The sequence below is a fragment of the Oryctolagus cuniculus genome, chromosome 1, assembly GCF_051225735.1.
Source record: "Oryctolagus cuniculus isolate XC-2025 breed Fujian yellow rabbit chromosome 1, ASM5122573v1, whole genome shotgun sequence".
Classification (NCBI taxonomy): domain Eukaryota; kingdom Metazoa; phylum Chordata; class Mammalia; order Lagomorpha; family Leporidae; genus Oryctolagus; species Oryctolagus cuniculus.
Window position 1 is genome coordinate 14,716,007 of NC_142867.1, and position 136,735 is coordinate 14,852,741.

Consider the following 136,735-nt stretch of genomic DNA (forward strand, 5'->3'; position numbering starts at 1 on the left):
AGGGACCTGACCGTTGCTCTGTGAAATCAGCCTTGACAACAGCTCCTCTGACACTTCTCTATTTGCACGTCCCAGTGACTGACAGAAGCCAAGGGGACTGACAAGCTGGAGCTGGAAGGGTCCTTAGAGATGATCCAGGGTGGTCTCTGTGTCTCAGATGTGGACCTAGGTATCCTGATTCCCAAGTCAGCATTCTTCCCACTCCCTGCTACAGGTTAACTTCCCTCCCCTGCGGGCCTCTACTCTCCCAGAGACAGAACACTCAGCAAGCTTCAAAGGAACCCGTCTTTGCAGCAGTGCCCCCACCCCACCCCACCTCCCACCTCCCCACAGCCCCAGTCCATCTACTTCTTCCTCACTGGACCACACCAGCATGTCTGGTAACATCTCAAAGCCTATTATCCCCAGGCTCACCCTCAAAGTCTTCCCATACACTAGCAATTAATCCAAACTCATCGCCAGTGCCTGCAAGGCTCTCCAGGGTTGGGTTCTGGCTTACTGATGCAACCTGACCAGAAGGAGTGATCCCTGCAGCTCCACTGGCCAAGCTAAAGCCTTTACATTGACTTCTTCCCATCTGTCAGGTCTCAGATTAATGTCACCTTCCTGAGATGCCTCCTCTGGGAACTCTTTTGACGGAAGCCCACCCTCCCCACTCTCTTATCTGGTCACGTTGTTCCATGTCATTCCACTGATTTCCATCATAACAGTGGCCAAAATGATATGGTTGTGTTTATCTCTTGGTTTCTTGTTTGTTTTCTGTGTCCCCCAGCAAGAAGTGAATGTTACGACAACAGGGACCTTCACTGCCTAGAACCCTGCCCAGGCCATGGCAGGAGCTTTTCTATTATGTGTTGAATGAACTGCTCAGTTGAGCTGATTGACTTTACGCCCTGGAGAAAGTCCAGCTGAGTTTCAGAGTTAAGTGTATTCGTTGGGATTCTACAGGTACTTTCTGAGCCTCTCTCACCAGGGAGGCAATCCTGGGCCAGCCTCAGTGCTCTGAATCATTCATTTACTCACTCATTAAAAAAAAAATACTCAATAGTGGCTGGCGCTATGGCTTAGCGGGTATATCCGCTGCCTGCCGCGCCGGGCTCCCATATGGGCACCTGTTCAAGTCCTAGTTGCTCAACTTCCGATCCAGCTCTCTGCTATGGCCTAGGAAAGCAGTGGAAGATGGCCCAAGTCCTTGGGCCCCCGCAGCCACGTGGGAAACCTGGAAGAAGCTCTTGACTCCTGGCTTGGATCAACGCAGCTCTAACCATTGCAGCCAACTGGGGAGTGAACTAGTGGATGGAAGACCTCTCTTTCTGCCTCTCCTTCTCTCTTCATGTAACTCTGACTTTCAAATAAATCTTTAGGCCGGCACTGCGGCTCACCAGGCTAATCCTCTGCCTTGCGGCACCGGCACACCGGGTTCTAGTCCTGGCCGGGGCGCCGGATTCTGTCCTGGTTGCCCCTCTTCCAGACCAGCTCTCTGCTGTGGCCAGGGAAGTGCAGTGGAGGATGACCCAGGTGCTTGGGCCCTGCACCCCATGGGAGACCAGGAGAAGCACCTGGCTCCTGCCTTCGCATCAGCACGGTGCGCCGGCCGCAGCACGCCAGCCGTGGCGGCCATTGGAGGGTGAACCAACGGCAAAAGGAAGACCTTTCTCTCTGTCTCTCTCTCTCATTATCCACTCTGCCTGTCAAAAAAAATTAAAAAAAAAAGTGTGAAGTTGGTCAAATGATCAAGCACACGTTTTTACCCCAGTAGGCATGGACAGATATGCTTGCAAAATGTCGGTGGCACCTGCGATCCCCGCAGGTGCAGCAGGACAGATGTGTATTCTGGAAGTGCTCTTTTGGAGACTCCTGGGTGCAGCCTGTAAGCAGACCCCTCAGTCCTGAGCAGGCCCCCAGCTTCCTAAGGGGGGTGCTGGGAGAGGCTGCAGCAGCAGAGTGGGCAACCCAGGAAAGTGATGAAATGGGTGTTATCAGCCTTCCTACTGCCCTTGGGCTGAGGCTAACCCCTTCTTCCTCGTGGGAACTTCCTCCAAGGCCCCTATATAAGAGATCATTGTGAGCTGGAGGGGCTGAGCTTCGGGAACTTCTAAAGCCCTGAAGAAAGCCCTCTGAGCTGGTGAGTGCTTTCTCCACAAACTCTGTGGGACCACTAAGTGCCAATGAATCAACGTAGCATCCTCTTCTGCAGCTCCAGGCCTGCAGGACGCTCTGCTACACCCTGCAGCGGCAGGGGCTGGGCTCCGCGTCCCCTTTTGTGACCTACCCTGACTTCTGTTCGTGCCTTTTTTCCTCCTCCTCACTCCCAGTGTCCCCAGTGGGGTGGCTGTGATGTGTGTGTGTGTGTGTGTGTGTGTGTGAGTGCGCACATATGCATGCATCTCAGTGATAACATGTGTTCTCCATTGCAGGACGCAGCAACATGAAACTCCCCCTACTTCTGGCTCTTCTGTTTGGAGCAGTTTCTGCTCTCCACCTCAGTAAGTCTTCTTTGACTTCAGCCTCTCTCTTCACTCCTTTCTGCAGTAGACGGGGTCAGAGTCACATCCCCATGCCCTTCTCTGATCATCCCCTACACAAGATTTTCTGTGCACTTGAAGGAGCAGGCACCAGGAATCGAAGGAACCCCCTGAGGGCATCTGTTATGTCTGCATTCTTGGTTCTGCTGTTTTTTGTCCTTCCCACATAATGCTAATATTGCTCATAATATTAATAGCTTCCTTCACTGAGCATCTTCTATATAAGGTAGGTTGTCTCCTATTCTCATTTCACAAAGAAGTCAAACCAGAAAATGATGGAGTCAACACCCAGGCTCACAGCTGCCTGACTCTAAGCCTATGTTCTGACTTCCTGGGGGAGGCTGGGTTCTCCTCATGGAGACCTGTTCCAGGTTCCTCTTCCAGGAAGGTTGAGCACACTGGTGCCCAGGGCAAACAAGGAGCTGTCCATGGTTCTGGGGAGCAACGGAAAGATGCAAAGCCAGGACACTTGCCCTTTCTCCCTGCCAGGGACTAAAACGTCCAACTTTGAGAGCCCCTTGGGAGATGAGACCCTGCCTCAGGACAGGAAGGTGGCAGGACGGGGGGCTGAGGAGACGCCCCCTGGAGCGCTGACGCAGCTGCAGGAGGAGGTGCAGGAAGAGGGGTGCTTCCGATGCGAAGGTGCCCTTGACGAAGAGGGAGCTGCTGAGTCAGGCTCAGACTTGGATGTGGTGGACACGGCCTTACAATGTCCTAAGGAAGATGACACAGTAAAACTGGCGATCAGCCCTGGATGCAAGACTTGCAAGCGCTACATCCTGGTGAGGCATGCCCAGACCTTCAATGCAGCTGAGGTGAGTGGCCCAGGGCAGAAGACCCTCAGAGGGGGGTGTCAGGGGGCTGAGGCTCGCAGAGGTGCTGGGGTGAGAGTGGAGGGCTACGTGGAACAAAGGCCTGCAGCCTTTAGAGGGCTGTAGTGGAGGAAGGAGGGCGTGGATTTTCAAGACTCAGGGACTCAAGATGTGAGTCTCTGAGGGAGGCATGTGCCAATCTTCCTCTTCTATCCTGCCCTGCAGGCTGTGTGCCAGAAGTGCTACCGGGGCAACCTGGTCTCCATCCACAGCTTCAACTTCAATTACCTAATTCGAAGTGCCGTTCATATACTCAGCAATATTCAAGTCTGGATCGGGGCCACAGTCACGGGCCCGGTAAGAGGGGTTCCAGCTCTAATGGGAGAGCATCTCCTGACCCTAGTCAGTGTGTTACTGGCTGCATATCTGTGCTTCTCTACAGTCCCCTGAAGAATTGCAATTGAGAGACACCCAGGAGAGAGGCAGGGGGCGGCCCAGGCATCGGACAGGAAGTTTAGGTCCAATTTTCTCTCAGTCTTTGACTCACTGTATGATTAGGGCAAGACTATCAACCTGTTTGCTTATCTCTAGGGTGAGGTTGGCAGCACCTGCCCTACCTCTTGGTAGCACCAGAGGGACAATTGTGTCACTGGGATGCAAAGAACGTGGTGCTGATAATCATCATGCACCCGGAGTTTAGGGGGTCAAGAAGTTTCCATAATGATCCAAAGACCAAAGCCACAGGCTGGTGGGCAACAGGAGCAGTGGTCAGGGACAGCACCTGCTCTGCCTGTCTGCCTTGTCTCCAACTTGTGTCTCCTCTCCCCATCCTCCCTAGAGCAACTGCCAACACTTTCACTGGATTGATGGCAGCTCCTGGAACTTTGCATACTGGGGTCATAGGGAGCCCTGGGGCTGTAGTGGCACCTGCATAAGCCTGGGTACCCGAGGTGAGGTGGGTCTGGGGTGAACTATGGGAAGGCCTATGAGGTGCTCTTCAGAGGAGGGGCTAGGAAGAGGCTTTTTGGGTCTTTAGCCTTCACCTCCACTGAGGTGTGGGGCTGCTGGTGGTGGTGCTGTGGGTCAGGTGGGGGATGGACAAGAAGCTGAAGATCCCCTTCTGTTCTGCCTTCACAGGAGGCCATTGGCATCGATCTCACTGTGCAACTAGGCTCCCCTTCGTCTGTTCCTACTGAACAGACCCCAGCCAGGAGTTCAAAGCCATCCACTTCTGGGCACCTGCCTTCCTTCCCCTGCCTGATGCCCCTCCCCCCATCTCCCTGCAATAAAATCGCTTCACTGAAACAGACTTCTTTTCTCTGCTGATTATTGATCTACTCTCTTTTGCCCTCCACCTTTGAAGTTCCTGATAACGCCTCCCCATTCTCCACTTTCACAGAAGTGGTCAGAGATCATGGAGGAAGAGGGGCAGTCTGGAGCCTTCTGTGGACAGAGAGGAATGTGTTCTTGTGGTTCTCTCCATGGGACACCCAATCGCTGGGCACCTGTGTAGAGCAGGTGTTGCCAGGACCGCAAACACATCTTCTGGACCTTTCAGTATTTCAAGTGGACTCCCAGTGGCCACATTCCATTCCCTTTGTCCCCAAACTCCAGAACGGTGGTTGGTTTGACATTTAAGGAGACCAACCTATCTTTGGGAACATCCAAGGCCACTCTCAGAAGTGCATGTATGAGTACTCCAGTCCCTTGGCCCTCAAGTGGAATAAATTGAAGGCATATACTGGGTGCTGTTTCCCAGGGCTTCCCAGTGGGATTAAATTCCAGATACTCATGGTCTCATTTTTTTTTAACTTTTATTTAACGAATATAAATTTCCAAAGTACAGCTTATGGATTACAATGGCTCCCCCCTCCCCATAACTTCCCCCCCACCCGCAACCCTCCCCTTTCCCGCTCCCTCTCCCCTTCCATTCACATCAAGATTCATTTTCAATTCTCTTTATATACAGAAAATCAGTTTAGCATATATTAAGTAAAGATTTCAACAGTTTACACTCATATATAAACACAAAGTGAAAAATACTGTTTGAGTACTAGTTATAGCATTAAATCACAATGTACAGCACATTAAGGATAGAGATCCTACATGAGGAGTAAGTGCACAGTGACTCCTGTTGTTGACTTAACAAATTGACACTCTTGTCATGAGTTGCCAAGGCTATGGAAGCCTTTTGAGTTCACCAGCTCTGATCATATTTAGACAAGGTTGTAGTCAAAGTGGAAGTTCTCTCCTCCCTTCAGAGAAAGGTACCTCCTTCTTTGATGACCTATTCTTTCCACTGGGATCTCACGGAGATCTTTCATTTAGGTCATTTTTTTTTTCCCAGAGTGTCTTGGCTTTCCATGCCTGAAATACTCTCATGGGCTTTTCAGCCGGATCCGCATGCCTTAAGGGCTGATTATGAGGCCAGAGTGCTATTTAGGACATCTGCCAATCTATGGGTCTGCTGTGTATCCCACTTCCCATGTTGGATCGTTCTCTCCCTTTTTTATTCTATCGGTTAGTATTTGCAGACACTAGTCTTGTTTATGTGATCCCTTTGACTCTTAGTCCTATCATTCTGATCAATTGTGAACAGAAACTGATCACTTGGACTAGTAAGATGGCATTGGTACATGCCACCTTGATGGGATTGAATTGGAATCCCCTGGTATGTTTCTAACTCTACCGTTTGGATACTCATGGTCTTATAAGACACATCTCATTGGCTACCTTCCCTTCCCCATATGGGTTCTCTGCCCCCCTACCAGTGTCTCTGAACCTCCCAGATTTCAAGATGGCAAGACCCACCCTCTGCAAAATGTGGGGCTGGGCTGGATCTTGGTTCAAGAGGCAGAGCTGAGACCCCTAGTGAATGTAAATACAAACAGTAAGCCAGAAACTTGGAGTTCCATGGAAAACACTGGCACCTTAGCTTAGATTATCTGGGACTATTGCATCTGAGTACGCCAAGGAAAAGGAAAGTCTTGGGAGTCACAGATGAGCATCCGGTGTGTCACCTGCCACTGTCTGTGTGAACTTGGAGGATCACTCAGTCTCTCTGAGCTTTTGAAGTGAATATGTCTATTAGAGATGGCAATATCTGATTTGTAGAACAATTTTTAAGAATTAAGTCAGTAGGATGATGGATGTGAAAACCTTAGCAAAGCACAGAGTATCTGGTCCATGGTGGCCCTTTAAAGATGTTATTTCCTTTTTAAAATCAGAAATTATCACAGTCATTGGTGAGATCCCTGAGGTCACTGGAATGTTTGGGTCTAGGGTTTGTGTGCAAAAATAAGCAAATAAATAAAAATAATGAAAATACAACCAAAACAAGTGGGAGCTGGTGAGGAGGTAGGTCCACAAGAAGGGGTTGGGGGAAGGCAGCTGTGGGATGGATAAGGAGCTGCAAGTCCAGGCTGGTGGTCTCGGGCTTGTGTGTGACCTTGGGTAACTCCTGCAAACTCTCCGAGATGCTATTTCCTCATCTGTAGAATGCAACAGTGTGTTATGAAAGCTGATAGTGGTGCTGGCTCAAGTCAGCAGCCAAGTCCATTGCTCATCCCAAACCTTAAATGAAATGGTGAACCTGGGGCGTGGGCTCCAGAGAGAACAATGGGGAAGGAGGTCTGTCCCTACCACCTCCCTCATGAGGGAGGTCTCAAGCTGGAAGTCCAGAGACTGGGGCTTTGGATCCTGGCATTAACCAATCCTCCCACAGTCAGGTAGATAAGCTGAGGGTTTGGTCCCTTGGGCCAGGCAGATAATGGCTGATTAGTAACGGCCACTGCTCTGCAATCAGGTCCAGAAGTGACCTCCTAGTTACTTATCTATTTGTGGGTCCCTTGGGCTAGCAGAGGAGGGGAGAGGAACCCAGGCTCTCTGGGCCATTTCCCTGCTGCTCTGGAGAGTTGGACTGGAATGTGGGCAGCAAAGATGCATTGTCCATTAGGACAACCTAGAATTAAGTCGCCCCCTCCCTACCCAAGTGGTCCTGGTGGAGAGATCCAGAGTCAGAGCTCAACCTTTGCTGGCCTCTCTTCGAATGGCAATGAATTTGGCTGGAACTCAGTCAGTTAAAATTTTGATATTTTGTTCGTCATGGATATTTTGCCTTAATTCTTATTTTTAAGAAAGATCTCATGTGGCATAGCAGATTAAGCCGTTGCCTGCAGAGCTGACATCCCATATGGGTGCTGGTTCATGTCCTGGATGCTGCATTTCCAATACAGCTCCCTGCTAATGTGCCTGGGAAAGCAGCAGAGGGTGGCTCAAGTCCTTGGGTCCCTGCCATCCATGTGGAAGATCCAGAAGAAGCTCCTGGCTTCAGCCTGGCCCAAATCCGGCCATTGTGACCATTTGAAGAATGAACCAGCAGATGGAAGATCTCTGTACTTCTGCCTTTCAAATAAATAAATAAATATTTTTTAAAAAGATCCCACTAAAGTATTATTTCCCAAGATTATTTCAATCCTGGGTCTTTTTGGTGCCTCTTTAAGATTTGTACTTGAGAGAAATGCCTCATTTGCCTGACCCTGGGGGAGATAGAGGACTGGCCAGAGATGGGAGGTGAGGGTAGAGTGTGAGGGTGATTGTCAGAGTGTCTGCATAAGTTTTTTTTTATTAGATAGGCAGATAGAGAGAGAGAAAGGTCTTCCTTCCATTGGTTCACCCCCAAATGGCAGCTATGGCTGGCGCGCTGCGCCAATCTGAAGCCAGGAGCCAGGTGCCTCCTCCTGGTCTCCCATGCGGGTGCAGGGGCCCAAGCATTTGGGCCATCCTCCACTGCCTTCCCGGGACACAGAAGAAAGCTGGACTGGAAGAGGAGCAATCAGAACTAGAACCCGGCACCCATATGGGATGCTGACGCCGCAGGTGGAGGATTAACCAAGTGAGCCATGGTGCCGGCCCCTGCATAAGGTTTTTTATCCCAGCTCTTTGCCAGCCCTGAAGACACACTCTGAGGTTGGACAAATTGGCACATCACTGGTGATCCCCAAATGTTCTTCTCCTATGGCACAGACCAGCAGGAGGCGCTCCTGCATTGAAGGGTATTGTTGAATGCTATAGGGCCACTTTGGCAGGCATAGATAATAGTTATGCCTGGATAACTGGCATGACATCTAGGGCTGTTTCAAGCAAGCCAGAGTGTATGAGCTAACATGTGAGGCACAGACCCTGCAGGCCCAGCACAGACAAAAAGGCATGACTGAGCAAACCTTATCAGTTCCATTGCTGCCCACCCCAGCCTGAAGCAACCATCCTGGCCCCTCCCCACATCCCCAAATGCCTAATATAAGAGCTTCTCCTGGGGGCACAGCAGCCAAAAGCACTGAGAGCAGAGGCCTCAGATTCTCAGACGGTGAGTGCTATCTTGGCTGCCCAGGGAGGTGAGCCCAGTATCTGGGGGTAAGCAGGACCTTATGTGGCCACTGTCCTTCCCCTCCTCCTTCTGAAGCACGAGTGAAACCAGCTCCGACTTTGCGCAGCCCTGTTCCTGCAGGGGCGGTGTCTGGGCTGAGTGTGCTCCCAGGGAGCAGTGATAGGACGTCTCAGGAACAAAGGATTTTGTTCCCGGATCACCTGTCTTCCCCATTCCTTTCCTAGTCACCCCAGCCCAGGGTAGGAGGGAGAAGCCATCTCGTTGGCCTTTCAATCAATCATTTAGACAAATGTCTCATTTACACCACCTGCCACAGGTTGTGCTGGACCCACAAGGACAGACCCAAGAAAGAAGGCGAGGCCGTGTCGCCCACAAAGGACTAAGCAGAGATGAAAGCCTCCTTGCTCATGCCCTTTCTCCTGCTGGTGACAGCTTCTGCTCTTCATCTGGGTAAGTCCTCTCCTTCCTTCTCATCTACCTTTCCCTTTTCTATGCCCTTCGATTTACCTTCAGTTGATCCAGCTCCTCCTGGTAAGATTTCTCCTGGACTCGGAGCTGGGAATGTTGGGGATCCTGCTAAGGAAAGGACACTCATCTGTCAGGAGGAAGGCTGGAGACTGTTCTATGCTCCTTATATGTGCTTGCTCTTTTCCCACTGTACACAGCTGTGATGTCAGCCAGAAGTCAAGTGTTCATGAATTTCAGTGTGTGATCTCTGCTTGCTCTGTCTTGGCTCCACATGGCATCTCTACTAGCAAAGCTGGAGAGGGACTGTTGGAGCTGTCCGCGGTCCTGGAATAGGGAATGCCCTATTACCCTGTTAGCAAGTGCCCTGTTACCGCCTCTCCCCAGAGAATGACGCCCCACGTTTGGAAAGCCTAGAGATGGAAGCAGACTGGGACCAGGATCTGGATGGCTCAGGGGAGCAGGAGGAAGAGTTGGCCCTGACCGAGGAAGGGATTCAGTCAACGGGAGAGGATGACCAAGATGCCGTGGAGTCAGACACAGCTGTCTCAGATGAGGACTTGCAGTGCCCCAGGGAAGAGGACACAGTTGAAATGCAGGGAGGCCCTGGGTGTAAGACCTGCCACTTCCGGTTGGTGAAGAGCCCAAAGAATTTTCAAAAAGCTGAGGTGAGTGGTGGGAAGCTTCTGTGGGGTACCTGGGGGAGGGGCAGAGAGTGGCTGCAACCTTCATGCCTTATTCCTTTACATTAGTGGTTCTCAAAGCCTAGTCTCAGGATTGTCTGGAAGTCTTACATCAGAACACCTGCAGGTTTTCTTTATAGCGAATTCCCAGCTGGTATTGACACGTCGATGGTATGAAATTTTGGAGGATGGCTCTTTGAAAACCACTGACTTAGATACAAGCCTTTGCTATTGGATACATCTGTGTTAAATCCTGCCTCTGCCTTCCTTTGGCTGTGCTACCTAGGAGGCTGTTTCAACTCCTAGTGCTTCAGTTTCTTTGTTTATAACATGAAGAAATACAGTTGTTGCTCAGCATAAGTGGAGGACTGGCTCCAGGACTTCTCATGGATACCAAAATCCATGGATGCTCAATTCCTGTAAATAAAATGGTATAGTGGCTGCCTGTAATCCATGCATATACTTCCATATACTTTAAATCATGTCCAGGCTACCCATAACACCTGATGCTATGCACATAGTTGTAGCTTTTTGTCTAGGGAATAGTGACAAGAAAAATGACACATGAATTTTTTTGAATAATTCTGATGCACCATTGGTCGAATTCATGGATAAGCAATTGAAGGATACAGTAGGCCAACTGTAGACTGCTACAGCTTTAAAGCTGTGGTGAGGTTAAATGTGATAATATGTGGAGAGTATTGGGAGTAAATGCTCAATAAATGGTGGCTATAATTATTAAGAATATTACCATTTTCTGCAAAAATGTTCTGATAACTGATTAAGAGGCAAAAGATAGGATTGAACAAGGCAAGTACATCCCTCCTTGCCTACCTGCAAAGGGATGTGGGGCTTTCCTGGTGGAAATACAGGAACTTGAGGGAAAGGAGAGTGAATTCTCTACCCTATCTTGTCTCTCTGCAGAAAATCTGCAAGAAATGCTATAAGGGCAACCTGGTCTCCATTCACAGCTACAGCTCCAATAAGCGTATTCTCTCTCTGGCCAGTGCAGTCAACCGGGGCCAGGTCTGGATTGGAGGCATCCGCAAATGCTGGGTAAGTCAGAAACCAATTGCCAGGTCCAAAGAGTTTTTTCTTTTCTCACAGATTGATTGATTGATTTGGAAGAAACAGTTACACACACACACACACAGAGAGAGAGAGAGAATATCTTTCATCCACTGATGGTTCATGCCCCAGATGGCCACAATGGCTGGGGCTGACCCCAGGTGAATGCAGGAGGGTGGAACTCTATCCAGGTCTCCCACATGGGTGGCAGGGGCCCTAGAACTTGGGTCATCTGCTGCTTTCCCAGGTGCATCCATAAGGAGTTGGATTGGAAGTGGAACAGTGGGGACTGTAAGTGGTGTGCATGTTGGATGTTAGTGCTGTGTCCGGTGGCTTAACCCACTGCACCACAGCTCCAGCCCTGAAGGATTCTTTCTGATTGATTGTCCTAAGGCAGCACCTGATAAGGCCACACCTCAATCCAGCTGCCGAGGAGTTCTTGGAGTGACATGCTGGAGCTGGCTTGTACTGGCCTGGGAGAACTGATTCCACACTTCTCAGTGACTACATTCTTATAGGTTGGGAACCAGCATGATGGAAAAATGTACACCTAGGCAATGAGCAGTTGCTAAAATCAGGGCCCCTTCCTACCCCTCAGCTTTCCCCCAGGAACAAGATATCTTGAAACATGGATCAGGACATCGCTGGAGTCAGAAGTCAGGCACCAGGCTCAGCTCAGTCACTTCCTAGTGGGAGGGCTTCCCTGCAGCCCCAATTTCTCCAATTCTTTTTTTTTTTTTTGACAGGCAGAGTGGACAGTGAGAGAGAGAGACAGAGAGAAAGGTCTTCCTTTGCCGTTGGTTCACCCTCCAATGGCCACGGCGGCCGGCGCGCTGCGGCTGGCGCACCGCGCTGATCCGATGGCAAGAGCCAGGAGCCAGGTGCTTTTTCCTGGTCTCCCATGGGGTGCAGGGCCCAAGCACCTGGGCCATCCTCCACTGCACTCCCTGGCCACAGCAGAGAGCTGGCCTGGAAGAGGGGCAACCAGGACAGAATCCGGCGCCCCGACCAGGACTAGAACCCGGTGTGCCAGCGCCGCTAGGCGGAGGATTAGCCTAGTGAGCCGCGGCGCCGGCCTTCCAATTCTTTTTAAATGAGGACTTTCTCTCAAGGGCGCTCTGGGATTGTGAATTAACAAGTGCATATATTGGACCCAGACACTTTGGTATGAAATCTTGGCATCCCAAGTAGTGTCTTAACTCCTGTGCCAAACGCCCACCCCGATGTGCTGTTACGGTGGGTGCTCAAGGTGTGCCAGTATCACTCGGTAGCTTGTCAGAACCACGGGCCGTTGAGCCCCTTGCAGACCTCTGGAATCTGCCTGTTAGTAAGCTCCCGAGGAGCAGTGTGTGTGCACAGTACACATACGGGAGGAGCCTACTTGTGTGACAGCCCGGAGAGAAGGCTGCTCTCCCGTTGCCTGCAATTCTGCAGGGACGGGTCTCCAGGGCCCTGGCAGTGACAGTAGCCAGCAGTGGGTGTTCTCTGGGGCCCCTGGATCTGCCTGTCTTCCTGGACATTTGGTCCTCTGATTTGACCCCTAGTTTCTCCTCTTCAAGAAATTCTACTGGACAGATGGGAGCTGCTGGAATTTTACCTTCTGGGCCCCAGGGGAGCCTGGGAATGGGCATGGCAACTGTGTGTCCCTGTGTACCGGAGGTAAGGGGGATGGGTCCCAGGGCGAGAAGAAATCTCAAGGCGGTCCCTCCCCTCTCCACAACTCATACCTCTCCCAGACTCTGCCTGGGGGGAGGGGTGGAGTGCTCTCTAGGGCACGGGGTGTTGGATGGAGGGTCCTTTGCCGCCTGTGATGCAAGGGCGACGAATGGAGCGCCCGGCGAGACAAATAACAGCAGATGTGAATGTAAGGTGTGGATCGGGGAGAAGGTGGGACTGGGGTGGCTGTGAGACAGGATTCCAGCTGCGGCAGCTGCAGGGCTGCCGGGTATGGTGGCTAAGACCACTCGGCTGGCTTGGTGCCACGATAGGGCACCATTCACATCCCAGCTCCCCCCATTTGCCGGGTGAGACCCGGGCAAGTGTTTATCTACACAAAGCCTTGATTTTCTCATCTGTGAAATGGGGATGATGACGGCTCCCACCTTTTGGAGTCACGGTGGGACACAAACTCTGTAGTCCATGTAAACCACTCAACACACAGCCCGGGCCCGACAAGGCTGGCGGATGACAGTGGCTGTCCAAGGGGCCGTGTGAGGTGTCTGAGAGGTGGGGTGGGGAGAAGGGGCACAAAGGCCAGACCCAGGCACGCAGCTGACGTCACTGCATTTTCCACTGCCAGATGGCCGCTGGCGACGCATTCAGTGCAACAGGAGGCGGCCCTTCATCTGCTCCTACTAGGCAGCGGGCGCGGGGACCACCTCGGAGCCTCCCCCTTCCCAGTGCCCGCTTCCTGTCCCGCCCTCTGCCGGTAATAAACGCAGACTGCTCACAGCACTTCCCGCCTCTCGTTTCTTCAGTGCCCATTTTGGGGGACTTCCCCGGGTGTGTGTGTTGCGGCGGAGCCGGTGGGAGGAATCCTGGAAGCGTCCACTTTTGCTGGACGGGGACCGACGGGCGCCACCTGGAGGCGGAGCGCGGCCTGGCGGGCGCCCGGCCGTGGCCCGTCCCGGCGCGGCTCTGAGGCTGCCCCATCCCTGCCACCCGCGAGCAGCACTTGGGGTTCAGCGTGGGGTGCACGGTGAAACTGCTTTCCAAAATGGCAGCGAGGGCGCTGATGAAAGAGTCGGCGTGGAATGTTGAGATCCCACTGGGGGGACCCAGGGACAAGTGGGGGAGAAAGTGGACTTCTTTTCTTGGGCTTCTGATAATGGCCTCCGTTTCCCATTCTCTGAGCCACCTCTGTGTGAGTGCACAGCTCTCGGCTCCTTCTGGGATGTCCACCATCCCACTCCCAGGAGGGGCGCAGCCCCCCTCCCTCGCTCTCCTCCTGCCTGTGTGTGTGGGGGGGCACAGTTTGGGGGGAGCTGCCTCCCTCCAGGAGGATTGAGGGCCAAAGGCGAGCAGGGGTTGGGGTGTCAGCATGGCTCCCACTTCCTGGCTGAGAGGGGTTGGAATTCTTTGCTGTGTTCTGTGTGGGATGTTGGGTTGCAGGAAGGATTTGGTGGATGAAGCAGGGCACCCAACCCTGAGATTGGGGGTTAAGAGACTTCCTCGGGATGTATTTCTGCAAGGGACCCAGGGAGAGTGTGCAAGAATTTGTGTGTGCATATGCACACAAGTCAGTCTTTGCATGTACTCACCTGTATACATGGGCATCCATGTGGGTAAAAGTTCTGTATGAGGCCCTGTGCAGTGGTCTGTTATCTGGGTTACATTTAGAGCTCTCTGTATTTTTCTGGGTGTGTCTGTGTGCTTGTGTAGTTTTACAACCTTGCATGCTTGGATCATGTGCAGGCACATATGTGTAAGCTCTTTCTCTTTGACCAGCTGATGTGTGGGTGTGCATGTGTCAGGGTGTTTCCTCACATGGTGCGTTTCTGTGCGCATGTGGAGATTGTGTGTGTGTGTGTGTGTGTGTGTATACGTGTCTATTTAGACAGACGGCTGGTGGATGTGGGTTTAGGAACAGAAAGAAGAGTTTCCCCAGATGTGCTGTTCCCCAAAGTGCTGGAGTTGAGGGAGGATAAGATCAGAGAGCCCTGGGGAAAGCAGCTGTGGAGAGGCAGGAGGGATGGGTCCCTTGGACAAGCCTCTGGCAACAGGAGAATGGGCCCTGGCATTGCCACAAACTTTACCAGTGCTGGGCCCCAGGAACTGTCTCCAGACAATGGGCCTGTCCTCAGCAGAGGTGCCTGTGGCTCCCCCAGGAGGCTCCCCTGGGAGTAGGGCCCCACCCAGGTCCCTGTGCCGCACCTGTGATATGACAATTCCTGATGCTGTGCTTTTTAAAAAGAACAGTGGGCTCTGGCTGCAGGGGCTGGGAAGGAGAGGCAGTAGGGGAAACTGCGTGGGTCATTCGGGAGTGGGATTTCAGCTGAATGCTATGCCCCTTTTTATAAACCTCTGCTTAACTCTAGCCCAGCCCAGTTGCCCAATATCAGCCAAAACCAGGGGTGCATGTAGGGAGGAGAAGGGAAGGGGGCTAAGACCCCTCCAGACTAAAGACTTCGTGGGGCAGAACGGAGTAGTTGACTCTCTCAAATCTCCAGCACTATCAGTTACTGGGCCTTAACTTCAACCCTTATATATTCACTCCTCTGGCTTTTTAAGGCCTTCCCATCTTGACTAAGCCTTGATTAAAAAGCACGTACTCCAGAGAGAAGAAATTACCCAGAACGTTATCTATTAAAAGCCCTGGGAGGCTGATTGGCACCTTGCTGAGAACAAGGTCTTGTGAGAAGGAACACAGAGGGGAAGGATGTGTGGAATTGTCAGTGGGTTTGGCGGAGGTGGGCTGGGCGGGGGAGAAGAGAAGTTATTTTTAAAAAGAGAGATAATGAAGCAGAGACAGCGCTGTGTTTGCCATCTTCTCTCCCTGGAGACCCACAAAGACTACATTTCCCGGGATTCCTAGCAGCCAAGGTGTGCTCTGCACCTGGCCGCCAAATCCAAACAAGGGAATGTTATTGCAGCAAAGCCTGGTTCAGCCTGACTACCACATAGAGAAGAGAGGGTGCCAACAACTTTTCTGGCTTTTCCCAGACACGTACAGCACAGAAGCCAAGATCCCAGACTCTGGAGTCACAAAGTTCCAGGTGATCCGAGCCCCGGTTCTCCCATTTCAGCTTTTTAAAATTGGAGTAAGCCCCTGCTTCTTCATCTGTCTCGCATTTTACCCACTGTTTGTCAATGATGAGCAACTGAGGCATGTTAGCTTTTATGCTGAGTAGGGCAAGGAATGACCATGGGTGCCAGTTCCAATGTCCCTGGCCCTGTGCATTTCATTTTCCTTCAAGCCGGCTTGATAACCAATCACCCAACCTCTCCCCACGGTGGGTGTGAGGGTCCCTGCGATTGTGTTGGTGCCCGGAGTAAGTTAACCACGACACGACAGAGACACGAGAGCTGCTGTTATTACTACTGAGAGTAACCTTGCGTCTGGTACGCAGGAGAGTAACTGGGTTCAGACATGCGGAGGATGGCACCAGGCTCACACACACGCGCTGGCAGGCTCAGGACGGCCTGGCAGGAGGACCACCCCAGTCTAGGGGCTGGGGAGGCCCTGGGGTCCCTCCCAGGACACTGCCATCTCCGTATCCCCCTCAGAGAGCATCCCTGGGAGCCGGCCTCAGTCCAGCCTCGAGAGCTGGAACTCCGGGTGGAGAACGTGGCGCTGCCTTCACTGATACCTCTGTCTGCTGGAGAAATGAAGTCTGATCAGACCTCCAAGCACCGCTCAGTTCCTGGGGCTGGCCCTGGTCGGAGGGGGGCACTATCCCACTGTCCTGAGGATGGGGCTGTGGGTGAAGGAAGGGGCAGGGGGCCTCGACTGGGGGTCTTACCCCATCTCCCCCAGGATGGGGGGTCATTGGGGTGGGGCCCGTATCTGAGCCCCCAGCATCTCCCACCGAGGGGCCAGCCCTCCATCTACGGGCAAGCTCATTCCTGCTAAGACCTCGAGGTGGGGCCCACACGCCAGATCTTCAAGAGGCCGGTTCACTGTGAGGCTAATGAAACACTCAGGGCACTCACTTGCGGGTGTCCTTCTAACACCTCGCTTTGTACTGCTTTTGGAAAGCTATCCCCCCCCATCCCCGCCTCATACACACACACTGAATATGCTTAAGGTTTCACAGAACCTGGGTGTGTCCTGAGCTCTGCCCTGGTGCAATTTCACCCACCCTGGCGGTGGCCAAGTCATTTGCCCTGTCTGGCTACAGTCTGTTCATCAGCAGCAGGAGCACTGGACAGGATGGTTTCGGAAGCCCCTTTGGGCTCCAGCCTGGCCAGTTTCTTAGTGCCCAGAGAGGACCAGGCCTGGCTGACCAGCTTGCAGGGCACTGGGCCTCCTGGTGCCTTTTCACCACTGTTTTAGGTGAGGATAGCCAGCCAAGATGGGACCCTAAGTCAGGGGAACCCCTTCCACCCCGGAGGTGTCCTGAGCTGGCTCCTGGAGCGAGGGGGTCCAGGTCTGTGTGTGGTCCCAGAAGGAGGACAGGAATGGCCCCTTCCCTGGTTTGGGTTCAGAGCTGTGGGGTGAGGTAGGGAAAAACTCACTCAGTTTCACCTCTTGTTTCCTTCTGGGTTTGGAACACGCCTCCCCAAGTCATAGATGAGAACCCCACAGGCCCCCTAACCTGTGACCTGAGTTCCTAGGAAAATGGGGACTTACTCTATGGACCTGGTCAGGGGGCAGCTGAGCCACAGGGACACACGCCTCTCCCAGGGTGGGGGCTCATTCTCTCGTGGGTGTGGGCGATGGAGTCAGACCTGGGGTTCAGAATCCTGCTCTCTGGCTGTGTGGCCTGGGGAAAATGACTCAGTCTCTCTGAGCCTTCAAAACAGGGAAACGAGTATGTAGCTTGTGGGATTATTCTAAGGATTAAATGAGATAGTGCATGTGAAAGTGCCCGGTAGCACGTAGCCCTTGTGGCCACTTGTCCCTACTATTATGATCTCTACTTGTTGGAAAGGGGATGACTCAGGTGCTGCTGCTCTGGGTCAGGTAGAGGCAGGCGGGGAGCGGGGGTGAGGGTGTGGTCTTAGTGGGGAGCAGTACCTGTCTGCTGGAGCAATGGGAGGCCCATGGCCTGGGTCCTGGCAATGGCCTCATGGAATGGGCAACAGAAATGACAGCCCCCCTCCCCCCATCCACCTTGCCCAGGAAGGGCTCCCCTGTCGGAGATCTGCAGCCCATGGGTGAGTACTGGGCTCTGGGCAAAGGCCCTAGTGGCCAATGGAGAAGGCTCCGGAATCTGTAGACTGCTTCTCCTCCGTGGTCTGGTCACTGGGGTCCATGGTGTTGGCCGAGGCAGTGACCTTCAGCGTTGTCTCGTTCACCTACAGGTAGAAGGACTGGCATTGTCATGCTCTGCTACGGGCAGGCTTTGACAGGCGCGGGAGTAAGGCCCATTAGGGGAGCTAGGGCAAGTCTGTGTAATTCCAACGACTCTTTCCATGCCTCCAAGGGCAATCAGACACTGGAGCTGTGCCATGCAGGGTTTGCGTTCCCCAGAAAAGGAGGGGGGATGAAGTTCAGGTGAGGATGCTGGCGGTGATGACCCCGAGATTTTCTGCAGGGTCCACTCTTAGCCAAACCTCTCTCGTCTGAGGTTGTTTGTATGCTGAGGCCCAGTGAACTCCCCTGAGAGCCCCCAAGAGTCCCCCGAGAGTCCCGAGGTCCAGCGCCCCTCCATGCCCTGTGCCCCTCTGCCTTTCATGCTCCCCCGCCTCCAACTCACTTCCTCGAACTTCTTGGCTTTGTACTGGTCGGCCCCCTTGAGGAAGTTGAGCAGGATGATGTCGCAGAGAACAGTTCCCTGGAGAGGGGAGGCGCGCAGGCTCAGAGGAGCTCTCTGGCCTGGACAGGAGCAGGGTGGCTGGAAGAGGTGGGCTCGGGAGGCCCCTGAGCTGCCCGGGCCCTCCCTGGACGGGACTGCCCTTGGCAGACAACAGACCAGAGATAGGCTTCGAGTCCCTCAGCGAGGGCTGACTGAGGTTTGCTCTTAGAAAAGATCCCAGGGGCTTTGTAGGACGTCTTTACGGCCCCCTTCCCAGCTCCAGACCACAGCTGTGCAGACAGAGGGTGGAGATGTGGAGGGGCAGAGGGGGAGGAGTCCCCACCTTGCCCAGGTGGGTTGCATTCCTCGTTAAGGAGTCTCGGGTTTGTGGAAACCCCTGAGTTTCTTTTCTCACCTTCACGGTGAGACTATAGGCAGGTAACTTCAGGAGGAAATGAGCTCTTGAGACTCAAGCCCTGGGTGGGCTCAGCTTAGGTGGTGGGGAGGGGGACTTTATGTTCAGGCAGAAGCAGGCCTTACGCCTGCCCACCCAACCATGCCACCCTGGGCTCCCTGTAGGGGCTGAACTCACCACTCCCACGGATGTAAAGGCTGCCACGGAGCTGATGATGGTGGGGATGATGTTGAACTTGCCTGCCTGGATGCACAAAGACCGAAGCGAGTGGGCGGAGGGCTCAGCGGGGTAAGGGTAAGGCCTAGGCTAAGCCAGAGGGACTGTGGAGCCACAAGGGTCCTTGGTTGATGAGCAGATTCCACCCCATCATAGTACAGGTGGAGGCGGGAGATGGGATCAACCCAGGGTTTCAAAGCTGGTCAGTGGCAGAACCCTGCCCCTCCCCCAGGGGAGCCTTTTCAGGGCCCAGGAACCGGTCTGGGCCACCTCCCCGGTCCACCCAGCTGCCCGGCCTGGGGACTCACATTCCCGTACACCAGCACGTCGAAGCGGATGCCGAACGCCTTGAGCAGGGTGCGGTACTCACTGCCGTTCTCCATCTTGTAATACTTGGCAAACCTGGAGGCGAGAGGTGAAGGTGGGTCCCACCACGGGCTCCTTTCTCTTCTGCCTGAATGCCAGTGGTCCCCTAGAGCCCCATGGCCCTCACCGACCTTGGCAAGACACCTGCCGCGGTCCTCCCGGGGGGCCATCTGTGCAGGCATCATCCTGGGGAGTTGTTAGAGACCCAGGAACTCGGCAGCATTCCTGTAGGTGGGGCCCGAGACCCTGCCTTCTAAACACTTTGTCTAAATGATTCCGATGTATAAGGCTTCTCCAGTGCTACATGGTGGGGTTTCCAGGACCCAGCTCATTACAGATGGCTCCTCCCGCCCCAGGGGCTTCTCAGCTTACCTGGGCTCAAAGCCTGGCTCTGCCACTTGCTGGCTGTGCACCCTTGAGCCAGTTACTTAACCTCTCTGAGACTGTCCTTGCTTCTGAGTGGAAACAATACAAACGCCCAGCTTCAGGGGGCTGCAGTGAGAACTGAGTGAAACCGCATGTCTTGGGCTTTTACGCTCGGAAGGTGGTTCAGCACCTGGAAAATGCTCGCTGATTGTTGGCTGTTGTCAGTGCTGAGGAAACAGGTTGTGCTTGCGGGGTGACACCTCATCTCATCTCACCCTGGCCACACACCTATGGGGTTCTGTTTTGCAAATGAGCCTCTGGGGGCCTCAAAGCACCCAGAGTTCCCCCACTGGTGGGACTCAGCACTGGATTTGCCCCAGTGGGGCACCTTGTCTGCTACGCCTTCTCTCTGCGTTGGCTGCTGGGGTCTGGGAATGGTGCTGGGGACTTCTCAGGAGGGGCTCATCCTCACCACCAACAGCCGTGGGCGTCCTGTCCCCACGGTGCTGATGGCTGCGTTGGGGAAGGACTTTACTCAGTGCCGGGCTTGGGATTCGAGTTGCATGGGTCCTTGGCTCCCTGAGCCAGGCCATTTCCCCCCTGGTTTTGCCCAGTGTAGGCAAGACCCCTACACTAGCAGAGTCACCCCTCTGGGCCACTGCTCCACAGCTGGAGGATGGGTTCCTCATGCCATTGTCTTTGGAATGTGGTGAGGAGTACGTGAGCCGAGTCAGAGGCCCAGCAGACTGAACACCCTGACTTTTCCTGTGAGTGTGTGGGGTTGACACTGATGGGGTCCTGGCTGCTCCCCTTGCGGGCTCCCGATCCCTGCAGATTCCCAAGCCTCTCCCAGCAGGAAAAGGGGCTGCAGATACTCCTCCCCTCTGTGGAGGGCTGTGACGTCCCTCCCCAGGGCACTTGCTTTGCGCACTGCACAGCAGTGAGAAGGAACTCACAGCCCAAGCAAATCAATAACGTAGGGGCTACAGATGTGGGAGGCGTGAACCTGTGATGGGGAAGCGTCACCTTACACCAGGAAACACAGGCCGCAGTCTGCTCTGGCTGCCATGCAGAAATCTTTGCAGCCAGAAAGAAACCAGTCTAAATCCTGTCTCCACCACTTTCCAGGGGTCTTTTATGTTGCTTAGCCCTTGGGGTGTCAGTGTCCTTATTTATACCAATGGGTATGCTAGGGACACCTGGCAGGTTTGCTGGGAATGTGGGTAGACAGAGACCAAGCCTTCCATGCAGGCACCATTGTGGGGTCCCTGTGTTAGACTCTGTCCGCTCCTAAGCATGCATGTGCTGTCCATACTCTGCCCAGCTCTGGGCCCTGGGCACTGCTTCCAGCAGCTCCTAGGTTTAGCCAGTGGCAAGGGCAACAGGGCATCAGAGGGTGGGAGGCAGGAAAGGGCAAGGTGCTTAGTCTCCCAGGCCTCTGACAGGGGCTTGATCCCACCTCCATCACCACTAAGGCCAAGAACCTGTGGGGCAGCCCCTGTCCTGAGCCTCGGCTCCCTCCAGGTTCCGGGACCTGCTCCCTCTGCGTGCCGCGCCAGCCTCAGTGGGAGCCGATTCCAGTGTCTCCAGTGCTAGGCTCCTTCACTGGCCTTTTCGAACAGTCCCTCCATGCAATCGCTCCTCTTGAGCCTGTCCACTCTTTCCTCCCAGGACACCTCTTGCTCCCACCGCACCCCATCACCCCCATTCTGCAGAGGAGGTAGCTCAGGCTTGGAGAGCTGCGTCTGGGCCATGGAGGAATGAGTGCAGGAGAACTGGGGCCATATTTTCTGTCTCTGCTGTGCCTGAGCATGGCCAGAGACATGAGGCCTTGGTGAGGCACCTGTTGCCCTTGTGAGGCTGAAAACTGTGCCAGAAAAGTGTGTCGGGGGCAGCTTGACCCCATAAGGTGTTTCACGTAGGCTCTGCAGTGGAAGGGAAAAGCAGGCTTAGGCGAGAGGATCTTCTCCAGAGAATAAGACCTGCCGTAACCATCAGTAGGGCCACAGCAAGGAGGTGGGAGGAAGTACAGCCCCTTAGCTGGAGAAGAAAGGCTTGGAGGTCAGGGAAAGTGGGAAAAACCAGCTATGGTGTGGGAGGTGGCCAGAGAGAGTTTCACGGATCAAGACAATGAGAGCGACTTTGCTAGGGCCCAAGTTCTTAGGCCCCTGCACCCACGTGGGAGACCCAGAAGAAGCTCCTGGCTCCTGGCTTCGGATCGGCGCAGCTCCAGTTGTTACAGCCATCTGGGGAGTGAATCAGTGGATGGAAGACCTCTCTCTGTCTCTACCTCTCTCTGTAACTCTGTCTTTCAAATAAATAAAATAAATCTTAAAAAAAAAAGAAAAGACAATGAGAGCGAATTCAAGTTACAGCTGCCTGAGGATAAGAGGACGGACACCAACAGGGGTGTTTCCAGAAAGATGATGCTGCGCAAGAACCTCACCTCCAAGTAGGCGTCCAGGAGATTGGAAACAGAAGTACCTGGAATGGCTAGAAGCTTCCAGAAAGTCCTCCCTGAGGCTTTCAGACAGATCTGAGGCTAAGGATAGCTTGTCACTCACCATTTGTAAAGCCCCAGAAACATGCAAACCTCATACTATAAGCACCCCAGTGAATCTCATGAAGGATGCACTGCTGTGGACCCATTATACAGACAAGCAGGCAGATGAGAAGGTAACTAGGCAGGATTCGCACCCACACCGGAGACGCCACAGTCCCTGTTGCCCCCGCTGAGCCACCTTGCCCACCGGGGCTGCTAAGGAGAAGCAGCCCTTGTGAAGCTCTCAAAGCCCTCCCAAACTCTGGGTCTGTTTCCCAGGCGGGGAGAAGCCCAGGCCCCGCCTCTGAGCTGCGGCAGCTGATGCCTGGTGGGGACTGAGCCAGGGTTGGCCTGAGGCAGAGGCTCGGGCCAGGGCAGAGGTGGGGACTATGGGTCCTGCAGTCTTCATTCCCGGCCTAAGACTTCAACCATGAAAGATGCTCTGACATCAACTTGGAGAACGAGAAGCCGGCATCCTGGGCACTGCTGTTCAAAGCGAGGGCTGGCTAAATTTATCCTGGGAAGGAATGTGAAGGGAACAGGGAGAAAAATGCAAGCGGACTTGGTTTCCCTCCAGCACCTGCCTTCCAAGAGGCAACAAGCATGGGAAGATCATTATCTCACCACCACCCGCCCTCGGAGGAGGCTTGGCAGGGACCTGTTCCCTGCCTGGGTGGGAGGGAGGAGGAGCAGAACTCAGGGAGGGAGGGCCAGGCTGCAGACAGGGGAGGGGCCCAGGAGCCCTGACTACTGCTGGCAGGGACCCAGCCCATCCCCTATGGAAGACATGGCTCGGTGGTCACCAGGGACTGGGGTAGCTTCTCTCTGGCACCTGGCTGGGCCACGGTTTCCATGTCCCTGGCACCGAGGTGGGGCCCTGTGACTAGCTCTTGCCATGGAATGTGAATGCAAGCAAGGCTTGTGACTTTTTCCTCACCAGCTGGCCAGCTGCTCAGGTGCCACATGGGGAGGACCCTGAGCAGAGACAAGTCACTCCTTGAATGACTGTGTGGAGCTCCCCACCCCACCAGCCCACAATGCACCGCGCTGTGAGCAAGGAAGCAGTGTGCCAAGCCACTGAGGTGAGGGGCTGCTTGTCACAGCCGGGAGCGTACTTAACCCACGCTGCTACAAACGCCCCTCGTTTTATGACCGAGAAAATTGAGCCTCAGGGAGGGGAAGTCATTTGCCAGAAACCAAAAGTTAGAGTTGGATAGTGATTCCAGAGAGAGAGAGAGCAAATCACTACACAGCTCCATCCCCAGGAACAAGCCCTCTGAGGGCCCCAGCAGACCTGGGTGTGGTGCTGTGGCTTCCCCGCCAGGCCAAACTGCTGACCTCTCCAGGGCTTTTATCTCCAAGAAAAGAGGAAGGAGACAGGGCTATGAGGAGGCTGAATCCAGAGAGGGCCTCTCAGTTCATCCAGAGCGTGCCCAGCCATGGCGAGCACCTTTCTTTCTTATCCTAGGATCAGGATAAAAGGAAAACGTAATTCCTGCATTTTCCTTCACCATCACACCCTGCCAACTCTGGGAGACAATCAGGTTCTGCAAGGGACATGGCTGGGACGTGAAGTTGGTTGCAATATTAACAGCCAACATTTAGTTGAGTGCTTGCTATGGGCCCTGGCATTGCACCAAGTGCTCTACACTTAACTCATTGGGCATAACCACCTCCATGAAATTAGGTATGGTTGTTCTTCCTATTTCACAGTGCAGAATCGGATTCAGAGAGGTTAGGCCACTTGCCTAAGGGTGCTAAGCACCGCTGGGATTCAGAACCAGGCAGCTCAGCGGCTGAGGCCATATTCCTAACTAGCAATCTCATTCTTTGTGTTGCCTGATTTCTGTTAGGTCCTGACTCATTTCTTTCAGGTCTCCAGTAGGGGCTCTTTCAAATGTGCTTGCTGTCGCTTGGCTGAGGGCAGAGCAGGAAGCACAGGAAGCACAGAGTGTTGGAAGAAGGACCCCCTTGGCTGAGCTACACCATGCCTGGGCCTTGGTCTCTTCCAAATTCTCCCATTCTCACCTCTCTGCCTTTAGTGGTCTTCTCTGGGAAATGGGGTTGGTGGGGACAACCCTACCTTAGAACACCTTGGCCTGGGATGCAAGTCCCTCCCAGCCTGGCTCAGTTGCCTTTCTGGCCTCCTCTGTAGGTTCCACTCTCATCGCGCTCCTCAGTTCCAGCTGCACCACACCCCCTGCCTCCCTGTGTTTCCCCAACTCACCCCATGAACACAGACAGATGTCCATGCTCCTGCCTGCATGTCTCTGCTCTTCTGCCCTTTCCACCTTGCAAACTCCTGTTCATCCTTTAGGGCCCAGCTCAGAGAGCCTCTCAGTCAGCAACCAACAGATGTTGCACCTGCTGTGTGCCAGACCCTGTGCTAGGCACCGCTGATAAGGCAGCAAGCTCTGCTCGCACTAGAGGCAGAAGACAGCGATCAATCACATAACCCCATAAGCAGCTAACATGAGACAGAAGGGAAGGGCTGGGAGGCAGAGGGGCTCTACTCTAGGAGCCCAGATGCCAGAGACATTTGACTTAGCTGGGGCTCTGGCAAGGCTTCATGGGAAAAAGACACAGAATTTGAGACCTGACGCGTGGGCAGTGGAGAGGGAGGCAGGCCAGGGGAAGGGGCAGCTTTCTTGGCTGAGGGACCTGCAAGCCCTCAAGGGGAAATGAGTCCCGAGTAGGCTGCACGCTGGAGATGGATGGAAGCCCCTGCGGCCGTGTCCACCTTGCCCTGGCCAGCTGGGTGTGGGCTTTCCCAAGTCCTCCTTTAGTGACTTCTCGCTTGAGATTGGCCGCAGTGGTGAATTCACACCGTGGAGGTCAGCAAGCACCCCACATCTGGGCTTTGCTTTCTTTTCCTCTCCCGGGTGGGTTTACTGGTGTGAAATCGAGGCTGCGAACCGCCCGAGCTGCCATTCCTATTCCCCACTGCGTCGAGACCTCTAGCGCAGCACCTGCCACACTGGCTCAGACACAACCATTTGGATTGCAGACTACGAGCTGGGCGTATCTCACGGCCCGTCTACCCAGCGGCCTAGAGCCGGAAGTCAGGGGCTGGGCTGGATAAATGCTTGCTGGGAGAACAAATGGATTTCTGAGATTCTTGAACATCTCAGAGACTGAGTTTTGCAATGTTGGCCTTAGGGTTTCCTCCTGCTAACTTGGGCCTTTCTGAATTCTGCTTGGGCAGGTGGAGCCAGGATGATGTGGTAACAACAGGCTGTTTCTCTCCCAAACAGAAAACATTTAGATCTGGCAGCTGGCGAGGTGGGAAAGGAGGTGCTGCGGGTAGGAACCAGACTCTGTGCTAGAAAGTGGGAATAAGAGTAGGGACACAACGTGTGTGGCGCCAAGCTCTAGGCTACAAGCTTCTGCGTCCATCATTTCTCTCAGGCCTCACAACAACAGCTCAGAGGGCCAGCTGGTGGCCTTGGGACTTTGGAATGAGATAGTTCTGGGCCTGAATCCCAGCTCAGCCACTTGAGTTTGTTTATAAGGCCTCCTTGGGCAAGTTACTTGCCCTTGCTGAGTCTCAGTCTCTCCATCTGTAAAATGGAGATAATAGCAGTGACTGTAGGGTTGCTGCAAGGATTTAAACAAGCCCACTGGATGTGAAGGCTGGCACAGGACCTGGCACACAACTTTCAGGGAATAGTACTCATGACTCAGCCCGCAACACAGTCCCGATTTTACAAGGTGGGAGAAAGGCCCAGCAATTTTCAGGCTATTCCACCTTGTAAGGGGTACAGCTGGGACATGAACATGGCTGTTGGAATCCAAAGCTCCTTCCTAGCCCTGCTGCTTCCCATGAAGAGCCAGAAAGGAGCCCTGGCTGCAGCCTCAGGGAGCGTGCTAAGCTGCTGCCGTGGAAACACCACCGAGAAGCTGTGACCACCACGGGGCCCTAAGCAGCAGAGGAGGGGACAGAGCCCAGACACCTGCCAGGGAAGGGGAGGGAAAGAATGCAGGGGCATAGGCAGGGTGGGAGCTGTCGGGGGCTTGGAGCCTCTCTGGGGGTGGGGGGGTCTGGCTGGAAGGGCCACCTGGGCCCAGATGCTTGACAGTGAGTTGGGGCTGACTGCCTTGCCCTGGTCCTGGGACCCAGGCTCTGGTCCTGGGAGATCTGCAGCTGCCTTCTGTAGGCTACACTCTCTGGCTCCCTGGTCCTCTAGTTGCTGGGGCATTTGGTCCGTGGGAGGCCCCAGCAGGGCAGGAAGGAGAAAGGTGGGATAGGATTCTGCTCACTGCTTCCCTGTTTCATGCTGTGTTTGCCTGGGGCCCTGTCACTCTGCTCACTGCTGCTTCTGTTGGGACTCCAGTCCCAAACTGAGCTCCCGTTCCTCCCGGGGGCGTCGGCGGGCTTCCCACTCTGTTCCTGGCTTGCTGGGCCTTCCAGGTTGGTTCTCACAGACCTTGGTCAAGTGTGTTTTCTCATGGGCCCTTCACTGAGACACCCAAGGTGTTCTGGACTCCCTCAGGGCAGGCTGAACACAACGTGCATGTGTGCGTCCTTGTGCCGTTAGCGCTGAGAGATAAAGAATGAGTGAGTACAAACGTCAATTACCGTAATAAATCACTTGTCATATGTGCTTGTGCGGGCAGGGTTGAAGCTCCATCCCAATGTGATAGGTCTATAAATAACGGTGTGCACGCTTTGGCAGCGCCAGCCTCCAACGCCCTTCCTCACACACCCACGCATGTTGACTCAGACTTTTAGCACCTGAAGGGGGCTTGAAGGTGAGCACCTTTAGCTAACCCATTTTATAGAAGAGGAAACTGAGGCCCATGGCAGGGAGGCGACTTGTACAAATTCATACCCAGGATTTATGGCAAGGCCTGAACTGTAGCCTGACCACAGCCTGATCACTCTCTCTTTCTGTTGTGTGCTGATTACTCTTTGTCCTAGCACTAAACATGTTTTTATTTTTCAGATGACATTTATGCGAGCTGGGTTCAGGTTGATCATTCCCACTCAATTAAAAATCCCTTGATCGTAGGAACCGGTCTCATTTGGCTCTGTTTTGGCCAGGAAGCCCAGAACACGCCACAATCTGGCAGTTGGAGGAGACACTCCATGTCCTCCCCACGTAATCCACAAGGGATTTCCCTCCTGTTGCCTGAAAACACCAGGCACAAGGAAACTCACTACCTGTTGGAGCAGCCCAGCGGCTAGCAGTGCTTCCCCACGCTGCGTTGACGCTTGCAGCAGCCAGCAGACGCCTGCTGAATGGAGGAGGGCTCTTATCAGCACACACGCAAACCTGCGAAGCTCTCAGACATCTGTTTAGAGATGATCCACTCTCCCCTAGAGCAGTGGAAATTCCTTCTTCAGGCAGGAACTTGCAACTGTTACAGCAGCCCCAAAAAACAGCAACAAACTTTCGGAATCTGGGTTTGACTTGCAAGAGACAACTTAGGCCTGGAATTTGGGTTTCCAAGTGAGGGAGGTGGTGTTCTCAGTAAAGCTCTGTCTGGTGGGAAGTAATTTTGCCAGCTGAAACACACTTGTGCAGTTGACTTTATGTGATGGGAAAATATCTCCTGGCAGACCCACTGCATGTGCTGGGGCCACATCCTCAGAGCATCCTTGGAGGAGGCTGAAAAGCTCCCCTGGGCGGGGGGGGCGAGGCCGTGTTCATTGTCTCCTATTCTAGGGAGCTAGTCGAGGACATGCAACCCACTGGTTCGTTGGTGACCTTTCCTTGAGCACATTCCTATGAATTTACCTTTGACTAACAAGGCAGGGAAGGGCCAACGGACACAGAGCCCAGAGCTGTACCCGAGAGCCAGGTTACTTAGCTGGGAGTGGTGTTGGCCTCAGTTTCCTCATCTGGAAAATGGGGGGAACCATACTGGTCCCACCAGGACACTCGTGGTCGCAAGCTCAGGCTCCGGAGCCAGGCTGCCAGGGTTGAGTTCAACACTGTGAGGTGCTGTGGGCTGCAGCAGGTCAATGAAACCCTAAGCGCCAGTTTCCAGCTGGAAAAAGCTGTCTTTTCCAAGTCAGAGAGATCATCTGTGCGGAGCACCTGTCAAGTCCCTGGCACACAGGAAAGTGCTCAGTGGCTGCTTGCTAACATTTTCCACTGCTCATAACTGGGTGTGAGGACAGGATAGACGGGAACGTTACGCAGGGCTTCATCCAGCCAGGATCTCTTGAATTGTCTCGCCTCCCACTGGCACCTAAAGAAGGTGAGGAAGACGGAAGCACGGAGAAGTCGAGCAAATGTGCTCCATGGGAGAGGGCGTTCGCGACGTCTGTGGCAATGATGGGAATGGCAGCTTTTTAACACATACTCTAGAGCTTCTGGAAGGAGAACAGTCCAGATTGCAGCGAGAGCGATGGAAGCCAGGGGCGCGCTTCCACTCCGTCTCTGTGGGATCGGCCTCAGATCTGGCTGATCTGCGTGTGCTGCCGCGCTGCGGGGAAGCAGAGCTGGTGCCAGATCTCAGAGATGCAGGGAAGCTGCTGCGGGTACCTCTCCAACAGGGCACGAGCGCTAGAAACGCCACACGCACCACGAACATCTAGCCGCTGAACAAGTGTTTTCTCTTGGGCCCAGACAACAAGGGAGGAAATCCAAAACTGCGTTGCCTTTTAGTAGCAAAGCTGTCTTAGGAACTCTCCAGAGAGAAGCAGGCAATCAGACATTGCTAAATGCACCATTTTACTTCTCACCCATCAAGGCAGCAATCACTGCTCCGTATATCTCTTACAGCTACTAGAAGCAATAGAGATCGAGCCCTCTGGGTTTGAGTCCTGATGTGCCTCTTAATTAGGCTGGGTAACCTTGGGCAAAGTCTCAGAATCTTTCTAAGTCTACCTGGGTGGGTGGGGTGGGGTGGGGGAAGGTGTGAGGAGCTGAGACTTCCATCCAAAGCAGGTGTGAAATGGCTTTGCAAACTAGCAGCTCTTGATCTGAGGTCTATAACAGGAACTTTGTGCTGCATAAATTTGAATGTATAGAGAAAGGACTAGAAAGAAACTCGCCCAACGGCCCTCGATGTTAACTTCCTGCACTGGAGTGGTGGTGGTGGTGGGGTTTGTGTGTTATTACTCTGCATGTATATCAGCACTGCTGGGTTTATTGCTCTCACGTGTGTTTATATCTTACTTGTGGAAATAAAGCGTCCTGGGGCCAGTGCAAGTTAAACTGCGGCTTGAGGCACCAGTATCTCGTATCAGAGTGCTGTTCTGCTGCCAATCCAGCTTCCTGCTAATGTGCCAGGGAAGGCAGTGGGAGATGCCCAAGATGCTTGGGCCCCTGCCACACACATGGGAGACTAGGATGGGGCTCTTGGTTCTTGGCTTTGGCCTGGCCTAGACCTGGCTGTTGAGATTCATTTGAGGCCATCTGGGGGAGTGACCCAGCAGGTGGAAGGTTTCCCTTCCTCTATCACTGTCATTCTGCCTTTCAAACAAACAAATAAATACATTTTACCAAAAAAAAAAATAGAGTATCCTTTAAAAAAAATTGCCAGGGCTGGCACCATGGCACAGCAGGTAAAGTTGCCACCTGTGGTGCTGGCATCCCATATGGGTTCTGGCTTGTGTGCCGGATGCGCCACTTTTTTTTTTAAGTTTTTGTTTATTTATTTGAGAGGTAGAGTTACAGACAGAGAGAGGGAGAGAAAGAGAGAAAGGTATTCTATCCACTGGTTCACTCCCCAGATGGCTCCAGTGGCCAGAGCTAAGCCGATCCTAAGCCAGGATCCAGGAGCTTCTTCCAGGTCACCCACATGGGTGTGGGGATGCAAGCACTTGGGCCATCTTCCACTTCTTTCCCAGGCCACAGCAGAGAGCTGGATCAGAAGAGGTGCAGCCGGGACTTGAATTGGTGCCCATATGGGATCCCAGCGCTGAAGGCAGAGGCTTAACCTACTACGCCACAGCATCAGCCCCACTGCTCCACTTCTGATTCAACTCCCTGCTAATGGCCTGGGAAAGCAGCAAAGGATGGCCCAAGTGCCACATGAGAGACCCTGAAAAGCTCCTGGCTCCTGGCTTTGGATCGGCCCAGCTCCAGCTCTTATGGCTATTTGGGGAGTGAACCAGTAGATGGAAGATCTCGCTGTTTGCCTTTCAAATAAACGAATGAATCTTAAAAATAAATAAATAAATAAATAAAAGGGGCCGGCGCCACGGCTCACTTGGTTAATCCTCCGCCTGTGGCGCCGGCATCCCATATGGGTGCCGGGTTCTAGTCCCGGTTGCTCCTCTTCCAGTCCAGCTCTCTGCTGTGGCCCGGGAGTGCAGTGGAGGATGGCCCAAGTCCTTGGGCCCTGCACCCGCATGGGAGACCAGGAGAAGCACCTGGCTCCTGGCTTCGGATAGGCGCAGTGCCGACCGTAGTGGCCATTTGGGGAGTGAACGAACAGAAGGAAGACCTTTATCTCTGTCTCTCTCTCACTGTCTATTACTCTACCTGTCAAATAAATAAAAAACTAAAAACTAAAAAAATAAAATTGCCAGGGGCTGGCATTGTGATGTAATGGGTTAAGTCACTGCCTGCAATGTCGGCATCCCATATGGTATGGTTCTGGCTGTTACACTTCCAATTGAGCTCACTGCCAATGTGCCTGGAAAAGCAGCAGATATGGTCCAATTACTTGGGCCCTGTACCCAGGTGGGAGACCCAGATAAAGCTCCTGGCTCCTGGCTTTGGCCTGACCCAGCTCTTACTGTTGCAGCCATTTAGGGAGTGAACCAGCAGATGGAAGATCTCTCTGTCACTCTGACTTTCAGATAAATAAATAAATCTTTAAAAAATAAAACAAAATTGCCTGCAAAATTGCTTGTGTCTAGGAGGGTGGGCATTTTTCTTGAGCGATGGTTGGTGCTTTCAGTAGGAGCATAAAGTCAGTGAGGGTGGGGGGTGGTTAGGACTCCTTCCCAGCCTCTGCAGGTGCCTCTGTCAGGCCCTCCTCTCTTCACAACCTTGTCTGTCTCCAGCAACTGCTTCCCCCACCTTGCCCCTTTTCACACCTGGGTGGCAACCAGCATCCTGTTCCTGGCCCCAGGCTCTATGCTCTCTTACATGGTTTCTCCTACACCCTGCCCACACCTTTGAAACAGTCCCTTCATTAAACTCCCCTCAAATTACCCAATTTAAATGTGCCATCTGCTTCCTGCTGGGACCCTGACAGATACAGTATTATTAATCTGTCATTGCACCATCAATGTCTGCACATTCACACACATGTATGCACATACACACTCACACATTCACGCACTACGAACACGCCCACTCTCACAGGCTCACATGTGCACGCACGCACGCACACACACACACACACACAGTCGCATAGGACGTTGCCTTCTGTCCTGGCACTTTGGGGAGTGCTATGCTCCCGTCACAATCCTGCTCTGGTGAATTGAGGTCTCCTTGTCTAACCTGCAGGCTCTGCCTCTTGCCACTGGGGTGCCTTTCACCTGCCCACTGCTGAATGGGTAACTGGCGCAGGTTCCTGGCTTTGGAAGCATTTTGTCCACTGCAACGCAGATGACCCCAGCCCTTTACGTTCTGTATGCGAAAGGGGCTTCATCAAAACGCTATCTGAAGGCGCTGCACAGAACTGTTAGCCATGGAAGTTAGACCCAGGAATAAACACAAAAATCTAGGAGACCACATAAATGATGACTGTTTTACATGGAGAGGACTGAGTACGTTGGCAAGAGTTGAAGGGGACACATTTTGGCCCATTTTGAGGCTGCCTTTCCAATAACTGGAGCTGTTCTATGACTGACAGGGCCACCTTGTGAAGCAGACCCTTGGCTGAGGCTGTGTCACAGAGAGGCTTGTGATGACTTGGGATCTAATACCTCTAAGGGTGCCCTAATGTGCGATGATGACCTTGGGCAAGGCACCTCTCCTTTGCGGCCTCTGCTTCCACATCTCTGAAATGCCCCCTTAGTCTGCGTGTCTTCCACAGCCATAAACGCACAGAATTTCTGATTTTGTAGGCACAGAGCTGCAGAAAGTTGGGGAGGGGGTGGCGTTTGGAAAGGAGCTGCAGAAGTAATTAGCGATGGAAATGCAAATCTCTAGCTGCCTCTGGGATGTCTGCGTTTGCAGATTAAAACAAGGCCGAATCTTGGATGAATAATTCCATTCCCTCCAGAGTCAGCTGCAACAGTAGGACATGGAAAACCCTGTTCTCTGTTGCAGGGGGAGACTGAGGGCCAGGTTATGAGTTGTGCCCCCAGCATCTGCCAGTCTTAGAGCCTCCTTGCAACTCAGTCTTTGTTTTTCTGCAGGGATGAAAATACCAACCCCAGAGGCACGCTTCTCTGAGGAATGATAAGTGCAAAGCGCATATCTGGGCCTTTCTGGTTGGGGTGAGATCATCCAAGAAAATATTTGCATCCAGGGCTCCCACACCGACCTACTCTGGGATCCTGGAGATGGCATTGAGCTCTGCGAGCCTCCATTTTCTAATCTGTAAAGTGGGGGGCCTGTAGCATTTCCCTCGTCGGGTGGGTGAGGCACACTTTGCAGACAGACAGGGTAACTGGAATTGTTCCTACCGAGTAGCCTGCGAGGTTCTAGGGAGCAGCCTACAATTCCTGCATCAAAGAAGCCACGCCTGTCTTAACGATTCTTTCTCTTACTCACTCAGAAGCCAGCCTTTCAGCCTCTCAGCATCTTGTGGCTTAGCCTTGGTGTCGACGTGGTGCCAGCAGCCAGAAGGGAGTGTGAGGGCCATGGGTGGACACCCAGGTGGAGGGTTCCGGGGAGCTCAGGCAGGGCCCTCTGCTTGCCATGGCTGTCAGATATTCCCCACGTCAGCCTCTGGAAACTGTTTTAACCACAAGGGTCAAACCAAACAGCCTTGCCTCTTCCCATTTTGGCCCGGAGGGTTTTGGTGAGAGTTGAGTCAGTTACTTGGGGCTGGTGGTGGTGGTGGGGGCACGCTTCTGAGACGGCTTCCTTTAGGACCCTGGGGATGATGCTGGCAAGACCCTTGGAGACCCTGTCCCCAGCACAATCCAAGCAGCACCAGGCAGGCCTATCTCCCCATCCTGCTGTGCCTTTGTGGTGGGGGGTGGGAGGCAGGGGGTGGCCCCTGCACAATAAATTGGAGATAAAGAACTCCAAACCAATTCTTCTGTAAATAAAAAGATGCTCTAAAATGTATGACACCAGCTGTCGGGGTCTTCATAATAGTTACATTCCTCAATAAGCTTTCCTGCCAAGTGAGTTATTTGGAGGATTGAAGAATTCCCTGTGGCCAGGGGGAAGTTATGAAGATGAAAACTTGCATTTTAGATCACGAGAATTTTATTAATTTGTTACTATTTTAAGCTTCCATACAAAAATCCTTTGTATTGATTTCAGTGTGATGTACTGACTGAATAAATATGCCAATTTCTTCCAGTGAGCCAAACAGTATTTTTAACCTACTTTAAAATATGTGTTGTTTCCTACGGTTTTTTAAAGTTTGGAGTTGATTATGAAAGCATTTTCAATTTTTAAAAAATTCTTCTTTCCAGAGAATATACATATATTTTAAGGTATTAAATATAAAGCTTAATGGGGTGGATGAGTGTTTTCTAAGTTGCAAATTAAGGTCAAGAAAAAGAGATGAAATGATTTTTTTGTCTTATGCATGCCATTGTATTGGGAAATACTACAACAAAGGAGATTTGAATAAAATTTTCTGCATATATAATTGAAACAGATTCCTACAAGTAGCTTTTTTTTCCCATCACTGCCTATTTAGTCTAATTAGTCTATTCAGTGTATACACTGTGTACTTAATCATGGCCCTGCCACAAATGTTGGAATCTTCATACATTAAGGGAAAAACAAGAGGGTGTCAGAGGTTTCCAGGCACTGGCTAATGGGGTCCTCAACCCAACAATAGGAGAGGCAGCCATCTGGAACAGCCCTTAAGACACAGCTTGCGGGGGTGGGGTGGGGTGGGGTGGGTGGGGGGGTGCATCTTGTCCTGGAGGGCCTGGGTTTAAGTCCTGGCTCTGCTTCCCATTCCTGGTTCCTGTTTGTGTGCACCCTGAGAGGCAGTAAGAAATGGCTCAAGTAGTTGGGTCCCTGTCACCCACGTGGGAGACCCAGGTGGTGTTGCTGGCTTCTGCCCAGCCCCATGTACTGTGGACATTTTGGGAGTGAGCCAGGAAATGGATGATCTCTGTTTCTTTCTCTCCCCATCCTTCTGACTTTCCAGTAAATAAAAGACAAAATAAAATAAAGGCATGGTGACTTACTGGAAAAAAAAAAAAAAAAGAGAGAGAGAGAGATGCTAAGGGTGTCATCACCATTTCACAGGTGGGGAAATCAGGTCGGGAGGGGGTCAAGCACTTGTTCCAAATGCTTTATCCTGGTGCGTCTCTCAATCACTTTCTTCAAAATGGAAAATTCACCCAAAGATCCCTGAGTCTCAAGTCATGAGATTTAAAGGCGGGTTTGAGTCCTTGTTGGGAAAGCCACTGTGATCACCATAGTTGTTATTTGTGACTCACATGACATTTCCTCTTTAGCCAGAAACACAAAACTCTTCTGAAATGTAAAGGCCTTTACTTTGTGGGGTGAGAGATCTTAGAAGATCCAGGTGCAGGACAGGGACTAGGGGCTCTCTGGGGGTCACCTAAGCACATTACAGCATCGGGGCCAGAGCTGAGGACAGGAAAGGGGTCACAGCACCCCGACATTTCAGGAGACCTTGATCACCTGTTCTGACCTCCCATCTGGAGTGGCAGTGCCCCTTCCAGCGATGGAGTGACTACCCACGGTGCAGCCCACCCCATCACCCAGCGATGCAGCCACTACCCTTGGTACAGCCCATGTATCACCCAGCAATGGAGCCACTACTCACAGTGGAGCCCACCCATCACCCAGTGACGGAGCCACTACCCACGGTGCAGCACCCCCATCACCCAGCAACAGAACCACTACCCACAGTGCAGCCCACCCATCACCCAGTGATGCAGCCACTACCCATGGTGCAGCCCATCTGTCGCCAGGTGACTGACTGTACAAAGCCCTTCCTGGAGCTAGTGTTGTGGCTAAGTCACTGCTCACAATGCCCACTTCCCACATGGATGCTGGTTCAAGTCCCAGCCGCTCCACTTCCGATCCAGCTCTCTGCTAATGTCCCTGGGAAAGCGGTGGAAGATGGCCCTTGCACTGACGTGGGAAACCTGGATGGAGTTCTGGGCTCTTGGCTTCTGCCTAGCCCAGCCCCAGCCATTGTAGCCATTTGGGGAGTGAACCAGCACATAGAAGATCTCTCTTTCGTCTCTGCCTCTGTCTGTAACTCTGCCTTTCAAATGAAGCAAGCCCTTCCTGGTTTTGAGCTGAAACCCTGGGGTCGAGGAGGGTGTGTGTGTGTGGGTGGGGGTGTCCTTCTTTCCCTGCTGCTTGAGACAAAGTTCACAGCAGCCTGTGCCTCTCCTCCTGACATCCCAGGAGGCCGGGGATTACCTGAAGTTGTAGCCTGGGGAGACGCTGCTCTTCTCAGAAACGCCATCCAGCCGGGTGAAGGAGTATTTGGGGATGCACTGGTCCCAGGCCTTGTCCAAGTCACACACCCAGCCGATCTTGATGCCCAGAACGCCGCCCTGAAGGGAAGGGCAGGGTGTCAGCTCTCCCACAGCCCTCAGACCCCCCTGATACAGTCAGGCAGCAGGGGTTGACTGCTGGGATTTGAATAGGTCCCCCGGAAAGTTCAGGTGTTGGAACCCTAGTCCTCAAACTCCCGTGTTCAGGATGTTGGAGAGTGGACTGTGGGGGTGATTGTGAATGGATGAGGTCACGAGGGTGGGGCCCATGATGGCGGCAGTGGTTCTGGCAGAAGAGAGAGAGCCCAGCTAGCACACTCGCTCTGCCCTGACTCCCCAGCCTCCAGCCCCATGCGCTAAGTAACTCCCTGCTCTTCGTACTGCTCTCAGGCGTTTTGTTAGAGCGACAGAAGACCGACTGAGAGGGTGAAAAGTGATTTGCGCTCAGGAAAGAAGTGCTGTGGCCAGGGTGAGAAGCCCAGAGTCTCCAAATCCTACTTTTGAACTTCTCGATCCATTAGCTACAGCACAGGAGGAGAGAGAAACCGACTACCGGTCCACTGTCCTGGGGTGGGACCCCCTTCCTGAGACCTAAGGTCTTTCCTGGTGGTGCAGCGTGAAGGCAGGAATGGGAAATTGAGGGTCAGGGACAGCTTTAGGGGGCGGATCCGCAAGACCACATAACTCAGGGCAAGAGCAGACCGAAAAAGGATTGACCCAAAGCCAGTGGCAGGCCTGGGGTGCTTCCACCAGGTGGCGCTGTCTCACTGTGGCTTCTTCTTCCTGGTATCCCAGCTGCCTGCAGTGGGGTGGGGCGGCCTGGAGTCTTAGTCAAAGATTGAACTTCCTCAGTTCAGGGTCATGGAAGAAGGGCTACATCCTTACCGTGCTGGCCAGTTTGGCAAAATCCTGCCCCGCAAACTTGACCACATCCCCCACCCGTAGGATGGGGCAGAAGGGGGCCTTGTCTGGGTGGAAGCGGCACGTCTTCATGTCCCTGGCTGTCAGGTTGGGAAGCAGGTTCCCCCTGGGGGGAGAACAGAAGAGAGAAGCAGGCCCAGGGTGACGGGAGACACACACGTTCTCCAGCTGCTGGAGCCTGGGGGCTCTCCTCACCCAGGGAGGGGGGTCTGAGGCCCGAGTCGTGGACGCTCACCACTCCCCGTCCCCCCTTCTCCTGCATCTTTCCTGGGCACCTCCCACCCTCCATCCCATATTAGAGTCACATGTATCCATGTCTGACCTCCCCCCCAGGCTGCCAGGCAAGGGGCTCGTGGAGGGCAGGAGCCACCCCCTCATTGTCCTCTGCCCCTCTGTGGTGCCCGGCATTGTGCTTTGCTTCTGGTCAGGGCCCAGCCGAGCAGTTTGAGCTGAACTAAGCAGGGGACCTGGCGGCACCTGTGTTCCAGGGCCAGGTTTACACTGTTCCCCTGCCCCCATCCTGAGAGCCTCCTGGGTTCTGAGCCCTTAGGGAGGACATCATGGCTATCTGGGAGGCTGGGAGCCCCCGGGGAGGGAGGAAGATGGAGAGATTGTACAAGGGGGAACCTCTCTCCTAAAATCAAGTACAGGGTTGCGAGGAGGGGTGCTCGGCACCCAGGCTTCGGGCCGGAAGGGAGGACTCACTTCTCAAAGTTGAAGAGAGGGAAGCGGATGCTGTTCTTGATGAAAATGGTGAAGTTCTCAGCTTCCATCATGATGGGCCTGCGGGCACGACCAGGAGGCCTTAGCTTCTCGGGAGGAAGGGAAGATGGGATGGAGTGGGGAGGGGGAGGATGGTGGGGAGCCTTTCTCCTTTCTCCTAGGGGCCAGCTCCCTTCCCAGGGGTCACTGCTTACAGCTGCAGGCCTCTGAGAGCTCACCAAAGGTAGGCCTGGGGGGCCTGAGGGTGGCGGGAGAGGAGAGTGAATGTGGAACGATGCCCTGGGGCCACTTCCCACCCTGGGAGGGGATGTTCTCAGGGGAGCCACAGCCCTGTCACCAGCTCAGAGATGCTCAGAGAGGCAGAGCCCAGCCTGGCCCTCTGCGGTCTGGCTCAGGTCCCCACCTTTCCACCGTGTCCACTTCGGTGGGGCACCAGCCCTGGATCTCACAGGTCCGGAGGTCAGCGCTATAGTTCACACAGCGGCCAGTGAGGATGCCTGGGAGGGTGAAGCCACAGTGCTGGGTGGCCCTGCCCTGGGCCTCTCCCTCCCTCCTCCTCCTTCTCCTCAAGCCTACCCCAACCAGCAGGCACAGGGAGAGACAGGCAGGTTTGCCCTGCTGTGCTCTCTCCCTCCTCTCCTCCTCCCTTCTCTCCACCAGAGCCCCAGCCCCAGCCCCAGCCCCAGCCCACCCATCCACCACCTGTTGTCTTTTCACCCTTCCACTTTTGCCCCCAGGGCCTGCTGCAGCCAGAGGAGGCCCCCTCTGTCCTGCCAAAGCCCTCCCAAAAGCCCACCACCTCCGGAAACCTTTGAGGTCCACCCATGCAGAACCAGTGTCGCTCCCTTCCTCGGGCTCCCAGAGTCTTTTCTTCACCTCCTGAACAGCACCTGTCACTACACTGTACCCTCTGCCAGTGCCCAGACTGGGAGTTCCTCAGGGGCCAGGGGTCGTGTTGCCCCCGTGGCCCTCATGGGGTCTGGCACCCAAAAGCAGAATGACACGGGGTGGGTTGGCTCCCACTCCCTTTCTTGGGTGGGTTCCGGGGTCCCAGGCACTCACCCCCACCAGGAAAGCGCTCGGGCCCGCACTGGCTGTCAGACACACAGCGGTATTTCTCTTCGTTCTGTGGACAGACAGGTCGGCATGTGGGTGAAGGGCCCTGCCCTGGCCCCCAGCTGAGCCTCTGGGTCCCCACTGCCTCCCACAGCTACAGCCTCTGGAGGGCGGAGGTCCCTGGTCACAGCCCCATGGCTGGACTTTGGGCCTCTGCTTACTCCCATGCCCCTCCCTGCCACCACCACCCCAACTCCCTTCACCAGCTTCCTCTGACCTCCCTTCCTCCCTCCCTCCCTCCCCTCACCTCTGGGCAGAACCCTTGCATCTGGTTTTCAGTAACGATCATCTTGGTGATGATGACAAAGACAGAGGTGCCCTTGGGAAGAGAAGAGAGAAGGGGGGAAGAAATGCAAGGGCCTCAGTCCATGAGGTCGTGATGGTCGCTCTCCCCACTCTACGGATGAGGAACCTGAGGCTCCAGGGAGTGATTTGGCCCAGTGCAGAGCTGGGATCCAAACCAGGCTCTCTTCCACCCCCACACCGTCCTTCTTGCCCACTTTTTGTGTTGTCCCTCGTTGAGGCAGAGCCTGGAGGGGGCGCTGCCTTCCTGATGCTTAGCAGTGAATGCTGCAAGGCAGGTCCCAGCAGCTGGGGAGAGGGTCTCTGGGTCACTGACACCACAGGTTCTGGCTTGCAGATCCCATTGCCACTGTCCTTGCCCTGCCCAGCGTCTGGGCATCCACAGGCTGCCTGGAGTAGGGGGTGGGGAGATTGTACCTGGGGTGGGGTCACGTAATCAGACACGTCCATGACTCTGTTGGCATAGCGTCCGAAGCCCTTCACCTTGGTCACCACCGAGGACTCGATGGCAGTGTCCCGCACCTGGTACGCCTTCTCATGCAGGAAAACCCACCTGCGGCAGGACAGAAGGGACAGGGAGAGGGGAAGAGACAGAGAGACAAAGAGGTGCCCACAGGCTCGGCAGATAGGGGCCACAGCCAGGTCTCCTTCTACCTACATTAGGACGATGGGGGTGGGGGTGGGGCGTTGCCTGGCAGGGGAAAGCTGGCACTGGAGGGGAGGGAGCCCTTGGTTGGTTTACAGCAGCCTTTTCCACCTTTTCCCCATGACCACCCATCTCCTGAGCCTTTGAACTTTGGAAACTTTAGTATCAAAGGTATCTGTTTATGCGCTCTATGTGTATTTAGGATTTACGCATAAAATCAATTTGACCTCTTAAGAACCCACTTTCACCCCTCAGGGTGGCATTGCCCCACTGAGAATGCGTGGCTCAGCTCTTCTCTCTGCTGGAGACTGTAGGGGCCGAGGAACCCCACGGGCTCTCTCATGCTGGGCATCCCAGCTTTGTTGGTGGCTGTATCCCCAAGGCCCAAATCATTGAAGGACCCTGCGGACAGGGTGCCTGGGTGTCCATCTGCCCAAGTGTGAGGTGATAAGGATGGAGGAGGAAGAGAGGGGCAGCAGCTGTGTGTACATGGCAGGTAAATGGAGCTGGGTTGGAAAGGTGGTGGCCGTGGTGGTGGGAGTAGAGAGGGCCCCTAATCTTATTCCTTGGATTGTGCTGCCACCCAGTGGTCATTTACTTGCACTGGCTTCTCCTTGCATCTCTGAGCCGTTCTGGGCCCACAAGGACCAGGGGAGGCCTTAGCTTCTGTCACCCCATGGGCCTTCTCAGGCTCTCCCAGCTGTCCCTGCCTGCACACACTTGCTGGCAACTCCTTCCCTGCGCTTCTGCCAGGAACCAGTCTTTCCACCATTCAGCACAACCCTAAAATCTCAAACCTCTCTCCACCTCAATCAGTACTGCTCTTGCAGCCTGCGTGACACACTGAGAGGCAGCTGCTGTCACTCTCCCCCCACCACAGGTGAGAAAAGCCCACCAGCGTGTTTGCAAAATGCTTTCTGCTGCCCTTACCTCCTCAAGGCAAGACATCCAATGCAAACAAACAAAAAACAAATAAATCTGCTAAACCTTGTTAACCTTGCTGCCTCCCAGGCTTATGGGACCACAGAAGCTAGCTTGGGAGGCATGGTGGTGACATCTCATGGAATCGAGGAGCTCACGTTTGGAAATGCTAGGGTCACTCTCTGCACCTAACCAGGGTGGAATAAGGTTGGAAAACCACCTCAAATGCAGGAGAGTGGCAGGAAAGTGACACTGCACAGCTCGGGGACAAAGCTCTGGAAATCCTTGGCTGGGTGGCTGCAGAGGCCACACTAGGGCCGTGTGAAGAGTTCAGAAGGCAGGCAAGGGGTCTCAAGCTCAGGAGCTTCTTTCTTTCAAGATGTACTTGTTGGGACTGGTGCTGTGGCATGGCAGGTAAAGCCATTGCTTGTAGTGCTGGCATCCCGTGTGGGCACCGGTTCAAGTCCTGGCTGCTCCACTTCCTATCCAGCTCCCTGCTAATAATTCTGGGAAAGCAGCAGTTGATGGTTCAAGCCCTTGGGCCCCTGTACTCACGTGGGAGACCTGGAAGAAACTCCTAGTTTCTGGCTTCAGACTAGCCAAGCTCTGGTCATTGTGGCCATTTGGGGAGTGAACCAATGGATGGAAGACCTCTCTCTTTCATTGCCTCTGCCTATCTGTAACTCTGCCTTTCAAAAAAAATATATCTTTTTTTAAAAATATGTACTAATTTGTTTGAAAGGCAAAGTCAGAGAGAGAGAAAAGAGAGAGAGAGAGAGAGAGAGAGAGGAGAGAGAGTTTTCATCTGTCGATTCACTCCTCAAATGGTCACAACAGCCAGGAACTTTTGCTGGATCTCCCATGTGGGTAGCAGGACCCCAAATACTAGGGCCATCTTCTGCTGCTTTCCCAGGTGTATTAGCAGGGAGTTGGAAGTGGAGTAACCAGGACACGAGCCAGTGCCCATATGGGATGCCTGTGTCGTAGGTGGTGGCTTAACTCATTATGCCACAATCACCCAGGAGCTTTTAACAACCCCAGTGCTGGCCATGAATGGTCAGCTCTGGGATGTGGTGGGTGCCCCATGATTGGGGAAACTCAAGAAGAGACTTTAAAAAGAGAATTTTAAAAATGTATTTATTTATTTATTTGAGAGAGAGAGAGGGAGAGAGAGAGAGACATGCTTCCAAATGCCCATAATGGCCAGGCCAATGCCAAAAACTCCATCTGAGTCTCCCATGTGGGTGGCAGGTACCCAACTACTTGAGCCTTCACTACTGCTTTTTGAGGTCTGATAGGAGAATTGGAACTGAAGCATTCCCAGGGCTGGAGCTGGGCACTCTGAGATGGGATCTGGGCATCCTAATTGGTGTCTTAACAACTCTGCCAAACGCCTGTCCCTCAAGGAGGAACCTGAAGCTCCCCTTCCAGGTGTGCTGGGAGGAGACCCCTTTCCTGGGTAAAAGTCAGACTGGGTGACCTTTGGGGTCCTCCACTGTTGGGAGATGCAAACACATGAGGGTCAAAGTCACTTGTAGGGTGGGAACCACAGTCATGTTTACTGCAAACGCTGGCTGACATTTGCAAGTGGCTCTGCCTCAGTTCTCAGTGCAGGGCTTGTGGTTATCCTGACAATGGAGCTTTCTTTGCTTACTTACTTAATAATTTTCATTTGCAGTGGGCAGGTAATCATTGTATGTATTTATGGGGTGCAAGGTGAGCACTGTGTATGTGTAATATGTACTTGTTGTGAAATGGTATAGCAAGCGATTGCATCACATGTCATTTTCCCCCTGTCACTCACTTGCACTCGGCATGCTTTCTTGAGTTGGGGAGAAAGGGTGGAGTCACGGCCGGCCCTGGCAAATGGCTCCAAGCCTGTTACCTGTTTTATTGCTGCTGCTTACAACAGCAACATCCAAATGAACGCACCATTAGGAGTTACTCATTTGCTTGTAAAATGCTTTTATGAATGCCATACCTCTACGGAAGTCTGTGGCTCTGTCCACTTTACCTCGCTAGCACTTTCCTCCTCTATTTGGGAGAGGTGGGGTTTCCTTCAGACCTCCCGAGAAGTGTGCCTCAGACAGAAACCTTACCCGCCCCACGTTAGTCCTAGCAGAGGAGTGGGCAGCACGCAGTTCTCCAAACGGGCATGACTGGCTCATGGCCCGGGATCCTCCACAGTGAAGCGAGTGAGGGCTCCTGGCCCAGGCTCTCTGCTCCCAGCTGAGACGGCTGCTGCTGCAGCTGAGCACTCTCCAGAGTGGGAGCCACAGCCTAAACACGCCCTTCCGGAGCCCCAGTGTGCCTAGTCACAGATCACGCCACAAATGAGGAAACCGAGGCACGGAGGTGTGTGCTGATGCTCCCAACACCATACAGCTAGCATGTGGGTTCCAAACCCGGCATTCTGCTCCAGGCCTCACATGGCCACCTCAATGCAGGCTCCAGCTGTGCCCTAGCTCAGGGCCCGAATTGGACCCTGGTGCTTGTCCTGCCAGCCCCTGCTCCATCACCAGGGACAGCATCTCCTGGTTTAGGAAAGTCCCCGGAGGAAGGGGCCAAGGACTCAGAAGAGCATTAACACCCTCCTTCCTCCTCCTTTAAGGCCTTCCTGTGCCAAGCAGGGAGGAGAGGCCACATTGGTCCCTGGCGGGGGCTGAGGATGTTATCAGGGCAGCTGGAAATAAGGGGAGGCTTTGTTTCCAGCACAGAAGGGTTGAGTCTGTCTCTGGAGGCCTGGGCTTGGGAGATGGGGCAGGACTAAGCCTCCGGTTCTTGGCATTTACTCGGATGCTTTTATTTTTTCTCGCATTCCCAGTTTATTATTTATAGAGCGGAAGGCGGGTGGCAGCTCCTTGGCATGTGGGATGTTTAGGGAAGAGGCCAGAGCAGTGTCCTAACACCCTCCCGTCCACCCGACAGGGAGTCAGGAGGAGGCCAGCAAGTGGGCATGAAGAATGTGCATTGTGTATGCCCAGGAAGAGTTTCTTCAGGAAGTGTGAACAGGGCAGAGGGAAAGGCAGGAGTGCACTGGGGGTCTGTGGAATGATGATAGTTTCCACCGATGAGAGTCACCATCTCAGGCAAGGCACTTGACGCCTGTTACCTCCCCTCCTCTTACTCCCTGGGAGGAGGTATTCCTGAACCCATTCTCCAGGTATGAGGACTAAGACCTAGAGATGGACAGGAACTTCTCCAAGGCCCTGCTCCTTGTTGGTGTCAGAGCTGGGTTGCTCCATGTTCCCTGCTCCCCCAGCCAGGGCAGGCACAGAGGAATCACTAATCTCCTTGCACCTGTGACATGGGGAATTCCCACAGGTCTCCCACCATAGTTGTCATCTGCTGACTGATCAGGTGCTGCAGGGTGCTACCTGGGGCTCAGGGGATGAGGTGGGGATGGGAAGAGGTGGAATTCCAAACCCTTCTCTTTAAACCAGGGCAATGCCTCCCTTTTAACTGCTTTAAGCATTGGACTCATTCATTGGATCTACAAAGAGACTGAATATTACAGGTGGTTGCCCACAGGGTGAATTTGCAGATTGGTCTTGGTAAGAGGAGGAAGAAGACAGGCAAGGCAGGCCTGTGATTGGTTGGAAGAACCATCAACCACCACTGGTTTTCCCAAGGAATGGGGTATCAAAGGGCCGGGAAATGCCTTGCCTGCAATGAGGCAGCTTCTTTGGGAAGGGCCCTTGACCAACCTCAGGCCAAGCACCAGCCAGCATTTGTAAAGATTGGGGTCCCAGGGTTTTCCTCTACTTCCTCCTTAGGTCTCCACATGGGATCCAGAACGGGGGTTAATGTTAGGAAGTCCCAGCCCATGGGGTGAGAAACACCAGGTCAGTCCTGGTCTCTGTGCACTGGGGCTGGGTAAAAGAGACAGAGAAGACATGGAGTCCACCACAGACACGCAGCCCAGGGCTTCAGGCGGGGGTGACTGTGTAGAGATAGCTGGATGCTGTACTGTTGCAAATGCACCCAGAAATGGCTGGTTCTCCCTAGTTATGTTCTAGGTCAGTTCTGCCCACATGGTGGGATGACAGGGCCCAGCACTAGTTAGACATTACCATCACAGCAGTAAAAATCCTTACACAGTCTGCCAAGTCTGGGCTGCTGTCGTCTCTTTCCACTTCTTTTTTTTTTTTTTTTTTTTTTTTTTGACAGGCAGAGTTAGACAGTGAGAGAGTGACAGAGAGAAAGGTCTTCCTTTTCCATTGGTTCACCCCCCAAATGGCCGCTACGGCCGGCGCTGCGCCGATCCGAAGCCAGGAGCCAGGTGCTTCCTCCTGGTCTCCCATGTGGGTACAGGGCCCAAGTACTTGGGCCATCCTCCACTGCACTCCCGGGCCACAGCAGAGAGCTGGACTGGAAGAGGAGCAACCAGGACAGAATCTGGCTCCCCAACCGGGACTAGAACCCCGGGGTGCCGGTGCCACAGGCGGAGGATTAGCAAAGTGAGCCGTGGCGCCGGCCTCTTTCCACTTCTTAACAAGTTTTCCTGCACCCACTTTCACTCTCTCCAGTGCCTTGGCATATAAGCAAAGGCGACCTTCATAACTCAGATCTCATCATGTCTGTCCCTCTCCATCTCTCACACACACATGTGTGCAGAGTTAAACGCTTCTGTGGGCAAGCTCTCCGAGAGTCTGAAGAATGGCCTCTGTGTGCACATCCACCTGACAGCACCTTTGCCTCTGCTCCCTCCATTCCAGCCACAGGGCACCCTCCGCTTTGCTAGGCTCTTTCCCCATGCTGGGGGTGGGGGGGACTCTCAGCCTCGGGCCTTCCTTTCTTTCCCTTGAATTGCTCCCATCCGTCTTTCAGATCCTGGCTCGGTCATCACATCTGTGGGAACACTTTCCTTCATCCCTGCCCACTCTCATAGCAATAGTGGCTCTCCTAGTTCGGTACACCTCTGAGTCATAGTTGCAACTTGATGTTTGTGAGGTCATGGAATTATTGTTTTATACTGGAAGCCCCATGAGGGCGTGGACCCCGTCTGCTTTTGTCTACCATTCCATCTTGGTGCACAATGGCTGGCTGGAAGGGATACTGGCTACATTTTTTTTTCTGAATTTACTATGACAGGTTCATGAAGTCACAGAAGTGCATGGGCTCATATGTCCAGAGATGGATGGGCTCAGGCCAAAGGGCTAGACTGCAGAGTGCACGGATGTAACCGGAAGGCACTGCTCCGTGGGGAGCTGTCAGGCTGGGAGATGGATGGGGCTGGAAACCAAGATGCCAAAGAGCCTCGCATGCTTGCTGCAGCCCCGTGCACTGATGCTAACGAGGGGGAAACATGAGCAGGGGCGGCTGTCCAGGAGCCTGCATCTCTACCTCCCATGACTCCCGGCTGCAGCCAACGGAGCCAGCCAGGCTGGGGATGTGCTGAGACAGCTTTTGCGCTCACCTGGCCCAGCACACTGTCTCTTGGCTATAAATGGTCCCAGCCTTGAGCAAACACACAAACATGGGATGTTTAAGAACCCACTTTGAACTGTGCTCGGGAGATACAGATGCAGAACATCAGCAAACATCACATCTCACCAAACCTCAGTACTGGAAGGGAATACCAGGCTGTTCAACCATTCCCCAAAGCTACTCTGCTAGCCCTGCAAGGAGCACTGGATGCGCACCCTTGCTACAGTATCCTCAAACAGAAGCCTACGGGCTTTTGTCAAGCATGTGGAGCAAAAAAAATTTGCTTAAAAATAATATCTTCCCATTGTTTCACGTACATCCTTACCCACTACTCTGATCTTTCATGTAAGCAGGCTCCTGCACACACACACACACTCAGGATGTCTCCATCGCTTGCCTGAATTCATTCATGATGGGCAATCCCTGGCTGCTCTCACACACATTGTGAGAAGCATTGTGAAACTAGGCACCCACACACACCAGAAAAGAAAACTTCTGAGGTTCTGCCCATGTTTTCAGGTGCCCACTGCTACGTGGAAATGACCACAAGAAAGATAGAACCTGTCTTTTTCCTGCCTCCCTCTTGCTACCCCCAGCTGCTGTCTGGTCCATGGCCCTTTGTGTGTATGGAGGTGTGAGCCTCCAAGAGGTGGGGCCGGGAGGGGTTGTCTGGGCCTGGCCAGCTGCCAGGAGCTCAGGCTGGGTTATCAGGCACCAAGGCGGGCAGAAGCAGGGAAACTGTGCTGTCTGACAACGGGCAGTTCTGGATTCTTGCAGAGGGACCCCCACTCTGTTTAGGAACACTACCTTTCTCCTCTGCAGACACTCTCCCCTTGAGTGGTTATCTGTGCCACCTCAGGGGGCAGCTTCCATCTTTGTCCTAGCCTCCAAGAACAAGGGTTTCTCCCCTTTCCAAGCCCTCTCACCGTCTCCCCATGCCAGGAGGGGAGTTCCTCGTCCCAACGCAGAGCGGTTCTCCCTCCCTCTCACCCACCATGAATCCCATCAACCGACCAATCCTTACCATCTCCCCTGTTTCCAGGCCTCCCCCAGGCTCCCTCGCCTTTTTGAGACCCCAAAGAGCTGATTGAGGGGACTGGGAGGATGTGGGGAGGGGCTGGCTGTTCTCTGGTGGGGGGGTGGCTGGAAGAGAGAGAGAAAGTAGAGGAGAGGGGCCACCTGGGATTGCTCCCGGTGGAGGGCAGTGCCAGGCCAAAGACCCCACTCCTTGGAGTGTGGATCTAGAAGTCATTCTCCAACTCTGGAGGACTTACTGGGGAAAAGTATTCACCTGGGGGCCAGATCCCAGTGCGTGGGGCTGACGCTAGTCTGTAGGAAGTGGCTGCACAGTGCAAAATGTTTCCCCCAAAAGGCAAAGCCCGTAAACCTGAAGAGCAGCCCTGTGGGATGGAGGGAGGGCAGGACACCAGGACAGGGTCACAGACTCACCCCACGAAGTAGGAGATGATCAGAAGCTGCACGGCTCGGTTGATGATCCCGATGGTCCAGCTCTTCACAACCACCGACTTGGTGGTCTCATAGGTGAAGAAGTCTGATACACAGTTCATGCTGCCAGAGAGCTCAGGGGCCCCTGGGAAGGGGCCCAATGGCAGCTCAGGAAAGACAGGTCCTCGGGGCCAGGAAGCCTGGAGCAGGTAGCTCAGAGGGGCTCCAGGAATGGGAAACCTGTTCCTTTAAGCCAGACAACCCCAGCCCAGTGCCCAGGCTCTCTCTGCTCTTGACACTCTGGCTGCCAAGAGTCCAGGGCCAGGGCGGGGGACCCCCTTTTTATTTGTCTCCACCCCACTCTCCTGTGATGTCACGGCAGGGGTGGGGTCTCCAAGCCTGGGCTCCTGATTGCCTGGGATGCAGCTGGCTAGGGCCCTCTGGGACTCGTGTTTTATCTGCACTCTGTCTATCGCTTCTGTTCCGATCTCTTCTGTTGCATCCTCATCCCAGCTCACCAGCTGCTGTGAGCTCTCCCTAAAGCCCCTTGCAAATGCCCCATCCCCCAGCCACCTAATAATCCGCCTGAACTGGGTAGCCCCTTTCATCTGTGAGTGCCTGTCTCGTTCCACCCAATTCTGCAGCCACCCCCTCCCTCCCTGAGTTGCCTCCAACAGCATGAGTTGGGGGGGAGGGTGTGTCTTCAATATTTTCCTGGATCTCTTGGGAGGGAGTAAATAGCATAGAGTCACATATTTTTAAACTGCAGTTGATCACAGCTAAAGCTCTACCTGTAGCATAGCAGTTATATATACATATATATATAAAACTTATACAGCAGTTATATATACATATACATACATATATATATATATATATATATATATATAGCAGTTATATGGATATACACACTCTCAGGTCATTTGTTGGATTATGCTTCCCTGGAAGGCTGGAGTTGTTTTCAGCTTGTTCACTGAAATCCTAGAAGTGTGTTGGATTAATTACAGCCCCCGGTACACTGAATTTATATTCAGATAATGTTAGAATAGCCACTACCCAGAGGTTAAAAGCCATGATTTTGGGGTGGTGGTGGGGGCAACGGTGTGTTGTCTCTTATCCCAGGACTGAGTTAGCAAGCTGGTGTAACCAGCGTCAGGGAAATCTTGAGTTTAAATATCCCGTGTAACGAATGCTTTTCTGCAGGACACATGGGCTCAGTGGCTCGGGACGTAAAACCACTGTGGTTACAGCAGAAGAGAACGGGACCGGAGTCCGAGGCGGCTTCCTGTCTCCACCTGGGTGGCCGACTCCCAGAGCCGCTGGGCAACTGCTCTCCGCAGGAGGCTGGAGGAGATAAACTCCAAACCTCTCTCCCAGCTCAGGCCGGCTCTGATTTTGCAAGGTGCACCTCTTCCAAGATGAGCTCATGTGGTTTCCAATCAGTTCTGGCTCTAAGGTGAACCCGACACCAGCGCTCGAACTCGATCCTGCCATTTGCCAGTCACTACCAGCGCCACTGCGGTTACAGAGGTGCAGAATTTGGGTGTAGACGGTGAACTCATTTCAGAAAGGATCAATCCCACTTAGCAGGGGGCAGCCGGCCAGCAGGCCTGCCACAAAGGACACGAACGCCCGCACGCGTTTCTCTCCGCAACTCTGAGGTATTTTTCTTCGTGTTCCACAGCTTCCTTTCTACCCCTAGAAATTAACCCCTACAGAAATTAACCCCCCAACCTCCGAAATCTGACAAAAATAAAGCCACGGTACACGATTTCCCTTTAGGATCCAGTCTCCGCTTGACGTGTCCGCAACGTTCTAAGAAGCCCGATGAGCCTTCATTTTCTAGTCAGTCGGACTTCACCGCTACCGCCCCGGCCTCGGGTCCTCCAGCGTCGCCGTCGCTCTAGGCGACTGTCTCTGCGGCGGGCCTGGTTGGCGTCTCTCTAGCCAGCTCATCCTCTCGATGGTCAGTGCGCGGCTTCCGGTGGCGGGACGCGGGGCCGCGCACGCGGGAAAAGCTTCCCCAGCTAACTCCCGTTCCCCGCGTCCCCGCCCCCCTCCCCCGCATCCCCCGAAGCGCCCACCGCCCGCGCCCGGCCCGTCGCGAGGCTGCAGCTTGAGGAGGTGGGTGGTCGTCGTCCCTGGGCCCCGCTCCCCCGCGGGACGCTCCGAATGGGCCGTTCCGCGTTCGAATCTGCAGGCAGCGGGCGAATCCATTTTAGCAGGAGGGGAGAACCATGAGGGCCAGGATGGAACCTAGCGCTCTGAGCTGGGTTGGGGCGCGGGAGATGTGCACGCTGCGGGCAGGCCTTGGGGTTCCGCTGCTCGTTACCATGGCTCCCGGTGTGGCGCGCAGAGAGGGTGTTGGCTTGGGGTGGTTCTGCGGGCCTGGGATTACCGGGGCTGACCCCCGGAGCACGGCACAGCCGGCCTGTTGGTTCCCGGGCAGAGGAGAGTCTGTGAACCCCCAGGGGCGGCCACCTGGCTCCATCCGTGAGCAGAGCGCGGCGCTGCGTTTCATGACTCTCTCTTGAATTCAGATTCCCAACCTGCTGACCATCTGCACACTCACCCAGGACTTGGGGCCCAGCGCCCAGTGTATTCGGTTTCCCTTGTGAGGCCTAGGGCTCTGCCCAGGCCACCAGGGGCAGGTCAACATGGCAGAGACACTGGAGTTCAACGATGTCTATCAGGAGGTGAAAGGCTCCATGGTGAGAAGGGCTTGCGTTTTTAATAGAGATGGAAGGAGGGAGCGAGCTAAAGTTGATGTACATGAACGAGAGCTTGTCCTGGTGACGTTTCTACTGGGAAAAGGAAGTCTCTGTATAACGTGCACCTGGTGTTTCCCCCCAATAAAAGGCAATTCTGAAAAGTCGCGAGAGTTGTAGGATCTCAGGGTGTGAAGGGACCGTATTTGCTATTCTGTGTTTCAAACGAGGAGACTGATGGCCTGCGCAGGTTCTGGATGCCCGAGCCAGGTGCAGAACCGAGACTTCCTGGACACTTGTGTCTCTTTACTGGTCCTCGCTTCAGCTGTTGCTCCTGCCCTGATCACCTGGCAGTCAAAGTGAATGCTGGGTAGAGCTGCACCCAGGACACGGTCTGTACTGTCCCCGTGCATCTGGGCTCACTTTCCCAACAGAATGACGGTCGGCTGAGGTTGAGTCGCCAGGGAATTATCTTCAAGAATAGCAAGACGGGCAAAGTAGACAACATCCAGGCTGGGGAGTTGACGGAGGGCATCTGGCGCCGGGTGGCTCTCGGCCACGGACTTAAACTGCTCACGAAGAATGGCCACGTCTACAAGTATGACGGCTTCCGAGAATCGGTGAGACGCCCTGTTGCCGTGAGCCCCCTTTTTACCGTGCCATCCTGTCTGCTTTTAGTCTTCTAGAGGGAGTTGAGGTTCCCTCTGGTAGCCCCCGTGGTGCTGGTTTGGCTCCCTGGGCAGGGCCATTGAGGCCATTGAGCAATCAGTGGGTCAGCTCTGAGTGTTCTAGAGCGTTCACAGCTTTTCTGTGTTTTGGTTCCAGAAGATCTGCTTCCTACTGTTCTGGTTTAAATCGTGCTTTCTGCTTGTTTGCTCGTATCCAGGTTCAGAATCTTAGCTGGATGCTTTAGTTCAGGCTTTGCTTTTCCCTCTTAAACTGTTCTGAGTGAAAGACTTAACTTTAATGTCCACTTCTATTAAAACAATGAACACACAAAGTTTAGGAAGTCAGATAACATGGTGAGGTCCAGAAACAGGAATGCCAGTCCCTCTCTTTACTCCTCCCCTAGTCTGAGGTCCAGCTCCCAGGAGCAGCCTCTCTCCACAACCTTTTAAACCATTTCAGAGCTGAGCTGCTGAGTCAGCATGGACTTTTTTTTTTTTTTTTTTAAGACTTATTTATGTATTTGAAAGGGAGAGTTACAGAGAGAGAGAGAGAGAGAGATCTTCCATCCACTGGTTCACTCCCCAAATGGCTGCAAAGGCCAGGGCTGTACCAGGCTGAAGCCAGGAGCCAGAAGCTTCTTCTGGGTCTCCCATGTGAGTGCAGGGGTCCAGGGGCTTCGGCCATCTTCTGCTTTCCCAGGCGCCTTAGCAGGGAGCCGGTTCAGAAGTGGAGCAGCTGGGACTTGAAGCAATACCTTTATGGGGTGCTGACACTGCAGGCTGTGCCACAGCACCAGCTCCCTGCATGGATTTTTTGGTAGAAGTCCTATTGGGGCAATTTTTTGGATATAGGTAATGTCAGGACATTCGTGTCGGTTAAGGCCACTGGAGCTGACTGTGGTTGCACTTTCTCCCTTCCACTCATAGGAGTTTGAGAAACTCTCTGATTTCTTCAAAACTCACTATCGCCTTGAGCTAATGGAGAAGGACCTGTGTGTGAAGGGCTGGAACTGGGGGACGGTGAAGTTTGGAGGTGAGTCTTGGGGAGCAGGTAGGATCAAGGGCTGCAGCCTTTCTTATTCTCTTCCTCTGCCACAGTCTCCGGTTTCCTGTCGGGTGGGTTGCTCAATGCACCTGTGGTGTGTCAGGCTTTGTGCCTGGTCTCGGGGTGCAGCGTGAACAAACAGCCCCGGCACCCCGCCCTTACGGAACTCCAGGTTCGGTGGGCTTCTTGTCGATGCAGACGTGGGGGGAGCCTGAGGCTTGAGCAGCCCTCTTCTCACAGGGCAGCTGCTTTCCTTTGACATTGGTGACCAGCCGGTCTTCGAGATACCCCTCAGCAACGTGTCCCAGTGCACCACAGGCAAGAACGAGGTGACGCTGGAATTCCACCAGAACGACGACGCGGAGGTGTCCCTCATGGAGGTCCGCTTCTACGTGCCTCCCACCCAGGAGGACGGCGTGGATCCCGTGGAGGTGAGGCCTCCCCAGGCGCCCCGGTGCAGACGGGGCTGAGCAGGCCATGGGCTGGCCTGCTGCCGGGTTAACAGTGTGTGCTTCGGCAGGCCTTTGCCCAGAACGTGCTGTCCAAGGCGGACGTCATCCAGGCCACTGGAGACGCCATCTGCATCTTCCGGGAGCTGCAGTGCCTGACTCCCCGTGGTCGTTACGACATCCGGATCTACCCCACCTTTCTGCACCTGCACGGCAAGACCTTTGACTACAAGATCCCCTATACCACGGTACTGCGTCTCTTCCTGCTGCCCCACAAGGATCAGCGCCAGATGTTCTTTGTGGTGAGCAGAGCCCCTGGGGGCGGAGGATCCCGATTTTTGTCTGAGGACTTTCTTTTTTTTTTTTTTTTTTTTTTTTTTTTGACAGGCAGAGTGGACAGTGAGAGAGAGAGACAGAGAGAAAGGTCTTCCTTTTGCCGTTGGTTCACCCTCCAATGGCCGCCGCGGCTGGCGCGCTGCGGCCGGCGCACCGCGCTGATCCGATGGCAGGAGCCAGGAGCCAGGTGCTTTTCCTGGTCTCCCATGGGGTGCAGGGCCCAAGCACCTGGGCCATCCTCCACTGCACTCCCTGGCCACAGCAGAGGGCTGGCCTGGAAGAGGGGCAACCGGGACAGAATCCGGCGCCCCGACCGGGACTAGAACCCGGTGTGCCGGCGCCGCTAGGCGGAGGATTAGCCTAGTGAGCCGCGGCGCCGGCCTGTCTGAGGACTTTGTGACTGGGTCTCACTGAGGTGCAGGTCTCACTATTGGTCCGTCAGAAGTCCTGGTGGAGCCCCGCCTGGTGCTTAACCTTGTCTGCTGTTCCTTATCAGATCAGCCTGGATCCTCCCATCAAGCAGGGCCAAACCCGTTACCACTTCTTGATCCTCCTGTTCTCCAAGGACGAGGACATCTCCTTGACTCTGAACATGAATGAGTGAGTGTCTCCCTGGACTCCCGTCCTGCCGCTGTGCAGGCAGGAGGCAGATGATGCTGGCAGAAGTCTCTAATGCCGGTGATGTGATCTTGCTCTGTTTGTAGGGAAGAGGTGGAGAAGCGCTTTGAGGGGCGGCTCACCAAGAACATGTCAGGATCCCTCTACGAGATGGTCAGCCGGGTCATGAAAGCACTGGTGAACCGCAAGATCACAGTGCCGGGCAATTTCCAAGGGTGAGCATGCGAGCCGGGTTCCCTGTCCAGGGAAGGGAAATGCTCCCTCTCCGTGGCGGACCCCTTCGCAGATGGGATCGCGTGTCGTGACGGTGGTTGGTGTCTGTTGGAGCAGCCGAGTGAGACTGACCGGGCTGAGGCTTGGAGCTCACCTGTGTTGCAGCTGCCTGCTGGGCCCTTTGGCTTTGCTGAGGTTGGCATTGAGTCGGCCCCCTGCTCCTTCCTTCAGGCACTCAGGGGCCCAGTGCATCACCTGTTCCTACAAGGCGAGCTCAGGACTGCTGTACCCGCTGGAGCGGGGCTTCATCTATGTCCACAAGCCCCCCGTGCACATCCGCTTTGATGAGATCTCCTTCGTCAACTTTGCTCGTGGCACCACCACCACGCGCTCCTTTGACTTCGAGATTGAGACCAAGCAGGGCACTCAGTACACCTTCAGTAGCATTGAGAGGTGAGAGCCTCCCCCAGTCACTGCCTGGGTGTCCCCCGTCCTGACCCAGCCTCCCCTGGGAAGCCTGGCCGGGCCTGGGGCCCTCTCTGGGCCCGTGACTCTTTCTTCTGCTTCTCTGAGGTTTGATCCTTCTCCGTGGAGTCCTCAGACTTTGGAAGCCTCTCTTGCTTTCTTTCTGTTCTTCAAAAGAAGGTTATTTTCCCTATGTGGAAGCCGCGTGCACTTGATTCCAGCCCTGATTCTCCTCCAGTCTGCCGGTGATGGAAACGCTGTGTCTTTCCTGGAGTGAGCTTCCCGTCTGAGAACACCGCCCCTGAGTGTAGAGTGTCCCCCGTGGGCCAAATGTTTTACCGAACGTCTTCGTGGTTAATCCTAGTAACAAGCTGGTGAAGCATGAAATACAGGCCAGGGAGTAGGTGCACGGCCCCCTGCCCGGACAGTCTGAGCCTGCAGTGTAGGTACCTGGTGAACAGGTAACCTCCGTCCGTCTCGACCTTCAAGAGCTCCTCCTTCAGGACTCAGCTGTGACTCTTCCTGGCTGCTGTCCTCTAAGGCTGCTCTCTGAGCTGTTGGGGTCGACGGTGTGGCTCAGCGCTCCAGGCCCACAGTCCACCCCAGCTTCTGGGTATCTGAGCATCGTTTAGTCTTGCCCTACTCAGCTGGTGACGTGGTGCCTCTCCCCTCACAGGGAGGAGTATGGGAAGCTGTTTGATTTTGTCAACGCAAAGAAGCTCAACATCAAAAACCGAGGCTTGAAAGAGGTATCTCTGTGTGGGAAGGCTGGGGCTCTCCTGGTCCCTTTTGTAGGAGAGAAAAGGGAGAGATTTTTTTTCTGGCTTCTTTTTTCACTCTCTTCTCTTCTTACCCTTGTAGAAAAAAGAGGTGCGTGTGACCCTTTCCCTTCCTGATGCAGGTTTCCTCTGCATGACCTTAGACTCAGTCTGTGCAGCCTCGCAAGAGCCCCCACTGTGGGGCTGGGAGTGGGAGGGGCTTGGGCTAACCCAGTCGCCAGGCAGTATATGGGCACAGGCCCTGCACCTTGGCTGTGTGTGGACAGGCTAGCCCCAGGGCCTCCTGGGAGCTGCTTCTGATTTTACAGGCATGGGGGAGTGCTGTGAGTGTGCAGAGTCTGATTCAAGGGCAGATTGGGCCTCACTTGCATCTCTTCCCTGGACAGGGCATGAACCCCAGCTACGACGAATACGCAGACTCTGATGAAGATCAGCATGATGCCTACTTGGAGAGGATGAAGGAGGAGGGCAAGATCCGGGAAGAGAATGCCAACGACAGCAGCGATGACTCAGGAGAAGAGACTGGTGGGCCAGCCTCTGCTGGGGCATGGGGTGGTCGCTGGGTGCCAGGGTTAAGGGAGTGAGATTTTCGTTGGGGCAGAAGCTGATGAATCCTGTGTCTTTTTGCAGATGAGTCGTTCAACCCAGGTGAAGAGGAGGAAGATGTGGCAGAGGAGTGAGTTTTGGTTAAGATTTCTGGACGTTTCTCAGGTCCTGGCGTTAGCCACTGACCCAGAGTAGGAAAGTGACCTCCAGTGAGGTGATACATGAAAATGTTTCAGAATTGTCAGGGCTTTATAAGTAAGTGCAGGCATGTTTTGAAGCAGGAAAGGTACAGTGGGGGAGAGGACAGGAACGAGAACTGGTGCTTCCCTGTTTACTCTCTGGGTGTGCCTGGATAAGTCCTTGGCTGCGGCTTCCTCACCTGGAAATGGCAGTGGTAGCCTTCGGGCAGGACTTTGGATTGCCAGCGTTAGAAATGTGACTTGGACTTGGGGATTTGTCTAACTTCATGGAACTGGAGAGTCGGAATAGTAATTGGCTTCAGGCACTGTGGGATCTAGGAGCTCACAAGTTGTAGGGAGAATCTGAGTACTTAGTGTTTCTTCCTTAGTGCTAGATGGGTTTGCCCCGTGAGGTGCCACATGACTAGAAGCCCTGGGCAGGCTTAATCCTATTGGTGTAGCTCCCAGAGGTGCCTCTGCCTCCAGTCTGCTGCTTAGTGAGCAGGTGTGATCACCTGTCCCCTCGGCCTGAGTTAGGAGGTGTGCAGAGGGGGCCCGACCCAGGCCACGTGCCCACCCTTAGAGTGTGGCTGGTGGTGCCTGACAGAACATTGGGACTCTCAACCCGGAAGGGTGGGTCATGAGTAGTGGGTAGCAGAAACCACCCAGCAGGGGCCTGCGAGCGCTGCATGCCGCATGCTTGTGAAGGGTAACGAGCAAGGCCCTGGGACGGTGCCTGGAAAACTTGCGCAGCTTGTGGGGTGAGGTGATTGCTGCTTTCTGAGGCTAGGACACGGATTGGATAGGACAGTCGGGTTGTGCTACATTGGGTTTCATTGCTTTTGGTAGTAACTGTCTTCATCAGAAACACAACACTGTAGGAAGTGGTGAGGTGGACTTGGAGCATGTTGTAGGCCAGAGCGAGACGGTGTCTCTGTCCCTGGGCACTGGGGATGGAGTAGGCCCTGGATCAGGCCATGATGGAGAGTAGTGGAAGCCCAGTGGTTCCTTGTTTCTTGTTGATGGACTGAAGAAGTAACCTGTGGTCATTCCCGTGGTCTGGAGAGGGGGTGGTTGAAGCCACCCTAGCACAGGGGAGGGAGCAGCACTGGGGCCTGGCAGGGGGGTGCTGTGGGGTCTGTGGTCTCCTCCTCCCCACCCCCTCGCCACTTTCTGGGCAGGCGACTTTGGATTTGTTTTCCACCTCTCCTTTCCTGAGTCTAAGCCCTACTCTCCACCAGGTTTGACAGCAACGCCTCTGCCAGCTCCTCCAGCAATGAGGGTGACAGTGACCGGGATGAGAAGAAGCGGAAGCAGCTCAAGAGGGCCAAGGTGGCCAAGGATCGTAAGAGCCGGAAGAAGCCTGTGGAGGTGACGGTTCCTCCGGACTGGAGGCTGGGGGGAGGGGCTGCTCCTTTCTGTAGCCAGTGATCATGGCCTTGTGGGATATCATCGGAAATGTTTGTCTCTGGTCCTGAGATAATGAGCTTCTGGAAGATCTGAAGCAGGAGACAGGCTGTGACTGCTTCAGGAGCCCAGGGGCAAGGGGGCCCTTGGTGGGCACCGCCCTGAGTGTGGAGGGGAAGGCGGCACCATCTTGGCAGTCTAGCCTGGGCTACTTAGTCCTTCCTCCTCTGTTCCTCCAAGTTAAGTGGTCTGGATAGTTTCTTTGGGAGAGTGGGAGGTCTGGGAAGCAGATGGCTGAAGGCACCTGGGTTCTCTCCTATGTAGGTGAAGAAGGGCAAGGACCCGAATGCACCCAAGAGGCCCATGTCTGCATACATGCTGTGGCTCAATGCCAGCCGGGAGAAGATCAAGTCAGACCACCCTGGCATCAGCATCACGGATCTTTCCAAGAAGGCAGGCGAGATCTGGAAAGGAATGTCCAAAGAGAAGAAAGAGGTGGGTGGCAGCCGAGAGCAGGGGCGGGGAGGGGTCTCATTGCTGGCGAGAGGGACTTTGTTGGGTGGTGAGTCTTGTAACTGGCAGAGGGGGCACGGGAGCCACAGTGGGACTTCCTGGGCAGGTTTTGCCTGCGTCACAGAGAGAGCGTCATCGTCTGCTGTTCTCTCTCTGTGTGCGAGTGACAGGAGTGGGACCGCAAGGCCGAGGATGCCAGGAGGGAATATGAGAAGGCCATGAAAGAATACGAAGGGGGCCGAGGCGAGTCTTCTAAGAGGTGAGCGTCAGGAAGATGGCCCAGAGGCTCTTGGCAAGTTTTTTTTTTTTCCCCCGGAGTGAAGTTGGGAGTTGAGGTGTTGGAGTAGATAGGGCTTTGACAAAGCAGGCCTGTGCTTCTCCAGCTGCCCAAGAGTGGGTGAATTCAAGTCACCAGATCAACATGGCCCTTTTCCCTGGAGGGTCAATTTCATTGGAAGATACAGGGGAGTTAAAATTATTATGGAGAAGGGTGAGAAAAATCACCTGAATTTTCAAAGATAAAGCAAGAAATGCAAATGAGTTTGGCCTGTGGGGCTGCCTTGGGCTATGGCTTTTGGTTCTTCTGGTGAATTCACTCAGGGAATGCCCTGGGGGCACCCTGGGCAGCATGGGGCAGCTGTTCACCTTGAGAGTGAACGGGGCAGTGTGGCTGGGACTGGGCACGACCTGATGTAAGCTGGGAGAGGTCTGGCCTCACCCATGACAGGGGGATCCTGCAGGTGCAGCTCCCTTTTACTTCTCCCGATGCAGAGACAAGTCCAAGAAGAAGAAGAAAGTGAAGGCAAAGATGGAAAAGAAATCCACACCCTCCAGGGGCTCGTCGTCCAAGACGTCATCCCGGCCGCTGAGCGAGAGCTTCAAAAGCAAGGAGTTCGTGTCCAGTGACGAGAGCTCTTCAGGCGAGAACAAGAGCAAAAAGAAGAGGCGGCGGAGCGAGGTCAGCGAGACAGCGGGCGCAGTTGGGCGGGGAAGGGTTTGGGGCGTGAGTCTCGGGTGCGGGGTGTTCCCGGCTCAGGGGTTGTGGTGGGTCTGTGAGAGGGAGGAACTGGCAGTGGATGGGAGGGGTTCTGAGGCTGGTGAAGGTGGGTGCTAGCGCTGCCCGGGATGGGGACCAGAGGCCCCGCACTGAAGTGTGGCCAGGTGTCTGGTGTGCTGTGCCTTTCCCCTAAGAGGCCTCTCTGGCTTTCAGGACTCAGAGGAAGAGGAGCCAGCCAGTACCCCGCCCAGCTCAGAGGACTCGGCGTCAGGATCCGATGAGTAAAGAGGAGGAAGAGAATCCGCTTGCCCCGTCACAGCCCCAGGCTCCCCACCGGGTTTTGGGCCCAGTTTCTGCTCACATGACGCGTGGTCCTCAGAGTCCGTGCCCCCGGGACACGCTCTCCCGGTGGTGCGCACTTCCCTGGGATGGGGAGGTGTCTCGCTTCTGCCGCTTCACGGGATGGCGCCTTACAATCTGGGGAGAGATTGGGTGGGAGGCGGGGCACAGGACCCAGATCCCTGTCCTGCGTTCCCCACCTTCGGGATACAGCCACCGCTATTTCTCCTTCAAGTTGCCGCAGCAGGAGTCGTGTGAAATCAGGCCTGAAACTCCTCGGTGGGGCCTATTTCTACCTTCATTTTGTATTTCTGGTCTGTGAAAATCAACATTTAATAAAGGGAACTGACTTTGGAACACGTGTCCTCCTCGTGCCTTCTTTCTAGCCCTCTTGCGCTGCTCCCGCTCGGCCCACTGTTCCTGGGCAGGGCGCTCCCGGGCAGCCGGGAAGCAGGTCTCCCAGGTCCGGCTGCACCAGCATTGGTTTTCACCCCCTCTGCCGGGATGGGCCACCTGAGAGTCTAGAAATGGGAGCTGATCTGATTAGTAAGCCTCCCTCACAGCTCCACTCCATCAGCCAGGCCAAGGGGGAGGCGGCCCTCTGCTCCTTGCTTAAATCACCTTATGAGTCAAGGGGTCTTGGAAAGCTTGGGCTAACACAATCAGGATTGACTGTCCTCCCGGGCGGGCTGGGGAGTGGAAACCGGAGCTGGCGGAGCAGAACGAGGGCGTGTGTGTGTGTGTGTGTGTGTGTGTCTGTGTAGGGCTGCAGGAAAGGTGTGCAGGGTGTTTGTGTGTGAAGCTTTTGTTCTGAGGTGCGGGAGGAGACAGAACCACACGTTAGGGTTGGAAGGAACTTAGGGCTGAGACAGATAATGGGAGTGACCCAGGGAAGCAGAGCCGCCCAGCTGAGTGGACACACGTCCAGCAGCCACGTCGCGAACGGCCTCAGGACTCAGGTGGCTGGGAACAGGAAGCCAACCCAGTCCGCCAACGCTACCCTCTTGCCCGACGTGGCTCTATGGTGCTGCAGTCCCTAAGAGCGGCCCGGCCCGAGGAGGGGGCAGTGCCAAGGCTGCCTCCTCTCTAGGCGATCGTCTCGGTGGCCATTTTACCCAAGCGCTCCCAGCCGCTGAATTGCGTCAGTTTCGCCCGAATCTGAGCCCCGGGGCGGGCCCCTCATTTGCAAGATCATGAATAATTGAGTAGCGGGCCGCGTCTGTTTGCATACGGCGGGACGGGCTCGGCCTGGGCGTCCCACTCGCGGGTTCCACCGGCTCATGAATATTCACAAGCGAGCTGGGGGCGTGGTCGTGGGCGGAGCTGGGGGCGGGGCCCCCGCCGGGGCTCGCACTGGCTCGGTCCCGCGGTGACGGCGGCGGCGGCGGCAGTGGCGGCGGGGACTGGCGTCGGGGCGCCGGCTGAGCGGAGCCGGATCCCGGGAGAGCGCGTGAGTGCGCGGGGCCCGGCGGGCGGGAGGGCCAAGGAGGAGGCGGGGTCCGCGGTGGGGCGGGGAAGGGGCATGGGAGGAGTGGGCGCGTTCCAACCAGGACCTCGGGTTGCGGTGGTGGTGGTGGTGGGTGTGGGGGGGGATCGTGACTAGGAAAGTTTGCAGGGGCTGGGGGCGCTGGGGCGGGGGGGAGGGGGCGCTGGCGCGTGTGCGCGGGCGTGGGGGGCGCAGGTCTGGAGCTCGTGCTGGCGGAGCCAGAAGAAAGGGGGGAGGGGGCGAGGGCTTGGGGCGGGGCTGGGGGCGGGCGGAGCGGCTGGAGGGACCCCCGCCTCCCCGTCCCCCGGGCCCGCGCCGTCCCCTCCTCCGGCTCCCTCGGCACGCCCCCAGCCACCCCAGTCCGCCCCCACGTAGCCGGGCCACCGTCTGCTCGCCTGCTGCTTCTCGTCCCGCGCGCAGGTCCACCGCTGCTGCCGGCGTCGCCCCCTCCTCCTCCACCCTCCTCCTCCTCCTCCTCCTCCTCCTCCTCCTCCTCCTCCTCCTCCTCCTCGGCGGCCGCCGTCCGCTCTGTGTCCGGAGCTCCCCACCGGGCCCCTCCAGACAGCCCCTTGCCCCGGGCTGTTCTGTCTTCCCGCTGGCCCTCCCTCTTCCTGCAGTTTGCACGCTGTCCCTGCCGACCTCTCTGGCCCCGGACCCGCCTGGAGGAGGTTCTAGGGTCCACAGGGACGCCCCGGCCTGCGCCCCCCTACGCGAGCCCGGAGCCGCCTGGCCCCTTCCCAGCCTTGCTGGTGATCGCCTGTCTCCCGCGAACTCCTGCGGGCTGGAAGTGCTGCGAGCTGCTGCCGCATCTGGCCACCGCCTTGGTCACTGGGGCTCCTGGCCGGGGCCTCTGAGTTGCTGCGGCCACCTCCCTAATGGGGTGGGGGGGTGGGGCTCTGAGCCCACCTTCATGGCCACAGCCTCTCATCCTGCCGAGGGGCTCATCAGGGACCCCAGGTGAAAGCGCTTTTCGGTTCTGGGCCGGTTCCTCTGCGTTTCCACCCACTCACACCATGTCCCTTTTAATGACGTTCAAGGACAAGGAAGCAGTCTTGTGTTTTTTAATTTATTTTTTCTATCATGTGCTCACCCCCTCCCCGTGCGCGCACTGCACACTTGGCTTGGCGCTGCAGTTACTCGCCCACAGTGGGCAGGCCTCCGTGCTGGTTGCCTGACCAACGGGTTGAGTATCTCTGCTGTCTTTGCACTCTCTTGTGTCTTTGCAACCAGCTGGGGCCGCGGCAGAGTCGGGGGTGGGAGGGTGAAGGGGACAGGTTTGCAAAGGTTAGGCACCTGTTTTTGGGGAATTGGTGCTGTTTTTCTGGACTACCTGGAGCAGGTAAGGAAGGTGGTGCCAGGTGCATGTTGGAGAGCCTTGTGTGGCCCTCGCCCGCTCTGTACCTGGCAGGTGATAGGTGACATCCCCCTTTCTTTGGAACCAGAGTGGCAGGCTGGAGAGCCTGGTGTGGGGTGGGGGGTGTCTTGTGGGTGGGAGGGTGCCTCCGGAGCCGGGATGGGAACTGAGGAGGTGTGTGCAACCCAGGTGACAGGACTGGGGCCTGGAGAGTGAAAGAATGGCCTTGGAATGCAGGCAGCCTGGCCTTGGGGGGAGAGGAGGAGGTGGTTGCCAGGGATGTTAGCTCATTGGTGGCCCTGAACGGAATCCCAGGAATACTGGCCAGCGTTTATTGGACACTAATGTGCTGAGCATTGTGTGAAGCAGCTTCCAGGCATCATCTCCCCGAAGCCTCCGGATAGCCTCTGTAACCCCACTTCTCAGACCAGGAAGTTGAGGTCTGGAGAAGTTGCCCAGCTAAGGAAGTGGCAGACCCACCTGACCCACCCAGATTGGAGTCCTGAGATATCGCACGTGGAGGCTCACCTGTGTGGCTTTACCATGGGGCCGCGTCACTTGATTGGCCTGCTGATGCCCCCCTCAGAACCCCTTCAGGCCGGTCCTAGCCTATGGGGACTGCCCACCTACCCCCTTCCCACAGGCTCTGGCTGTCCCACCCTGACAGTCCTGGAAGGGGAAACCCCAGGGAGTTTTCCCCCAGCACCCCCCCCCCCCCCCCCGGATGTTCTCAAGCCCTGTCCCGTTCTCCCAGCCCAGGCCTGGGCCGGCTCCTCCTTCCTCTTGGCGAGGCTCTGGAAATCCAGTGGGAGGCCATTGCTATGGCAACAGGACTAGGCCCTGGCTTTACCTCATCAAATTCCAAGCTGAAGCCAAAGCGATTGAGAAATTAAAGAAAAAAAAATGTGTTCCAGATGTTTACTTTTTTTATTCCTTATTTTTCCGTGTTTGGATGAGACAGCTCCAAGGAGGGGTGGGGGGAGAGCCGGGCAGGGATGTGGAAGGAGAATGGGGAGAGAGGGGGGAGAGGGAACCACTCCCAGCTGCTGGAGGGAGGGAGGGAGGCAGGGAGAGCGGGAAGGGGGAGGCATGCCGAGGGGCGGAGCCCCAGGTTGGGGAGGAGCGGGTTTTTCCCGTCTCCCTGGAGGTGATTCACGGAGAGGCTTCAGACTGCACTCTTCTTGCTCTGTCTGCAGTAGACTCCTTCCAAGGGGCTCCTGGCCCAAGCAGGGGGGCCGCCCTGGGAGCTGTAAGTGGGGGTGTCTCGGGGAGCTGGTAGGAGGAGGCAGCTCCCTAAAGCTCCAGGACTTTGGGGTTAGGAGAGCAGAGCTGGAGAGGATGTGGGAAGAGTTGAGGACACGCCTGCTGGGGACCTGGCCTGACCTCCCCAGCCCCCTCCTGAAGTTCCCTCTTCCTGTCCCACACTCCGCCTCTGTGGAAGTAGGAGACCCCTGGGCTAAGCCCGCTGCCCACACCCAGCTCTCTCCTGCTGTCTCTTCCCGAGCCTCCAGCCAGCGCCGCTCACGCGCTCTGCTTCCTATTTCTCAAGCAGGATCTGCCGCATGTGATGAAAGTGTCTACTCTCAGGGAAAGCACAGCCATGGCTTCCCCACTGCCCCGGGAGCCGGAGGAGGAGCTGCTGCCCGCTGGCTCCGAGCCAGGTACCCATGGGTGCAGGGTGGAGCCGGTGGCTGAGAGCAGGGTGGGAAGGGCGCAGGCTGCACCCCCATTCCATCCTGGGGGGTAGCTGAGTTGAAGTGTGTTGAGGTAGCTGCGAGGCAGGGCCGCAGTACTAGGAAGTGCGGGATAGGGTGGGAAGGCCCTCGGCTCGGCTCTAGCACCTCTAAGGGCAGACAGGACCCATGGGGATGATGTGGGTCCAGCTGTGTGTTTTGCAGGTGGGGGCAGGGACTGCGGCCGGGAGAGGGGACCCCTGAGACCCAGAGGGAGGCCTGGAGTGCACCCACCCAGGCTCCTGCCTCCATGTCTCTAGACTCTTAGCCAACTGAGCGGGTGATCGAGGGTTCCACTAGAAGGGCTGTGACCCGGAGTGATTGCGATGCTGTTTATCTGGCATTGGAATGCCTTATATAGAAGGAAGATTTCTGGTCTTGGTTTTGAGTTTTTTTCCCCCGCTGTAGCAGATTTACTTTTGTTTGGCTTAGGTCAATAGTAAGTTTGCATTCCTTGGTCACACACCGGATGACAGTGGGGAGGTGGCCTGGGTGTGTGCTGGAGGCGGGGGTAGCTGGAAGGCAGGGTGAAGAAACAGAGTTGGGGTGAGTTTACTGTGGGGGATGCAGTGGGGAGAGGGCTCCATGGGAAGACAGTGGGCGACTGGTGTGGCGGGAGATATTTGTTTATTGGCTCATTCATTCATGTGTTTGATTAGAGCATGTGCTGGGTACAAAGTAGGGTGCAAGGGGAAGTGAGGTGCCAGCAGGGCCCTTACATAGCTTTAGTTTAAAAGGGGAACTGGTGAAATAACTTTGGGAGTTTGGAGAAGGGAGAAGATGTTTCTGGAATGTGTGTGGAAAATCAAGGAAGCCTTCATGGAAGAGGTGGCATTTGACTTGTGCCTACACAGGCGTGAGCATTCTGAAATTGGAGGGTGGGAGATGAGGTGGAACAAGAAACACAAGAAGTTCTGCTTCTTGGTTCTTCTGACAGCCCCCCACACCCACTCCTCTTTCCTTTTGTAGGTGACCCTCGGGCCAAACCCCCTGTGAAGCCTAAACCCCGGGCTCTGCCTGCCAAGCCAGCCCTGCCTGCTAAGCCCAGCCTCCTGGTGCCTGTAGGGCCTCGTCCCCCCCGGGGTCCCCTGGCTGAGCTACCTTCTGCCCGGAAGATGAACATGTTGGCGGGACCCCAGCCCTATGGGGGGAGCAAGCGTCCCCTTCCCTTTGCACCGAGGCCTACGACCGAGACCTCTGTTGGAGGAGAAGCCACCCCAGAGCCTGGGAAAGAAGAGGCTGGGAAAGAGGAGCTGCCTCCTCTGACGCCCCCAGCTCGCTGTGCCGCCCCAGGGGGTGTGCGCAAGGCCCCCGCCCCCTTCCGTCCAGCCTCAGAGCGCTTTGCGGCCACCACGGTGGAAGAGATCCTGGCCAAGATGGAGCAGCCCCGGAAGGAGGTGCCTGCCAGCCCCGACCGCCTCTGGGGCTCCCGCCTCACCTTTAACCACGATGGTAGCTCACGGTATGGCCTCAGGACCTACGGCGTGGCTGCTGGTCCCAAGGAGGAAGACAGCAGGAGCCTGGCCAGAGATTGTCCCCAGGAGGGGTTGGCAAAGACTCCTGCAGAGTGCCAGGAAGAACACAGCAAGACCCCCGAGGAGAGGTGAGGGACGGGGTGGGGCGTCCTGCTATATATTTTGTTGTAGCTTGGAGGGCTCTGAGGGCCAAGGGCCAAGTGGGTGGCCCTGTTTGGGGCCATGACTTTCATCTTGAGGCTGGTTGTGTGCTGTGAATATGGACAGACCTGGTCTAAGTCACAAAGCCCTGCCTTGGTAGATGGCGTTGTCATTGCTGTGTGCTTTTGAAACAAACATTGTCATTCTCTTTATTTTTTTTTTATTTTTTATTTTTTTAATTTTTTTTTTTTTTGACAGGCAGAGTGGACAGTGAGAGAGAGACAGAGAGAAAGGTCTTCCTTTGCCATTGGTTCACCCTCCAATGGCCGCCGCGGCCGGCGCACTGCGGCCGGCGCACCGCGCTGTTCCGATGGCAGGAGCCAGGAGCCAGGTGCTTTTCCTGGTCTCCCATGGGGTGCAGGGCCCAAGCACCTGGGCCATCCTCCACTGCACTCCCTGGCCACAGCAGAGGGCTGGCCTGGAAGAGGGGCAACCGGGACAGAATCCGGCGCCCCGACCAGGACTAGAACCCGGTGTGCCGGCGCCGCTAGGCGGAGGATTAGCCTAGTGAGCTGCGGCGCCGGCCGTGTCATTCTCTTTACAGAACGGATGCATGTGTATCGCAGAGTGTTTGGTCACACAGGATAGAAGTGTACTTTCTTTTTTGCTTGCTATTTTTAAAAATATTTATTTATTTTATTTGAAAGGTAGAGTTACAGAGATACAGAGAAGGAGAGAGATCTTCCATCCGCTAGTTCACTGCCCAAATGGCCGCAGTGGCTGGAGCGAGGCCAGACCGAAACCAGGAGCCAGGAGCTTCTTCTGGGTCTCCCACCTAGGTGCAGGGGCCCAAACTTTTCGGCCATTCTCTACTGCTTTCCCAGGCTCACTCATCAACAGGGAGCTGGATAGGAAGTGGAGCAGCCAGAATGTGAACCGTGGCTCATATGGGATGCTGGCACTGCAGGCGGCGGCTTCACCCACTATGCCGCAGTGCCGGCCCAGTTTACTTTCTATATACTGAGAACTGGGCAGCAAACCTTGCCTCCTTGAATCCTGTTTGGTGAAGGGAATGTTAGATCCATTTTAGAGATGGGGAGACAAAGGCTCAGTCCCTCAGCAAGTAAGAAGCAGAAAGGGGGTTTGCATTCAGGTCTGTCTGATTGCCAGGCCCCTCCTGTGTGCAGAGTGTCGGGTTTGGGGTGCAGGTGTGTGTGTGTGTGTGTATATGTGTGTGTGTGGACCAGTGGGGCAGAGCCCCCTGAGGAGGGCTCTATGGGAGACAGAAGACAGGAGCACATGGTGATGCTGGCCCAGCTCTTACCTGCACAGAGATGACACCTGGTTGGATACATTTGCATATTGCATATGATCCATTTCCCCTTTGCACTGGAGCAAAGGAAGGCTGGCTAGGAGGTACCCCTGCGGGTGGGGGTGGGGGCACAGGTCGCTGGAGGAGGCTCAGGAATCTCAGGAGCGATCAGCTGCACAAGGCCCTCTGGGCAGGCAGAGTCAGCTGCAGGCTGGGCTGGGCCCAGGGACTCTTTTCTGCTTTGCATTGCTGTGAAGGCCAGGGCTACTGTGGTCTGGCTGTGTGGAAGCCGAAGGCCCCTGCCCTGCCCTGCCCTGCTGTCCAGCCCTGCCCATCTTTCACCTGGAGACGTAGACCAGGGCGCTGTGAGGTTGTCAGGCTGGGTTCTGCTCTCCCTTCTCTGCCCTTCCTCTCTCCACGTGGAGCTTAAGAGGAACAACTTCAGCCTTGGAAAGCCTCTCCCCTACTTCCCCCCCAGCCTCCCTCCCACCCCCAATCTCCCAAGGAATATTGGCAGGACAGTTGGGACCAGCTGCAGTCTCCTGGGCTAGAGGAGAACTTTAACCCTTCCGGGGTAAAGGAAGGAGGCTTTATCTTCTGGGTATATGGGACGCTTTTCCTGCAGGAGCTGGGCGGTTTAACCTGTTAGGTGCAGGTTGGGGATTAGCGCTGTCCCCTGGGATGCTTGCTGAGTGGAAGCTGGACAGTCTTCCCGCCCCTCGCCCCTTGTCCGCCCCTCGTGGTGCCAGGCAGGGCTCAGGAGTAAGTGCCTGGGGGTGTGACCTCGCTCCATACTGAGACAGCCTTTCACATTGGTGCTTCCATTTCCTGTCTCTCTCCCTCACAGGAGCCCCACTTCTGCCGTGGCCGTCAACGGGGACCTGGCTAAGCTGGCCAGCTCTGAGCCAGCTGCTGACGTGAGTTACCTGCGGCGATGAGTCAGGACCACAGTGTTTTAGAGCTGGAAGGGTCACTGAGAACCTCTGGTCCACTTTCCTGTAGCTCACATGGGGACACGGAGGGAGTGACTTGGCCCAGTGACTGGCTCCAGGACCCCAGGCCAGTGCTCGGGATCACTGAGGGGGCTACATGTGGCTCATGCTGTTAGGCTGTTTGCTATAAACAGTAATCAGAGTGCCCGAGCCCACTGGCACTGATTAAGCACCTACTGTGTGCTGACCAACTTAATCCTCACAGTAGCTCTGGCTAGTCCCAAGTGACAGGTGACAATGCCAGAGCTCACAACGACTGAGTGACTTACTCAGGCCAAGGCAGGGCTGAAGTATCTGCTTCCAGTGCCCTCTCTGGGTTTGGAAGAGGGAGAAGTCTTTCTCTTTGGAGTTCCTGGTTTACCTCCCCTCTGCTCCCGCTCAGTGCCTCCTTGCCCAAGGAAACACCGTAAACTGTGGCCCTTCTTGCTCAATGCCCCTGCAAACCAGACGCCACCATCCCCTCTACCCTGTGCTGGGGACTAGACTCCATGTAGTTGTCATTCCAGCAAATATTTACTGGGCAACTGCTATGAGCCAGGTGCTGGGGAAACAGCAGCGAATGAAGCATGTACCTCCCCTGCCCTCAGGGAGTGCACCTTGGGAGGCGGTCACACAGCCCAGCGTCTCTGTAAGCCCAGCAGATATGTAGTGTGTCACACAAGTGCGAAAGCTTCAAGGGGAGAGGGTGCTGGGACCAGGTAGCCGGGGAAGCCCTCCTTGCAAAGAAGGTATGAGCCATGTGCATGTGTGGGGAACAGCATTCGTGGCAGAACGCATTGCACGTGCGATCCAGAGAGCTCTGGATCCGGGAGCTCGGGATCGCAGGGAGAGAGGCGGAGGACTCGGCGGTGATGGGGTTGGATGACACGGAGCCCGCAGGCTTCTGTCCCTGTGGGCCGTTGGCTTGAGTGAGGAGAAGAAATCTCAGGTGGGTGGAGCTGAGGAGTGTCGCGCTGCTGACTTGGATGGAAGGTCACTTTGCCTGCTGGGCTAAGAAGAGCTGGCTGTCAGGAGGAAGGGGCAGCAGCAGAGACCAGGGAGGGGGTTCTTGGGATAATCCTGGTGGTGGACGGTGAAGGCTTGGACCCTGTGTGGAGCTGAGAAGTAGTAAATTCTGGAGAGAATGCAAAGGTGAGGTGGGCGGGGCCTTCAGGTAGATTGATACCAGCAGAGAGAGAGAGAGAGAGAGCCGAGCCATGGGCGACTCCAGGGTATGGGCTGAGCAGCTTGGAGGATGAGGCAGCTGTTTACTGAGATGGGGGCTTCTGGGAGGAGCGGGGGGGTGGGGGTGGGGAAGGATTGGGAAGACAGGAAGCGTTTGCTCTGGATTTGTTGAGTTTGAGATGCTTTTTAAAAAAATGTTTGTTTATTTTCATCTGCTTGGAAGGCAGCGTGACAGAGAAAGAGGGTCAGAGAGAGAAATCTTCCATCTGCTGTGTCTTTTTTTGTCTCCCAAATGCCCACCATGGCTAGGGCTGGGCCAGGACAAAGTCAGGGGCCAGGGACTCTGTCTGGCTCTCTCGTGTAGGTGACAGGGGCCCAAACTAGCATGTGCTGCCTCTCAGGATGCATCAGCAAGAAGCTGGATTGGACACGGAGCACTCCAGTATGGGATGTGGGCACTCCAAGCTGTGGCTTGACCCGCTGCACCACAATGCCGACCTTTTGTTTTTTTAAATTAACGTATATTCAGTTAATCAATTACATATAGAGCTCTTCCCCACCTGCTGGTTCACTTCCCAAATACCCACGGTGGTGAGATTGGTCCCGGCTGAAGCTGGGAACTCAATCCAAGTCTCCCGTATGGGTGGCAGGGACCTAATTACCTGAGCCGTCACCTGCTGTGTTAGCAGGAAGCTGCAATTGGGAGTGGAGCCAGGACTCAAACCCAGGGCACTCTGATATGGGATCCAAGCATCTCAATTATGGGGCCAGATATGTGCCCCAAGATGCCTTTTAGATATCCCTGTGGAAACACGGAGTGGGCAGTTGGAGAGCCAGGGCTGGCACTCAGGGGGACGTGAGTTAGGGAGAAAAGCTGAGAACTTGGCAGTGTAAGACTGTGGTTCAGACTGGCTGAGGTCACCAAGGGAACAGATGAAGGTGCAGGAGGTAAGAGGCCTGTGGCATAGCCAGAGGGCCTGGGCGGGAGGGGAGGCCTGTCGAGCTAGGGCAGCCTGTGGCCCTGGAGGAGGATGCCGTCCTGTGTGCCGTCAGGTGCCGCTGCCAGGTCATCTAGGGTGAGCACTGAGAACTGGATGTGGCTTCTGGGAGGTTCACAGTGACCTTGACAGGAACAGGTAGGTAGGTGGAAAGATAAAGGAAAAAGCCTGTTTGGACTGGGCTCAAAAGAATGGGACAGAGAAACTACAAAAAATGCCTATAGACCACGCTCGCGAGCAAACAGTGGTGGCTCAAGAGAGCTGGGGTCAAGAGTGATTGTTCTGATTTTGTATTCTGAAGGCAGAAGAAATGAGAGCAGTTGGTGTGCTGATGGAAAGAGTCCAGTAGCAAGGGAAAAGTCAGTGATGCAACAGAGAGAGGAGGGGTTGGCCTTCGCCAAGAGCAAGGACAGTGCCCTGCGGTGGGAGGGGAGGCAGAACACTGGGCTCACCGGCAGGTGGCAGGTGGATGTGGGCACAGGACACTAGGGTTCTCTGCTGATGGCCTCTGAGTTCTTGGAGAGGACACAGAGAGGTTGGGGAGGAGGTGCTGGAGTTGGAGGAGAGATGCGGAGGCAGTGCCTGGGAGCCTCGGGGAGCAGATGGAAGGGGGACTGCGTTAGGATCCTGGGCAGCTCCGCACCAGTTGGAGTGAGTGGTGAATTTCAAGAGAGGTCAAGGCTGGGTGCTTTTCTGCAGCCACATCCAGCTGCTCAGGAGGGGCCAGGCTTGGTGGAGAACGGTTTAAACTGTCTGAACAACGTGGGGAAGGGAACGAGGGAGTTGGGGGTGTGTAAGAGGTGGTAAGAAGAAAAGTGAGGAAGGAAGTGGGAAAGATGAGGGGGAGGTAGGCTTCGTGGGCCGTGCTTCCCAGAGGAGTTCAAGAAGGAGAGGAGCTGAGGGCTGGCGTTGTGGCACAGCTGGTTGAGCCACTGCATAGGATGCCTATATCCCATGTCTGACTTCCGGGTTGGAGTTTGGGCTACTTTGCACTTCTGGTCTACCGTCCCACTAATGTGCCTGGGAGGCAGTGCACTGTGGCCCAAATTCCTGAGTTCCTGCCATCCACATGGGAGACCCAATTGGAGTCCCTGGCTCCTGGCTTCAGCCTGGCTCAGACCTGGCTTTTGGCCATGATGTGGGGAGTAAACTGGAAGAGGGAAGATCCATCTCTGTATCTGCCTCTCTCTGCCACCCTTTCAGGCAAATAAATACATCTTTAAAACAAAAGCAAACAAGAGTGAGCGGAACAGAGAGGAGTAGGGACAGGTGAGCAGGACCCACAAAGGTGGCATTGTGGAGGGGCTGCAGATATTGGTAAGGACGAGGTCTGTGGCCTTGGAGGAGGAAGGCCCCAGAATCACTGGGGACTGAGGAAGAGGAGGTCAGAGCACAGGGAGCCAGGATGTTGGAAGGTTTGACTCTGGCTGTGGATTAAAGCAGCAACACTGGAGGAAGAGGAGGGTGGAGGGGGCTGCAGCGGGAAAGGGCTGTGGGTGCAGTTTAAGGCCGTCAGCTTTGGAACTAGAATATTGTAGAGAAGAGGGAGGGTGGCAGGAACAGGAGGGGCCTTGAGAAGCAAGTCAGACCTTTGTCTCTGTCCAGGCCTAGGAGGCGCTGGTGCAGAAAAAAAAATGCATCAGAGACAGAAGCCAGGGGAGCTTGACCTCTGGGGAGGGCAAAGGTCAGAGGGAGCCAGACTCACTTCATTGTCTGGGGACTGGCAGAGCAGAGGAGTGAAACGTGCCAGGCCTTGGGACCCCCTCTGCTGCCTTCCTCCCGCCAGTGTCTTCCTTCCGCAGCAGCTGTTGTCCTCTGTATACCCCAAGGGCTGTGTGCGTGAATCTGACACAGTCCTGGCCTGTCCAGGTCGCGTGGATGTTGTTGTTATCAGCCCCGTGGTACAGACAGGGAGGCTGCTGCAGGCTCAAGAGACCAGTGGTCGCCATCCAGAGCGAGGGCTTACAGCTTATAGGAGCAGTGCTGGGTGGCGCCATGCTGGGCACTTTCCCTGGCTCCCCAGCTCCCTTTGCCAAGTCCATGGCCTTCCTCCTTTGCTTGGGCAGCACTGGGTCCTAGGGACGCACAGGGGGAGTCGGGGGGAGTTGGGGGAGTCACTACTCCTGGGTGCTTCCTTGGAGCTGTGCTGGGCTTCCGGTCCTCCCACTCCTGCACGCCCAGATGGTCAGAGTCCCGGTTCCCCTTTTTGCTTTTATAAAGCAAGTGTTCTTGACCCGTTACCATGGCCTGCTAGGGGATCCTTAGATGCACTTTGGGTTGGGTGGGCGAGGGGTGGCTCCAGCCTCCTGAAATAGTGTCAGTGACCCTCAGTGAACAGAGCCAGGAGCCCTTCCTGGGACAAGACCCACAGGATGGCTCCAGGACCCCAGGAAGTTTGCGAAGCCCTCCCTGGGCCAGCTCCAGGGTCTCTTCCCACTATCCTGAGCTCTAGTTTCCTCCTCCCATCTGGGGAGTGAGAGGCCCAGGGAGGAGCTGGCCTGGGGTTTCTATGGGGTTGGAGGGGCCTCCCCGACCCAGCGGAGAGGGGAATGATGGCTCTTGACCTTTCTCTTGCAGGTTTCCAAGCCCTGGGATCCCTCAAGTCCAGGCCCTGCATCAGAGCCCGGAGGCTCTGCCAGCCTGGACCTCTCTTCCCCAGCCTCTGCCCCCGGGTCTCCTCGCCTTCCTCCCCACAACGAGGGCTCCCCCTGCCATGCTCTGCTGCCAGAAGCCCAGAGTCCTGCAGCTCCCCACGCTTCCCCCTGCCTCCCTGCAACCCCGGCCTCCCCGAGGGCAGCCCTCCCTAATGAGGGCCCCTGGCATGGCCCTAGCCCGGGACTCCCTAATGAGCATGTCCCAGAGGCCCCTGCACCCAGCAGCCCTCCCCTTGAGGGTGTCTCAGGGTGCCACGGAGTGGAACAGCCCCCACCCATCTCGCTCCAGCCCCCTGTTGAGGGGAGTGAGTTGGTGGATATCACTCGGACTTTCCCGTGTGGGGAGGAGGTAGCGGCCAGGGCTGACCCAGACCCCCGCCCTGTTAGCCTAGCCCAGCGCAGATTCTCTGAGGGGGTGCTCCGGCCATCCGGTGGCGGCCAGGACCAGGAGAAGCTGGGGGGCTCGCTGGCTGCCCTGCCCCAAGGCCAGGGGAGCCAGTCGGCTCTGGATCGTCCCTTTGGGAGTGGGACAGAGTCCAACTGGAGCCTGTCGCAGTCCTTTGAGTGGACATTCCCCACACGGCCCTCGGGCCTGGGGGTGTGGCGGCTGGACTCCCCACCCCCCTCCCCGATCACCGAAGCCAGTGAGGCCGCTGAGGCTGCAGAGGCTGGCACCTGGGCTGCACCCAGCAGGGAGGCAGGGGCAACCCAACAGGGTCCAGGGGCCGGGTCAGCTCCAGGGGGCTCGGGAAGGCCTAGTTCCTGGGTTCAGGGGGAGGATCCAGGCATCTCCCCACCTCCAAAGGGCGATGGGGAGAATCACCCTCAGTCCCCAGCTGCTCCCCCGGAGCCCCTACCCCCAAGCAGGGGCTCCCCTGAATCACCCTTGCTGCAGGCAGAGGAGCGCTATGAGGAGCGGGAGCCTGTGGCTGGACAGGAGTGCCCCCTCCCCCTGGCCACCAGAGAGGAAGCCCTGCCCGTGCTGGAGCCGGTCCTGGGGCAGCAGCAGTCAGCACCCCCTGACCAGCCCTGTGTCCTCTTTGCTGATGTCCCTGACCCTGGGCATGCGATGCCTGCCGAGGAGGAGACCCTGAGCTTGGCCCGGGCTGAGACCACGCAACCCAGGACAGAGGCACCAGACCCCTGTCGAGTGTCGCCGGAGCCCACAGGTCCTGAAGGCGGCTCTCGCTGGCTAGATGACCTCCTGGCTTCCCCACCACCCAGTGCCGGCAGCACGAGGCGGGGAGCTGGAGCGGAGCCAAAGGATGTCCAGTCACAGAGTACCCGCTCTGAGGTGAGGGCAGGGGCATGGGGAGGTGGGGCCTTGGGATAGAGTTGGGAGCGGGGCAGCTCTGGACCTGCACCCTTAGCCCTGTGATGTGGTGAAGCTGGCAGAGTTGTACAAGACTGTGTGTAGGATTTAGAGTGAGTGCAAGTCCTGATGCCAGCAGTCTTGGGAGTGTACCTTAACCTCCAAGCTTCAGAGTCTGTTCATGACAGTAGCGTTTGCCCCTGAGACTTGTACTGCAGGTCACATGAGATGGGAAGGGCGCTTGGTACAATGCATGGCCTAAGTGTCCCTTCCATCATTACCAGGAATGTTCTGCAAGGCCAGACAGCGTAGCCATTCTGAGTGTGGGCTCTGGAACCTGATGGTATAGCTTTGTCACTTGGCTCTGCTATTTCTTTGTCCAGTACCTTGACTAGGTTGCTTTTTTGCCCTCTGCCTCAGTTTCCGCATCTGTAAAATGGGGATAGCAGGTGAGTTGTGGCTCAGAGGGTGATGGTGAGGGTGAAAAGAGTTATGATGTATGAAGTACTGAGGATCCCGCTGGGCTCATCATAAGTGCTTTAGTAAGTATTCATTGATGTTACTATTATTGATCTTAAGGCCTGCTGTGTAGACTGGCAGCCGAAGCCCAGAGTAGGCAGAGCCTTGTGTGGAATTATCCAGCAAGGTGGTCACTGGACCTGGGCCAGGACACCAGTTCCCAAGCCAGTGCCCTTTCTCCTACCTGGCTGCCTCTGAATTTAAGGGCCAGGATCCCAGGTCTTTTGAAATCTATTCAAGCCTGGCCTAGGCTGGAAGGGGCAGGGCTAAAGGGAGAAAGGGAGGAGCCTAGGGGCTTCTGGGGTGGGCAGAAGAGGAGCAGGAAGGGGTTAAGGCCAAGCTGACTCTTGCAGTGGGTGTGTCTGTCCCGGGATGTGGGTGACTCCACGGGCTTCTGGGCGGGGCTGCCAGAGCCGCAGCTGCTCCTGGAGGGAGCGGAGTGGAGCCGAGCGGAGGGAGTGGGGCCAGGGCCAGCGAGAGCCAGAGCTGTCGGACAGGTCTGGGCTAGGGAACTGAGGGAGCAGCCCAGCCCTGTGTCGGTGCCTGCCGCACCCAGCAGCCCCAGGCTGATCTGGGGGCGGGGGCCATGTCCCGGCCTGGGGACGGGGAGGCCAGCATGTCTGTCCTGGAGCGCCTGCTGGCCAACGCAGCTCTTCGAGATGAGGCCGGCCGGCTCCGCGCCCCTGAGCCCCCGCCTCGCAAGCCCACAGGGGTGAGTCAGAGCCAGGTGTGTGTGTGTTGGGGGGATGGGGAGCCCCGTGCCAGCGGCTGCCTCTCCTGTCTTCCCCGGGGAAAGTGAGGGCCCAGAGGTCTTCTGGGGGGAGGGCATTTGCTGTAGGGAAGAGGGGCCTGGGTCCTCACTCGCTGGTGTTGAGGCCTTGCCTTGCAGTAGAGGTTGGGGAGGGGCTTTGAGGCTTGACAGTTGAAAGTGTGCTCCCTTCCCCTGCTCCTATGCAGAGACCACTCCTCCAGGCAGAATTTCTCCTGGCCTTTGGCCAAGTGTTGCCCAAGGGCTGTAAACATGACCATGGGACCATCGATTGAGTGCCCATTGTACGCCAGGCACTTCACTGAGTACTTGGTTTCCATGATCTCGCTTAACCCCATCACAGCAGCCTGGTGCAGTAGGAATTACGCCAGCCTGGGGATGAAGACCCTGAAGCTCAGAGAGGTGAAGTCATTTGCTCAAGGTCACACAGCTGGCACCCAAACCCAGGCGTTCTGTTACCAGAGCAGGGCTCTCATGCACGAGGCAGCTCCAGCTTCCGGTCCGGATTGACTTCCACCCCAGCTGACTCTAAGCATTGATTCTTCTTCCCCCCGCCCTCCCCCTTCCCAGGGACTCCTCGGCTGGGCCCAGAAAGATCTGCAGAGTGAATTTGGGATTGCTGCAGACCCACATCCCACCGGCTTCAGTACTTCCAGCTGGTCCCAAGATGCTTCTCAGGACTATGGCCTGGGGAGTTCGAGCCCTGGAGGAAACCCAGGCCTTGGAGAGAGGGACTGGAGCAGCAAGTATGGGCAAGGAGCGGGGGAAGGGCGTGCCAGGGAGTGGGCCAGCAGGTGCGGTGGCATCAGCCTGGAGGAGATGGAAGTCACCAGCAGCCAGGATGGGAGTGAGGCGTCTGCCCCAGGGGGCTTCACAGCCCAGGACCGGGCCTTTGGAAAGCCAGCCCAGCCGAGCAGCCCGCAGAGCCAGGAGGCGGACGTTCAGGACTGGGAGTTCAGAAGGAAGGATTCGCAGGGCACTTACTCCAGCCGGGATGCCGAGCTCCAGGACCAGGAGTTCGGGAAGAGAGACTCGCTGGGTACTTACAGCAGTCGGGACGCAAGCCTTCAGGACTGGGAGTTCGGGAAGAGGGATTCTCTGGGCCCTTACGCCAGCCAGGAGGCAGACGAGCAGGAAGGAGGCAGGGAGGACCGCCTCCGCAGCTACAGCAGTCAGGGTGCTGGGGAGCAGGACCGCGAGTTCCAGAAGAGAGATTCCCTGCTCGGCTCCTATGGCAGCCGGGCTGCCGCGCAGCCGGACCAGGAGTTCGGGCAGAGCACTTGGCTGCAGGACTACAGCAGCGGGAGCAGCTCCAGGGCCCTGGGCACCCAGGACACAGGCTTTGCAGCAAGAACCCTGAGCTCGGGGTTCAGTGCCGAGGAAGCCCAGCAGCAAGATGAGGAGTTTGAGAAGAAGCTGCCCAGTGGAGAGTCCAGCAGGGATTCAGGCCGGCCAGAAGAGAGAGAGTCGGGGGGCCTGTTCAGCCTCAGCACCCCTCAGTTGCAGGACGGTGGGACACAAGCACAGAGAGACCAGAGCAGCTGGCAAGGCAGCGACACCAGCCAGGAGGTTGGAAGGCTGCAGGGGAGAGAGCAGGCAGGGGGCCAGGGCCCCGATGCTGCTGCCCTGGAGGATGGGGAGACGGGGAAGCGAGGCTGGGCCGATGAGTTCAGCCTCGGTGTTGCCCCCCAGCTGGAGGCAGCGTTTAGCCCCGGGCAGCAAGCCTGGAGCAGGGACTTCTGCGCCGAGGCCGCTGAGAGGGGCCATCAGTTCGGCATCATCGGCAATGACAGAGTGAGCGGTGCCGGCCTGAGCCCTTCCAGCAAGATGGGAGAGACTCACCCTGGGCCTTCTGGGAAGACCACAGCCGGGCCCATGGACTGGACTGACCAGCTGGGTCTCAGGAACTTGGACGTGTCCAGCTGTGTGGGTTCTGAGGGCTCGGGTGAGGCCAGGGAGAGTGCTTTGGGACAGATGGGCTGGTCAGACAACCTGCACTTGCGAGACGTGGACCTGGCCGGCAGTTTTGAGACTGTAGGGTCTGCAGAGCCCAGGGGCACTGGAGCTGGGGAGAAGGACTGGACCTCCGACGTGGGGGTGAGGAGCAGAGATGTGGCTGGGGTAGGAGAACTGGGAGGCCACGGCCAAGCCAGAGAGAGCGGTGTAGGGCAGACTGACTGGTCAGGTGTGGAAGCCGAAGACTTCTTGAAAGCTCGCGAGCGTGGAGTGGGACAGGCAGACTGGACGCCTGACCTCGGGCTTAGAAACATGGTCCCGGGAGCTGGCTGCAGCCCTGGAGAGCCCAGGGAGCTTGGGGTGGGCCAGATGGACTGGGGCAACAGCCTGGGCCTGAGGAACCTGGACGTGCCCTGTGCCCTGGAGTCTGGGAGTGCTCGGGGGTGTGGAGTGGGCCAGATAGACTGGGCCCAGGACTTGGGGCTTCGGAACGTGGAGCTCTCCGGGGCCCCCAGTGAAGCCAGGGAGCATGGGGTAGGAGAGGTGGGCCCAGGCCCAGAGCCGGGCCTCAGGAGCAATGGTGGCTTGGCCCTTGACCTGGAGGCCAGCGATGCCTTGGAGACCCGGGAGCTGGGGGTTGGTGAGACAAGCGGGTCAGAGACCCAGTGGGAAGACAACACCTCACCTTCCTCGGAGACTCACCCTGAAGACCCCAGGATGGAGACAGGAGAAGCCCCCAGCTTTGGAGCCAGGTAAGGGAGCCGCATGGTGAGATGGGGGTGGGAGGGTGGGGGGAGGCGTCGGAGCTGTCCAAACAAGCTGGACCTCTTTGATGGGGCCGAGAAGCAGCTTTTCCCATGGACTTGGAGTGTTTGGGAAATGCAGACACTTTGGACTGTCAATATTCAGTTCTGTTTTTGAAATGTGACACCGACAGGTGACGGTGAGGTGTTTACTTTTTCGCAGCCCGTGCTTGGGTCTTTCTTGGCGGTTTTGCATTGTGTGCTTGGTTTCTGTTGGGCTCCGCCCGCGGCCACTCTGGTGCTGTTGCCCAGCCTTGCTTTCCCTGGAACTTCAGGGGCTGCGGCATGGATACTCTCGTAGGCAAGGGGAGGAGGAGCCCACGTGTTTTCCGTCTGGGTCACCGGCAGCCCAGGGTGGAGTGCATGGTGGTGCTCCCTGGTTCTGAGGGGTTAAGCGCTTTGGGCTTCTGGCCTACTCATGTCATAGAGCCAGGAAGAGCGCCTGAAGGGTGTTGGGACCTGGCTCCCGGCCTTGTGACCTTGGCCTCCGTAAACCAAGGTACTGATAGGGAACTTTCCAAAGGTTCAACTGGTGGTTTCCAGGCCAGCCACAGTCTGGCTGTTGGTTGCATCCATTTCAGACATTCCCATCCATTGAGATCTGGCTTTGTTCTCTTTAGTGGGTAGAAGGCAGCATTTCCAGCCCTGGAGTGGGAACTTCACACTGGGCCCAGGCAGGGGGCACCGAGGGTAGGGGGCAGAGAACAAGGACAAGAGAGATTCCTTGGAAGACTGGAGGGTTGGGAGACACCGTTTAGGGTGGAGAAAAAAGGAGGGAGAGTTGAAAGTGGACAGAGCATGGGACCAGCAATGTACCCAGCAGGGGTTGAGCAAGGGACCCACATCCCTGGAAGGAGGCTGTGATGAGGCCCTCAGGGAGAGGGGTGCAGGTGCACAGGACCAGGCATCAGGAGGGATCCTGGAGGAGCTGCCAGACCCCCTGAGCCTCCTTTTGAATGGTTAGACCCAGGAAGTCCAGGGTCCCAGCTGAGCCGTTGCTGGTGCAGGGGCCGGTGCAGGCGTGGCGTGGCTGCTCCCAGTTCTCTTCCTGGGCCTCTCAGAACTCTGTACACCCTGGTGCTCAGCTGTGCATCTTGCTCTCTGTCCTCCAGGGCTGCCCTGTGAGATAGGAAAGGGATTTTGATCCTGTTCCGGGAGGCAGGGTGACCCGTGTGGGTCAGAGTCCGCGGCAGCTCATGGAGACTCATGTTCACTGCCTTCAGGTGTGGTTCCCGTGGTCTGGACTGTTAGACTACCCAGGAGCGGGGCCTACCACTCTCTGCCTGTCCCTTGACTGGGACAAGTCGGGTGGCACTTGATTGAAACAGAAGGACAGAGGGAGGAGGCTGCCAGCAGGTGGGTGGGAGTGTGGGTGGTGATTGCAGAGGCAATGGGTGAGTGGCAGGAGAGCAGGGCAGCAGAGACACGTGCTGCTGTCTGAGCTTTTGTGTCCCTCCAACCTTGGTGTGCTCAGGTTTTCCCAGCTGCGTGCCTGTAACCTGGCCGGTGTTGACATGACCTGAATCCAGGGCTTAGCTGCGATGTCACTCGGGCTAGCCTCACTGCATTGCCACTGAAAACGTGCCCCCTCCAAAGCTGAGAGGAAGCAGTTGCCTTTGAGGGGCTTGTTTGCCTTTCGGCATCGGCAGGCCGCCTTTTCCGAAATGTGTTCTCAAGAATCCCAGGCTGTGAGCGCGTTTGCAAAACACAGTCCGCTCTGGCCACGCTGGCCTCGGTGTTTGTACCTTGGGACAAGGGCTGCAGTCTTTCCCAAGCCTGTTTTTTTTTTTTTTTTTTTTTTTTTTTTTTTTTTTTTTTTTTTTTGACAGGCAGAGTGGACAGTGAGAGAGAGAGACAGAGAGAAAGGTCTTCCTTTGCCGTTGGTTCACTCTCCAATGGCCGCCGCGGCTGGCGCGCTGCGGCCGGCGCACCGCGCTGATCCGATGGCAGGAGCCAGGAGCCAGGTGCTTTTCCTGGTCTCCCATGGGGTGCAGGGCCCAAGCACCTGGGCCATCCTCCACTACACTCCCTGGCCACAGCAGAGAGCTGGCCTGGAAGAGGGGCAACCGGGACAGAATCCGGTGCCCCGACCGGGACTAGAACCCGGTGTGCCGGCGCCGCTAGGCGGAGGATTAGCCTAGTGAGCCGCGGCGCCGGCCCAAGCCTGTTTAACAAACGGCCAGGGACTTAGTGTTCTGAGCACAGAGTCTTGGAAGAGTCCGCATTGTGGAAGGTTGCTCTTGCGAGTCCTGGAGGTTCCCTTTCTAATGAGAAGTCCTTGAGGTTGGCTCCTGGTGGCCTGGCTTTGGGCCTGCCTGCCAGGTTTGGATCCTGAGTCTTTCACCAGCTCTGTGACCTAAGTCAAGGTCCTTCTCCTCTCAGGGCCTCCGGTTCCCCTATCTGTAAATTGGGAGTACTTTGATCCTAGTACCAGGCGAGCTAAGAGTGTCCTGATAAACCAGCCTGGAAGAACAGTCGATGCCCAAATTTGCAAAACATTTGCAAATTTGGATGTGAGGTGTCCATAGAGCACGCCCTGGGGGACATTTCTTGTCATTGTTCCTCATGTTGGACAGGGGTGTCCTTAATGGTAGTCATTGGCTGTACCACTCTCTGGCACAGCTGTGAGAGACGGCATGGAGGTGGGTGGGGGTGGGGGTGGGGAGAAGGTTGGGAGACCTCTGGGTCTGGGGCTGCCTCGTCCTGGTTGGAGTGGTGCTCCTGCCCCCTCCAACCCCCCAGAGCTGGTGCACTGTCCTCTCTCCCTGGTCTCCTGCCCCTTGCCTGGGCCCCAGAGATGCAGAGGCCATTTTTGGGGTCTTCACAGCGTCCAAGAGGACCCTTAGAGATCACTGAGCCCAGTTCCCCCATTTTGTGGGTGGGGCAGCTGAGGTCTGGCTGAGACCGCCTCTCAGGCTGGGCACCTGTGGTGAGGAAGATGATGACGACCCTGATAATGTGATGTATTTGCCAGGCACTGACATGTGCTAGGTGTGTGTTCTGCCAGCACCCGCAGCAGAAGTTGAGGTCCTTTCATTAGCCTCACTTTACAGGTGAGGATTCCGAGGCTCAGTGTGGCGCAGCCCCTCTCCCCTCACCTCCTGCCCATGGTAGGGGACAGAGCCAGGTCTGTTCTGAGTGCTGGGGCTCAGCACCCACTTCCTAACCACTCCGCTTTTCCTGTGTCCCTGCCAGAAGGGCATCAGGGTGTGGGTGTTCTGGGCCCTGGCAGGGGGTGGGGGTGACCTGAGTGCCATGGAGGGTGCGGCTGGGCAGAAGTGGGGGGTTGGGAGGGGTGCACGCTGCATTCCCTAGGACTCTCCTACCCTCCACCCTCCCTCCCTGTGCCTCCACCCCACCTCCTTGCCCCCAGAGCCCTCCAAGCTCCTGCCACTGGCCTCTGCCCAGGTGGCTTGAAAGTAGTTCTAGACCTGGGAGTGGATCTTCCTACCCTCCCTGGGACGTTTCACATCCCCTTAGCTGCAGGGCCTGCCCTCGGCCTCCTCGCCCCACCCCAGGGAGAGCCTCTGGGCCTGGCCGCTTTAGGCCGGGGTGGAGTGCCCTCGCCCTTCCCAAGCCTCCCTGACTTTAAGCTGCCCGTCAGGGTGGGTTGGCTTTGGCCCCCAGCCAGGGCCGCTGTCCCTGCCGCTGCCTTGCTGCGCTGCTGCCTCCCTCCCTCCCTCCCGCCCCCCACCCCCGCCTGCTTTAATTCCAACTGTCAGCAGCTTGTGGAAGGACAGACTGACACGTTCTCCCTCTCCCTGCCCCCTCTTCCTGTTCCACATTGACTCACCTGCCTCACTCTCCTCCCCCGCCAATCCCGCTGGGAATTCGGCGTCCTGGCTTCCGGGCACTGCCCTGCCAGCCTTTCCCACACTTGAGTGCGCGGTGTGAGTGTGTCGGGCGTGGCTCTTTGCGGAGCCGTGGGTGCCAGCACGCCCCCTCCCTGCCAGAGGTGTGGGTGCAGCACGTTCATGGTTTCGGGAGTGGCAGCTGGACATCAAGCAGGTGCCGATGAGAGTGTGTCTGTGCCGTGCTTTGCTTTGCAGGAGCAGCAGGCAGAAGATGCCTGAGCTGCGTCCAGGTCCAAGGTGACCCAGTGTCTCTTTCACTCTGCAAACATTTGCTTGGTCCGGCTCCTGGCCAGGCACAGGGCCAGGTGCTGGGGGCATAGAGGCAAAAAGGAGAAAAAGGCCCTGACTTTGCCCTTGAGGAGTTCCCAGACAGGCCGTGGTGACAGAGTGGCAGAAGTAGGCGCTGGCACAGGCGGAGCCCATGCTGTAAGGCTGAGAAGGCCCACAGTGGCCGGGGGCAGGGCAGGCTGGGGGCATGGAGGCAGGACCTGAACTTGAAATGAGGGGAGAACCAGTGAGAGGATATCTGGGTATGTGGGGAAAGCTTGCCAGGCGAGGGCAGCTTGTTCAGACAGCACTCAGTGTGGGCCGGGAGTGTGCTGCCCTTCCAGGTGGCTCTGAGACATTGGGAGCAAAGGGCTGTGGCATGGCGGGGGCATGGGGCTGAAGATGACCAGAGTTGAACAGGCAGGCAGGCAGGCCAGCACCTGGCCCATCCCAAGGAGCGTTACAGCCCCAGCAGATACCCCTGGGAGGGAGCACTTTGATAGCATGGAATGTAGGTGCACTAAATGTTTTATATAACATTGTGTCCAGTCTATGTGTGTAAGGTGTACATAAATACAAATGAACTTTGTGTGTGTGTGGGTGTGTATTTTTTTTTTTTTTTAAGATTTATTTATTTGAAAGGCAGAGTTACAGAGAGAGAGAGAGCGAGAGAGAGCGAGCGCTCTTCCATCCTCTGACTCACTCCCCAAATGGCTGCAATGGCTGGGGCTGTGCCAGACCAAAAGCCAGGAATCCAGAGCTTCCTCTGGGTCTCCCATGCAGGTGCAGAGACCCAAGCATTTGGACATTCTCTGCTGCTTTCCCAGGTGCACCAGCAGGGAGCTGGATTAGAAGTAGAACATCCGGGTCTCAAACCAGCACCCAAGTAGGATGCCGGTGTCACAGGCGGTGGCTTAACCCATGCTAGGCTGCAACACCGGCCCCAAGTTTCCTGTTTAGACTTGGGTCCTGTCCCCAGAGTATCTCACGTGTATGCAGATATTACAAAATCTGGGAAAAACCTGGAATACGGAGCACTTCTGGTCCCAAGCATTCAGATAAGGCAAGCTCCATCTCTAGTATGTGGCAGACTGGGACTTTGAACCCCCCAGGCCGGCCCAGCCCTCCTTCCCCCCGTGTGCTGTGCTGCTCAAGGCCCTGACCCTGTCCTTGCCACAGGAGTCTGGGCAGGAGAGGGAGGGAGAGGCTGGGGCAGGAGCAGATGACTCCTGTGAAGTGGGCTCAGGAGGCTGGGGAGGTGGGCCTCATGGGTGACCTTGTTCTCTGTCCATCCCCCTTGCAGCCCCAGTGGGTGCCTGGCCCGTTCCCCGCCCTCCGGCTCCCAGGACCTGCTGGAGGACATGCTGGCATCTGGCAGCTCCAAGGCTGGGGCCCGTAGGGAGTCAACTGCTTCGGGCCACAGGGACCTGTTGGAGGATGAAGGAGCCGCAGCGAGTGCTGACCAAGGGGAGCCTTTGCCCGCCTGGAGACCCCAGCCTGATGGTGAAGCCAGCCGGGTGGAAGAGGTGGATGGCAGCTGGGGCCCGGCAGGGGCCAGGCAGGGCGAGCAGGGGCCAGCCCTGAGCCCTTGGCGCCCTCCGCAAGGGCCTCCCCCCAGCACTCCCAGCCAGGACTTCTCCTTTATTGAGGTCAGTGGAGGGTGAGCCCAGGGCTGCGGGTGGGCTGCGGGTGGGCTGCTGGCGGTGCAGGGGCGTGGCGGATGGCGCCAAAGCCCCGTTGATGGAGTTTCCCAGAGGAGCCTCAGCCTGGGAAGAAGGCTGGTGGTGGTGGTGGGGTCCTGGGAAAAGGAAGCTCCACCTGCAGCTGTTGGGGGCGCTCCTGTGGGTGGGGCAAGGCCATGGCGCAGGGATGGCAGGGTGTCACCATTGTCCTAAGCAGGATACTGAGGTCCTTGACAGTGCCATGTACCGGAGCCGTGCCAACCTAGGACGCAAGCGTGGCCACCGAGCCCCAGCCATCCGGCCAGGGGGTACCCTGGGCCTGTCGGAGGCGGCAGAGTCGGATGCACGGCTGTTCCAGGACTCCACGGGTAGGGGCAATGTCTTCTTTGGTGGTGTTTCCGTTGATGTTGGGGTTAACTGGGCCCGGGTTGGCAGGGTGGGAGGTGAGGGTGGACATCTAGCGATGCTGCCTGCACTCACCTCCTCCCTCCCGGGCCTGTGCAGAGCCACGAGCTGCTCGGGTGCCATCTTCAGACGAGGAGGTCGTGGAGGAGCCTCAGAGCCGCCGGACACGGATGTCCTTGGGCACCAAGGGGCTGAAAGTCAACCTCTTTCCTGGCCTGAGCCCGTCAGCCCTGAAGGTATCATCGGATCATTCAGCAGACACGTGCAGCCCCTGGACCAGCTGACCACCTTGCATCCAGCCTTTCTGCTACCCATCCTTCTACTCATCACCCATTTCCCATGCCTCTCCATTCTGCTCTCCAGTGAGGGCCTCAGGAGATCCCTTCGGGCCCTGGTGGACCCTGTGCTGTGTGCTAAGTGGGATGGAAGGAGAACACAGTGTGTTCTGGTCCAGGAACCTCAGGAGTAGTAGTGGACTTGAGCCATGCTCATAACTAGCTTGGGTGAAGGGGGAAGTTTAGGAGTCACCAGGGTAGGCATAGATAAGGGCTGGGCCTCTCCAGAGAGGGAGGAGTTTACTTCCTGAGGGTGGGTGTGAGGGGGAGGGAGGGTGGCTTGGGAGGGTCTCAGGAAAGCACCTGCCCTCAGCCTTGAGGTAGGACAGCCGTTGGCTGTGGGTCCTGGGGCAGTTGGAGGCATTGCAGACAGAGGGAACCGATGAGCAAATGCATAGGAATGGGAAGTGACCGGTCCAGCTTGTCTGAATGCAACCCGGCGGTATGTTTCTGAGGACCTACTGTGTCCTGGCTCAGCTCCCAGGGGAGCTCACCTCTAAGGGCACTGGGGTAAACAGACTGCAGAGGAGTCAGTGCGTGGTCCTGGGGACTGCGTGGCGCTCCGTGAGACCTCCTGCCTGTCCCTTTTACACCTGTCTGCACCCGGACTTGTTTCTCAGGCCAAGCTGCGGCCCCGGAACCGCTCAGCAGAAGAGGGGGAGCCGGTGGAGAGCAAGTCCAGCCAGAAGGAGTCTGCAGTGCAGCGCTCCAAGTCCTGCAAGGTCCCAGGGCTGGGGAAGCCCCTTGTGTTACCTCCCAAGCCAGAGAAATCCTCAGGGTAGGTGACCACAGCTCCAGGCACCGCTGACCTTAGAGAATTTGTTTGCAAAGGGAAAGCGCACTTCACAGAAGTGCAGAACTGAGCCCGAGGGAGGAGGGTGCATGTCCCAGGTTCACTGTACGAGTCAGTGGTGGAGTTCCAGGCCCCCGGCCGCTCTTCTGGTTGGGAGACGGAGCGGGGGTGGTTCCATCCCTGCCACATCTCCTTGTGTTGTTCCCTTTTCCCGAAGTTTGTCTTCCACCCCCTGCCTTGTAGGTCGGAAGGATCCTCGCCCAACTGGCTGCAAGCCCTGAAGCTGAAGAAGAAGAAGGTCTGAGAAGTCACTAAGGTGAGGGCAGGTCCTGGGCGTGGATCCAGGCTGGGGTTCAGGTGTGAGCAGGGCCTGCCCTGGAGGACACGGGAGAGACCCTGTGCCCACTTATAGCCATGCAAGACCGGGAACAGGTGGGGATGCCAACCTCTCGGCACTGAGTACGGCCATTGGCTCCCCAGGTTTTATCCCCAGGGCAGGCTGTTGTCTGGCCTGAGATGGAAGATGAGGGGTCATCCATCCCACCCTGACCCCCCGGGCTCAAGGACGGTCCCCCATGCCTGTGGCTCATCTGAGCAGGGACAGCCACCTTTTCTGGTCTGGGACCTGTGGGGGCACTCACCAGGCTCAAGGTCTCAGTGGGGACCTCGCTCACAGATGGGCTCGAGGAGGGGAGCCAGGGTGGGTGCCGGGGAGAGGAAGCAGCAGAAGCTGCCCCAGTCTGCCTGACTGACCTCTTCTCCTCCCTCCCTGCTGCAGGCGCTACCATCTGGCAGTCTCAGGCAGTGCCCGCTCCTGTGGGGTCCCTGGGTGAGGAGACGGCTGGAGCCCCACCATGCCCCAGGCTGCAGCCTCTGTCCCCCTCCACCTCTGAGGAGCGTCTGGGGAGGCACATTTATGCACTTTGTATCACCTGCCCAACTTCGCCTGCCCCATGCCCTCCCCTTTGCCCCTGCCTGGATTCCGTCACTAGTGGTCGAAGGTTTTGGTCCTTCCCTCGCTGTCTTCCCTCCCCTGTCTCTGCTTCCTCCTCCGGCCTCCCTTGGGTTTTCTTTTGATACCAGTTTATAGCATTTTTTATAAAAGCCTTTGATTTTTGTAATGGGTGGAGCACTGCCCCAGGCCCACCCTGGGTCTCCCCTCGTCCTGCCAGGTGCCTCACAGACACCAATGACATTTTGCCACTTGAAACAATAAATAAAGTTTTTTTGGAAATTGGTGCTGCCCAGGTCTGCAGTGTGTGGTCATGGCTGCCTACCCTCCCGTCCGAGATTGTGGTGGGCAAACGCTGGTTCTGTCCCTGGAGCATACTCTTGACATTGGACATGTCACTTTTCTACTCCCTGGACTCTGTGTCCCTAAGGAAGGTGTGTTGGTAACAGGATTCAGACAACCCCGAACCATGGCCCAGGCCAGGGTGGGCTGTGGGTGGGGGGCGCTCTGTGCCCTGAGGTCGGTGGAGCCCAGGTTCCTGCCCTGTTGTGGCTCAGCCACAGCCAGAGGCTTTGTAGTGACAGTGGGGAGGGGGGCATCCTTTGGGAGATGGCCGTGGGCCTTTCAGGATGCTGTAACAAAATGTCATGAAGTAGGTTCTTGGAAAACCATAAAAAAATGTGTTTCTCGCAATTCTGGGGGCTGGGATGTTCACAGTGAAGGCACCGGCAGGTGTGGTGTCTGGTGAGATCCCAGCTCCTCTTGCTGTGTCCTTACACGGTGGAGGGGCAAGGCAGCCCTCTGAGGCCTCTTGTGTAAGGACTCCACCCTCATGACCTAATCACCCCCAGCGGGCCCTGGCCACCTCATGCTGTCACCTTCCGGGTTAGGATCTCAGAGTCTGTCCAACGTCTCCTCTCAGTCAGACGTGGGTGAGACTCGAGGTATGATTCACGCTAAGGCAAGCTGCTCTCTGCTTGTGAATCTGACACATGTTGGGAGCTTCCAGATATGTCACGTGAAATCAAACATGGATGTCCAAAATACAACAGCGGGATAGGCTTAGGGCAGATCTTACCATTCCTAAAGGGAGAAATAGGTAAGAAAGAAAGGGTAACCAGACCCAAGCAAGTCCAAAACCATATGCCTTGGCGATGGATCATCTTCAACTTGAGGCTCTGCCCTCTGGGCCCATGGGGCAGGGGTCCTGCCTCTATATCTACCGAGCTTGTGGCTGTGTCCCTTGACAGATCTCTGTGTTAGCTTCTCTTCTGCGATGGTTCTGGGCCTGGGCCATGTACCCATGGCTTTCTGTGGGCTGGACGTGCACACTGGGGGCTGGTCTGAGGTCTTAGGGGCAGCTCCACTCCGTGGCTCCACTGGGCATTGCCTTAGTGGGGGACTGTTTAGTGGCCCTGCCTCTGTGGAGGGTCTCAGCCTGGGCTCTGAGGTTCTTACAGGCATCCTTTGGAATCTAGGGAAGTTGGGGCCTGGTGTTGTGGCACAGCAGGTTAAGGTGTCACCTGTGATGCCAGCATCCTATATGAGCCCTGGTTCAAGCCCTGGCTGCTCCACTTCCCATCCAGCTCCATACTAATGCATCTGGGAAAGCAGTGGAGGATGACCCTAGTACTTGGGCCCCTGCACTCGTGTGGGAGATCCAGATGGAGTCCCTGGCTCCTGGCTTTGGCCTGACCCAGCCCTGGCTGTTGTGGTCATTTAGGGAGTGAACCAGCAGATGGAAGATTCTCTCTCTCTCTTTCTTCTTTCATTGTTCACAAGTTCTACTTACCACGAAGCACTAGTACATGAACTGAACTCAGCCAAGTTCTTGGCCACTTTATAGGAAGGGTTGCTCTCTGGTTATCAATAATGAGTTTCTGATTTCCATTTGTGACCTCATCAGCATGGCCTTTGCAGTCCAAATGCCACTATACACTGCTAGTGACCATGGAAGCATCTCCCGAGAAGATGCAGGCTTTCTCTGTAGCTTTCGCCTTCCGAGCCCCTGACAGTCAGCTCATGGCGGTGAAGGCTTCCTCTTGCCCTCATCTCGGCATCCTTCCAGCCTCTGTCCGTTACCCAGTTCCCAAGTTGCTTCTGCGTTCAGGTATGTGTCGCAGCCTTGGCCTGCTTGTCGCAGATTTTGTCTTGGCTGGTTGTGCTGCTGTAACAAAATACCACAGCCTGGTAGATTATAAAGAGCAGAGACTCATTTCTCACAGTTCTGGAGGCTTGGAAGACTGAGATGGGGGCACCGGCAGATTTGGTGTCTGGTGAGGCCCTGCTTCCTGGTTCTCACACGCTGCCTTCTGGCTGCATCCTTGGGTGGTGGGATGGTCAGGACAGCTCTCTGAGGCCCCCTTCACAGCGACTCTGATCCCGCTCACACGGCGTCCGCTCTCGGGACCCAGTCACCTCCCGCGAGGCCCCACTCCTAATGCCATCATCGCCTTGGGGGTGAGGATGTCGATACATGGATTATAGGGGCACACTTCCAGGCCCTAGCAGAGACCCACATTGCATTGGGCAGAGTTCAGCTCACGGCCCTTGCTAAGTGCAAGGGAGCCTAGGAAATGTGATTTGCTATGTGTCCAGCGAGACAGAAGACTGCATACTGATGGAAAGTCAGGCTTCTTGACTTGAGGTTGATTTCTTTGACCATCAGGGACCTTTGATCCCAGGCTCCCTGAAGTGTCCTCTAGGCTCTGTCCCTCCCTACCCAAGTCCCTGGCCACTGGCATCCTACTGTCCCCTTAGCCTAGTACTCTGTCATCCTGCTTTTCCCAGACTTCCCAGCCCTTCGGGGTCAGCATTGTGTTTGCCTAATATTTAGCAAAATGAGGATGTCCCATAGTCTAACCCTGCCAGGGGTCTGAACAGTCCCTGAGTTGAAGCAAATCAGAGCTACAACTAGACTTAAAAGTTATCTCATTTACCAACGCCTCTTAGCCTTTCTTTTTTATTTTAAGATTTATTTATTTATTAAAAAAATCACAGAGAGATCCCTCATCCACTAGTTCATTCCCCAGATGGCTGCAATGGCCAGGTCTGGGCCAGGCCAAAGCCAGGAGCCAGGAGCTTCGTCCACAGGGGTGGCAGGGGCCCAAGCACTTGAACCATTTTCTGCTGCTTCTCCCAGGCCGTTAGCAGGGAGCTGGATTGGAAGTGGAGCAGTCGGGATTTGATCCAGCACCCTTGTGGGATGCTGGCATCACAGGTGGCGGCTCTACCTGCTATACCACGATGCCAGTCCCAAGCCTTTCTCTTTTGAAAGGGGCTTGGGGGCTACTGACCTACACTGAGAATTTGATCAAAGCCATGGACTCTCTAGAAAGATGCACGCATACACAATTTTGTGAATCAGCCCGGAATCCTTTTCATTGACTTCCTATAGCAGTGCTTATCATCCTTCCCTGTGCATCAGTGTTCAGGGGTGTTTATTTAAAAAGCACATTCCTGGTCCCACCCTCGGGATTCTAGTCCAGGAGGTGTGCATTTGGAGAAGACCCTGACGTGGAGGCTAAAGAAAGGCCGTGGGCCCCAGAGTGCCTGGGTGGGTTTGTGCCAAGCAGCTCCTGTGCCAGTCCTCCCAGGGCTCAGCTGAGCTGAGCTGCCATGAGCTCTGGCCCATTCTCTCCCGCCCCCACCTCCCTGTAGGAGTTGGACTGGCAGGAGCCCAAGCCAAACACTTAAGACTCATTAGTGGAACAAATGGAGCCTGGGTGGATCCCAGCGCCTGGGTTCTGTACTGGGGTGGAGATGGGGGGTGGGCACTGCTTCTGGGGAAGGCAAAGCCGGGTCTGGAGTGCAGGTAGGAGTGTCACACCCTCCTAGTGATTCTAATCACGGAGCGAGGGGGCACCGCGCAGGCACACTTGGACACAGAGGCAGGAATCTGATGAGTAACCACTCATACCAAGATGCTATTCTTATCATGCAGAGGGGTTCTCAGGGGTGGTGTCAGAGGGTCAGACCTTTGTCTTTTGGGTATGGATTCGGGGTCTGTCCGATATGGAGTGGTTTCCAGGACGATGGGAGTGTGCCTTGGAGTGGGACCAGCGAGCAGTCCCTGGTGCTCTCCCACATTGCTCAGGACCCAGGAGTTGGTGGTCGGGCTTTAGCACAAGATGTCCGTTGCCCATGGAGCCCTCGGTATTTCAGTGGTGGTGGTGGGGTGTCGTGGGAAGTCTTCAGAAGGGTTACTGCTCCTCGGTGTGGTATTTCCTGCCTGCCAGCATCCTGTCTTTCCGAGTTGGTCCAGCTGTAGTCACAGCGCATCCTGGGGAGGGTTAGAGACAGGAGCCCCTGTGAACTGGGGACTCTCAGAGCCTCAGCTTAAATTTTTAAAAATTAATTTATTTGAAAGGCAGAGTGACAGAGAAGGAGAGAGATCTTCCATCTACTGGTTCATTTCTCAAGTGGCTGGACCAGGCTGAAGCCAGGAGTCAGAAACCCTTTCTGGCTCTCCCACATGAGTTTAGGAGCCCAAGTATTGGTCCCATCTTCTGCTGCTTTCCCAGGTACATTAGCAGGGAGCTGGACCGGAAGTAGAGCAGCCGGGACTTGAACCGGTGCTCTGATATGTTATCCCTGTGTCACAAGCAGCGGCTTAACCTGCAGCAGCACAATGGTTTAAAAGAGGTGCAGAGGGGCCAGTGCTATGGCGCAGCGGTTAACGCCCTGGCCTGAAGTGCCAGCATCCCATATGGGCACTGGTTCAAGTCTTGGCTGCTCTACTTCCAATCCAGCTCTTTTCTATGGCCTGGGAAAGCGGTGGAAGATAGCCCAAGTCCTTGGGCCCCTGCACCTGTGTGGGAGACCTGGAGGAAGCCTCTGGCTCCTGGCTTCAGATCGGTGCAGCTCTGTCCGTTGAGGCCAACTGGGGGGGTGAACCAGCAGATGGAAACCTCTCTCTCTCTCTCTGCTTCTCCTCTCTTTGTGTAACTCTGACTTGCAAATAAATCAGGTGCAGAGATAGAGAATCTACTTTCAGGAGTGTGAAGGGTGGTGAACAATATGCCTGGATCAAGGTCATGTAGTCCCTGCCGGGCTGGCAGGAACCGCAGACCATAGCACTGCTCCTGCCTCCTGGGCCGATGACCCGGAGAAGCAGGTTGACTTTGGGCCTGCAAACTGTTTGATGCGATTTTCCTGGGGCTGATTTACCTCCAGGATCTGTCTGAGCTAGAAGCGTGGGCTCACCTGGAGCAGCCCACTGGCCGCTGCAGCAGCTGTCCTGGCTCCCTGCCTCTCGCTGCCGGCAAGTGCCCATCTCAGACGGGGAAAATGCTGGCGGGCTTCAGAGGAGCACCACCCTCCCCGGGGAGAGTGCCAGGCCCGCGTGGCCGGAGCTACCCGGGCGCAGAGTGATCAAGTGGGTTTTAATCGCTGCCCGGGGAACAACTCTAATAATAATTGTATGTATGTAGCACTCTGTTTCCAAAGAGTCCAACACCCATTCATTCATTTTTTCCCCAAGGTTTATTGAATTTTTTTCTGATGACAAAAGCAAAGTGTATTCACAGTAGACCATTTACAAAATACAGAAAAGTACAATAAGTAAAGAAATGGCCTGTAACAACCTCATCATGTTAAACTACTAGTGTTTTTAAAAAGAGCTGTTTATCTTAGAATAGATTTAAGCTTACAGAAAAAGTAGAAGTGACAGTACACAGTCCTCCTACCCCCCACTCCCTCATTCCCCTATTTTTTTTTTTTTCAAGATTTATTTGTTGGACCCAGTGCTGTGGCATAGCGGGTAAAGCCACCACCTGCAGCACAGGCATCCCATACAGCCACTAGTTTGAGTCCTGGCTGCGCCACCTCTGATCCAGCTCCCTGCTAACGCGCCTGGGAAATGTGGGGGACCTGGAAGAAGCTCCTGACTCCTGGCTTGGGACTGGCCCAGCTCCGGCCATGGCAGCCATTTGGGGAGTGAACCAGCGGATGGAAGATTTTCTTTTTCTCTGTTGCTCCCTCTCTGTGACTATCTTTCAAATAAATAAATAAATCTTCAAAGAAAAAGATTCATTTTTTCATTTGAAAGGCAGAGAGTTACAGAGAGAGGGAAAGAGACAAAGAGAGATATCTTCCATTCGCTGTTTCATTTCCCGCATGGCCTCTGCTTTCCCAGGTGCATCAGCAGGGAGCTGGATCAGAAGTGGAGCCTCCAGGACTCTCTGCCAGCAACGCAGGTGGTAGCTTAACCTGCTGGGACATGACATCAGCCCCATTCCCCTAATGTTAATATCTTCCATGAGTATGGTACATGTGTCACATATCGATATATTTTTGGTAACTAAAGTCCATACTTCATCCACATTACTTTCCACCTAATGTCCTGTTTGTTGTTCTGGGATCCCACCCAGGATCCTACATTCCACTGAGTGATGCTCCTGAGGCTCCTATCCCATGTGATGGCTGCTCAGACTTGCCTTGTTTTTGATGAAGTTTTGAGAAGTCTTGGTTAACTGTTTCGTAGACTGCCCTTTGGTTTGAGTTTGCTGGTGTTTTTCTCATGAAAGCTGGGTATGGAGAGGTGGAAGCAAAGTGCTGTTCTCTGTCTATCTGTTATCTCAAAGTCCATGCTATCGGCACTGTTTATTGCTTTTGACTTGGACCTTGATCAACCGGCCAAGGTGTAAGTCCTGCCCATTCTCCATTGCAATGTCATTCCCCCCGCCCCTTTCCCCACTGTACTCTTGGGAAGGAAACCACTAGCTTCTAGCATTTTCATGTGATTTACTTCCAGTCTAAGCCTATCCCTTCACCCACACCATCCGCAGAACAAAAGGCCTGGCTTTCCTGGATGGCTCTGTTCTGGACAGTTCAGAGAAATTGACTGGCAGCTCCCCTGGGAGCCTTTGCCTAGGGGCTGATGGCTCTGTAGCCTAGGATAAGTTGCTTCTCATCTGTATACTTCAGTTTTCTTACCTGTTCAATGGAGACATTAATATTTTCTTCGTCACAGGGCTGTTGTCAGGGTTAAATTGGTTAAAACAATAATCAGCTCAGGGTAAGCAGTGAGTTTTCATTTGCCCTTCTGGCCACAAATCTATCCAACCAGCTATGCACCCATTATCCATCCATCCATCCATCCATCCATGTATCCATCCATCCATCCATCCATGTATCCATCCATCCATCCATGTATCCATCCATCCATCCATCCATGTATCCATCCATCCATCCATCCATCCATGTATCCATCCATCAATCTATCCATCCATGTATCCATCCATCCATCCATCCATCCATGTATCCATCCATCCATCCGTCCATCCATCCATCCGTCCATCCATCCATCCATCCATGTATCCATCCATCCATCCATCCATGCCGTCCATCCATCCATCCATGTATCCATCCGTCCATCCATCCATCCATCCATGTATCCATCCATCCATCCATCCATCCATATATCCATCCATCCATCCATCCGTCCATCCATCCATCCATCCATCCATGTATCCATCCATCCATCCATCCATGTATCCATCCATCCATCCATCCATGCCATCCATCCATCCATCCATGTATCCATCCATCCATCCATCCATCCATGTATCCATCCATCCATCCATCCATCCGTCCATCCATCCATCCGTCCATCCATCCATCCATCCATCCATGTATCCATCCATCCATCCATCCATGCCATCCATCCATCCATCTATGTATCCATCCATCCATCCATCCATCCATATATCCATCCATCCATCCATCCATCCATCCATGTATCCATCCATCCATCCATCCATCCATGTATCCATCCATCCATCCATCCGTCCGTCCATCCATCCATCCATCCATCCATGTATCCATCCATCCATCCGTCCATCTGTCCATCCATCCATGTATCCATCCATCCATCCGTCCATCCATCCATCCATCCATCCATGTATCCATCCATCCATCCATCCATCCATGTATCCATCCATGTATCCATCCATCCATCCATCCATGTATCCATCCATCCATCCATCCATGTATCCATCCATCCATCCATCCATCCATCCATCCATGTATCCATCCATCCATCCATCCATCCATCCATCCATGTATCCATCCATCCATCCATGTATCCATCCATCCATCCATGTATCCATCCGTCCATCCATCCATCCATCCATCCATCCATCCATCCATCCATATATCCATCCATCCATCCATGTATCCATCCATCCATCCATCCATCATTAAGAAGCACTGCCTAGGGGGCTGGCATTGTGATGCAGCAGGTTTAGCCACCTCCTGTGGCACCAGCATCCCATATGAACATTGGTTTGGTCCCAGCTGGTCCGCTTCTAATCCAGTTTCTTGCTAATGCACTTGGGAAAGTGGTGGAAGACAGTCCAAGTGCTTGGGCCCCTGTCACCCATGTGGGAGACCCAGATGGAATTTCCGCTCCTGGCTTCAGCCTGGTCCAGACCCAGCTCCTGCAGCCATTTGGGGAGTGAACAAGTGGATGGGAAGATTCCACCCCCCGTGCCTCCCTCTCTGTCTCTGTCACTCTGCCTTTCAAATAAATTAAGTACATTTTTTTTTTTTTTAAAGAAGCACTGCCTGGGGCCAACGCTGTGGCTCACTAGGTTAATCCTATGCCTGCGGTGCCGGCATCCCATATGGGTGCTGGGTTCTAGTCCCGGTTGCTCCTCCTCCAGTCCAGCTCTCTGCTGTGGCCTGGGAGGGCAGTGTGGATGGCCCAAGTGGTTGGGCCCCTGCACCCACATGGGAGACCAGGAGGAGGCATCTGGCTCCTGGCTTCGGATCGGCGTAGCTCTGGCCATTGTGGTCATTTGGGGAGTGAACCAATGGAAGGAAGACCTTTCTCTCTGCCTCTCTCTCTCTCACTGTAGGAATTCTCCACCTTTTTTGTATCATGGACATTCTTGGCAGGCTGATAAATAATATGATAAAACTTACTAATTATCCTAAAATACAGTTATCAAAATATTAAAAGCAAATTTGTGATGTAATAATAATACATTTGCTTATTTGTTAATCCGCTAAACTCATGGTGTACCCAGCTGTTACAGTTTTAACACACTAATAATAAACAATGTTTTGAGATTTCTGCAAAGCCTGTAACAAGCTGTGAAAAGACCTGTCATTATTTGTGATGACAAAGTATTAGGTACACCTATTTCTGATTTGCTTCCTACTCTTCTAATAGAAATGCTAAATTTCAGTTAGAGTAGTGAACCCTTTTCCCCCTCAATCCAAGTTTGTGGATGGCTGAATTATTTTTTTTATTTATTAAAACTTTTTTTATTTGAGGGAAACAGATTTCACATATTTCATACATACAGATTCCGGAATATAGTGATGATGGCTGAATTCTTATCACAGATCCTAGGTAAAGGACTGAACTGGGGAGTACCTGGGCTCCGCCCAGCTCTGAGTCTTATTGGAGGGAGTGCTTGGGGGAGGGGGAGACCCTGTGCTCCGGGATGACGACCCCAGCAAGGCCCACAGAGGGCCTATCACAAGCCTGGGCAGGCTTTCCTGGACATTGCAGACCAGCTGGCCAGCTGCGCCCTCTGGAGCCTCGCCCTGTCGATCAATGGCGGCTGCTGTGGATTTATTGACCCAGGCCTTTGTTTTCGGGAACCAGCCTATCTCGCTCTTTTTAACCCCAGCCGGCCTGGCCCAGACAGGGCCCCTTCTGTGCTGAGGGCAGGTTGGACACCAGGAGAGGAGCAGCATCTCTCGGATGAAGGGCACCCACATTTCGTCTAAACGCTTGGCTTGTTTCATCCGCTGGTGCCGGAGGAGCTAAGCTTCTAACCAGGTCTGTCTGAACTTCAAAGGCAGTGCTCCCCTGAGGGTGCCAGAGGCTTCCAGCCCTGCTTTATCACATGGGTGAGTTTAGGGGTTTTTCCACTGTAAGGTTCCTCCTCTGGGCCTTCCAGAACATGCAGACACACACATACACACATGCACACACACACTTTTCCTGGGACTCAGATAGCCCAGGGCTGGTTTCACCCAGCATGAGAAGGAGCCATTAGGGCCGGCGCCGTGGCTCGGTAGGCTAATCCTCTGCCTGTGGCGCCGGCACACCGGGTTCTAGTCCCAGTCGGGGTGCTGGATTCTGTCCCAGTTGCCCCTCTTCCAGGCCAGCTCTCTGCTGTGGCCTGGGAGTGCAGTGGAGGATGGCCCAAGTACTTGTGCCCTGCACCCCATGGGAGACCAGGATAAGTACCTGGCTCCTGCCATCGGATCAGCGCGGTGTGCCAGCCGAGGCGGCCATTGGAGGGTGAACCAATGGCAAAGGAAGACCTTTCTCTCTGTCTCTCTCTCTCACTGTCCACTCCCTCCCTCCATGCCTGCCTTCCTTCCTTCCTTCCTTTCTTTCTTTTTAAAGTTTACTTGTTTATTTATTTGAAAGGGAAAGAGAGAGAAAAAGACAGACAGACATAGACAAGAGAGAATTCCCTTCAGCTTGTTCACTCCCCAAATGCCTGCAACAGCAGGTCTAGTTACAGGCCAAAGCTGGGGTCTCTTATATGGATGGCAGGGATCCAATTACCTGAGCCATTATGGCTGCCTCCTAGAGTTTGCATTAGCAGGAAGTTGGAGTCCAAGCAGAGCTGGAATTTTTTTTGAAGATTTATTTATTTATTTGAAAGTCAGAGTTACACAGAGAGAGGAGAGGCAGAGAGAGAGAGAGAGAGAGAGAGAGGTCTTCCATCTGCTGGTTCACGCCCCAGATGGCTGCAATGGCCAGAGCAGGGCCAATCCGAAGCCAGGAGCCAGGAGCTTCTTCTGGGTCTGCCATGCGGGTGCAGGGGCCCAAGGACTTGGGGCATCTTCTACTGTATTCCCAGGCCATAGTAGAGAGCTGGATCGGAAGTGGAGGAGCTGGGTCTCAAATGGGCGCCCATATGGGATTCCGACACCGCAGGCGGTGGCCTTACCTGCTACGTCACAGTGCTAGCCCTGAGCTGGAAATGGAATCCAGGCACTTAGATGTGGAACATGGGCATCTTAACCACGGGGCTAAATGCCCACCTCTGGGCTTTGGTTTTAGAATATATCACCTCTAATTCCATGCTAAGTCTTGGCCTTAAAGTGTTTCTTAGTGCAGAGCAGAGTGCAAGGTGGATGCACAGAAGGGGAAAACAAGAGGTCTGAGTCTGGGGAGCCTGCTGGGGGATGCTGAGACAAACTGAATTCAGCCCAACCGATGTTTTATCATCAAGCCATCTGTTATTCATGCTGGAGATGCAGACATAAGTCAGGTACAGAGCCAGAGACTGGCAAGGGAGATGGCTCCAGAAGATAAACCAAAATGTGATGTCATAGTGATTATAATGACAACACATGCACAGTCTTCCCCATGATCCAGTTTTGTTTTCCGTGGCTTCAATGGCCTATGTTCAACCATGGCTTGGCAATATTAAATGGAAGATTACAGAAATCAACACGTTACATGTTTTAAATTGTGTGCTGTTCTCAGCAGTGTGATGAGATGTCTGCACCATCCTGTTCCATCCTGTCTTGGGTGTGACTCTCTCCTTGTTCAGCAAACTGACACTGCATACATGACCTGCCCATTAGTCACTTAGAGGTCTTGGTGGCTGGATCAGCTGTCTTGGTATCGCAGCGATTCTGGCCCCAAAGTGTAAGAGGAATGATTGCAACGGTTCAGATATGCCAGAGAGAAGTGATATAGAGCCTCCTTAAGTACTGTATTGGTTCTTGTTACTACAACTAGGTAGCTGGCACAAGCTACTTACAGAGGAAGGAGGTTGAGTTTGGCTTGTAGTTTTGGAGGTTCACAATCCAAGATTGGGTGTGACCTTTCAGTTTAGCCACCTGGTGGGGATGGAGGATAGAGGCTGGCAATGGCAGACCGTGGATGGAGAAGCAAGCACATGGTGAATTGGGAGGCAGAGAGAAAAAGAAGGAGCACCCTTGTCATCTGTGTGGTCCTTATCTCTAACGCCACCACGATGGGGTCCTGGGGCTTCAACCCCAACAACCTAATCCCATCTCACCACTTCCCAAAGGGCCCATGCTAAGCCACCATAATTGGGTCTAAGTTTGCACTGTGAACCTATTGACCATTAACACAAGTCTCTGGGGACCAAGCCTTTAACACATGGGCCTTCGGAGGTCACTCATGAATTTCCAAACCAAACCATAACAGATATCATCTTGGGCCAGTTTTTTGGCACAGTGGATTAAGCTGCCACTTGTAACATCAGCATCACATATGGGCAGCAGTTCGAGTTCCATTTGCCCCATTTCCAATCCAGCTCCTTGCTAATGGACCTGGGAAAGCAGCAGAAGATGACCAAAGTCCTTGGGAACCCTGCACCCATGTGGGAGACCCAGGTGGAATTCTGGGCTCCTGGCTTCAGCCTGATCCAGCCCTGGCCATTGTGGCCACTTGGTGAGTGAGCCAGGGGATAGAAAATCCCCCTCTCTCTTTCTCTGTCTCTCCCTCTCTCTGTAACTGCCTTTCAAATAAATAAATCTTTAGGAAAAAAAAAACAAGTATCATCTCACATTATTATAAAAAGAAAGGTTAGTACAGTTACAATAAGATTATGTCAGAGTATCAGAAGGAGAAGATTCATATAACTTATTACAGCATATTGTTATAATTATCCTTTTATTATTATTGGTGTTAATCAGTTACTGTGCCTAATTTATAAATTAAATTTTATTTTAGGCTTGTGCGTATAGGAAAATTACAAGTGATATATATATACAGGGCTGGGTACTAGCCATGCTTTCAGGCATCCACTGGGAGCTTTGAATGTAACCCCCTGTATTAGTCCACCCTCTGTTACTTTAACCAAAATACCCAAGAAGAGCTTCTTGGGAAAGAAAAGGCTTAATTCAGCTTACGATTTGGAGGTTACACTCGGGATTGGGCAGCCCCAGAGTCGGTTGTCTGAAGGTTGTCAGAGCAGGTGCACAGCAGTGATCATGTGGTGAGCCAGGAAACTGAGAGAAGCTGGGCTGACCTGGAACTTGGGAATAATTAACCTCTCACTAAGGCACACCCTCAACGACCAAAACACCTCCCACCAGACTCACTACAATTAGATCAGATCTCCACCCTTACCCCATCAACCATGAGCATGAAGACCTCAAGGTTTAAACATCAGCGTGAGTTTGGGGAAGACAAATCCTGCTCAGCCCATGACACCTGCTGTGGATGAAAGGGGACCGCCTGGAGCAGTTTGCTGACCTAGGGAGCCGGAAGGGCAGTCTCATTTGAAGTTAGCAAGGAAGGCCTGGATGGGGTGGGGTGTGTGTGGGGGGTCTGCTGGAGGGTGGGAGGAGGGAGGGCAGTCACCTCGGTAGGGGGCTCAGCACTGGCAAAGGATGGATATGCAAATATGTGCCACTTGGAGGCAGGAGTGGGTGGCCAGGCTGCTTGCTGTACCAAAATGCCACAGACCTAACAGAAATGTATTTTCTCACAGATCTGGAGGCTGGAGTCTGAGAAGGGGCTGCTGGCAGGTTTGGGGTCCTCTGAGGCCTCTCTCGCTGGCTTACAGAGAGTGCCTTCTCACAGTGTTACATGTAGCTTTCTTCTGTGGACAAGCATCCCTGGGGCCTTTTTGGGTTACTAAATTTCCTCTTCCTGGAAGGTCACCAGTCAGGCTGTTTCTAGGTTCACCCTAATGGCCTCGTTTCAAATGAATCAATTTTTTATTTTTTTTTAGAGATTTATTTATTTTATTCAAAGGCAGAGTTACCGAGGAAGAGACAGAAACAGAGATCTTCTATCCGCTGGTTTACTCTCCAAATGGCCGCAATGGCTGGAGCTGGGGTGATCTGAAGCCAGGAGCCAGGAGCTTCTTCCAGGTCTGTCACATGAGTGCAGGGGCCCAAGCTCATCCTCCACTGCTTTCCCAGGCCGCAGGCAGGGAGCTGGATTGGAAACAGAGTAGCTGGGACTCAAATCTGCTCCACAGGCAGAGGCTTAAGCTACTACCCCACAGCGCCAGCCCCTGAATCACTTTTTTAAAGGTGTCAGAAATACAGTTAGATTCAGAAGAACCGGGTGGGGTAAAGACTTCAACATTTGGATCTTGGGGGACACAGCTCAGCCCATAACAGGAGCCAAGTGTGGAGGAGGGGAGAAATGGGTGTAGGGGATTGTGGGAGTGGGGTGGGCAGAGCTAGATCAGAAAAGCTCTAGACCATCAGCACTGAGCATCATGTTTTAGGACTCAAAGGTGCTGGCTCTTGGTTCTGGCCTCGGGAGGCCCATTAGGAAGCAAAGCGTCTCCTCTTCCTGTTCCCAGTGCTGTGGTGATTCTGGGAAGGGTGAGATCTCTCAGGCCCGAGGCTCCCAGGCCTGGCCCCGGGGACCACGCCCCGAGGAGGGGCCAGCCTTGGCTCTCTGCCTGGGCTCTGGGAGATCTCCGCCCAGCTGGGTGGGTCCCGGAAGCTTATCAAGTGGGAAACTTTTCTGCTTTCCAGAAGCTTCCACTACGAGAGACTTGGTTGCCCAAAGCCCACCCTGGGCAGGGAGTGTTGGGCTGTGAGGAGCGCAGCTGTGCTGTGAGGAAGACAAACACCAGAGGAGCAGGGTTCTGGCTTCAGCACAACATTGCCGTCAGAGGAGGCGTGCAGTGGTGCGTGGCTATTCCGGGCCTGGAGTCGGGGAGGCCTGATGTCCCAGGCTGCCTCCCTGGGTACACGTCCAAGGCCCTCCACCTCTCCGCTTCCTGCTTTCCTCCTCCATAAAACCAGGGGCTGGACTCAAATCGCTGAGGGCCGGGCTCTTCCTGCACCTTTAGATTCTGAAACAGAGAAGGAAGTGGGGGTAGAAAGGCAGAGGAGTGGGTGGAAACGATCACGCCTCTGTTTGCCCGCCCCTCCCCGCTCCCATGCTCCTCCTGCCAGCCAGAGTGGGAAGGCCTGGGAATCTGCTTCTCCAGGATGCGTCAGTCTGGCTGAGGGCACGGGTGGAGAGGGGGCTGTGCTCTGGCTAGAGAATGCTTCATTTTCTTTCTTTTTTAAAATTTGTTTTAAATTTATTTGAAAGGCAGTGTTGAGAGAGAGAAACAGAGAGTGAGATCTTCCATCTGCTGGTTCACTCTACTCCCCAAATGGCCTCAATGGGTAGGGGCTGGGCCAGACCAAAGCCAGGAGCCAGGAGCTTTTTCTGGGTCTCTGGTTGTACCTGAGCGAGTGCAAACAGAGGAGCACCGCACATTGATAAAATTTAATGGTCCTTTGTTGCTGGTGGTGGAGAGCAGACTCGTGCCCTAAGGAACTCTTGACCTCGAAGCTCAAAGCAACAGGGTTTATAAAGGCAAAAACCACAAAAATGGGAGGGGGAATACATGGTTGCTAGGATTGAGGTGGGGGAATACATGGTTACTGGGGTCAAGCTAACCTAAAGCCTATGTGAAACTAATATCAATTATAACCTTAACAATACCAGTTACAATCTTAACAGTTTTAATTACAATCTTGACATTAATCCAGGTATTGGCCTAAATCATATGTGGGACATAGACAAATTACAATCTTATCATTAACCTAGGTGCAGCCTATCTGTTTTTAAGCTTGAGCCATCATGCTAGGGGTTTTCTATGTTCTGCCAAGTGTGAGGTAGTGGACTGTTATTGTCTGTTTTAGGTCACAGTTTCAGACCAGAGTCTCACATTGGAGTGCGGGGTTTGCTTTTTCAAGATGGAGCCTCAGGTGCTCCAAAATGGAGTCCCTACTGTCAAGGCGTTAGTTCACTCCCACGTGGGTGCAGGGTTCCAAGCATGTGGGCCATCCTCCACTGCTTTTCCAGGCGCATTAGTAGGGAGGTGGATCCGCAGTGGAGCAGCCAGGACATGAACTGGTGCCTATGTGGGATGCTGGGCATCTCAAGCAGTGGCTTAACTGGCTGCACCCTGGATAACTCTTTAAAATTTTTTTTTTATCCAGGTAGAAAGTGCATGGTGTGGTCAGAGTGTGAATTTTAAGTGTAGAGCTTGATTAATTTTTTACAAATGAATACATGAATGTGACCATCACTGGGATTAAGAGAGGGAACTGCCGGCACCGCGGCTCACTAGGCTAATCCTCCGCCTTGTGGCGCTGACACACCGGGTTCTAGTCCCGGTCGGGGCACTGGATTCTGTCCCGGTTGCCCCTCTTCCAGGCCAGCTCTCTGCTGTGGCCCGGGAGTGCAGTGGAGGATGGCCCAAGTGCTTGGGCCCTGCACCCCATGGGAGATCAGGATAAGTACCTGGCTCCTGCCATTGGATCAGCGCGGTGTGCTAGCCGCAGCGCACCGGCCGCGGCGGCCATTGGAGGGTGAACCAACGGCAAAAGTAAGACCTTTCTCTCTGTCTCTCTCTCTCACTGTCCACTCTGCCTGTCAAAAAAAAAAAAAAAAAAAGAGGGAACTGCCAGAGGCCACCATGCTCTCTTTCTTCTGCTCCTTTGCCCCCTCCCCCAGGGAATGATGACCCTGTATTTCACATGTGCAGTCACACAGTGTGCTATGTTCTTTTGCACTTGGCCTCTTTCCCACATTGTTATGTCTGGGAGATCTTTCCATTGGATTCTGTGGGAAACAGGTGGTAGGATAGGGAAGGTGCTCCTCAGTCTTTGCTGCATTTGCCCTGAGTGTGGCTGCTCCCTAGAGGTCAGGGCATGGAGTGGGTGTTTAACCTAGTGGTTAAGAGACTACATTCCACGTGAGAGTGCTTGGGTTCAGTTCCCAGCTCTGGCTCCTGACTCCAGCTTCCTGCCAATGCAGACCCTGGGAGGTAGTAGTGATGGTGTCCCCAAAATGCCTGTAATAGCTAGGACAGGGCCAGGTAAAGCCAGGAGCCTGGAACTCAATCAGTCTGCCACGTGGGTGGCAGAGACCTAAGCACTTGGGCTAGCATCTGCTGCTTCCCAGATGCAGTAGCTGGGACCTGAACCAGGCACTCCAATATGGGATATGGGTGCCAAAGTGCTGCCCCTTTGGAACTCTTTTCTGAGGGCCCAACTCAGTGTCAAGTTCATTAGCTACACTATGCAATGTCACCCTTACTACGTATGTGGAGTACAGTCTGGAACATCAAATGAGGAGTTGGACATGGTGGTTTCACCACTTGCTACCCATGTGACAGTGGAGAATTTGACTCTTCTGAACCTCAGCTCCCTAGAAAGGGCATGGTAATAAATAGTCCTGGCTTTGCAGTGGAGACTCACAGAGATAATAGTGCATGCACAGCATTTGCTTAGAATATGCAATGCCTTCCATCAATGTCAACTAATGAAGACACAACACAGCAATACCAGGGCGGGGGTGGGGGCAGCTTGTATGATTGACATCATTACTGAATATTTTAACAGAGGGAGATAGGCTTGAAGTAGCAGAGCTAATTGATAGAAGAGATGTGGTGCCAATTTGGGTCTGTCTGTTGCCAAAGCTCACTCTGCTTCCTCTCTGTCTATGGAGCAGGTGCCTGTGGGTCTGGAGCACCTGCATGATCTGCAGAATTGCGTGGCTCACCTGGACTCAGCCATGCCCCAGGCTGGCCGAGCTGCATTATTCTCCTTGGGATTGCAGCTCATCCTCCAGCTTTAGTGAGCCTGGCCGGGCTGGCCATTGTCAACTGCTGGAGAGCTTTGCCTTCCAGAAGACCCTGTTTACTCCTCTGCCCCAACCCCCATATACCCCCATTATGTAGGGATGAAGAGTCTGGTTTATTATCTTATTAAACAGCTTCATTGAAAGACATCACTCCTTGAAAGTGTGCGGTTCAGGGCCAGCATTGTGGTGCAGCACGTTAAGCTGCTGTCTGTGAAGCAGGCATCCCATAAAAGTGCTGGTTTGAATCCCAGCTGCTCCACTTCCCATCCAGCTGCCTGCTAATGCACCAGGGAAAGAGGCAGAGGATGGCCCAAGTGCTTGGGTTTCTGCACCAACGTGGGGCACCCAGCTGGAGTTCCAGGCTCTTGGCTTCTGTGTGGCCCAGCCCTGGCCATTGTGGCCATTTGGGGAGTGAACCAGTGGGTGGAAGATATCTTTCTCTCTCTGTCTCTCTCTCTCTGTAGTTTTGCCTTCCAAATAAATAATTTTTATTTAGAAAACATTTATTTTATTTATTTGAAAGGCAGAACTACAGAGAGGGGTGGAGAGAGAGAGAGAGAGTATTCCATCTGATGGTTCACTCTCCAAATGGCTGCAGTGGCCAGAGCTGGGCCAGACTGAAGCCAGGAGTCAGGAACTTCATCCAGGTCTCCCGCCTGGGTACAGGGACCCAAGTACTTGGGCCATCTTCTGCTGCCTTTCCCAGGTGCATTAGCAGAGAGCTGGATCTGAAGTGAAGCAACTGGGAATTGAACTGGAGCCCGTATGGGATGCCAGCACTTAACTTTCTATGCCATAGTGCTGGCTCCTAAATAAATAATCTTAAAAAAGAAAGAAAGACTAAGTGTGTAGTTCACTGGCATTTAGATATTCTGAATTTCACAACCATCATCACAATATATTTCAGAACATTTTCCTCACCTTGAAAAGATACTTTGCCCATTTTAACCATAATACTCTACCTCCTCTCTCATCCCTAGTCTTAGGTAACTCCTAGTGCATTTTCTGTCCCTACAGATTTGCCTGTTCTAGGCACCTCATATAAACAAAGTCATATAACATGTGGTTCTTTGAGAATGACTTCTTTCTCTTACAGTATTTTTAAAAAAGATTTATTTATTTGGAAGGCAAAGTTACAGAGAGAGAAGGAGAAATTTATCCATTGGTTGCTTACCCAGATGGCTTCAATGGCCAATGCTGGGTCAGGCTGAGGCCAGGAGCCAGGAACTCTATCTGGGTCTCCCACATGGGTGCAGAGGCCCAAGTACTTGGGCCATCTTCCACTGCTTTTCCCAAGGACATTAACAAGTGGAGCAGCTGGGACATGAACTGGCACTCATGGAGTGCCGGCATCCCGGTGGTAGCTTTACCCACTATGCCACAACGCTGGCCCCTTGCTTAGAATATTTTTTAGGTTCATCCTTGTTAGAGCACTTGTCAACACTTTATTCTTTTTTTTTTGTTGACAAGTAAGATTCCATTGTATGACTGTACCCCTTTTTATTTGGTGGGCATTTGGGTTGTTTCCATCTCTTGGCTATTACAGGTAATGCTTTTACGGAAAGTCACCTGCATGCGTTTATGGGGTCCTTTGCTGGGCCACGTGGTCTTGCTGTTTAGCCAGGTTGTTTCCAAGGAGGCTGCTTCCATTTTGCATTCCTCACCCCTGCAGCGAATGAGGGCTCTGATTTCTCCACCTCCTCACCAACGCCTGTCTTTTTGATTCTAGCCGACCCCGTGGGTGTAAAGTGGTATGTCTTTGTGGTTTTGCTTTGCATTCCCCGATGGCTAATGATGTTGATTCTGTTTCTCTTCGCTTATTGGCTTTTGGCATAACCTTGGAGAAATGACTATTCAGCACCCTTGCTGATAAATCTTTTTATTGTTGAGTTAAGAGGTTTTTGTATATATCCTTGGTACCAGTCCCATGTGCTGGTTTGTTTTCAAGGCTCCTTAGGAGAGGCCTTTTCCATAACTTCCTTGTTTCCGTGTTTTCTGGCTGGAGGATCATAGCAGAACCAAAACTTTGGCTGAGCTAACATCTCTTGGAAGCAACAGTGCACATGCATTCCTGTGCTGATAGTAGAAGTAGATGGGTTCCTCCTGGCACCCCGTCCTCTCTTCTCTCTTTTCTTCAGCTTCACCTACCTCCGTGGACCCCAAGTGGCACGGAAGGAAGGGGTACAACAGAATCCCCTGTGGGGCCCGGCATTTGGCCGAGGAGCTTCGATGCCTGCATCCTGCATCAGAGTGCCTGGTTTAAATTCCCAGCTCCAGCTCCTGACTCCAGCTTCCTGCTAACGCAGGTTCGGGGAGGCAAGGGTGATGGCTGGAGTGATTGTGTTCCTGCCTCCCCAGCTCCTGGCTTTGGCCTGGCCCAACTCCAGCTGTTGTGGGCATTTGGGTAGTGAACCAGCTCTCCTGGTCTCTTATATAAAAAATGAAACCAAACCAAAATCATCAAAATCCCAAAGAATCACCTGTGGGTTTCTGTCAGTCTTCGCAAGCCTCAACTACGTGACAGAGTTGAACTTTCTTTTTCCTGCCTTCTACTTTGGAAAATCCTCCTCCTCAAAGGAATACTTGTGAGAGTAGCTGTGATATAGCATGACATGGCCCCTGGGTGGCAGCAAAGCTGAGACAAAGGCCCAGAGAGGGCGTCGTGGCCAATGTGACTCTCAAACAAAGGAAAGAACATTCCCTCCTCCAGGCATGTGAAGCCGGGTTAGGTCAGACTGTCCTCTGGCTGAAGCCAAGGGTGTGATGTCCTGAGACTCGATCATACCCTGGGGGATGCAAGAGGGAACGGTGACATCTTTTTATCTCCAAGATGGGCCTCCTGTTGTACTAAGCTGTATGAGTTGTATTAAGGCATGGTGTCTTATGTTGTGTTGAGCCAGATTGGTGTTAAGTATTTTATATTCCTCATCTCATTCAGTCCCATCCATAACCCTATAAGATAGGCACAGTTCATCTTTATTGTTTAAAAGAGGAACGTGAGCCCAAATAGGTGCACTTGCCAACTATCACGTAGCTGGCAGGTGCCAGAGCTGGGAGTAAAACCCAGGTTGTTTGCTTTCAACACTTGCACACTGAAACTCCTCCTGTCTGATGCTCAGAGCACCGGATCTCTTGAATCCAAATCCTATTGACATCCATCTTTAGGTTGTCAGTTTCTATAGAGATTTGCATGGGAGGTAGCTGAGCTGCTGAAGAAAACGCTGAGCGTGGATTAGAAACACATGGCACTCCCGGGTTCTGTGTGACTTTGATCCATTACATCAGCCTTCTCTACATTTCCTTACCATACAATGGAGATAGCATACCCGCGTCATAGGGTTATTGTGAGGGTCAAATGAGATTAAAGTTGTAAGTATGATTTGTGAGTGCCCAATGTTTGAAAAGTCAGGGATTGTTATTCTTATTACATTGTTTGCTTAATTCAGGTCAAATCCTGTAATTAGCAGCCCCAAACTCCGATAACAAGAGTTCCAAGTGCTAGCCAAGAAGTTCAACCTCACTTACTTCTTCTGAGTAATATTCAAGACAATGGAAATGAGGTACCGCCCAAACATTAGGTTTTGGAGCTTTGTACTTGGTTAATCCAGGACTCTTATCCATTCCTCCCCACTCCTCAATCATCAGCCTGAATCTTGGCCCTTTTCCATCCTCCACTCCCTCCGCCACACCCTGACTGACTGGCTGAGCAGGTTAAACCTTTCTACCTTGGCAGCAGCTGTGTGGTTCTTTGTGGCAGAGACAGGATGTGTTCAACAAATGCGCACACACTCTCCTTGGTTCAGCCAGTGAAATGTGGGCAGACATGACAGGTGTTCTCTCGAGGCAGGGGCAACTGGGAGATAAGTTCCTCTTTCGCCTTCCCCATTCCATGTAGGATGGAGGAAGGCCACTTGACCCCCATCAGTCTGTAACATGAGCAAGAACTCATATGATCAGCTACTGAGGTTTGGGGAATTTATTTGTTCAGAGTGTGGCCAAAAGTATTTCCTGTGTCGCTACATAGAAGGGAGGAGCAAAGACCCCATTGCACGCAGAGTAGCATGAGTGAAGATTTGACCTGCAAAAGGAAGAGTGAGAACATTGGTGTGGCTGGAGCTGCGCTTCCTTGTGCCCAGGGCCCTGGGATACGGAGTTCCTCTCTCTGAACCTTGCTTCCCTTCACTGGAAATTGTAGACAGTGACAGCCCCCAGATCATGGAGTTGTTATGATGGTGGGGTGAGTGCTTGGCTCAGAGCCCAACGAAGGGTACGTGCCTGATAAAGATCAGCTGTGTTAAGTATCAGTCACTGCTATGGCAAGGGAAACTGAATGTCAGGACAAGGGAAGTGCTTTCTATCCTTATAGTAATCTGGAGCCTAGGGTGGTACATATGAAAAGACAAGGAGACTGAACACTAGCAGAACTCTAATTCATCTGCCTTTCACCCCAACCTTCCATCCCTCTAAAAATAATTCATAAATTTCATTCTCTGAATCTGTAAGGAAGTCTCTAACCAATGGGGATACAGAGTATAAAACACTAGGATTATAGGAGAAGCCCATTTAAGGTCCTGCTACCTCTTTAGCAGGAGCTAGGGGGAAAAAAATAGACAAGTTGGGAAGAGAGCCAAGGTCAATGACGTCTGGATAGGAAGGGCAGCGGCAGGAAGCCAGCATCAAGGCCAAGTGCTTCTCCCTGGGGCGGGTCCTCCTGGTGTGAGGAGCTTGGTGGGGAGTGGGGCATGGGGAGAGGGAACGTGGGGGAGGGGAGGAAGAAGGGGGGATGGGGAGGTGGGGGATGCCATTCTAGGATATCATAGTGAAGGGTGCCCAGCTTTCAGGCCACCAGGCTTCTGGGCTGCTGCAGGGAGAAAAGAGCGGTGAGAAGCCCTAAGTGAAACCTCTGAGCCGCAGAGTGGGGAGCACCACCAGGAATCTCTACAGCAGTTCTGGCAGCCCCGGAGGCAGGTCAGGAGCGTGGGTAAGCAGATGTGGTCAGAGTGAAGGCAGTGGGCTTTGTTTGCCCTGCTTCAGAGCCTCGTCTCCTGATTATCGAGCCTGCTCTAAACCCGCTGTTTCAGTAGAGGGCTGATTCCATCTCCAGAGACCGAGGCCTGAGCAGTCTCAGAATCAATTCTTCCAGGCCACTGTGATAGGCTCTGGGCTGGGTTTGTGATCAAATTGGTTCAATGGGATTCTATTTGTGAACCTTTGTTTGAACTGTTGGAGAATAGAGTCTGTCTTTTCAATAGGCCTACAGCTGGAAGGATCTGGGCCTGGAGCTTTTAGAAGCTGGAGAATACAGAGAGAAATTCTGCTTAGGCAAGAAGCTAACAGCAAAACATAGTGCTTACATCCTGATGCCACTGCATGTGAGACCCTGGATCCAGCCATGCCTGAAGGCTCACTGAACTTTTCAGTTATTTGGGGGTCCTGATTAGTATACTGGCTTGGTTTGCCTCAGACTTATTTATTTAAAGATTTTATTTATTTATTTGAGAGGTAGAGTTACAGACAGAGAGATGGACAGACAGAAAGGTCTTCCATCTGCTAGTTCACTTCCCAAATGGCCGCAAAGGCCAGCGATGAGACAATGTGAAGCCAGGAACCAGGAGCTTCTTCTGGGTCTTCCACTTGGGTGCAGGGGCCCAAGCACTTGGGCCATCTTCCACTGCTTTCCCAGGCTATAAGCAGAGAGCTGGATCAGAAGAGGAGCTGCCAGGACACTAACTGGTACCCATATGGGATGCTGGTGCAGCAGGTGGAGGCTTAGCCCATAACGCCATAGCGCAGTCCCTATTTATTTATTTAAAAAGGAGAGGGAGAGAGAGAAATGTTTCATCTGCTGGTTCACTCCCCAGATGGCCACAGTGGTCAGGGCTTGGCCAGTCCAAAGCCAGGAGTCTGGAGCTCCATCCAGGTCTCCCACATGGGTGGCAGTGGCCCAAGTACTTGAGTCATCATCTGCGGCTTTCCCAGGCACATTAGCAGAGAGCTGGATCAGAAGTGGAGCAGCTGAGACTCAAAGCAGCCTGGTGTTGCAAATGGAGGTTTAATCCACAGTACCCCCATGCTGGCCCTTGGTCTGATTCTTAAAGGCATCTTTGGCTCTCTGAACACCATCACATGGGGCACCTCACCACCAGGATGCATCTCCATTGCCTACCCTTCCACCCTCCCATAGTCACAATGGACAGCTTAGTCTGCATCAGCTCTGAGCTGCACTCCCTGGATAGAAAAAGGAATGGGGGCCTGGGCCTTTTCTTCAAAGGGCGACAGTCTGAAGGAGGTGACAAACCCAACAAGAACAACTCAATGTAAGATGAACAGAAATCAAATGAGAACCAAGTGTCGTGGGAATCAGAGGAGAATTTCACAGACAGAGGAGAGTTTATTAAAGCTTTGGAGAGGAGGTGATTTCATTCAATCATCCATCCAACAGGTATTCACTTAGTGTTTAATGTGTGCCTCATACCGTGCTGGGTACTGGGGATGTAGTGGTGACAAGGGACAGGCCTGGTCCCTGACCTCGAGGAGCTGTGGTCCAGTGGGAGCAGGGGCATCAGACTGCTAAGAATGACCTGCGGGGAGAGGACAGGAACATGGCGCTTTGAGAACAAATAACAGATGGACCATTTGGGATGGAGTGGAGGCTTCTCTGCAGATGTAATGCTTCCGTGAGAGTCGAAGGAGGAGCAGGAATGAACCCGGGTGAGTGGAGGGAGTACGGAGTGAAGGGAGCATCTGTGGCAGAGGGAACAGCATCTGCAAAGGCCCTGTGGCAGGAAGGAGAAAGACATAGGAAGAGAACTAAAGGACCCTGGAGTACAAAGAGAGGGGAGGGGTTGGCTGAAGGTGAAGCTGGAGAGACAGACAGGAGCCAGGGCCTTGAAGGCTTTTGCTTTCCTATGGATTTTTGGTGTTTGCCCTTGAATTGGATCTGGAAGGGTAAGTGAGTGAGTGGCAGGTCAGGAGGAGGAAATGGTGTGCACACAGGCCAAGTGGTCTGCAAAGGAGGGTTTCAGAGAAGAGCGGGTAGCTGTGTGAGCCTGGAGTGGGAGGAAGCATCTTGGGGCCAGTGCATAAGAGACCTTGTCGGTCTAACTGTGCATCATCAGGTTCTCTTGCCGAGTCTTGCCCTGACCCCTGGCCCTGCCCTCTGTCTATTGATGACGTGTCTTTCTCATTTTATACCCCCATAGCTCCTCCCTCTCCAGGTAGTATTTCATCTAACTGTTGTAGAAAAACAAGCTACTCCCAAACTTGATGGCTTAAGACAACAAGGATGATATCACTTTTCATGATTCTATGGGTTAGGAATCTGGGCAGGGTTCAGCTGAGCGGTTTTCTGTCGGGCTGTAGTCACTCACTCTATTGCATTCATCTGGAAGCTGGCCCGAGGATGCTTCTTTCAAGTATCTGGCATCTTGGTGCTCTTGCACTCAGCCTCTGTCTCTCCCTCCATGTGTCCTTGTCTATGACTACCTTGGGCTTCCACACAGTGTGGTGGTCCCAGGGCACCTAGACTTTTACACGGTGGCTGCCTTCCAAGAAAGAAGCAGTGGAATGTCTAGAATCTCTTTGGGTCTGTTCTGAACTGGTACAGCATCACTTCTGCCATATTTTATCAGTCAGATCAAGTCATGATGAATGGGGCAAAAACATAGACCTTAGGTCTTTTAAAAAATTTATTTAGTGCTGGCATTGTGGCATAGCAGGTAAAGCTGCCACCAGCAGCACTGGCATCCTCTAAGGGCATTGATTCGAGTCCTGGCTGCTCCACTTCCTATCCAGTTCCCTGATAATGTGCCTTGGGAGACAACAGAGGATGGCCCAGATCCTTAAGTCCCTACACCCACATGGAATACCTGGATGAAGCTCCTGATTCCTGGTTTCTACCTGGCCCAGCCCTGGCTGTTGCGCTCATTTTGGGAGTGAACCAGCGGAAGGAAGATCTCTCTCCCTCTCTCTTTTTTTCTCTCTCTCCCTCTGCATTTCCTTCTCTGTAACTCTGACTTTCAAATAAATAAATCTTTTTAAAAAAGAAAAATTTTGTTTATTGACTTGAGAGGCAGATGGATGGATTCAGACACATGAAGAAACACACACACACACAGAGAGAGAGAGAGAGAGAGAGAGAGAGGGAGAATCTTCATCTACCTGTTCACTCCACAAACGACTATAACAACCAGGGCTGGGCCAGGCTGAAGCTGGGTCTGGAACTTTATCCAGATCTCCTATGTCGGTGACAGAGACCCAAGTCCTTGAGCCTGCTGCCTCCCAGGGTGTGCATTAGCAGGAAGCTGGGATCAGAATGGAGCTGGGCCTCAAATCCAGGCTTTCTGCTACGCAACACAGGTGTCCTGAGCAGCATCGTAACTCCCAGGCCAAACGGCCACCTGACCTCAGTGTTTGACAGGAGGAGTTGTGAACATGAGCCGAGGGGGACGGACTCTATGACACCATCGTTAGAGACTATGGCCACAACCTGGGCCTTCCTAACTCCATCTCTGCACCCATCAGTCAGGCATAATCCTGGCCTTACTCCTTCCGAGACTGATGTGTGACCTCCAGGGAGGTGGGCTTTTCCTCCAATCACCCCTCCTAGGCTTTAATGTGGAGAAAACACGAGATGCATCTACAAACCCATGTTAAAGTCCCAGCTCTGCCACATGCCAGGTGTGTGACTTTCAGCAATAACTTCACCTCTCCTGTTATAGGTTCAGCGTGCACGCAATGCTGGTGTGTATGGCAGAGAGTTTTTGGGTACAGGAGTAGTTGTTCTTTATTTTTCTATGTGATGCAAAAATGTATTATTAATTTTATATCATCACCAAGCAGATAGAATGAACTGTCTGCTGTTTAACTGAGAAGTTGAGATGCCTGCGGCTTCTCTAACAATAGATTTATTTAAAAAAAGATTTCATTTATTTTTTTGAAAGGCAGAATGACAGAGATATCTATCTCTATCTTGATCTCTATCTCGATCTAGATAATATTTATAATAATCTATCTATATCTATATATTTGGAACTCCATTCAGGTCTGCCATGTGGTTGGCAGGGGCCCAAGCACTTCGGCCAACTTCTGATGCTTTCTCAGGTGCATTAGTAGGCAGCTGGATTGGAAGTGGAGCAGCCTGGTCTCAAACTGGCACACATATGGGATGCCAGCATCGAAGGCGGTGGCTTAACCCGCAATGCCACAATGCCACAATGCTGCCCATCATCTCCCACCCACCAACTTTTTGTTTTGTGTCTACACTATGGGTTAACAACACCCGCTTGACAGCTTGTGGTGGGGATGTAGGGAGACACCCCTCCACTCACCTGCTCCCCACAGCCCCACTCCCCCGACTCCTCCAGGTGGCCAAGAAATGGGGGTTGGGCCATGGGCTGAATTGTGCGTGCCCCCGCCCCCTCCTCAGGGAGTGACTACCTTTGGAGACAGGTTCTTGAGAGAGGCCAGTGAGTTAAAGTGGGGTCATCAGGGTGAGCCCTGATCCCGTCCTACTAGCGTCCTACTGAGAGGAGGGTGTTTGGAGGCAGATGGGTGAGAGGGAACACGATGTGAAGTCACACGGAGGCCAGGGCCACCTACACTGTTCCCTCCTGGTCCTCAGAGAGAACCAATCCTGCCGATCTTGATTTCAGCCTTCTGCCCTCTGGCACTGTGAGAAAAGAAATTGCTGTGAGTTAGTCCTCCTGTTTCGTGGTATCCTAACCTGTGGTTAGGATAGTCCTGGCCAACAAAGAGCAAAGGTAAGAGCCAGAGACACAGGGAGGCACCTGCTTCCTCCTAAATGCTTCATCCCGCCTCCCCCCAGCAGTCCCCTGGGGCTGGCAGAGGAGGCTGCATTCTCCTCTCCTGGGACATAGGTGATGGAAAAGACAAGGGAAAGGAAGAGAGAGGCCCTGGGGAAAAAAGGATCTTTGTCTTTCCTCTTTTGCCTTCACCTGTTTCCCCTGTTGCCTTCACCTGTAATGGGATGTGGACAGTGAGCTATGACATCTCTTAAGCCAGGCTGGGATCAGCCTCCTTGGTTTCTTATATCCTGACTTCACCACTTCCTGGCTGTGTGACTTTGCAGAAGTTACCTACCTTCTCTGTGCCTCAGCCTCATCTTCATTAAAAATGGGAACATTAAGTATGCCTACCCCACTGAGCTGTTGTGGAGATTATGGGACAGTGTCTGGAGCAGGGTTGATGCTATGCAAGGGCTCGTGAGATCTGGGATAGAATGGGAGGACTGTTCCTGGCCTGTTGAGCTTATGCTAAAGCCGCATGAGGACGTGGGACATGAAAGAGTCCACGCATGTTGGGTGTTAACCCAGCTCAAGCCCTAGTTCTGCCACCTGCTGGAGACATCTTGTCATGGGTTTTAGTTCCTTCTCTGGTAGGAGGCTCAGTGTCTCTTCATGCCCCCTGCCTGCCTCAAGGAATCACCATGAAGTGCAAAGGAGACAGGGATTTTGAGATCACCTTGTAGAACTGTGAGGCGCCATGCAAATGTGAATTTATATCTACATCGCAATGATGTAACAGGAGCTAATACCGACAGTATGCTCTTCTATTAGGCTCAGCATTTTCCTAGGTGCCATACACACATTTATCGCTTATTTTATTATTTATAAAAGATTTATCTGTTTATTTGAAAGGCAGAGTGACATAGAGAAAGAGAGACAGTGACAGAGAGAGAGAGAGAGAGATATCTTTCATCTGCTGGTTCACTCCCCAAATGCTCACAACAGCCAGGGTTGGGCCATGCTGAAGCCAGGAACCAGGAGCTCCATTCTGGTTTCCCACATGGGTGGCAGGAAGCCAAGTCCAAGGGCCATCATCTGCTGGCTCTCAGGCACATTAACACGAAGCTGGATGGGAAGTGGAGTAGCTGGGACTTGAACCAGGCACTCTGATATGAGCTTCCGTGTCGCAAGTGGTGACTTAATCCAGTGCGTCACAATGCCCATTGTACATTTCCCATTTAGTCCTTATAACATGCCTGAGATCTGAGGCCTACAATTCCCCATTTTGTAGGTGAGAAAGCTGAGGACAAGGCCAGTTAAGTGCCTGAGGTTACCAGTAAGCGGTGCATCTGTGAATCGAACTTCAGTGCTGAAGCTCCATCACAGGGCCAGCCTGCCCAGTAGGATTTTCTGTCATACGGTATTGCTCCATACGGCATTGCTCCATAGCTGCCCTATTTCATGCTGTAGCCCTATTGAGTGCTTGAAACATGGCTAGTGTGACTGAGGAACTCAATTTCTAATCCAAATTGATTTTAATTAATTTAAATTTAAACAGCTACATGTGGCTTTCGGCTACTGTACTGAACCAGGAAAACATTAGGCTACACTACCTTCCCATTATGTGCTAAAGCTGGACTGCGGATGACACTCAGGTGAGAAAATTCTCTGAAAATTCACAGCTTTCAGCTGCAAAGCTGGGGCTCTAACTCACTGCTGCTGGTGTTAACCCAGACTCCAAGCCAGTCCTGGCTCATCCTTAGTGAAGCTTAAAACAACTGGTCTACCTGCCCATTCCTGAGAGGACACAAAGGCAGGGGAATTTCCTGGTGCGGGGACCCAGTCTTCCACTTCTGAGAGGGGAGGTGATAGCTGGGGTTGGCTGTCCCTCCGCTGCTCCCCCACTCTCCTCCCTTCTCACCCCTTTGGCTGTGAGCTCTGTGCCCCCAGCAAGGTAGAGGGAGAAGCTGAAGGAGAAGCTGAGACGAAGCGCGTGTGTTTCCTCTCTGAGCTGGCAGCTGAGCTGGCTGGCGCTCAAGGTTTAATTAGCTGAAATAACTGTGCATAATAATCTTTCAAATGATAGTGGTTAAAGCTCAGGCCTCACTGCTTCTGATTATGCAGGCGCCCGGCATGAGCATCCCATTGCCAGCTCCGCCATGCCAGCAAGTCTGCAGGGCTGAGTGGATGACTCCGGCGTGCCCCGCTGCAGCTCTCCTCCTGCTGTCCATCCTCCATCGTCCTCCGTGTGCAGGGGGAGGCTGGGCTCAGCGTCTTAGGGGCTCAGCTCTGCACCTGTGCGATGCAGGACACTTGAGGAGGGGTGCTCAGCCAGAGGCTTTGCAGAACGGAAAGAATTCCCAAAGAGAGACACTAAGATAGGCTGCGTGGAGGTCACAAACGAGGGGATGTGGGGCCTTGCTGGGTGACCTTGAGCTTGGCATTTCACAACTCAAAACTCCTTTTTCTCTGAAAAAACGGGAACACTCACCTTTTAAGGTTGTCTTGGAGGATTAAATGAGCCCCAGGGCCTGGTGCAGGGTGGCTGCACCACACACTTGACCGTGACCCTTTTGCTTTTTCTCTTTCCTTTCTGTTAGCTCCTTGGAAAGTTTCCTGGTGCACAGTGAGAGGCAGGATGTGGTCAGGAGGCTGAAATGAGCTGACACTGCAGAAGGCGTCTTTCCCCACCTTACCTGTCAGCTCTGTCTCTGAGGCTGTAGAGTTTGGGGTGGTGGGTGCAGGGCTTGTGAGGAGGAGGCAGCGTGCAGGACCCCTGTGAGAACAGGCTGTGTTCTCCCACAGACGTCAAGTGAAGGGGTGGCCTCCAAGGCTATGCCATGGCCATTGCTATTTTCCTTGGTTGGATGCAAACAAGACTTGTAAATAAATGAGCCCACTGCACTTGACTTCAACAAATTAATTCAATCTGCATTAACGGGTGTGCTGCTTCTATGGAACTACTTAATGACATAAGAATAAAAGTATAAATATTTCAATAAGGAGACTTGAATAGCCCTTCAAAACACAGCAGGAGAGAGACCAGCAAGCGGGCTGTAATGAATTGGCAACAATTTGTAAGAAAGTGATTAGCGTCTGAAGTGAGAGTTGAGTCCCTTTAGGAATTCAACAAATATGTATTATGTGCAAAGCCAGCTTCTGGAGGGTAGAGAACAGCCCTCTAGGATCTCATCATTTGTCAGTTTTTGGTCGATGGATGTGGCCCAGGCTGTGTTAGCCGGGGTGAGTTAGATTATGCTGCAGTAACAAGTAAATTTTGAAGTCCAGTGGCTTACAACAACAGCCGGTCTCTTGCTTACTCTGCATTTCTGACCCAGCTCAGCTGTAGCACTACCTGTGAGATCTTTATTTAGGGTCCTGGCTGAAGGGGTAGCTTGTATCTGGGACATTACTGCTGTTGGAACGGAAGGAAAATGAAATGTGATAAACCCTGTGCTGGATCTTACAGCTTCAGCTCAGAAGTGAGGCGTTTCAGGGGTCAGCATGTAACACATGGGTTAAGCTGCTGCCTTCAGCGCCTTCATCCTGTATGAGTGCTGGTTTGAGTCCCGGCTGCTCCATTTCCGATCCAGCTTCCTGCCAATGTGTCTGGGAAAGCAGTGGAGGATGGCCCAAGTCTTTGTACCCATGGGGGAGACCCGGATGAAGCTCCAGGCTCCTGGCTTTGGTCTGGCCCAACCCCGGCTGTTGCAGTCATTTTGGGGAGTGAACCAGTGGATGGAAGACCTCTCTCTCTCTCTCTAACTCTGCCTTTCAAATAAAAAAAAAAAAAAAAAAAGTGAGGTGTTTCCTTGCCAAGAGCAGACTGTGTGGCCAGGCCAGACTGAGTTTTTTCAGTGGGGTGGGGAAACACCATCCCATCCCCCTTCCCTGGGGAGCAGAGGAGCAGAGCCTTTGAACTGAAATCAGCAGTTTCTCACTGATATTTGCATCGGCTGAGAGTGAGCGGTGAGCGGAGAGCTGTGATCAGGGCTTACTCTTTTGCTGTTGTAGAGAACCCGTTTAGCTTCCTCCCATAGCCATTCATGGACATTTTCTGGATAAGAGAGAGTTCTTTACAAGACAGGTTGCGTTGTGCGTGAGGCCCCAAGACAAGTACAAATGTGCCGTCTCCTATTTAAAGACTGCCAAGGCTTTCAAGACAGCAAGAGCAGAACCCATTTTGGGCACTGGGTGCCGTGCACCTTGACCAGCCCTGCGTAAGGCAACCCCCGGTTCCAGTTCCATCGCATCCAGGCTGCAGGGAGTGCTTCCAGCTCCCCCGCTTTGCTCATTCTGATGCCTGCCTCTCCTTTGCGCTCCTTGCATCTCCCTATTCCCCAGGCCGGAGCTGGGCTGTCCATTTGTCACTGGCTTGGCAAACAGTCCCTCCATCCCTTTGATAAGAGCAGAGAGAGAGAGAGGAGAGAGAGAAAGCCTTCCATCTGCTAGTTCACTCCCCAAATGGCTGCAATGGCTGGAGCTGGGCTGATCCAAAGCCAGGAGCCTCTTCCGGGTCTCCCACATGGGTGCAGAGGCCCAAGGATTTGGGCCATCTTCTACTGCTTTCCCAGGCCATAGCAGAGAGCTGGGTAGGAAATGGAGCAGCCGGGACTCGAACGGGTGCCCATATGGGATGCTGGCATGGTAGGCGGCGGCTTTACCCACTGCACCACAGTGCTGGCTCCCATCAAGTACTTTTTTCCCATCCTGTTCATCTGTCAGCAGCATCATCCCAACACTTGAGTGTTCCTTCCTCATTGTTCGCTTCTCTTGGATTCTGTGATTTGGCATCCCCCACCCCTGCATTGGCCCTTGTGCCTGAAGTTGTTCTCTGCCTCCTTCATGGGCTCCTTCTCCTCCTGCAGCCCGAAGGGGGAGGTGCTCAAGAGTCTTAGCTGATTCCTGAGAAATCAACTTCTAGAGGTGTCTGTGGTTAGAGCCTCGGAGACTGCAGTTAGGCGTTGGCTGGGCCTGGAGTCATCTGAGAGCTCGCCTGGGATTATGGCCTCTGCTCCAAGCTCCCTCCCTGGCTTCTGCAGTAGGATTCTTTTCTGGGTAGCACGGTGGACTAAGGGCTTGAGTTCCTCACTGGCTGTTGGCTGGAGGCCTCCCTCAGGCTCCCAATATGGCAGCCGAGTCTTCTTGGAGCAGGTGATCAAGACAGAGGGCCCTCACGATGGAAGTCAGTTTTCTCGTGACGGCTCATCACTCTTGCCATTGTATGTCTCAGAAGCATGTCACCAGCCCCAGCCCCATTCAAGGGGAGCAAACCACACAAGGATATAAATACCAGGGGGTGGGGCTCTGTGGGGGCCATTCTGGAGAGTGCCAAGCACAGACAGCATCTCTCACTTTCCATCTTCTTCCTAAATTAGGCACATTCGGGCTGGAATCACCAAGCACAGACCAGGGGGAGATAATTCAGTCCAAGGCCCTTCTGGCTTCTAGTTGATAATTTGCATTCCATTGGATTTCTCCAAAGCTGCTAACTTAACTCAATCCCCGTCTCATCCCACAGTCCCTTATGTGTTAGTAAGATAGGACACAAAGAGGTGGGACATTAAACATAGTCCTTTTTCTTGCTACTTTCCCTGTGCATTAGCAGGGAGCTGGACTGGAAGTGGAGCAGCCTGGATTCGAACTGGTGCCCATAGAGCATGCTGGCACTGCAGGCGGCAGCTTCACCTGTTGTGCTACAACGCCAGCCCTTGGTCGCCTGTTTTAACACAGCCCCCTGTTGTCCTCTGTTCCAGCCTCACCAGCTTTCTTTCAGCCTCTGTTTTCCTCAGCTCCAAGCTGCACGTGCTCTGCCCAATGCTCGCCGTAGTTTGTCATCCTTTGCACCTGTCTGCCTTCTCATTCTGCGATTCAGCACAGCCACCCTGTTCTCGGGGACGTCTCCCCTGGATTTCCTGAGTAGGTCAAACTCTTTTATATATGCATCCCCAGTAGGCACACGAAGGCTGCATTCAGGCTTGGTGACCCAGGATCACTCCCAATATGTCATGCTTTGCTATTTGCTTTTGAAAATTAAACTGGTTTCAAAAATGTCATCATGGGATTTCTTTCCATGGACCCCTTTTACTCTGTTGGTTTTTATTCTAAAAGATTTTGGAGAAGGTCATACTTTTTTGGGTGTCTAAATCCTTTCAAGGTCAGACTCTGAAATCCTGAGTGTGGATGTATCTCATCATTGCAGCTCCGCTTTTCTATGTCACTTGTTAGTAGGCATCTCTCTTCCACAAGGCTCTCAAGGACAGAGGCCCACGAGGTGCTGTTTATTTATTTGAGAGACAGAGATATGGCGGTTGTAGGGGGAGAGGAGCATAGAGTGAGAGAGAAGGAGAGAGCAAGGCAGACAGAAAAAGACAGCTCCCTTTGCTGCCAGTGCTGGGCTGGGTTGAGGCTGAAGCCAGGAGTCTGGAGTTCAATCCAGATCTCCCATGTGAATGGTAAGATCCCAGTTTCTTGAACCACCACTGCTGCCTCTTGGGGTCTGCATTGACAGGAGCCAGGAGCTGGGTGTTGGACACAGGCATTGCATTGTGGGGTAGAGACATCTTAAACTCTAGCCTGCACACCTGCTCCCGAGGTGGTGTTTGGACTCAGTGTCCTCTGAGCTTAGTGCAGGGTGCCCCTCCAAGGAGCCACTCCAGGAACATGTGCTGTGGGAGCCCAGAGCTCCAGCTGACAACCCGCTGCTGACCTCTCTCCCTGACCTGTCTGTCCTGTCTTACCAGAGCGGCTGGTGCCTGAGAAATAGGAAAATGTATTTCCTCAGAGAGAGAACGAGGAAGAGAGGAAAGGCATGCTTCTTCTTCTTCTTTTAAAAATTAATTTATTTGAAAGGAGGAGTTACAAAGGGCCAGGGCAGGGAGGCGGTTGGATAGGAAGAGGGAGGGAGAGGTCTTCCACCTGCTGGTTCATTCCCCAAATGGCTAGACAGCCAGGGCTGGGCAAGGTTGAATCCAAGATCCAGGAGCTTCATCGGGGTCTCCCACGTGGGTGCAGGGGCCCAAGGAGTTGGGCCATCTTTCACTGCTTTCCTAGGCACATTAGCAGGAGCTAGATTGGAAGTGGAGCAGCTGGGACTTGAACCAGCCCCCATATGGGATGCTGGCATCCCAGACAATGGCTTAATCTACTACACCTTGGTGCTGGCCCCACACAGCTCTTTAAAGAGCTATGATTGATGAAATCATTGTGTGATCTTCATAGTACCAGGCCTATGACAGGAACCACTTGGAGGGGTCTTGGAGAAACATACATCTTGCTTGGGCCAACTCAATGGTGTACCCATTTTTTTCATGTGAAAATTAGTGGGTTTAGTGAAATAGATTTACGTACAAAGTTCTTGTAGATGACAGGTCCAGATAAAGGGCTTAGGGATGGAACTAAGGTGAAAGGCACGGAAAAAGTGCTCCCTGTCTTAAAACGAAGCAATGAGTGGAAACCGAGGCTGGGGTCGCTGTCCTGAGAGTAACCACAAGGTGGCGCTAGGTGCTCAGCAATGATGTTCTGGCCTCCAGGGACTTCCCTGCCTGTCAACTATTTTCTTACTAACTGTCAGTTTATTAAAACAATTTCTTAGTCTCTTTCTAGTCCGTAATTTTCCTTTATAAGTCAGAGTTGTAGCTTCCCTTGCGCGTGTTATCTTCACAGACTGACAAACTCGAGGAAATCAAGCATAATATTCGGGATGATTCAATGTCTCTTCGTTTTGCTCCTGCCCCACAGAGAGGGGAAACTGTAAGATGAGAACACATCTTTGCTGCGGCAGTGGCATAATGTGATGCTGTGTTATCACAGTGCGGGGTGAGCACGGTTCAGGAGAGAACTCGCAGCTCAGAACTCGGAACCGGGGCGGGTGTGGAGGGTGTGGGGAAGGGCCCAGGCTTGAGTTTCCAGGAGACAGAACCGGTGCTGGGCTCCAGGCCCTTTGCAGCCCTAGAATCATCAGTTGCTTTGAGTGTGGGCGATGCCCTTCTGCTGAGCGTTCTTCCAGCCTCGGATGCACAAGATTCAGGGCTTGGTCGTTCCACGTGCCGTGGGAGCCCAAGTGGGAGAGGGGTCAGCTTCAGCCGGGCCCTCAGGGTTTCGGCTGCAGGGTCTGAGCCTCCCCCTCCCCCACTCCCCTCGCCCAGGCCGGACGGACTGGAATCCTGGGCTCAGGCGAAGGTCTAGGCTGAGTCTCCACCAGGGGTCAGCCTCGCCAAGCGGCTGGTCCCGGGAGGCGGCTTTTTGGCTCAAGTCTGTCTCACTCAGGGTTTATTTCCACCTAAGCCACCCCTAGACCCCACGAGGGTGGGAGAGGCCGTAGCAGGAGCACGGCGCTTTCTGGCCATTGGATGCCTGCCGTCCCTGCGGTGCGCTGCGGCTGATGGGTAGCTGCATCCAGGGGCAGCTTCCTGTCTGTGCTCACACAAAGCTGCTCACGGTCCCAGGGGCTGCTCTCGAAGCCTTGGGCAGGCAGAGCAGGCAGCTTGTACACTGTAAAAAAACAAAGGTGCAAGATATTAACACAGAAAACCACAGGAAAAAAATACCACTTTGTGGATGGTTCAACATCAGGGATGTGGTAAATAAGACTGCAGACCCCACAACCAGCTGTCCCAGGTTCAAATTCCACCCCAAGTATTAGAAGTGGCAGGGCTTAGACAAGCTTCTTACTTTTTTTTTTTTAAGATTTATTTTATTTATTTGAAAGACAGTTTCAGAGAGAGAGGGAGAGACAGAGAGAGAGAGGTCTTCCATTCGCCGGTTCACTCCCCAAATGGCTGCAACAGCTGGGACTGGGCCAGGTGGAAGCCAGGAGCCAGGAGCTTCATCTGGGTCTCCCATGTGGGTGTAGGGGCCCAAGCACATGGGCTGCCCTCTGCTGTTCCCAGAGAGCTGGATCAGAAGTGGAGCACCTGGGACTCGAACTAGCACCCAAATGGGATGCTGGTGCTGCAGATAACCCGCTGCATTATGAGTGCCAGCCTCTCTTATGACATTTTAAAGAAATATTATGTGGGCAAAAACATTAAGTGATTTTTGTTTGGTAAATTTAAAAGTATTCAGAAATACTATGTTAAAAACACTTAAGTGGTCTTTAAAAATTTAATTAATTAATAAATTTTTATTTGAGAGACAGAGAGTGAACTTCCATTTACTGGTTCACTCCTGAAGTGCTCATAATAGCTAGGACCAGGCTAGACTGAAGCTGGGAGCCAGGCCCTCAATCCAGATGGCAGAGATGTTAAGTACTTGAGCCATCACCTACCCTCACCTGCTGCCTCCCAGGGTGCACATTAGCAGGAAGCTGGAGTTGGAAGCAGAGCTGGGACTGGAACCATCCACTCAGATATGGGATGTGGGCATCTTAATGGCTAGGCTGAATGCCCACCCCCAGTGTTTTCATACAAGACCCAGTCAAGACTCTTACCTCTCAGCATGAGAGAAGCAGTCTGTTACTTGTGGTTCTGTTTTCGCAAAGGTCTAGCTTGGGCAGGATTCTATCTTGTCACAAGAGACTATGACTGGGGGACTGGAACTGTGGCATAATGGTTAAAGCTGCCGCCTGCAGTGCCGATCCAGCTCTCTGCTCTGGCCTGGGAAAGCAGCGGAAGATGGCCCCAGCTTGAGCCCTGCCCCTGCGTGGGAGAGTCAGAGGAAGCTCCTGGCTCCTGGCTTCAGATTGGTGCAGCTCTGGCTATTGTGGGCATAGATAGAAGATCCCTCTGTCTCTGCCTCTCACTTACTCTGCTTTTCAAATAATTAAGTAAATCTTTTTTAAGAAAAGAGAGACTGCGACTAGAAGATTTAACTCTCAGTTTTATTCCTATTGCTCCCTTCCAGGCTTCCCTTCCAGCCCTTTGGTCTGGAAACTTCCTCTGTTTCCTGGAGCCCCTTCCCTCTCCCCACCCTCAAAGATGCCTCACAGTGAGGATCCCAAGCTCAGATCTGACTGTCGGCTCAGACTGTCCAAGAAGGAATAGAACATAAGCCCAAGGTGACTTTAATTTTTTTGAAGTAGCCACACACAACACACACACAAACATGAAAGCAACAAATAAACTTCATTTAAATAATACATTGTATTTAGCTCAGTGTAGCTAAAATATTATGAATTCGACATGCACTCAATACAAACAATTACCAATGAGATATGCTGGGTTCTTTTTAAAAAAGATTTTTATGTATTTATTTGAGAGGTAGAGCTACAGACAGAGAGAAGGAGAGACAGAGAAAGGTCTTCCATCCGATGGTTCACTCCCCAAATGACCTCAGTGGCTGGAACTGAGCTGATCCGAAGCCAGGAGCCAGGAACTTCTCCTGGGTCTCCCACACAGGTGCAGGGGCTCAGGCACTTGGGTCATCTTCTACTGCTTTCCCAGCCATAGCAGAGAGCTGGATCGGAAGGGACTGGTGCCGGTATGGGATGTGATGCCTCAGGATGAGGCTTAGCTCACTCTGAACCCCAGTGTGTGCTTTGCACCTGTGGCTCCTCTCTGTTGGCATGGCCCCTTTCCCAGTGCTCACCAGTCACGCACTGGGGTAGCCGATGGGTTGGGCCAGCTCTCCAGCAGCTGTTGCTATTTTTTTCTGGCTCCTTATTTTATGTGTATGTCTCCGCTCCTTGGCCCACATCTTTCTGCCTGCGTGCTGGGTCCATTACCTCCCATTGAATTCTTTTTTTTTTTTTTTATTTTTTCTTTTCTTTTCTTTTTTTTTAATTTTTTCTTTTCTTTCTTTTTTTTTTTTTTTTTTTTACAGGCAGAGTGGACAGTGAGAGAGAGAGACAGAGAGAAAGGTTTTCCTTTGCCGTTGGTTCACCCTCCAATGGCTGCCGTGGCCGGCGCACCGCACTGATCCGAAGGCAGGAGCCAGGTGCTTCTCCTGGTCTCCCATGGGGTGCAGGGCCCAAGCACTTGGGTCATCCTTCACTGCACTCCCTGGCCACAGCAGAGAGCTGGCCTGGAAGAGGAGCTACCGGGACAGAATCCGGCGCCCCGCCCGGGACTAGAACCCGGTGTGCTGGCGCCGCAAGGCGGAGGATTAGCCTAGTGAGCCATGGCACCGGCCATCCTCCCATTGAATTCTAATACTACCCCATGAAAGGAGATACTATAGTAACTCCCCTTTTACAGATGAGAAAACTGAGGCTTGAAACCAACGGGTTCCTTGCCCAGGCTGATGGCAGCTTGTTATGTGGCAGCACTGATGCCCCTGACTGCACCCCTGCCCTCTGAGCCACTCTGCTCCATGGAAGGTGACAGAACCGAATGAGTAGGGATAGACTGGCTGGTACAGAAGAGGCCCTGCAGGACCCTTGGACTTGGGTGCCCTCGATCAGATGTCTGCACTGCCTCGGGTGGTGCCTCTCTAGCAGTTCTGAGTGCCTAGGATGGTTTCCCTTCTCTGGGGAGAGTGGATGGGCTCCATTGTCTCCTCCGTGCCTGCCTGCTCAGGCCCCAGGGTGGGGAGCTGGGTTTCCTCCCTCAACTCTGCACTGCGGGTCTTCTCCCGAGCTCCAGGCCCCCCGGTGTAGCCCCTGGGCTGATTGCGTTGATCTTCTCCCCTGGAGGGCCCAGCCCTGCATCCTGCCATTGTCAGCGCTGATACAGAGCCTCGTTAATTTAGCCTTACTGTAAATATTTTTGGAAACAGCGCATTGCTCTCCTGAAGGCTGGTAGGGCTTGGGTGTGAGCTGGCCCAGGTCCTGTCCGCCTCTTCCTGACCTCCTTCCTGCCTCTGCTGTTTCCTGTCCTAGCTGCCTCCTGCCCAAGTCACTCTTCACAGCGGAGCAAAGGTCAGCGCGTCCGAGGAGGACAAACGTTTCTTCTGCATGCGCTCTTCAGAGGTGGCATGGGTGGCACCGGACACCTCGGCAAACCAATTCCCTCTTGGGGCCTCGCTTTCCCAACCTGGGAGGCCCCGTGTGTGCAATGGATGAGAAGTCCTAAGCTTTCCACCATCAAAGGCCACTTTGCCTGCTTTCCTGTCCTTCTCCGCCCCCCCCCCCCCGCCCTCTACGTGAATTCTCTTTTTGGCCAGGATTCTGTTTATCTAACCCACTGCGTTTATAAAATAATAATAAATTCATCATCTCAGTTTTTATTCATCAAAGCATCCTGAGCAGCACGGGGTAACCCGAGTCATCACGCCAACTTGTTAAAATCCAGGCTCAAAGGCCTTGACATTTAGAGTGTTGTCTTAGAAGTGGAAGGCAATGGGCCATTTCCAAAGGAGTCTGTGGGATAATGATCTGGGTCCCCTGCTCCCGCCTTTTCTTCCACTGCCATTTTCTTTCTTTCTTTCTTTCTTTCTTTCTTTCTTTCTTTCTTTCTTTCTTTCTTTCTTTCTTTCTTTCTTTCTTTCTTTCTTTCTTTCTTTCTTTCTTTCTTTCTTTCTTTCTTTCTTTCTTTCTTTCTTTCTTTCTTTCTTTCTTTCTTTCTTTCTTTCTTTCTTTCTTTCTTTCTTTCTTTCTTTCTTTCTTTCTTTCCTAGGCAAAGTGGACAGTGAGAGAGAGAGACGGAGAGAAAGGTCTTCCTTTTGCCGTTGGTTCACCCTCCAATGGCCGCCACGGCCAGTGCGCTGAGGCCGGCGCACCACGCTGATCCGATGGCAGGAGCCAGGTGCTTCTCCTGGTCTCCCATGGGGTGCAGGGCCCAAGCACTTGGGCCATCCTCCACTGCACTCCCGGGCCACAGCAGAGCGCTCACTGCCATTTTCTAAGTGTCTCCCGCTGCAGCCTGGGCAGCCATAGCCTCCGTGGACTTTTGGAGCTTTTTTGTTCGAAGTCCTAGCACTCTAGTCTCCTCTCCCTTGTGCAGGCTGCCCTACAGGAGGTCCTGGCTGCTTCTGAGGTTATGGAAATAGTGGCCCTTGAGTCCCTGCCTTTCATACAGGCCTCCATGCACAAGGTGCTGTGCTAAGTAACGGGACGACGGGTGGGTGATGGGGAGATGAGGAACGGCTTCCGGACCCCTACTGCTCACTGTCTAATGAAGAACTCACCAGGTAGGGTTTGGCGCCCCGACAGAGAGAATGGATTCTCATCCAATCCCGCCATCCACTGATGGGGAGGCTCCACTTGTCCCCCCTTTTTGATATGTTTAGCAAGAAACTCACTTCTCCAACCCCTTCTGGGAGCCACTGCCACCACTGTCGGAATCACAGACAGCCGAAGCCCAGGTGATTCAAAGTCCTCTTGTCCAGATGAGGCTCAGAGAGGGTACAGAGCAAGCTCTTCTTGCAGGCTTTAGCCAGAATGTCAGGGATCTGTGCTGGCTAAAAGCATAGCCCCTCGTCTATTCTCTGGGACATCACCCACTTTAACTGCTTCTAGCACCCATCTATATCTGAGGGCGTTGCGTGCATTGTTCATTCCTGAGGTTCGTTTTCTTCCCCACCTCCAGAATCTACGGCCTGAGGTGTGCACCCTGCATCCCCCCGTGTCTCAGCAGACTCTGCCCAGTAGTGCAGCTCCAGACACCTCTGCTCAGGGAGTGCATCAGAAGCCAACGTGGGATTAGAACTCATGTTCCCAGGCAATGAATCTGTCTGCCCTTGCTCTCCTGGGAGCCCAGGGAGCTCTTGCGGGGTGTTTTGGAACAATGCCAAATGGTGGGGTAGGGCTGCTGATGGGGGTTCTACTTTAATTGCCAGCAGGCAGCTGGCCATTTGTTTTGGGTCAGATAAGCTGCTGAAGCAGGGTGTGTGTGTGTGTGTGTGTGTGTGTGTTTGCACGTGCACGCACAGGGCTGTAATGGTACCGGGTGTTATGGGGCTGGAGAAAGGTAAGACAGAATTCTGAAGAGTGGGCTGAGCAGCCAAGTTACATCCCACCCGCTCCTCTGTCCTGCCCTCCCCTCTCCCTCAGCTAACAGGGCCAGCTGTTAGTGACACAGCTGTGGTTGCCTCTTGGGAAGGAGAGAAAAAGGCCCTGTTGCCCTGGGTGAGTTCCCAAGCTGTGGAGTTCAAAGCAGACCTGCAAAGTGAGGGGGCTGCAGCAGAGAGCAGGGAGGGAGGAGGTGAGAAGTCAGGAAGGGGCAGCTAAAGGCAGCTCTTCCACTTTGATGTCCGCAACCCAGAGCTTTGGGCAAGGGCTGGTGACGTCTCAGCAGAGGGCTTCTGCATTGCCCCCAAACTCTTGGTGATCCAATTAACCACCCCTTCCTGTCCTCCAAGCAGGATGTTTACCCAGATCCCTGATCCACTACACACAAGCAAGCCTGCTCTTCTCCGTGCACGAATGCCTGTATCCAGCACAAATACCTATACCCAGTGCACACGCCCACCTACACACACACACAAGCAAGCACGCTTCTACAGGCACAGATGCCTGCATCCAGCACACTCACACCTCACACACATGAACAAGCATGCTCTTCTACATGCATGGATGTCTTCATGAAGTGCACACTCACATCTCTCTCTGTCACACATACACATGAGCAAGCATGTTCTGCAAACACAAATGCCTTCATGCAGCCCACACGCCCACCTCACACACACACACAAGCAAGGACTCTTCTACATGCAGGAATGCCTGCACTCAGTGCACACTCACCACACACACACACACATATGAGCAAGCACGCTCATAACATGCACAAATACCCACATCCAGTGCATAGTCATACCCCAAGCACACACAGAAGTCCAGTCTGCTCCCAGGCGTGTGCAGACTTAGTGCCCGAGTGAAGAAAGCACACACAAAGCTTGCACTCACAAAGTCTACACAGCCACACACATCCACAGTCCAGGCATCCTTTGCTGCTTAGGCCAGGAACAAACCTGGGGGTGGGCTGCGTGAGGACTATTTGAATCACTGACTCCAGAGGTCTCCCAGAATCTGTGCCCTCCTTGAAGGGCATTGCAGCAGGCCTGGTGCGCTTTTCTGCCAGGAGCTGTTCATCTCAGGCTCATCACAATCTCCTGAAGAAATCACTCAGGAGAGAGAGAGAGAGAGAGAGAGAGAGAGAGAGAGAATCACCCAGGAAACCTCCTGTGTTCTCCAGAACAGGCCAGTCCTGGGGACCCTGGCCAACAGTCCTGCCTTGGCTTGGGGTTTGCCAGATGGCTGAGAATAGATTATTTTGCATCCACTTAGCCAAAATGATGCTCTTGGTAACGCAGTTGAGCAGCCCTGAGGTGAAGACCCACGTCATCGCTGCCCTTCTCTTGAGCACATTTGTATGGCTTTAATTCAGCAGACATATACCAGGCACCTGCCAAGTGGAGGGGGCATAGAAATGAAAAGCAGGTCTTTGTCTTGGATTTAGCATGTGCCCAGTGCTCCCAGGCACACAAGGTCAGCCTCCAGTCTCCAGTTTTGCTTGCCAGTCTCTCACTCACCCTCTGTTTGGGATGGGGCAGACTCTGCTCATTTCAGTCTATCACTATGGGGGCATTCAGGCCATCTGGCTCCAGCTGGTTCCCGGCTGGAGGTTGATCTTATCAGCATTCCACCAGCTCTGTCCTCAATCAGTAGCCACCTCCAAGCCCCCCAAGCCCCCCATTCCCTCCCCTTCCAATAAGTCTGGTTCCTCTGGTGAGAGTCAAAGCTTCTGCACCCGCTCAGGGTGGCCACCTGGAGGCCAGTGGATTAAAGAGGTGGATCCCTATCCTCTCCCACAGAGTCTCCAAGCTCCCAGGTGGCTCAGGATCCAAGTGGGAACAGCTGGGGAGAGGGAGTTGGGACCCGATTCCAGGGGCAGCTAAGCTCCCTTGCTCCCCTCCCTGTGTTCCCAGCTGCAAAGTGCTTGGACATCTGCATTTGCTGGGGAGAAGCAGGGAAGATCTGGGGTCACCAGGGCCTTCCACCTTGGTCCCTATCCTGCTATGTCCTGAGCAGTCATTCCTTTGACTCATAATAGGGCTCTCCATTAGGACTTGACCTGTGCCAGCCTGGTCCCTGCACACCTCTCAGGTGCCTTTAGATAGGTCAAAGTAACCCAGCTCTGAAGGGGTTAGATGGAAGTAAACATTGCCTTCCAGATGTATTCTCAGGTTACAGTGAAAGCCATTCTGCCATTTGAGCAGAACTTCTTCAAAAATTAAAAAAAAAAATTTATTTGAAAGAGGGTGGGGGAGGGGAGAGAGATGGAGGGAATTTTCAATCTACTGGTTTACTGCAAGAGCCAGCATGTGGGAACTCAATCCGGGTCTCCCACATGGGTGCAGGGACACAAGTACTTGAGCGCTTACCTGTTGCCTCCTCTGGTGCACATTAGCAAGAAACTGGAACAGGAAGCAGAGTTAGGCCTCGAACCAGGCACTAGGATATGGGATGCTCTGGTCACAAGAGCCGTCTTCACGCTGAGCAGAAGGCCTGTCCATACGTCCCTTAATTAGACAAAGCTGCAGGATCAAACAGGCCCCCAGGCAGTTCTGACCCTGTGTTACTAGGACATTGATGATGTCCCAGTGCTGGCTGCTATGGGGTGTCCCGGCCTCCGTTTCATAGACTGCCAAGATTCCAGAAGCGGGGTCCTGCGAACTTCCTGGCAGGCGCTAAGCATCTCGGAGTTCCTTTTGGCAATGGCTGGACACAGAGAAGTTTCTGGATCAAGTTTCTGAGGCGAAGGGGTGCATATTGTGCCCTGGCAGGATCCCTATATCCTGTCTAATCAAGGGTGGGAACTTTCTTTAAATAGTCAACCTATTTTAATCTTACCTAAATGAGCTTGTTTTAAAGCAAATCACAGGTCTCCTAGCATTGTTCTACATTTCTATAATGCTTAACAGATGACAAATCTCCCAGTTTGAACAGAGTTGGAGTGCTTTATTCGGGGGCATAGTGGTTTAGTCCATGGGCTCCAGGCAGCTCTGGGCTGTGACAAACATTAGCCGGGTGACCTTGGCCAAGTCATCTATCTCCCTGTGCCTCAGTTTCCCCACCTCTAAAAGGAGGCTGTGAGGGTGTATTTTGATGGCTCAGAGAGATAAAAAGCACATGTAAAGTGGGTAAGGTGTTCAGGAGCCTGGCACGCAGCGTGTGGGCAAGACCTGATCCCAGTGATGCTCACCACTGCACACCTGCTCGAGGGGGAGCCATCACAGGCCCTTGGCATCCTTTTCCTTCTCTCCAGCTCTCCCTTGCATCTCCCCCATGGCCCCTGGGGGCGTCGACCAGGCCCCTTCCGCATTGTTCTGCCACCTTCAGAGAGCACCGACTGGGGTTTGAGGACACATCTGACTTGTCTTGTTCCGTTTCTTTTTAAAATGGAATTACTTCCCAGATTTACAACTCTGGGAATTTCTCATAAGAATCTAGATTTTGAAATTGTCTTAAAAAAAAATCCCAAGGTGTGGTAATGCTGAGGTCCACATTTCTGCATGGTGCCAGAGGCTGAAGCCGGGGCTGGAGGGTGCACATGTCAGTTTGCCAAAGTCCCTGCTATTCCCCATGGTCTCAAACTGGTTGTTCTGACCCATGTATACTAGGCCTGCTCCTGTAGGTCACTGAGCCCCTGCTTGAAGGTCCTTGCAGGACACTCCCCAACCAATCCTTCCTCCAGGAAGTGCATTCCAACTGTGTGAGCCTTTGCCTGGGAGCAGGTTGAGACTCATCTGATTTTGCTCCATCTCACTCCTGTCCAAACTTAGATGGCCTCCCCTACTCCTGAGAGTGATGTAAAGTTTGCCGGTGTATCTTGTCCTGTGCTTCCTTCCTTTTTTTGTGCCTGAAGGCCCTGGAGAGGTGAGCAGACTGAACAAAATGAGTTTCTATGGGTCTCTGCCCATGGTGTCCACTCTGTATTTGTCTCTTTCTCTGCATCTTCCTGTAGCTCAACTTTCTGACCTTACATGGTTGTTGGTCCGGGCTGGCCGTTAAGAACCCAAGGACTGAAGTGTGCCTGTGTTCTCGCCACTCAGTGATGCACACACTTGTTCCTCTCTCTCTGGGCTCCTCACTCCTCTCCTAACTCAGCCACCCCCTCACCCCCAAACCACTCAGTGATCGCCTAGTACATGCCAGACACTGTGTTCCACGCTTGCCTGCAGGAGACAAAGAGCAAACAGTCAACCACAAGACAGTTCACCCTGTGACCCTGGGCAAGACGTTACCTCAGTGTTCCTGTGGATTTAATGACCCGACGAGGCACTGTTTCTGTCCCGAGTTTCTGGCGTCCTGTGACTCGGTCCTCAGCCTTCTGAAACTTCTTTCTGCACGCTGCACACTGCCATCCTCTAATGGCTTACGAATGCTGGAGAAATCCCCCTTACTTGTGTGTGTAAACCACAGGAGTTCTCAGAGAGAGAGAGAGACCGAGAGAGAGAGAGAGAGAGAGAGACAGACAGAGACAGAGAGAGAGAGAGAGAGACAGATAGACAGAGACAGAGAGAGAGAGAGGAGAGGTAGTCAAAGCTGGGGGTAGAGGAAGAGCAAAGAAGAGGGTCCTGGTGCAAAGTCTGCTTTGAGTGGGGGCTGGGAGTGCAGGAGGGAGTGGAGGGGTCGGATCCCCAGATCTGCCTGCCAGGAGGCCCAGCCAGATGCTCCAGCCATCCTGCGAAATCTCACACCCTCCTCGCCCCCTGCCCGCCTGGCTCCAGTTCAGGCTGGATTCCAATCTGCATAATTTGTCCTATTTAGAGGGGATGGGAGGGGGTGAGAACAGGAGAGCTGGAGGGGACAGAGGAGGGGATGCCCCCAAGGGCGGGCATGAGGTGGTGGCCAGAGGAAAGAGAGGGAGGGAGGCTGGGGAAGGGCTGGGTGGCAGCCAGGGGGAGGAGGCAGGGCCAGGAGAGAGCAGGCTTGCAAGTCACAGATAACGTTCTGCCCAGCACAGCAGGGGTCAATTTGGTCCACTAGTCCAGTGACAAGAAGAAAAAAAAAAGTGGGCTGTGACTTAAAGATCTTAAGACTCACAAGTGAGGGGTTGGGCTGGAGGTGGGAGGAGGAGACAGAGACCCAGGAGGGGGCAAGGAAGTGTCAGAGCTAGGCTGGGGCAGGGCAGGAGACTGTGGAGGGAAGTGTGCAGGACAGAGGCGTCCTCCGGGGTCCAGGAATCCAGAGGCTGCTCCTGGGACTGCATCTGGGAAGGGTTCCGGGCACTTCCAGCCCTTCTCTTCCTCTGAGGCTCAAGCCAGAGCTCGGGCTGCTTGCTGAGTTGGTGACACAGCCGCGGAGCTGGTACCCGAGGGATCCCCTGCCCGTCTCCTCTCCGCTCCCCAGCATGGAGGAAGGTGGCGATTTTGACAACTACTACGGGGCAGAAAACCAGTCTGAGTGTGAGTACACAGACTGGAAGTCCTCGGGGGCCCTCATCCCTGCCATCTACATGCTGGTCTTCCTCCTGGGCACCACGGGCAACGGCCTGGTGCTCTGGACCGTGTTTCGGACCAGCCGGGAGAAGAGGCGCTCTGCCGACATCTTCATCGCCAGCCTGGCGGTGGCCGATCTCACCTTCGTGGTGACCCTGCCGCTGTGGGCCACCTACACGTACCGGGACTACGACTGGCCCTTCGGCACCTTCTCCTGCAAGCTCAGTAGCTACCTCATCTTCGTCAACATGTACGCCAGCGTCTTCTGCCTCACCGGCCTCAGCTTCGACCGCTACCTGGCCATCGTGAGACCGGTGGCCAACGCTCGGCTGAGGCTGCGCGTCAGCGGGGCTGTGGCCACGGCGGTGCTGTGGGTGCTGGCCGCCCTCCTGGCCATGCCCGTCATGGTGTTCCGTTCCACTGGGGACCTGGAGAACACCACCAAGGTACAGTGCTACATGGACTACTCCATGGTGGCCACCTCGAGCTCGGAGTGGGCCTGGGAGGTGGGCCTGGGGGTCTCGTCCACGGCCGTGGGCTTCGTGGTGCCCTTCACCATCATGCTGACCTGCTACTTCTTCATCGCGCAAACCATCGCCGGTCACTTCCGCAAGGAGCGCATCGAGGGCCTGCGGAAGCGGCGCCGGCTGCTCAGCATCATCGTGGTGTTGGTGGTGACCTTTGCGCTGTGCTGGATGCCTTACCACCTGGTCAAGACGCTCTACATGCTGGGCAGCCTGCTGCACTGGCCCTGCGACTTCGACCTCTTCCTCATGAATGTCTTCCCCTACTGCACCTGCATCAGCTACGTCAACAGCTGCCTCAACCCCTTCCTCTACGCCTTCTTCGATCCCCGATTCCGCCAGGCCTGCACCTCCATGCTCTGCTGGGGCCACAGCAGGTGCGGGGGCACGTCCCACAGCAGCAGCGGGGAGAAGTCGGCCAGCTACTCTTCCGGGCACAGCCAGGGGCCTGGGCCCAACATGGGCAAGGGCGGAGAGCAGACGCAGGAGAAATCCATCCCCTACAGCCAAGAGACCCTTGTGGTTGACTAGAGCTGGGGGCAGAGAGAAGCCTGGTGCCCTCTGCCTGCCCCGGCCTTTGCCCTTGCTCTCCGAGGATCAGGCAGCGTGCTGCGCCTTGTCTGCTGCCTGTCACTCTTTCCCCTGCTCCCTGCCTCCTGTCTTGGTGTGGTCCTCCTCTGGCTCCTGTATGCTCTCTCAGAGGTCTGGGGCGTAGCAGGAGGGGGCTGAGGCCAGCAGGCCCTTGCTCCGTCACTCAGTGTTCGAGAGGCTGACCTTGGACAAGTCTCGTTCAGAACCTCAGATTCTCCGCTGGTATAAAATGAGGGGAAGTCGTACTGACCCTGAAATGATGACGTGTGAGTCCTGGCTCTGTAAAAACTTGTTTCCTGCCCTCCACCTCATTTTCTTAGATCTCCAGCCTGCTTTGCCCTCTCCTTTCCGTTTGATTTTTCTTTTCTCTCTCTGCAATTTTTACACCTCATCCTTTCTTTCTGGGCTCTCGTCCCCTCTCCCCCCAGTTTGCTTCCTCCTCTCAGCCCCTCATCCCTCTCCCGTTTACCTCCCTATGCTGAAAGGGCTCCTTAGAGTTACGAATCCTGAAACTTGCAAAGACAGACCTTGTCCAGGCTCTTTGTCCTGTTTTCTGAGAGCAAGTCAGGAAAGGAGCCGGGGCGGGAGTGAGTTGTGTATCAGCAAAGACTTAACTGCTCCAGTCCCTGGAGCCAGGGGCTCCAGAACTCACTCCAAAACTTGGATCAGTTCACCCTGGGCTCACGCACGGAGCCAGAGTGATTCCCGAAGAATGTGCCCGAAGTGAGTCCTGCAGCCTCCCGGGGAGGCCAGCTCTGGCACTTCCTCAGGCCCTCTTCTTGCCTGTTTTCTGTGGGAATTGGAAGGCAGTGGGCTGAGGAAGCCACAAACTCCTTGATTTGAATGGGGAGTTGGGAAGGGACACTAGAGAAAGAGAGGGTGGAGAGGTGTGAGAACCTACTGTGTGTGCTGCCTGGTTCCCTCCTCAGATCCTCATCCCTCCAGCCTCCCCCACAATGGTGGGCTGCCCCCACGCCCACCCCCTCTCATCTGTTGGATGTTTATTTTGGTCTCTATTGACACTTGGTGCCAAGTGTCACTTTGGATGGGTGGGGTGCTTGCTTTGTGTCTCTGTGAATATATATCTGCATACAGATGAGCAGAATATGGAGAATGAATGAACTTGGACATTTCTCCCTGCCACCTCTCACTCTGCACCGCATCTCTGTCTTCACACAATGCCATGAAGAGCAGAAGGGACATACTGGGGCAACGTAGTGTAAGAACAAGCCCACTCCCCACTGGACTTGGGGGGCGCTGACGGCTGGTCCGTGCTTCAAGGGAGAAGTCCATGTGTGTGCCAGGCTCCCCATAGGAGCTGTCTGGGGACACCCAAGGCTTGGGGAAGTCCTACTGTGCTGGATGCATGTTCCTTCTCTAGTTCTCTGCTATGAGATAAGAAGCATTCCCTTCTCTATTCTCACCTTTTCCAGGGTCAGGGGTCATCTTGCTAAGAAACCATTGCTTGTGATGGGTGAAGGGCAAGGGGAGTGGGTTTTTTTTTTTTCTCCCTGTGCTATCAGAATTGGACCTCCTGGCTCCTCCTGCTGGGTTGGGGGGCTGGGAACAGCGCCTGGAGCAGCTGTGGTGGGGGAGGGGACTGACAGCGTGATGTCTACGCCACCGGAGAGGCCTCGAGGACAAATGAATAGTGGGGCCTTGGTGAGCCCGGGGAAAGGGGTGTTTATTCCGGGTTTTGTTCTTGGAGAACGGTGGAGATGAAGGACAAGACATGTGCGGCGGCGACAGGAAGAGCTCTGCTTGATGGAAATGGACATCTTGACCATCACTGGCGTGGAGCCAGCTCTGGGAGCAGGGGGAGGAGGAGGAGGGCGTCTCCTCCCAGCTTGCTCTCCCTGTCTAGGCCCGAATCTTTCACAGTCACTTTCTCTGCCCAGGGCTGTCCTATAAGTGTGCAGTGAAGGTTGGAGAAGGCTTCGTGAAGGCACCTGCTGGGTGGCCCGCAGAGACTCCCAGCCGGAACCAAGTCACTTGCAGTTTGGGACAGAAGGCAGAGGAGGCTGCCTCGTGGCCCACTTGTCCTTTCTTTAGAATGTGCTATTCACTGATCCTGTTAGTCACTGTGGTTCATCAAATAAAACAGTTTCGTGTTAAGTGTTGTGTGCAAAGCCTTGTCTCACAACAGTGTTTCAGTGGGAGGAGGGATAAGTGCGGTGGCTGGGGGAGCGAGGAGGAGGGAGTCAAGTGGGAAGCCGGAAAGGAAATGGGGAGGGGTCGAGCAGATGGAGCCATAAGACAGCAGGAGAGGGACAGCACAGGGGAGGGGGGGCAGGAAAAGGAAATAAAGCCACTGGGGGAGGGTTGACTACGTTTTGTGCTCTGAAAAGCCACAGAGCAAATGGGTGCACGTTTTGGAGTCCAGAGAATATGTCTGGGAAAAATACTGGCATTTCTTCCCTTGAGGGAAGATCTATTATCCATTCATTGGTCCTGTTAGTCACTTACCATCATCTGTTAGTTCACTGACCCATTCACTTAGTATCACTCGAGTGCCACCTGATTCAGACCAGAGGTTTGAGTCCCTGTTCTCTATCAGAGTCACCTTGGATGCTGCCTGTCACCCCAGACTCAAGGAGTCAGAATCTCCGGGGCTTTCCCCAGTGTTCACACTTGCCACCACCTCCTCCCTGGGGTGATTTCCTGGGAAGGCCAGGCCTAGGGAGCTGGCCACATGAAAGTTTGACCAGAGAGTGAGGGCCAGAGGACACCGTTCTGGATGGAGGCCTCTTTGGGGGACCAGGGGCTGATCCTTGGGGAAGAATGTTCAGGGCAGAGGTCTCATCATTTTCAGTGACGACACAAAAGGCAGTCGGCTTTGCAGAGCTGACACTGAGGAAGTGCTGATCGTGCGGCTTTACCGCTGTGCCAGCCGATTGCCAAGCGTGATCCCTTTTACTCCTTGCAGCTGTCTGTTGGGAGGGACGTTTTAATTCTCATTTTGCTGCTGAAGAAGCTGAGGCTCAGAGACATGGTTAGGTCTCTTGACCATGGTCACATAGCAACTACCTGGATGAGCCAGGCCTGGAACAGCCAACTGCGTTCAACTTCAAAGCCCATGCTTTGACCACGGTACAGCGATGCTTCTCCCAGAGGCCAAAATGAGGCAATGCCAGGTGGGCGGAAAGGAAATAAGATCTCACCTTGGAGACGTCTGCTCTGCATGGGGCAAGGGCTTGGTGAACAAGGCCTGGGGCAGGAGAGGACTGGTGGGAGAGACATGAAAGAGAGAGGGGAAATGGGGGTGGGGAGAGGAGGAAACAGAGAGAGAGAACAAGAAGAAAGAGAGAGAGACAGAGACATGAGACACTGGGGGGAGGGGAACAGAGAGACACAGAACGAGACTGTGAAAAAGTCACAATGGAAGATTTAGGAAGATTCAGATTCTCTAGGCAGAGTAGGGGAAGAAACAGAGACACACAGAAGAGAGACAGAGAGACAGAGTCTGAAAATGAGACAGCAGCAGAGAGGGAAAGAGAGACAGAGACAGCAAGAGAGAAAGAGAGAGAGAGACAGCGAGTG

At 54.2% G+C, this 136,735-nt stretch overlaps 7 protein-coding genes and 1 long non-coding RNA gene across 16 annotated transcripts; 7 read left to right on the plus strand and 1 right to left on the minus strand.

Moving 5' to 3' along the window:
- The first annotated feature begins 2,080 nt into the window (after positions 1-2,080).
- Positions 2,081-4,646, plus strand: PRG2 (proteoglycan 2, pro eosinophil major basic protein). Its single transcript, XM_008271344.4, has 6 exons — positions 2,081-2,125; positions 2,418-2,486; positions 3,015-3,340; positions 3,563-3,694; positions 4,176-4,287; positions 4,475-4,646. Exons 2-6 carry the CDS (start codon positions 2,429-2,431, stop codon positions 4,531-4,533), a joined length of 687 nt encoding a protein of 228 aa, XP_008269566.1. The 5' UTR covers positions 2,081-2,125; positions 2,418-2,428; the 3' UTR covers positions 4,534-4,646.
- A 4,015-nt stretch (positions 4,647-8,661) lies between these two features.
- On the plus strand, positions 8,662-13,392 carry PRG3 (proteoglycan 3, pro eosinophil major basic protein 2). 3 transcript variants are annotated; one of them, XM_008271333.5, is made up of 6 exons: positions 8,662-8,702; positions 9,040-9,173; positions 9,576-9,856; positions 10,796-10,927; positions 12,499-12,598; positions 13,239-13,392. In XM_008271333.5, the coding sequence occupies exons 2-6, from the start codon at positions 9,113-9,115 to the stop codon at positions 13,295-13,297; spliced, it is 633 nt and encodes a 210-aa protein (XP_008269555.1). In that variant the 5' UTR covers positions 8,662-8,702; positions 9,040-9,112; the 3' UTR covers positions 13,298-13,392. The 3 variants fall into 3 exon arrangements, with proteins under 3 accessions (XP_008269555.1, XP_089165165.1, XP_008269547.1); XM_089309039.1 differs by having other exon boundaries at positions 12,484-12,598; positions 13,239-13,385; XM_008271325.5 differs by lacking the exon at positions 8,662-8,702 and having other exon boundaries at positions 8,980-9,173; positions 12,484-12,598; positions 13,239-13,385.
- Positions 13,393-15,954: 2,562 nt separating this feature from the next.
- Positions 15,955-49,163, minus strand: P2RX3 (purinergic receptor P2X 3). 2 transcript variants are annotated; one of them, XM_051854032.3, is made up of 12 exons: positions 47,288-49,163; positions 39,259-39,394; positions 38,786-38,857; positions 38,485-38,548; positions 37,826-37,919; positions 37,405-37,482; positions 36,664-36,805; positions 35,702-35,838; positions 19,279-19,372; positions 18,932-18,997; positions 18,301-18,378; positions 15,955-17,899 (listed from the first exon to the last, which is right to left on the minus strand). In XM_051854032.3, exons 1-12 carry the CDS (start codon positions 47,404-47,406, stop codon positions 17,786-17,788), a joined length of 1,194 nt encoding a protein of 397 aa, XP_051709992.1. In that variant the 5' UTR covers positions 47,407-49,163; the 3' UTR covers positions 15,955-17,785. The 2 variants fall into 2 exon arrangements, with proteins under 2 accessions (XP_051709992.1, XP_089165177.1); XM_089309051.1 differs by lacking the exon at positions 18,301-18,378 and having other exon boundaries at positions 17,636-17,899; positions 47,288-47,601.
- LOC149128307 (uncharacterized) lies at positions 48,807-49,224 on the plus strand. The gene is made up of 2 exons (XR_016217143.1): positions 48,807-48,945; positions 49,067-49,224. It is a non-coding gene; the product is annotated as an uncharacterized LOC149128307 (long non-coding RNA).
- Positions 49,225-49,246: 22 nt separating this feature from the next.
- On the plus strand, positions 49,247-58,903 carry SSRP1 (structure specific recognition protein 1). Its single transcript, XM_070070311.2, has 17 exons — positions 49,247-49,408; positions 49,825-49,995; positions 50,427-50,612; positions 51,588-51,693; positions 51,946-52,136; positions 52,226-52,456; positions 52,987-53,090; positions 53,195-53,323; positions 53,553-53,774; positions 54,463-54,535; positions 54,952-55,090; positions 55,196-55,241; positions 56,532-56,661; positions 57,022-57,192; positions 57,381-57,469; positions 57,982-58,168; positions 58,421-58,903. The coding sequence occupies exons 2-17, from the start codon at positions 49,942-49,944 to the stop codon at positions 58,490-58,492; spliced, it is 2,130 nt and encodes a 709-aa protein (XP_069926412.1). The 5' UTR covers positions 49,247-49,408; positions 49,825-49,941; the 3' UTR covers positions 58,493-58,903.
- Positions 58,904-59,868: 965 nt separating this feature from the next.
- Positions 59,869-85,784, plus strand: CNOT12 (CCR4-NOT transcription complex subunit 12). 6 transcript variants are annotated; one of them, XM_051854015.3, is made up of 12 exons: positions 59,869-59,996; positions 62,939-63,047; positions 64,089-64,722; positions 66,895-66,964; positions 71,779-73,149; positions 75,026-77,163; positions 82,639-82,984; positions 83,235-83,385; positions 83,522-83,658; positions 84,378-84,535; positions 84,794-84,866; positions 85,329-85,784. In XM_051854015.3, the coding sequence occupies exons 2-11, from the start codon at positions 62,954-62,956 to the stop codon at positions 84,852-84,854; spliced, it is 5,160 nt and encodes a 1,719-aa protein (XP_051709975.3). In that variant the 5' UTR covers positions 59,869-59,996; positions 62,939-62,953; the 3' UTR covers positions 84,855-84,866; positions 85,329-85,784. The 6 variants fall into 6 exon arrangements, with proteins under 6 accessions (XP_051709975.3, XP_051709980.3, XP_089165172.1 ...); XM_051854020.3 differs by having other exon boundaries at positions 59,884-59,996; positions 62,936-63,047; XM_089309046.1 differs by lacking the exon at positions 59,869-59,996 and adding an exon at positions 61,350-61,371.
- A 1,668-nt stretch (positions 85,785-87,452) lies between these two features.
- On the plus strand, positions 87,453-93,721 carry LOC149128308 (uncharacterized). Its single transcript, XM_089305254.1, has 4 exons — positions 87,453-87,612; positions 87,874-87,962; positions 92,884-92,921; positions 92,980-93,721. The coding sequence occupies exons 1-4, from the start codon at positions 87,453-87,455 to the stop codon at positions 93,719-93,721; spliced, it is 1,029 nt and encodes a 342-aa protein (XP_089161380.1).
- Positions 93,722-131,584: 37,863 nt separating this feature from the next.
- APLNR (apelin receptor) lies at positions 131,585-135,310 on the plus strand. The gene has a single exon (XM_008271294.4). It carries the CDS (start codon positions 131,993-131,995, stop codon positions 133,133-133,135), a length of 1,143 nt encoding a protein of 380 aa, XP_008269516.1. The 5' UTR covers positions 131,585-131,992; the 3' UTR covers positions 133,136-135,310.
- The last annotated feature ends 1,425 nt before the right edge of the window (positions 135,311-136,735 follow it).

Coding starts and splice junctions, on each gene's coding strand:
- PRG3 (XM_089309039.1), top strand. CDS start 9,113: ATGAAAGCCTCCTTGCTCATGCCCTTTCTCCTGCTGGTGACAGCTTCT. Junction 9,174..9,575: donor AGCTTCTGCTCTTCATCTGG/GTAAGTCCTCTC, acceptor GCCTCTCCCCAG/AGAATGACGCCCCACGTTTG. Junction 10,928..12,483: donor GAGGCATCCGCAAATGCTGG/GTAAGTCAGAAA, acceptor TTTGACCCCTAG/TTTCTCCTCTTCAAGAAATT.
- PRG2 (XM_008271344.4), top strand. CDS start 2,429: ATGAAACTCCCCCTACTTCTGGCTCTTCTGTTTGGAGCAGTTTCTGCT. Junction 2,487..3,014: donor AGTTTCTGCTCTCCACCTCA/GTAAGTCTTCTT, acceptor TCTCCCTGCCAG/GGACTAAAACGTCCAACTTT. Junction 3,695..4,175: donor GGGCCACAGTCACGGGCCCG/GTAAGAGGGGTT, acceptor CATCCTCCCTAG/AGCAACTGCCAACACTTTCA.
- APLNR (XM_008271294.4), top strand. CDS start 131,993: ATGGAGGAAGGTGGCGATTTTGACAACTACTACGGGGCAGAAAACCAG.
- LOC149128308 (XM_089305254.1), top strand. CDS start 87,453: ATGGAAGCATCTCCCGAGAAGATGCAGGCTTTCTCTGTAGCTTTCGCC. Junction 87,613..87,873: donor CAAGTTGCTTCTGCGTTCAG/GTATGTGTCGCA, acceptor CCCCCTTCACAG/CGACTCTGATCCCGCTCACA. Junction 92,922..92,979: donor ATCCATCCATCCATCCATCC/ATATATCCATCC, acceptor CCATGTATCCAT/CCATCCATCCATCCATGTAT.
- CNOT12 (XM_051854015.3), top strand. CDS start 62,954: ATGAAAGTGTCTACTCTCAGGGAAAGCACAGCCATGGCTTCCCCACTG. Junction 64,723..66,894: donor AGCAAGACCCCCGAGGAGAG/GTGAGGGACGGG, acceptor TCTCCCTCACAG/GAGCCCCACTTCTGCCGTGG. Junction 82,985..83,234: donor AGGACTTCTCCTTTATTGAG/GTCAGTGGAGGG, acceptor TGTCCTAAGCAG/GATACTGAGGTCCTTGACAG.
- SSRP1 (XM_070070311.2), top strand. CDS start 49,942: ATGGCAGAGACACTGGAGTTCAACGATGTCTATCAGGAGGTGAAAGGC. Junction 50,613..51,587: donor ATGACGGCTTCCGAGAATCG/GTGAGACGCCCT, acceptor TTCCACTCATAG/GAGTTTGAGAAACTCTCTGA. Junction 53,324..53,552: donor GTGCCGGGCAATTTCCAAGG/GTGAGCATGCGA, acceptor TCCTTCCTTCAG/GCACTCAGGGGCCCAGTGCA.
- P2RX3 (XM_051854032.3), bottom strand. CDS start 47,406: ATGAACTGTGTATCAGACTTCTTCACCTATGAGACCACCAAGTCGGTG. Junction 35,839..36,663: donor TTGCCAAACTGGCCAGCACG/GTAAGGATGTAG, acceptor CCTTCCCTTCAG/GGCGGCGTTCTGGGCATCAA. Junction 18,379..18,931: donor CCTTTACATCCGTGGGAGTG/GTGAGTTCAGCC, acceptor TCCCCTCTCCAG/GGAACTGTTCTCTGCGACAT.